Source organism: Callorhinus ursinus, unplaced genomic scaffold (genome assembly GCF_003265705.2).
Source record: "Callorhinus ursinus isolate GAN/ISIS: 27379988/994484 unplaced genomic scaffold, GSC_fseal_2.0 scaffold63, whole genome shotgun sequence".
Taxonomy (NCBI): domain Eukaryota; kingdom Metazoa; phylum Chordata; class Mammalia; order Carnivora; family Otariidae; genus Callorhinus; species Callorhinus ursinus.
This window is the reverse complement of record NW_027397125.1, coordinates 1639500-1768548: the sequence shown is the minus strand read 5'-3', so window position 1 is coordinate 1768548 and position 129049 is coordinate 1639500. Positions and strand designations below refer to the sequence as shown.

The following is a 129049-nucleotide window of genomic DNA, read 5'->3' as shown; positions in this document are numbered from 1 at the left end:
CTGGCAAGGCAAGGAACAGGGATATAGTGTTTCTCTTTCCTTTAGTAAACTTAATCTCTTGCGTCCTGGCAGCAAATGATATAAATGACAGATGTCAATCAATTCTAGCCTTCCCCTCTTGCCTGAAGTCTTACCCACCGCTGACTTCCCCAACTCTTCTTTGGTTGCTAACAACTGAGGGATTTATTGTTTTACACTTGGACTGACCAGTGAATATGGGCAAGGAGTCATGTAGAGGGCTCTTCTGCAAACCTGACCTAAACTAAGTACAGAAGTTGTTGTAGTTAGTCTTAGGGACCAGATGTTACTGTATCTGAAGGGTACTAGACTCTGAATCCCCCCTCACTACTCCCTCTTTATTTATTTATTTATTTTTTTACAAACGCAAAGGCAAGAAGAAAGTAAGATGCTGAGCCGTGATGTCTATCACGGCTGTTTTGGTATCTGATATATTTATGATGATATATTTTCTATAATAAATATCCTTGTAATTCAGCATAGTATCTCTCTCCTAGAGTTGTTACAAGCCCGCACTAGAGCCATATTGCATAGGTTTGAATTCTGGCACCATCACCGCATAGCCCTTGACCTTGGGCAAGAGACAAGTCTCTCATAGCTCAGTTCCCTCATCTGTGAAATGCAGGTGCAAAAAGAACAGCCTCATCTGTGAGCGTACAAGTAAAATAAAGTCTCAGGCATTTTAAGGATTATGTGTTTGCTATGATCATTGCTGTTGTTATTTCAAATGACAGGATGTTGAGGTTGTTACTTAAAGAAACCCACTAGAGAAGGAACACAGCTGAATGGTCTGGAGCAGCTGCTGTTGATCAAATACAAGATATGGAACCAATTCCTTAGCAACCAAGCCTCAAATGACATCCCGGAGACTCCTTTTTGAAGACCCATCATATTCCTTTTCTGTATTAGTTGTTTTCCAAGGTGAGAAAGTTCGAGTTTGCCTAATAAAGCAAGTACTCCGGATGTGAATAGAGTGGGTCACAGGGACGCCTCATGTGCTCACGTGACATCCCTGGGTTTCCTCTTTCCTTCTCTTCAGGAAATCCCCTTTCTTATCTGATTCTTTCTCTATAAATAGATGCAATAGGTTTGGAAGGCCATGACTAGCCTGGGATTCAGATAGGAAGGTCTGTGAGGAGGGAGATACTTTGCTCTGGCTTTTCTGCAGCAGGGAGCCCTTGCTCAGTGCTGAGGGAGGCGAGGGTCTGGGGGAGGGAGGGACCGGCACACAGGGGCCAGAAGACCCAAGGAGGGTTCTCTCGCTAAGGAGGACTTGTGGTGCACTGGAAAAAGCTCAGGGCCCAGAGTCAATCAGATCCAACTTCCAGTTTTATCCCCAATTCAATTTCTCAAAGCTTTATGAACGACAATGTCCTCATCTGTAAAAGGAATACTTCTCAGTGTTGTAATGTGGAGTAAATGAGTGAGTTCACATCCGTAAAATGGCTTGGCACATCATAGAACTCTCTCTGTTCACATTCTTCTCTCCTTTCCCTATTTCACATGTTTATCACTCTCAAATGCATCTCCCAGATTTCCACGGCAAGACAGGATCTGGCCAGGCAACACCAGGATGCACAGTGCCCTGGTGATTATTCTCTAGGACATTCACTTAAAGGATCTGCAGAGGTCAGATTTTCAAGGCCATCCTAAATTATCTCTGATAATGGCTTGTTTCCCCTCAGCAATTGAATCATGTGTATCCAATCAATTTAACAGTATATTTATTAAGCCCTGTCCTGTGCTCTAGGTACTACAGAGGATATAAAGGAAGAAGAAAGGAGCTTGCAATTTCGTGGACAAAGCCAAACAACTAGATAAGTAATATAGAACTAACCCAAGTAATGGACTGTGGAAAAAGTCTGTGACTCACTGATGTTCAGAGTGGGGCACACTTGGCTTTGACGCCTTATTCACTGCTCCTATACAATAGAGTCAAGTTTTGGGTAGGGACGTCCTCACCTCATCCAAGCTGAGGGGGGTTCAGGGAGTTACATGCCAATATGGGTTGGGGTCTGGGGGGGCCGGTTCTGGGAACATGTGCATCTGCTGATTTGTCTTCAGGTGCCAAAATGTTTTCCCAGGCCAGAGTTGTTTCCATTCAGGATTGTTTTCTCAGCTTCTTGGGGGAAAAAAACCAAAGGGAGAGTGCTGATGGACACAGACAATTCTTTTCAGGACATGTTCTAGCCAGACTTGGCTGCCTACCGATTTTTCATTTTTGGTGATTTGCTAGAAGTAAGGCCTCTGTTTCATAGCACGGAGTCTTTTTCTAGAGGACAACTCTCTTCCTGCCTGTCCCCCTCCATTTTGCTCACAGATGATGGAGAGACTCTTGTCTTCCGCATCAGTAAAACACTTGGCACATCTGTGTTACTTCTCATTCATAGAACCTCAAACTCTCTGAAAACACAACTAAAAGCAGCTACTCGGTGCGCAGGTCATGGTTATTGGTGGTCAGCATTTTCTAGGCAGGCACTAGGATTAATGATCAGCAAGAGCCCCTTTTTTCCCTCATCTTATATAAGAATTGGAAGGTAGGCCTCCCCATGCTAACTTCTGCTTTTCTTCACTGTCTGTACCCTTTGCCCTGGTTTGACCGAAGGTAATACTGTTTCCCCTTAATTTGATTGGGTGGTCTCCCACATCAGAGAATTCCCAGTCTATGGCTTGTAGAGTAAGTAAAGGTAGATGAACTTCAGGTTAAATTCAGACACTATCCCGGCACGTTCAGCCCCGGAGTCTTCTGTCTTCCAGCTATCGTTTCTCTTCTAGTGACAGACTGGCCCTTTGGAAGTTCCAGGGAGATTCTGTTCCGACCTCAACTTTGCCCAGGTCACAGGGGTCTGAGGCGAAAACGGGATTGTGTTGAGTCAAAAGCAATACGTTCTCGCTTCTGCCTTCCCTTTGCTAATGCAGTGCCTCTGGGAATCTTGAAAGTTCACCCCAGTTTTTCTGAGGAGTGACCAGTTGGTATTTCACATGGGTTTGCAAATAAGTCTTTCCCGTGTTGGCCAACTGTTGGCTCTCCCGCTTTGGCTCCTTCAGGGGACATTGCCCTGGAAGTCCCAGCAAAGCCCCTCATCTGAGCAGAAGTGCTGACACCTGGTCAAGGTCGCCCTCAGCTGCTGGTGAAGTCATCACAACCGCTGAAGGCACTGCCGCTCCCGGGATGCTCTGCCGAAGCTGGGCTGGGTCTGCCCCGCCATGATGAGGCAGCTGGTGCTGGCCTGGGGGTACAAATGCTGATTCTGTGGGCTGCTTTCCGGGGTGGCAGGTGCCTTCTATACAGAAGAGGGCTAAAGCTTTCCTCCCACTTTCAGGGCATGCTCTCACACCTCCCACCCAAGTAGTGCTGCTTTGTGCCATTAGAGTCTTATAGAGAGTTTTGCATGATAACCCACTTTCAATTTTTACGTGCTTCCCCCCTCTCATCCATGAAGACCGTGCTGCGTGTTCACTGGAGATGAAGCCATGGAAACATCCAGGTCCCAGGCACGGGCTATTTGCTCCGCCCACACTGAGCATTATGTTGAATCAGGCTGCCGAGTGCTTTCCAAGGGGTCCTTCAGGCCCTGAGACCATAAATCTGTCTCCAACTCTCCTTCCGCATTCCAGCCAGAAGCTCGGTCTGCAAATCTATCTTCTTGCAGAGAAGCATGAGGGCATGATTAATAAAAGACTCTCAAGGATAAAAATCAGTATCATTAAGCTACAAATAAGTGGAGAAGAGGAAGGGATATAAGTTCAAGGAGGAAAAATAAAGGCTATATCATTCCCAAATATTAAATAAGAATCTTCCCGTATTTGTGAGGGGATGAAAATGAGTCATTAAATTGTCCAGATACTTTGATTCCATCAGGCACATTTAAGAGTCATGTGTGCTTTTAGTCTAAAATATCAATGTTTACAATCTGCTGGAAATTATCTCCTTGGCAATTATTTAAACTTCCGTTGAAAAAGTTTGGATGTTATCTTTAAAACAGCGCAGAGCACTTCAAAATTATTTTTTGGAGGGGGTGCTGGGAGCAAACATGTTGGAGAGCCTCCTCCGTAAAGTGCTTTGCAAACATGCTCCGACCAACTGACTGATTTCTATGAATTTTATGTCACAAATTACTTTTTAATTTGCAATATTTTATATTTGTTTAGATTTGTTTTTCACTGGAAACCTTGAAGACCAATAATGATGTTAGACGGTTACTTAATTTGGCTCACCCTCCATCCTCACATGCTTGCTTCCTGGTCTGCTGCCATCCAGACACTCTACCAAAGCAAGAGACCTCCGATTACTGATCACCAGACGACGAACACACCTTGCAGGGAACCACGTTAACACTCCCATGTTAAAGCCTTATCTGTTCTCATTCTCTGCTGTCTCCTTCAACTTTTTAAGGTTCAAAAAAAAAAAAAGTGGCAAAACTCAAGATGGCTTGGCAAGGAAAATGAGTGGGAAGGGAACGTAATTAGTGAGTAATCCTTAGTTTTCCATGTGAAGTTACTTTTATTTCCACTCCAAGCCTCAAATATCAGCAGGGTGGAAAGAGTGGAGAATAAATCAGTAACTTGATTATCAAGAGAACTCTTTCCTGATTGGAAAAAGAATAACTATCCTAGGAAAAATTGGCTCAGAGGGAAGGACCTTCCATGAATGTATTTCTACTCTGCTCTGTTGCTTACAAGAGAGACAGCATTCAGGGGCTGGGAGTAGGGAGAAACCTCTGGCAGCTGTGCTTCTTGTGGGCAGAGAGACAGGGATTTCCTTTAGCAAAGGAACTGCAGGGCATCGGGGTCCTTGGGATTGGCAGTCAAAGACGACATTCTTCGGCCAGGACAGTGAGAGTCAGCGGGAGGTCAACTGATGCGAGCAGGGAGAAGTGTAAGGGTTGTCATGCCAAAGCTGTCGCACAGAAGCTGAGCATAAGCCCCAGAAGGTTCCAGACTCAGAGGAGTCTAGAGCAAGTTCAGTTCCTCCTTTGCCCTGGGAATGAACATCAGAGTCACGTTTAGTGGCAGAAACTGGAAATTTAGCCAGTGAAGAACTTCAAGGACATCTATGTATTTGTATGTATTTAAGTCATGTTCTAAATTGCATCCACTTTGAAATTCGTAGGCAAACTTTGCTAAATGGTGTTTGTTAGGGATTTATACTGATAAGTGTATGCACACAGTTTTAATTTATATGTACACAGACATATCCATACACATATATGTCTTATGGGAAATGTTTAACTTATGGCTCCTCTTTCTAGATGTTCAGATCAGCACTGTGATCCTAGGAAAAGCCCAGATGATTGGTTTGCTTTACACAACCAAGCCTTCAAACATCAGGGTTTCTCAACTGAAATTGCAGAAATCATGCCTAAGAGGAAATGAACAGTTTCTAGGGCTGCCCTTGCCAACCCAAGCCTCAAGGTAAGGGCAAATAGGCCATCAAATCCAAACCCGCAGGAGTGACAGAGCCCGGCAGGAAATGTCTGTCTGGGAGCTCCCTGTGTCAGTCTTCCTTGACGCCCATTTCTAGCCCGGGAGCCAATGTTTCATGTTCTGATGATTTATTTGGGGGTGGGGGGGAGGGGCAGAAGGAGAGGGAGAGGGAATCTTAAGCAGACTCCGCACCTGGCGTGGAGCCAGACACGAGGCTCGATCTCACAATCCTGAGGTAATGACCCGAGCCAAAATCAAGAGCTGAGCGCTTAACTGACTGAGCCTCCCAGGGATCCCTCATGTTCTGATGATTTAAATATGTGTTCTCTGGTGGGTGGGCCAGAAGAAACCTGAGACTGTTCACAGAGTCATATCTCAAGTTGTTCTCACGGCTATCGTGGTGTTAATGACCAGGCTGGACATCCCTCCTCTTTGTGGACGGGGGATGCAATGCTTGGTCGTCATTAGACTTTGTTGCCTTTGGGGAAAGCCATGGCCTGCACCTGGGCACCACCTTTCCCTGCTCTGGGTCAGAAAGCTGTGAATGGAGACTCCACATGAAGATTGGAAATGCTGATCCGAAAAGCTCCCCCTCTGAATAGCAGCGGTACATACATCAAAGCAGGCCTCTCTTTGCTTGATTTCCTTGGCTCGAGTGGGACAGGGAAGCGGAGAGTCCAGGACGTTCCCACAGAGAAGGAAGGCCCTGACTAGGGATGTTGTTCACAATGCCTTTCGGAGTGAATTCGGCTGCTGCTAAACTGGCTTGGGCACAAATGTTCACAGCTGCATGAAGGATGTTGCAGGGGACATAATGGGTGCTGTGTGTGCTGGAGGACAAACAGTCCCACGCAGGCCTGGGCCTGAGAAACAATGGGGCAACAAACAGCCTTCAGGACAATGTATTCATTTCCTGTAATGACACTGGGCACAACGAGGCCCAGTAGGCTGTTCCATCTGACCGAGACACACTGCACTTGATGCCATAATTTTCAAGGCCTGCTGTTCATTAAGAATGAAGAACACATAAAAAGAAGGAGCGATGACAAACCTTTGTGGTTTTTTCCCCTGCAGAGCCAGATATAATTACAACTATTTTTTTTTTTAATGCCCAGATAAAACAGTGCAGTAAAAATACTGGAGAGGTGTTAGAAGCTATTTCAATTTTAAGTCTTTTTGACATTAAATGAGTGTGACTCACTATCACCGCTAAAAATACTGGTGTGTGGCACCCGGGGCTTCTCTGCTTCCCCGCAAGCCCGCCGGCTCTGCCATGAGCTCACCTCTTGCCTGAGCTTCCATCCTCATGCAGATAAAAGTCCTGTTGGGAGCTGGTTTAAGGTAGATCCTTAATAATGGTAATGATAGTCATGATGACTGACACCTACCGAGTACTTGCTTTGTAGCAGGCCCAGTTTTAAATGCTTAAATCCTCATGAGAATGCTGTGAGGTAGGTACCCTTATTAGCCCCATTTTACAGATGAAGACGCTGGGGCATAGAAAGGGCAAACAACTTGCCCAAGGTCATAGTCTGTCTTTTCAAATATATACCCAGGGCCTCCCGTGGACCCACTTTGCTGGGCGACACTCCACCTTGGCAGGCACTCGGCTCACCCCACGTTTGCGATGAAATAGCGTCCACAAGGCTCACACGAGGTAGGCATGTCTAGAGGGGACAAGGAGAGGGCTTCCGGGGTCAGAAGTGTTTTGAGGAGCTACAGGGGAGAGATGGGAAAGAAGCAACCTCCACAAGGCTGCTTCCTTCCTCAACTGATAATTAATCAAACACCAGGAGCTTCTCCATGGATCTGCTCAGAAAGCCATGACTGGCATGCAGAGCGCTCCTGATTTTCAGGCTCGCCAGGCTGTCACTTAGCATCAAATGTGCCCCCAGACTGTTTAAGATGTCGAGAGAGTCTCGGAGGGGTCAAATGGTGGTGGTGGGAAAGGATGGGGTGAGCTGGAGGAAACAGCGCCAAGATAGAAATAAATACATAGAACTTTGGAACGGAAGGACGCTATAGAGATCATTCAGTTACTTTCTCATCTTATCAGTGAGGAGCCCTGAGGGCAGCAGGTGAAGAGCCCCCACGAATACCACTCATGTGGCTCAAGACAGAGCCAGGAGTACAAGCGAGGTCTGCTTTCTCCACCCGAATAAAAGAGCAAACCCAGTTACAACCACTTGCCAAGTGTGTCCTGAGCACTGAAGGATGTACTACTAATGAAGGGTCTTGGCAGGGATGTGACAGGAAAGAAACGGGAGATAGGATTCCTCCCCTCCTGAGGCGTACAGCCTCTTTGGGGATTCACATGATACCTAAGTGGAAACACCAATGGACGCATCTCGCCATTTCCCAAGGGAATTTGGCTCATATATAAGAACAGAGGACTAAGGACTTCAAGGGATCAACAGAGTGGTGGTAACGCAGGAAGGGTTTCTAGAAATGCACCTTGTCCTATATGGAGGTCGCTAAGAGGGGTGTGAATTGGTAGAGAGAAAGCAGGGAGTGAGAGCCGCAAGCATAGGCAGCCAACAGGTCTCTCTGGCTGGCCCAGAGAGTCTGTATCTACAAGGAATGAGAAATGATGTCACAAAGAGAAACCAACTTTAACAACATTCCTGTCATACTTCGAGGCAGCAAGCTGTCTGACATTTGAGACGCTGAAGAATCTGCCCTGGTTTGATAGCTAAGGAACAAAACTAGTTGTAGGCAAAACAATGAAATGACACGCATTGTTTCCCTAGAGCACCACATTAACAACCAGTCAGTGATCATAATGCCCTTACGGAGCTCCATCAACAAACCAAGAGCAGTGATGGGGCTCCTCACTATATTCTAGGTATGATGCTGGGCTCCAGGGATACAAGGAGCAAAATTGGCTCAGTCTTGCTCTGGGTGTTCTTTATAAATGGTTTTTGTTAGAACAGTTCTAGCAGAAAATCAGCTCTTTTTATGTCTTCCAAAACTAAGGAAGCCCAGCAATTCTCAGAGGCACTGAATAATCAATACGTTTCATGGATGTCTAAATGAGTGAATGAAGTCACTGGGTTTTTTCTGCCCGGCCACCTACTCAGGAAGAGAAATCAGGCGTCCACTTACACTCTTCCTGCTCTTCTGGCCACGAGCCAGTACAGAATTACCCCTTCTCTAGGCATGCTCTCTCCCTGGAGAGATGCAAGGCTGTTCTCTGATCACTGGGCTGTTCTCACAGTGGAGGCTGCTGGGTAGCACTTTGTAAGACCACATGGTGAGCAAACTCCCACTGGAACTCCCCTGGAGAAGCCCCGGCCAAGGGCTCCTGAAGCAGAAGGACCTACTTATTCTCCTTCATTTGTCCACTCTCCTTTTCATCAGTCAGGGACCAAGCTCTACACTAGAACCAACAGGAAGGAGCTGAGATAGCTGAAAGAGGGGGCAGGTTGAACAAGGAGAGGATTTGCATTTTCATAAGGAAGCCATCTTGTCTCTGCTGAGAGATGGCACAGACAGGATTCCCTCCTGTTGAGAGACAGGAGGGGAGGAAGGGGTGTGTCTAGATTAAAATAGGCCAGACTGTCAAATCAGTTGATTCCAAGTAAACCAACTCAATTAAATAAACATTTCTAGGGTACTTGGTACGTGTCTGAACCATTTATAGTGAGTCTGGAGCACCTTAATATTCTCCTCTAAAAATGCATTTCTCACCACCAGACACTTGCAGTTTAGATATATATAGAAAGAGGTATATGTATTTAATTCTTTTTCTTTCTTTATTGTCATCCTTTAGGTTTTCATTAACCCTGTTTTCTCCCAATGTCAGCTGGGCTATACCATGGAAAGCAAAGGGGTTTAGGTGGGGAGGTGGGTGGGCAGGCTCTGTGGCCTGCTGTGGGGCCACCAGCAAGAATACAACTCAGGGAACCTTCAGGATATTGTCAAACTGAGGCTGTTGAAGGCGGTGGAGCAACTGAGCCTTCCCATCTGCCTCTTTCCTCCTCTCTGCTCATTCTGTCATGGTTTGTAGGTTCACAGCTTGGGGTTTGTGTTCATCTGGGAGCTCACAGTTCTGAAAAACCATTGCTTTCTAGGACCTGGGTGGAAAATTCCCTATGGAGAGCTCTTGGTCCTGAAGAGATTATGGCAAGAGTGGAGGGAAAAGAGAAGGTGGCTTCTCCTCCAAGGGAAGAAAGTGTTGTTAGGACAACTCAATTAGCCCCAGCTTAAAGGGAGTTGATGACAGCAAGGAGGAGAGGGGTCACCCGGACTGAGATGTCCTACCCCCAAATCTCTGTACCAAGAATGGGTCAACTGGGCATCAGGCTAGGAGGGATCTGTGGCTACATTACACAAGGCTTTCTAAACTGATTTCAGACTAGAATCAGAAGGCTCTGGGCCAGTGGGGAAGGAAGCAGGGGGAGTCAGAGAAAAGACGATGTTAGTCAGCGGATGATGAATCAGTTTGGGCTCTGCCACTGATCAGCTGCGTGATGTTGGCAAATTATTTAACTTTTCTGAGTCTCAGTTTACTCATCTGGAAAATACAGAGCAGTCTCTGGAGATAGACAAGTTTAAAGTTTTATCACCTTCTAGCTGTTTGGCCCAGAGAAACTCCTTTCAACTTCTGTGAGCCTCAGCTTCCTCTGGTGTAAAATGATGGAGAATAATTATTACCTACATCAAAAGGTTGTAAGAATTAAATATAATGCATGTGAAGTATTTAGGGCAGTGTCTAGTACATAATGTTCAAAAACCGTTAGTGCTGTAGGATGTTAATGTAGGATGGATGTGAGGATTAGAGAAACACATGCAAAGCACTTAACATATTACTTGACACATAGTCATTAGACACATAAACATTAGGTATCATGCGACTCTGAGCAACCAATAAATATTTGTTGGACAACTTCCTTGAGGAAGAATGTGTCTTTTCATCTTTGAATCTCTATTATCTAGCAGTGGTGTATAGTAGGTATATTAGTTTCCTATTGCTGCCCTAACAAATTGTCACACATTTAGCAATCTAAAACAATATCAATTAATTACCATATAGTTCTGGAAGCCGAAAGTCCAAAACAGCTTTCCCTGGGCTAAAATCAAAGTGCTGGCAGAGTTGTTCCTTTTAGAGGCTCCAGGGAAGAATCCATTTCCTTGCCTTCTCAGTTCCCAGAGACTTCCTGCATTTCTTGGCTCTTGCCCTCTTTCTCCATCTTCAGAGCCAGAAGGGGAGCACCTCAAATCTCTCTGATCCTGCCCTCCCTACTTCTGGTCATTGCATCTCCTGCTCCTCTCTTATAAGGACCCTTGTTACCATGGGGCCCATCGAGACAATCCAGGATCATCTCCCCATCTCAAGATCCTTAATTTAATCAATCCATGAAGTCCCTTTTGTATGGCAACATACACAATGGCAACATTCACATGCTCTGGAGATTGGGGCAGGGATATCTTTGGAGGTGTCGTCATTCTGTTGACCTCAGTAGGAATGAATGAACAGCGTGTTGCACATTAGCAATTTCTTCTAGAACCTCTGCTTACCGTGTAAACTTGCCCAACCTGTCTTATATTGAAACAACTCTGCCCTGGATTTTATATCAATTCAAGGACATTTGATTTCACAGTAAGCCTTTCCAAATCATGACTCGGGTCATGATCCATGGGTCCTGGGATCTAGCCCCACAAAGGGCTCTCTGCTCAGTGGGGAGTATGCTTCTCCCTCTCCCACTGCCCCTCCCTGGGCTTGTGATCTCTCTCAAATAAATAAATAAAATCTTTTTTAAAAAATTGGAACTTTCTTAAAAAGTGTTTAACTATACTCAGTTCAAAGATGGTCGCCAAAATAATTTGTACTTAAACAAACAAACAAAAAAGCCAACAGTTCAAGTTAAAACAGCACCACAATTATTTTAATCACAGTTTTGTTAAGGTAAGTTCAAAAACTAAGAGTTTTGTACCTTTGTAACAAAGTCAAGGTTCAGGCAAACACTACTCAGCTGTGGAAATAGTAATTATTTAAAATATGTTGAGATGAAGCTGAAGGGTATGCTCGGAGGTGAAGAACAAGAAAAATATCAGCATTAAATATTTACATAAGACTATATATTTGTTCGTTGTGTATAGTTGGGTTAATACAAAGTGCTTGGAATTTTAGATATATTATCTTATTTAATCCTCATGACAACCCTAGAAGGTATGTATTGTCTCCCTTTACCTGTACCTCAGAAAAGTTAAGGCATTTGTCCATGGCTCACAGTTAGTAAAGGGGAAATCTGGACTCAAACACAGGCCTATCTCCAATGCCTGGGATTTTACCCTCATATTCTAGTATTATACTCAGAGGTGGAGGATGGGGTTAGTTCAGCTCCTGCATTTTAAGCATAAGTTCTAGAAAAGTAAAACGATGTGTTGCTAACAGAGAGGGTAAGAGGTGGGTCAAACTGCAGGGTGATTTCTAGTAAATTTTTGCTACCATTTGTTTCTAAGGACTAGGAAGGACATTTATTTCTCTTTAGCTTTTATACTTTAGGAAGCAAATGCACAATCTAGTGGAACTTTGAGGTTGCTGAGGCTGGGAAGAGAATGTCTTTGTTTGAATAAAACCAGCTCAAATGAGGTAGATGGGATATCATCTTGGAGCTGAAAGGAGGACCTGCCCCCTCTTAGTCACAACTGTCAAGATTGGGCTTGAGCCCCAGTGGATAATGGAGGCAGGGCACGAAGCCAGGAGCAGGCTGGGAATGCCAAGAGGTGGTGGGGCCTGTGGCCGTGGGGTGAGCTCAGGTCCAGAAGTCATGTGAGAAGACTGAGTCTCTGCAGGCCAAGGAATAGTGGACAGAAATCAGCTGAGCAGACAGGTTTGACATTAGCCCCTGAGGCCCCAGCACCCAGCAGGCTCGGTCTGGAGGCCCTGCACTTAGCTCCTATCTCAGGCCTGAGCATGGATGGGGGCCCTGCACTAGAGCTGGGTCACGGGTGTCTGTGTTCAAGGCCAGTATAGATTCTTGTGAGCAAGACTGTGTCAGCCCCTCCATATGCATTTCAGAAAACATCACACTTGAAACATAACTGGTTTGTTTATTTCTGGAAATGAAGCAAGATTTGGGTAATATTTTTAAACATGCCTCATAGATATCTAGCATTGTGTTGGTGGTCAAGATTGTTGTTTAAACAGAGTCATTCTCAAGATACTCCACTGATTGTTTTTTTCCCCACTGATTTTTAAAGGGCCCGAATCTAGGATGTTAAAGGGCCATATCGAATAGAACATGCATGGTAAAGAACAAATGCTTACTATATAATAAATAATAAATATTTGTTAAATGAATGAATGAGTCTGCATCGACAACAAAAAGAAGGCGTCTCTTTTTTGGAACACTAAGAGGAGGTCTGCATAAACCCAGAGAAACTAGGAACTAATGTCCAGGTGAAATACTTAGTGTATTTGGAAAGTGGAGAAACCATCCTCCTCCCCACAAAAGTGAAGCTTAGACTTGGGAAAGAGATCTTGGATGAGGGTAGATAATGGAGTGAGAGCAGAGAATCTTCCACGAAGGTCCCATTCAGCCTTCCTGCCTCCTACCTTCTTCCAGACTTCAGTGCAGAAAGGGCTTTAGTCAGCTGCCTGGAGTCTATATGTACGAGCAGCAGGTCCCGCAATGATTTGAATGCCACATTATTAAGTGCTGCACGTGGGAGCATCTGAAACCGAGATTTTAGTCACTTGGACTCCTCCTTGCACGCCCACACAACAGAAATGGACCACAGTGCATTGGCTGAGCACAAGAGGTAAGCAGACAGACTAGCAGATACTCTGCTATTTGTATCACATGCACATTCCCGGCGCTCCAGGTCCTGTTCACCTTATCTAAAAACCAATCTCACGTGCCCTTTGGTGTGAATAAAGACTTCTCTAGGGAAGGGAAGGTATGAACTGATTGCAAGTTTTGATGCCTCTTAAAATAACACAGGTCCTTTCAAATTTCAGTTCTAAAAAATCCTCCTGCCTGAAATCTGGGAACTTCTCAAGCCCCATCAGATTTTGGCGGGATGAATTATTTAACATCTTTGGAGCAAGGGAAGAAGAAATAAATGCATCTGGTATTTTTAGGAGACTCTGAGATAGATAATAGCAGGTTTCCTTTCTTCTCTCCCCACAATGGGCAATTTTAAAACGAAATAGAGAAGGAGAACAGGACCTTTGGGAATTAAAAAACTTTCTGAAGAAAGAGTAATATCTTATTCATTCATTCATTCATTCATTATTGTGGTAAAAAACACAGGACATAAAATTTATCATCTTAACCTTTTGCATGTACGGTTCAGTGGTGTTAAGTACATTCATAATGCTGTGCGATCATCATCACCTTCCATTTCCAGAACATTTTTCATGTTTGAAAACTGAAACTCTATACCCATTAAATAATGACTCCCTATTACCCACTCTCCCCAGCTGCTGGCTTGACTACTGTAGGTAACTCCTATAAATGGAATCACACAGTACGGTTGACCCTGAACAACATGGGGGGGGTGTAGGAGGCACCCACCTCCCACACAGCCAAAACTCTACATCTAACTTTGGGTTCCTCCAAAACTTCACTACTACTAGCCTCCCGTGGGACAGGAAGACTTACGGATTACGTAAACTGTGAATTAACACACGTTCTGTATGTTATATGTATCCTATGCTGTATACTTACAATAAAGGAAGCCAGGGAAAAGACAATGGTCTTGAGAAAATCAGAAGGAAGAGAAAATGCATCTACAGTACTGTCTTGTTTTTATAGAGAAATATCCGCATCTAAGTGGACCCGCAGATTTCAAACCCATGCTGTTCAAGGGTCAACAGTATTTGTCTTTTTGTGATTGGTTTATTTTACTTAGCACACTGTCCTCAAGATTCATCCATGTAGCATGCAACAGGGTTTCCTTCCTTTTGAAGGCTGAATAATATTCCACTCTTAGTACAGACCACATTTTTATCCACTCATCCACCAATGTACAACTGGGCTGCTTCTACCCCTGGGCTATTGTGAATAGTGCTGCTATGAACATGAATGTGCAAGGAAATAGTAATTTCTTGACCTGGCTACTCTGGTATGTTGTTCAGAGAAGAATGAGTGGATTTAAGGCCTCATTAAGGATGGAGACAGGGGAGGGGACATACTGGTGACCCTTTGAAACATCAACAACACTCGAAACTGTGCCAAGACCTCAAGGAATTCTGCTGTAAGTATATTCAAATGTGTGTATTAATTTCTCTTCCAAATTATTTAAAACCAAATTGTTTTCTTCTTGGGCTTGATGACAGTATTTAGTCTCTAATGAAAACAGGAACATAGCTTAAAAAAGAAATGAGAAATATCACATTTATTAAAATCATCCAAACTACCAAATATTCAAGTGAACTATCTAATTATTAGGAAGCTAGACTAGTGCCATGCAAAGATTAGCATAAAATAGCTCTTGTTGAACAATACCTTATCTATAATCAATATTAATCTATATTGGGTGTCAACATTTTTTTTCTAAAATTCATTTTGATACTCTTTAAGTATCTAGAGTCAATAATTACCTCTTCGTCTGCTCAATTTGATTACCGTGTATTTTTTAACTCCTGGGGCATGTTTCCCCTGGCAAAATGGAAACGCAAACAGATGGAGGAAAATAAGTGGCTTGAGCTAACATTTTTCTTTTCGTGAAGAAACAGCAGTAGAAAATTGCAAAAGGATCTTATTTAAGTGAATGTAATTCCTGTTGTAGACAACAAGCGTAGTTCCCCACTCCCATTTCAAAGATTAATAAAAAGACTAGACCAATGCAGGAACATTTAAAAATCCAGGGACATGTTTCAAGAACATTGAATAGCATGAATATCACGCATAGTTTATCTCAGTCTCAAGGACTGTGAGTCAAAAAGGATGTTAAAAACATCTGGATAGAAAAAAATAATGTGTAGCTAGGGATACATTCTGCAATTTCTGATCCTTATCTTCTCTTTTAGTGGTTATCAAAGAGGCTAAAAGGATTTCTTAATATAAAATCCCTGAAAAGAAATACTGTTCGGCGTGGTCTATGTGTCTAAGACTGGTATTTTTATTTTCTTCTAATTTGTTCCCAATTATTCCTAGTTTTCTTTTTTCAAGTTTGGGCCAACTCAGAACAAATGAATGGAAGGGATTTAAGAAGCAATCATTACAAGAATTTATTGTGCAATATTAGATCAAACTCCTGCATATTTTTTAAAAAAGATTTTATTTATTTATTTCATAGAAAGAGAGAGAGAAAGCACGAGCTGGGGGAGGGGCAGAAGAAGAGGGACAAGCAGACTCCATGCTGAGCAAGGAGCCTAAGTGGGGGTGGGGGAGCGGCTCTATCCCAGAACCCCGAGATCATGACCTGATGCTTAACGGACTGAGCCACTCAGGCGCCCCATGCGTGTTTTAATCTTTAGGAAAAAATTAAGATGCCAGTGTTAGACTACATGGAGAGAGCAACTCAGAGAAAAATGGAAGTCTGCCAATTGCAGAAACACGTTGTCCAGAAAAATCACTGATTGTAAAGAACATCCTCTCTCCTTATATAAGCTACCAGATGTTGTTGAATTGAATTTTAAAAAGAAAAAAGGAAAAAGATGATGAGTCATAGGGTGCAACCACAGCTAAACAAAGTTTAGCAGCTCTTTTAATTAAAGCATGTTGCCGTATGTGTAATAAACAATGGTACAGAATGAGAAAATGTAGGTTCTGTACCCAAAGGAGATTTAAATTTAAATACCTTTTACACTTGGCCATTTAGAAAATCTTAATAGCGTCATCTAGTTGCAAGGACTTTGAGAGGTTCTAGCTATCGCTTCTATGACCTTTCACTTCCCCCTCTGCACCCCCAAAAGCACATTTCAGAGAAATCTTTTTTTTTTTTAATGTCAAAGGTATTATAGTATCCGCTAGAGAGAAAATTGAGAAAAATACCCTCCTTATATCAGAATCCACTCAAATGCCACATTGGGCTGTGTCTTTTCTTTGATCCCAGTGGAGATGGGAATCATGTGCATGTGATTTTCATGAGGGGGGGGCTAGTCCTTCACCTCCAGAACACAGCTCCAAACCTCCACCCTAGCCCGAGATTTTTCTCTAAGCTTTTTTATTCTGTCTTTAGAAACATAATGTTACCTTTCTTTTTGCGATGTTTTGCTCTCTCGTTATCTTCTACATTACCCTTATTCCCAGAACTGGTGCTGGCACTCTAGAAAAAGTCAGATTAGTCCTCCAGTCAACAGGACAAAGCTCTACCAGCCCCACTTCATGCAATCAACAGGTATTTATCAACTGCTTATTGTGCACCAGCTGTGTTGGCACTGGTGACAAAGATGAGGTGACTCCGTTCTTGCTCTTCTCATCATTTATGTAGATGTCTGCCGACTTGCATGTTCATATCTCCAGATGGACACACATGATTCATTGGTGGGCAGGAAATACTAAAACTTCTATTTATTTCTCATTTTGAATCTAAAAATAAGAAGCTAAACCCTACTAGCATTTACCATATGGATTGTCATGGGAGCCCTCATGTGAGCCCATATGTCAGATGTCACATTGCAGGTACAGTGTTTAAAATGGCCTGAGCCTATAATACCAAAGGGTCGACAATACAGTGTGCATGTCATACATAATGTATTTCTGATTGGATTGATTTGAGATTATATTACCTGGTATTATTTTCTCTGTCAGCTTTATTAAAATATAACTTATATGCAATAAATTGCCCATATTTAAAGTATACAATTTGTTCATTGTTAACATGTATATACATGTGTGAAATCATCACTGCAGTCAAGATAATTCAACACTGATTAAAGTTTCCTGCTATACCTCTGTAATCTTCTCTTCTCACGTCCCTAGACAACTACTGATCTACTTTCTGTCATTATACATTGCTTGGCATTTCCTAGAATTTGATGTAAAAGAATCACATAGTGGGGCGCCTGGGTGGCTCAGTCGTTAAGCGTCTGCCTTTGGCTCAGGTCATGGTCCCAGGGTCCTGGGATGGAGCCCCGCACTGGGCTCCCTGCTCCACGGGAAGCCTGCTTCTCCCTCTCACACTCCCTCTGCTTGTGTGCCCTCTCTCGCTGTGTCTTTCTCTGTCAAATAAATAAATAAAATTAAAAACAAAAGAATCACATAGTATTTTCTTTCCTTCCTTTCCTTCCTTCCTTCCTTCCTTCCTTCCCTCCCTCCTTCCTTCCCTCCTTCCTTCCTTCCTTCCTTCCTTTCTTTTTTTTTTGGTCTGGCATTTTTCACTTAGCATAATTATTGTGAGATTCATCCATAATTTAGTGTCTCTTAGTAGTTCATTCTCTTTTGTTGCTGAGTTGCATCTTAATTGTACGGATATACCACAGTTCTTTTATTCACCTACTGATGGATATTTGAAACTTTTCCTGTTTGGCCTATTATGAATAAAGCTGCTATCAACATTCGTGTGCCTTTTTCTAGACATACACTTTCATTTCTCTTGGGAAATACCTAGGAGTGGAATAGCTGGATCATATGGCAAGTGTATGTTTAACTTTTTAAGAAACAACCAAACTGGTTTCCAAAGTGGTCATATCATTGTAAATTCCCACCTGCAGTGTATGAGAACAATTTCTCCAAATGCACGACAATACTTGGTATGGTAAGTCTTTTTAATTTTAGCTACACTGATAGATCTGTAGTATTATCTCATTGTGGTTTTAATCTGCATTTCCCTAATGACTAATGATGTTGATATCTTTTCATGTGCTTATTTGCCATGTGTATATCTTCTTCGGTGCAGTAATTATTCAACTGCTTGGCCCATTTTGAAAATTGGTTGTTTGTTTTCCTATTATTCAGTTTTGAGAGTTTTTATGTATTTTAGATACAAGTCTTTATCTGATAAGTGATTTGTAAATATTTTCTGCCTGTTTGTGACAGCCAAAGGCCTGTCTTTTCATTTCCCTAACAAGGTCTTTCAAAGATTAGAGATTCATAATTTTGATAAAGTGCAATTTGTTAATTTGTTCTTTTATATATCTTACTTTTGGTGTTTTATCAAATACATCTTTGCCTACACCAAGGTAACAAAGGTTTTATCTAGATTTTATAGTTTTGGTTTTTTATATATGGGTCTATAATCAATTTTGAGTTAATTATTTATATGATGTGCAGTACAAATCAAAGTTCATATTGTTTTGCATAAGCAATATCCAATTACTTTAGTACCAAATGCTATACTTCTCCCACTGAACTACGTTGGCATCTCTGCTGAAACTCAGTTGTCCATGTATAGGTAGGTTTATTTCTAAACTCTTTACTGTGTTCTACTGATCTGTCTATATTTATACCAATACTATACTGTTTTAATTACCGTACATTTATAGTAACTTGATTTCAGATAATGTTAATCTACAACATTATTCTTTCTCAAAGTTGTTTTAGCTATTCTAGGTCCTTGAATTTTGATATGAATTTTAGATTCAGTTTTTTAATTGTTGCAAAAAAAAAAAGTCTTGCTGGGATTTCATTTGAAACTGTGTTCAATTTAGAGAGTAATTCGGGGAGAACTAACATATTAGCAATATTGTATCTTCTGAGCATAGAACACAATAATTTAGAACTTCTCTCCATTAATTTAGAACTTCTTAAATTTCTCTCAGCACTTTTTGTAGTTTTTAGTGTACAAGCCTTTCATATCTTTTCTCAGATTTATCATTAAGTATTTCATATTTACTGATATTGTAAAGGATATATTTTAAATTTCAATTTCTGATCGTTGTCACTAGTATTTATATTTGATTTTTGTATATTGATCTTATAACCTATAACCTTATTAAACTTATTAGTTCTACTAGCTTATTTTATTTCTAGGCATAGGAAGTTGTTAATATCTCCTTATTATCCTTTGGATATCTGTAGAACCTGTAGTAATGTCACTTTCCTCGCTCCTGATATTGGTAATTTATGTTTTCTCTCTTTCTTTCTGGTCAGTGTAGCTAAAGTTTATCAATTTTATTTATCTTCTCAAAGAACCAGTTTTTAATCCATTGATTTTTTTCTATTGTATTTCAATTTCTATATTAAGGATTTCTACTTTGACATTTATAATTTCCTTCCTTCTGTGTAGTTTATAATTAATTTGATCCTCCTTTTCTGGTTCCTAAAGGTGAAAGATGAAATTATTGATTTAAAACTGTTTTCCATTTTTAATATGTGTTTAGTGCTATAAAATTTCCCTAAACATTGCTGTAGCTGCATCCCACAAACATGATATATTGTGCTTTCATTTTCATTCTGTTCAAAATACTTATTATTTTTCTTTGGTCTATTATTTGACCCAGAGTTTATTTAGACTTCTGTTAGTTTCTAAATATTTTGGGATTTTCAAGAGATAGGTCATTCTGTTATTAAAGATTTCTACTTTTATTCCCTTGTCAGAGAACACATTTTATATAACTTGAATCCTCTAAAAATTGTTGTGACTTACTTTATGTCATAAAATATGGTGTATTTTGGTAAATGGTCTACCTGCCCTTGAAAAGAATGTGTATTCTGTTGTTGGATGGCGTGTTCTATAAACAACAATCAGGTCAAATTCCTATGCAACTATCAACAGTGCTATGCAACTCTACTATATCCTTACTGATTTTAGTCCTACTTTTTCTATCAGCTATTTAAAGAGGGGTGCTAAAACCACTGTCTATAATTGTGGATTTGTCTACTTTTCCTCACAGTTTTCAGTTTTTGACTTATGTATTTTGAAGTTCTGTTATTATGTGCATAAACATTTAGGTTTGTCATGCCCACTTGATAAATTGCTTTATCATCATAAAATATATTTCTTATCTTTTATGTATTTCTTAATATTATCTCTGATAATATTCTTTGTTCTGAAGTCTACTTTGATATTAATAGTCATTCCATCTTTCTTTTGATTAGTATCAGTGTGTTGTGTCTGTTCATCCTTTACCCTGAACCTACCTGTGTCTTTATATTTGAAGTTTGTTTCTGATAGATAGTTAGGCCTTGGATTTTTATCCAGTTTGGCAATCTGTTCCTTTTAATTTGGGTGTTTAGGCCAAGGGGGGCTGAACTAAATCTGGAATAAATGCTAGTTTTGCCAATGAAGTTTTTTTTTGGAACTCAGCCACAATCATTCATTTACATGTTGTTTATGGTTGCTTTTGCATTCAAAGGCAGAGGTGATTTATTACTCCCAAGTCCATATAGCCAGCAAGAATAAAATATTTACTATCTGGCCCTTGACAGAAAAAAAGTTTATCTACCCTTTTTTCTTTAGGCTCTTTCCATTTAATGTGATTATTGTTGTGGTTAGGTTTAAGGCTATTATGTTGTTTTTGTTGTTTTTTAATCTCACTTTTGCCGCGGGTGTTTCTGTGATCCGACGCCTACCTGGCCCCTATCCTGGGCTTTCTCTCCTGTTTCTTACATCTTACAAGGCAATAAAAATGAAATCTCAGGTGCAGTAAGTTTGGTGAATACTCTTGTGTTAGCTTGGGTCGTCTGAGAAGCAGATGCCACGATGAGATTAAATGTGCAAGAAATTTACAATGGAACATTCCTGCGAAAGAAAGTGGGGAGGGAGCTGGAAAAAGAGAGGATAGAAGCATCTTAGACTGTCGTACAGTTCTAAGGAAATTTCAGCAAGACCATCAGGGAGTCTTGGAGACAGATACCTGATAAAGGACCCCCATGTTCTCTAGGAACAGACCTGGCTTAGTATACCTGCTGTGCTCAGTCAGCGACCAGGAGCAGCAAGCGTGTGGGAAGAGTGACTGCAGGGCAAATGCAGTGGATGGTTTCAGAGTAGAGCTGAAGCCCCCAGTCTCTGAAGCCCAGGCTCCCTGTTGTTGGAGGTCTGAGGCTCATTCTCATGGCCTTCACAGTCTTAAGATGAAAGCTGGCTTTAGCAAACTTACTTGTCTGGGTTTCTGCTTTTACTCAAGTTTCAACTTCTGAGCAATTTGTACTTTTTTTTTTTTGACAGTTCATGAATGCACTTAAAATGACCTTAAAAAAATATCTTAGGGGTGCCTGGGTGGCTCAGTCGTTAAGCAGCTGCCTTTGGCTCAGGTCATGATCCCAGAGTCCTGGAATCGAGCCCCACATCGGGCTCCCAGCTCAGCGGGGAGTCTGCTTCTCCCTCTGACCCTCCTCCCTCTCATGCTCTCTGTCTCATTCTCTCTCAAATAAATAAATAAAATAAAATAAAATATTTTATCCAGCAATTTTTATTGTTTTCTGCAAGGAGGTCAGTCAGGGTATCTACATTTTCAGAAGTCTAGACACTGAATTTATCTCATTCATTATTTCATAATGTCTGTTTTTGTATATATTTTATAATGAACATAATGTAACTGTAAATTTATAAGTAAAGTCTTGTTAAGGGGATAAAAGGTGATAAACATAAACAAGCATGGACTGCTGAATCCCACCCCTCAGAAAAGCCCTAGAGAGGCTATAGAAGTGAGAAGACCAGGATGGGCTCCATCAATGAACAACAGCAACCCTCAAGGGGAGGAGCAGGAGGCTGCCCTCAACTGCTGCATCTGGAGGTGGGTAACTGAAGCCCAGAAGTGGAGTGGGGGCTGGGGAGTGGATGGAGGTGGCAGAGAGAGTGGAGTTGGAAGATGCTTTTGTTTTTGCCTCCCTCCCTTAACCCCATTGTCCTGAGCCTTCAGCACAGAACAATAGCCAAGAGCCAATTCATTGGCCAAGGAGGGTAAAATTAGGTAGCACGGAAAGCCACAGTATTGGGGAATTGATGAAAACCAGTATAGGTTGAGCTGCCAGCCTCATGCATTCACTCTGGGAAGTGAGGGAAATTTTCCCTGTAAACCCCTAGGACTGGTGGGTTGTAACCGAAGGAGCTTACTTTCTCCCAGCGCTGCCTCTAAGGGTTTAAATGGAAAGCTCCTGCGAAAGCAAGGGCATGTCTGCAAGAATGGCGGCAAATAGCAACAGTGGTTTTGTGGTATCTGGGATCATCTTTTCCCCTTACCTTCAACACACTTGGTTGAGCACAGACTAGGCTTTGACCTTCTGCAGTACACTTTATCAGCCGAGGTAGCTGATCCATCCAGGGAGGCATGGACTCACAAGTCAAAATAACTAGATATGCAAAGGATACAGTGATTGTACAGGAAAAACTATGCAGAATATTTACCATCTGAAGGAGAATTACTGAGCTAAACACACCTGAATTTTAAAATAAACATGAAAAATTTACTCTAGGAGGTGGGGGAAGATAATCAATAACAAGAAGCCATTAGTAAAGTCCAAGTAAAAATATTAGATAGGAAAAATATAATAGTTAACAATAAAGAACACAATAAATGAGAAGGACAGCCAGATGGTTATGACTGACACATGCATTAGTGAGTTGCAAGATTCTATTGAGCAACTTTCCCAGAATGTGACAGGAAGGAACGGGGTTAAGATAGAAAAGTCAAGGAGTGGCTAAGATTGAGGGGAAAGTGCTTATGTCTGAATCATAAAACCTCCGGGAGAGAAAAAAAGAAAAGGAGGAAATAGTGGAAGAAATAAAGGCAAGGAATTTCTCACAACTAAGAGATGGAGGAAATAGTGGAAGAAATAAAGGCAAGGAATTTCTCACAACTAAAAGAAGAGAAGAAAGTCTTCAGATTATAATGTTCAGTGCCCAACAGGAGAGAAAGCAACAAATTTCTTAAAACGTGCAGAGAGCGAAAGCAGATTCTCTTCAAAGAAACAATGATCAGATGGATGTCCTGCTCCCAAGAGCAATATAGGATGTAAGAAGATCAACAAATAATGTAAACCAGTCTTGAAAGGAAATAATTTGAAACCTAGAATTTTATATCCAGCCAATTTTTCATTCAAATATGAGAACACAATAAAGAAACATTCACATACATATGAAGGCTTAGAAGGTTTATCATAAACACACATTGAAAACTTGCTTGAAAGTAGTATTTAAATAGGAAGAGAGACAAGGTCAGGATGTATAGGAGACAGAGCCAATAAAGGTGGTCAAACACCTTGGCAAAATTTATGTTGTCTTAAGAAGATAAGATGGCTAGGGGCACCTGGGTGGTTCAGTCGGTTAAGCATCTACCTTCAGCTCAGGTCATGATCCCAGGGTCCTGGGATTGAGTGACGTGTCGGGCTCCCTGCTCAATGGGGAGTCTGCTTCTCCCTCTCCCTCTGCCCCTGCTCCTGCTGTCTCTCTCTCTCAAGTAAATAAATAAAATCCTTAAAAAAAAAGATGATAAAATAGCTAGAACTAAAGAATAAAAGAAATTACATGCACAGTACCTTAGAACTTAACTTCTAATGGCAGATAGTACTTATCATATTGAGGGAAAATAGATAGTAAGATTTTAAAAATCATGGACATGAGCATGGGTCTTAGTAACCTAAGGCCAATTACCATGAGAACAAAAATTGAAGATATAACTTTCAAACCAGCATAAGAAATAAATCTTTCTTGAAAATCAAGAAATCTAAGAAAAAGAGAAAAAAGAAATAAAAAGTACTATAAATGAGAAATATGATCTAAAATGGTGGAAATTAAGTCCTAATATACCAGTATTTACATTAAATATACTGAGAGAAATCTGATTTTAAAGATCTTTATCAGAAAGCAAAAAGTTAAAAACCAAAAAACCCACTAATAATTCAGCTCAAATAGTTGTTCTTTTTTTTTTTTGAACAATAGAATAATCTAAGACCAGAAATAAATGAAGTAGAAAAATAAAAGAATAGGGAAGTATCTTAAGTCAGATTTCCTAGAATAGAGGTCTGCAAACTTTTCCTGTGAAAGGCTAGCTAGTAAATATTTTTGGTTTGGCAGGTCACATAGGATGTTTATTGTTTTTTTTTTTTCTTTTTCTTCCTTCCCTTTCCTTCCTTCCTTCCTTTCTCCCTCCCTCTCTCTCTCTCTCTCTCTCTTTTTTTTATGATCCCATACAAATGAAAAAACACTTAGCTTAAGTGTTAGCTTGCAGGCCATATCAAAACAGGCTGTGGGCTGAATTTAACCCATGGGCTGCACTTTGCCCTCCCAGAAGCAGAGCTGGAGAAAACTGTTCAGGCACGCACATTCTTCGGTGTTGTCTTGAGGGAATGCTCTGAGGAGGAAGAGACTGAAGAAAGCAAGAAAGCAGGCAGGGACAGAAGAGGCTAAGCAAGGATGTGCAAAACTTCAGCCTGATCCCCCAGGGAGTTCTAGAGCATGAATCGCACCAGAGAGTCCCACTTGGGCTTTAGTGGTGCTCACATGTCTGCAAGTCATTGGCTGTGATTACCTTGGGGAGGGTGTAGACCTCCAAGAAGCAGGGAAGGGGCGACGGGGGACTGTAGCAGCCAATACTCAATAGAATCTGGAAGATGGGTACACCAGCCTGGAAAAGAAATCCACTAGAAGAACATGAACAAAGTTAAAGTGGTTTCTTTGGCGGGGGGGAAAGTATTAGAAGCAAATAAAGTATGGAATAAAAAGAAGAAATGTCTATATACACATTGAGAATTTTAAAGTCCTAACAATGTCAATATATAGAGAACTCCTATCTTATGCAAGCTGTTTGAGAAAATGGAAGAAAAATAAAAGTTGATGTCACTTTTTGAAGCTAAAATAATCCTGATTCCAAAACCACATAAAAAATAATAGAAGAAAATTACTGGACTCTTTTGTATTTGAATGTAGATGCATAAAAATTGTAGCGAATGAGAGCCAGTTGCATAATTACCCAGAGGTCCGTGCGTGGGGCTGGAAGTTCCAACCTTCCAGTCACTGGTCTTTCTGGTGACCAGCCCCATCCTGAGGCTATCTAGAGGGGTCCCACTCTAAGTCACCTCTTCAGCATAAACTCAGGCATGATAAAAGGGGTTTGTTAAGAGTAACAAAAGATCTTATCCTTACTTTGGAAATTCCAAGGGTTTTAGGAGCTCTGTGCCAGGAACCAGGGACAACGACCAAACATATTTCTTATTATACCACACCATTCTTTCTTCTGATTGTCACCTGCAAGTGTATGGACACATTTTCTACACGGTCCGTGAACTCAGCGCTGTGTACTGAGTACTGACTCAGCAGTCTAATAACACGGGTTCAATTTCTTGTTTTGAACACAGCTCTGTGACCCTGGGTAAGTGATTTAATCTCTTTAGTACTCACTTCCTTATCTCTAAAATGGAGATGGCAGTTCCTACCTCTGGGTTTCATGCTAAATACTAAATTGAGTTATCATCAGGTTTTTGTATAGCGCATGATCCACAGTAGTTGCAGGCAGATCTTTTGTGAAATGTCAACACACTCAGTGTCTGGGTTCCAGTCTTTCACAATGTGTTTTGTTACGCTCTTGTTAGATCTCTTTTAAATACAACTGTAAAGATTCGCGCAGTTACCCAGTAGCTAGGTAGTGTAAGTCATTTTCCCAGGCTATTGATGGATATTCTTCACACGGCACAACAAAAAGCGTTGTTCAAATGAAGATAAGACAAATTACAGTACTTCCTTTCTCCAGTCAACCAGCTCTGTCATTCAATATTAGGAGATTAGATAAATCGGACAGAGCAGTTTTCATCGTAAATCCCTGTTGGTTAGTACTCAGTGATTTGTTGCTTTTAATTGATTTGGTGAGTACTATTTCCAGCATACAGTTATATAAATATATATAGGAAGTCCCATTCTGGATTAGTTTCTTGGCCAAATTATATGGCAATTTCTTCCTATAAAAATGGAACTACTCCTAAAGTTTCAGCATGAATTTACATTTACAGAATACTTGGCAAGCAAAAACTATTTTACCATGGTTTTTATATTTCAAATTTAAGCACCTTAATAATAAAGAAATAAAACTGCTCTTTCAAAGTCTTTTTAATCTGGTCCAAACACTACCAGTGGGAAAACATGTATTTCTACCTTTATAATCAAGGTGGGCTACTCTGGTGTTCTTTTTTTTTTTTTTTTCTGGTGTTCTTTTTATCATTTCATAATTCCCCATGTGGCTAGGTAGTAGTAGTCTTTTTTTTTTTTGAGGTGGGGAAGCAGCAGGGGGTGAGGAAGAGAGAGAATCTTAAGCAGGCTCCACGATGGGGGGGCTTGATCTCACAACCCTGAGATCATGACCTGAGCCAAAATCAAGAGTCAGACGCTTAACTGACTGAACCACCCAGGCGCCCCAGTATTCTGTCATTCTTAAAAACCTAGGCAAGCAGGTGTGCTTTCAATTATGCATTATGACCACTGCATAATCGGCTTCTTCACTAATCTCATTAGTGGAAAATGTGCAGGGGAATAACCTGTCTGTGCCAGATTTCATCTCCAGCTTTCTGACAATGGCCAGAGACATATACATCCTACCCCCTGGATCGTCTTACAGTGTTCTTCCATCAAGCGGTGGCCGTCTATGTTCCCTCCCCTTAGTGTCAGACAAGTCTTTGTAACTGCTTCGACTAACAGAATGTGGGGGAAGTGAGCCTGTCATATAAGAGGCAGTATGGCTTTTGCCTACTTCTGTCTCTGTCTCTGTTCGTACTTGCCTTTGGAACCCAGCTGCCATATTGTGAGGAAGTTCGAACCACATGGAGACACCACACAGAAGAATTCCACCTGACAGCTTCAGCTAAGGTTCTAGCGAGCAGCCAATATATCAACCACCAGGCAAACCTTCAGATCAGAGCTACCCATAGAACTTTCTGTGATTGGGGAAATTTTCTCTGTTTGTGCTAATAACTTACTCCCTTATGAGGCTGTTGAGCAGTGGTAATGTGGCAAATGTGAACGAGGAAGTGGATTTTCAATTTTATTTCATTTTAGTTAATTTAAATTTAAACAAGTACATGTGGCTAATGGCTGCCACACTGGACCATTTATCGTCACTTGGTTATAGCCCTTGGCCTTTGAATCTTCCAGCTGAAGCAAAAGACATCACGAAGCAGAAACGAACCATCCCCACAGTGCCTGCTCCCTATTCCTAATTCTCATAAGCCCTGAGAAATAATAATTATTGTTCATTTAAGCTACTCAGTTTGGGGAGTGGTTTGTTACAGAGCAATCGATAATGAATTTGCTGTTTCCACTGTTTTGTTCACTTGTTTTTTGTTTTCCACAGTAAATAAAAATATACAAGTCTTTCCCCCTCTAGCTATGGTTATGTGTCTCTGGTCTTCATAGCCCGGTTTCTTGAGTGAGTCATCTACACTCACCATCCTCATTCGAAGCTTATTCACTAGTCAACATGCATTAGGCTCTGGATACAAAGTCGTAGTAACATTAGTTCTGGCTTATTTCTCCCACTTAGAAAATGCAGGACTTCAGTATCCCACTCTGTCTTCATGGTCTCTCCTACTTATCTCTGAGCAAAGCCCACCCTGGCAGAAAAAGTCAGAAAAGGGGGTCCTTCGGGCTGAGACACGGCAAAAACGTTTTTGTTTTTTGTGGTTTTTTTTTTTTTGGAATGGATTATGCATGACCCTCAGTGAAATGTGAAAGGCTTGTCTGTCCTAGTGTGTGGCCCAAAGGCTACCATGAAAACAGCTCTTTCAGTCAGGGTCTTTGTCACCTTCTCTCCACGGGGTTCAGAACCAATCCTGGGGTATGGTTTGGCCAAGAAACAAAGCAGCCTTCTCCACATACACCTTCTGTCCCTCCTCCACATGCCTCCCACCATCAACGCACAAACTTCCCTTCCACAACCCCTTTGCTCCCCTCCTGAAACTAGCCTGTCTACCAGCCTTCAAGTGTCATCTAGGGATCCCAAAGGAACTTAATGATAGCAAAATAATGACAACTCCCAAACACTATTTTTGCCCAGATTAACCAGACATCTGGGTGGGGAGTGTGATTTAGGGTTTTGATTTCCTAGAACATACTACCTCTATTACAAAAGTGAGGAAATATTTCCATGACACCAGTTCTCTAGGAGTGGGATAGGTCACCTTCTCTCTCCACTGGGAAAACACAAGTTCATCCCATGGGAGGCTGAAAAAAAATACCTGCCTTTGCTCTGAAAGGTGTTTTTTTTTTTTTTTAATAGTCTCAGAAGGGCTGAAACATGGTAAACCATGTTATATCCAAAGACATCCAAAGGTTAAACAAGGTGCATCAAGATTTGACTATTTGCAGTTCACACTGGGAGTGCATGGTTCAATACTGGATACATTCCAATCTAGTAAGTAAGAACCAATTTATAATGAAGGGTTCTAATTTGTTTGGAATATCCCAAAGTATTACTGATTATGTTACTGTATTACTGTAGTAAAAGTATTACTAATTATTGTAACTGAATCCAAATAAAACATATCACACACTTGTCTCCCTCTTCCCCTACTGATCAGCTTTGGAACACCAAATTAATAAATGCATTGGTTGCTAATCTGGTTATGAGTTTTCACATTTTTGGTCTGGATTGAAAAAACTCAGTGATATTAAATAGATTCGAGTTTCACAAGAGAAGAGGAAATACTATTTTTCCCAAGATGACATTCTTGGATATCACTGTCAAAATATTGTGTGATAGGAAAAAAATTGCAGGAATGATTAAACTTCTTGTGTATTTAATGGATTTTTCTTTTTCAGCATTAGCTAGCACAAGTCCTTCTCAAAATCTTGTGAAGTAGATCAACTTCCTTCCTAATTCAAATAAACATACAGTCCTCAAAAATTACGCTGACGTTGTTAAAATTCAACATTCTAAAGAAAATATTTCAATAAAAATTATGGATAATTTTATATTTATAATCAAATGTATCTGGGTTTTTCTAGGTCTCTGACATAAAGGTGGCACAGTGGAAATTGTATTTAGAACACGAATTTGATGATTCAAGAAACTGGCCAATTAGAATTATCAATCTCACAAACAATGAATCATGGAACACTACATCAAAAACTACTGATGTAATGTATGGTGATTAACATAACAATAAAAAATAAAAAAATTATCAATCTCTAACTTGGATACTGATTCTTCTATGGAACAAAGCTAAAAGGAATTCCCTTGGCTGGTTTCTTACTTTCTGGGTGTGGTTTATTTTCTTCTCTGCCTGGAACAAAGATATTCAGGAAAATCTTTTACAACTAAAATTCTTTGTCTTACAAGGAGAGAAAAAAAGAAAAGCAGTAGATCAAGTCTGGCTTAATCGTTTGCTTATAGTAGTGCATATATTGGATTTTTTCCAGGTTAACAAAAATAAAGCCCCAGGAAAGATATATGCAGCAGTGTATTTAAGCTACTGGCTCACACACATTTTAATGGCTGAAAGTATATAAAAAATATGAAGGCAGAAGAAAAACCGTAAGCAGTTATGAAACGTAACAAGGTTTTTTATTTTTTATTAGTTTAAAGGAAGGTAGAACCTGATAATAATATGCCACAAATGGTTCAGAACCAAACAAAAGCTGCTTAGTTATTTATTTTGCATTTTCTCCTTTTAGGAAGTGAGAAAAAAACAGTTCTATTGGCACTCGAGCTTATTTTCAATTAAAATCCCCATAAATTAGAAAACATCTCATAAAACAGTGGAAATGGAAAAAATGTTATTCAGAAAACAACTTTCTTAAGTGTGCTGGTTTTCTGTAGTGCCTAGGGATGTCGGATGTCTTCTAAGACCACTCAAAAAAATAATTCAACTTCTGTGTTCGTGTTGATGATAATATGTAACAGTGTCTTGTCCTTTGATGTAAATAAGAGGAAAAACTCATACGTGCTTAGTTTTGAATTGAACCTCCCACTCTGTGAATTCTGCCATTTGCTCCTGTCCCACACGAATAAAAAGATGCAGCTTAGAAACGAGGGCCTTGCTGCCATTGTATTTTTTCTAATTAAAATTCAGAGTATTAAACACAGTTGAGTACATCCATGTGTACATGACATACCGTTATCACATACCGGAAGCTCAGATCAACAGCACTGAGCAGAGGCTCATTTCATAACATCATTAAGATTCATTATATGCTACAGTTCAAAAAGGCTTTGTCAAAGCAAATAGTAATGGCCTGCCAGAAATGCGCAAACAGAAATTTATATTAAATTGTCCTTTCCCTCCTTTTTGGGTATGGGAATCTAGCTGCATTCCCAGGATTTGAGTTTGGAGCTTAACTGAAAAGGCTTCCAGTTTCTCCAGATTGCAAAATATTACCAAAACGGAATACTAAAAAAAAAAAAAGTTAAGTGAAAAATATTTGAGTAACTACGTGGGGGTATAGTCATCAAGCATAATAACTGTATCGGAATAAAAGAAGGTGAAGTTCTGGAGTGCAAAGGTAGATAGAACGCATGAGTCACAAGGCAGAGTATTTAATTTGGAACAAGTCAAATAAAAACATTGCCTTATTTTCCTTAAGAACCTTTGGTACTCTTTATGTTATAACCTCAGAAAAGAAAGCTCTCTCATTAAAACATTTTTTTTTCTTTTATCTCCTGCTGAGTGAAGATGCCTGGGGAGACAAACTTTACATGCTGGCTTTCCGACTGTAGTCGTAAGTATGATGTTATCTGGAGATTCGATGGTGAGAATTTACTCCTTTAGACTTGGTACTTTTCTTTGCCATGTTCATTGATCACACATATGTGCTGAAACAATAAAGGATTTAAATGAATCCGTTTCTTAGCCAAATAGGAGTGCAGAAAATGTAATGCAGTAATAACAGAATGTCATCTTATAATTGGTTATTGTTCATTCAAATATATGTGTGCGCATTTATGTGTGTGCATGTATATAAAATCTAAAGACACCCAATCGAATACTTGAAAAAGTTTCTTCATTGTTCTAGTTTAGAGCCCTATTCCAAATCTGGCTCCCTAGGTCTGGAACAACCATAACGGCTGAAGGAGGGTATGGTCAGCCATGGTGGAGATAGAAGTCTCCACCTGGTAACATTATCACCTCTAGGGAGAATGGAGAAATAGCCATGGTAAACACAACATTGACTCTTAATCGATCTTTTTTGGGTAGCAAGAAATGTGTAGAGTATTTTGATTGCAAGGCACAGAAGTGGAGTCAGGTTAATATAGGCTAATATAGCCTACCAAGGCTAATGAGGTGGCTCACAGAATCCAAAGAGCTACACAATGAAGCAACTGGAAGGCCGGAATGGGGTAGCTCCCGACTTTAGCCCATGGTGCTTGTGGATACTCTCTCTGGGGCCCTGCCATTCAGTGGCTTAAGACCAAAATCTCTTGATTTCTGTGACTTTTGGTTTAAGTTTCTAATTCTTAGGAAGGAGAGAGACACACACACACATGATTGGTCCACTTCGGGTAAGATGTCTACCTCTATATCATTCAACATTGGTCAGGGTCACACAGCTGGGGGGTCTACACTGGGAGTCCATGTATATATGTTGAAACAGTTTCTCCAAAAAGGGAATAGTTATGAACTGCATGCAACTGTAACTGGGATTATGAATGCAAAGTGCCCAGAATATTCCTGACACAGAAGATATTCAGTAAGTGGCAGCCATCATGACTACTATTTCAATAATTTGTTAAATTCATATAGCTGTTAAGTTCTTATGAGAGGAGGCTAGGGATTTGCATGCATGACTTACATTCAGATCTCTGAAGTATTCATTGTAATCTAAGGCATAACCCACCACAAATAAGTCTGGAATCTCAAATCCAACATCTGAGTAGAGAGAGAGAGAGAGAAAAAAAAAGGAATAATGTAGATAACATGAGTAGAAAGCCACCATATGCTATTGTTGGCACTTAAACTGTGAGGACCTTTCATTTAAGCAGAAGCAAGTGGGAAAAATGATAAGCAATGCATAGGATGAACCCAGTAGGACCTGGACCACAGTGATTAGGCAGGGAGACGAGGGAGACAAGCAAACATACAAGGAAGAATGGCTGTACTCCTACCATACAGAGCTGAGAAAGGGCTCAATCAGCCTGGGGGAGAGCAAGAAATATGCATGAGTTAGTCATGTAGCCCTGCAGTTCCAAAGCAAGCAGTATCCAATGTTATAATGCCAAAGGAAATACTTGGGAAGCATAAAGTGCAGTTCAGACAGAAGTATTCCAATTCTGTACTACATGACTAGGTGCGCAGGCTGTCATCACTAGGAACCCATTCTCCCACTGCGCTCAGTGTCCTCAGCTGGATAAAGGGCTGGGAAGCCAAACCTGGGAGACCAGATGATGGGAAGTGGGATTGTTCAGTTTGAGGAACAGAACGCTAAGGGTTATTCTAACACTAGTCTTTGAATCCAGTAGACAGATGGCATTAATTAGCTCTCAATCTCTATTGCAGGAGGAATGGGAGTAAAAGGATTTAAATGCAGTGTGAGGTACTTAGGTTAAACGAAGGAAAAGTTTATTGAAAAGAAGATGATTTTTATGGAAAAGAATCTTTAAGGAACAGACAGTAGCGCTCCTTCTTCAGAAGTCTTGAAACAGAATAAATGTGCCTATGGTCCAATGGTTTTTCAAACTCTTTCCACTTTTTTTTGAATCTGTTTGTTTATTAGAGCATTGCAGAGGAGAGATGTGCTCATTTACTTTTATGAAACTGTTCTTTGGGATAGCCAATGGACTTACAGCATGGAGAGAAAGTTATCCCTCTGGTGACCACTCACCACCACTTTGATTCCTATGACCAAAGATGCTTTCACATGGAGTAGGCAACTGGTTCCTTCTTGCAGAAAGTGCCAGAGGAGAGGGACTTACTTTCTAGAGGATTGCATTATATGTCACTGATAGAGACCCCCTTTGGTCCCTCCACACTGTCCCTTGCTTTGAGAAAAATAATCAAAGAGGAGAAGCAAGAGCAGAAGAAAAGATGTCAGAGCATATAAAAGATGTCATGGAGCATATGGGAAAGAATCAGTTATGAGAAAGGAACCAAAAGTATCAAGCCTCAGAAGTCCAGGGAGAAGAAACAGAGATTCTGAACCAGCTAAAAGGATATTAGTAAATCCCAGAGAACCCGGGTTGTCACCACAGTAATGACTTCACAGTAACCAGAGCAATGCCTACAGTAGGCATGGCACCGGAGACTTGGCAAAGCCAGTTCAGAAGGTCAAACCTTCAGGACTGTTAGGGAGTGAAAGAAGGACACTGGATTGGTAGATCAGGGGGACAGTTAGGAATCAGAGTGACCTATGTCTAGCTGGAGAATGGGTGCATTTACTTGCTGATGTTACTTACAGATGTAGTGCAAGAGTAAGGCAGTGATCAGAACCAGATTGCCTGGGTTCAATACTGACTCTACACTTACAACAACGTGACCTTTGAAAACCATTGAACCTTGTTGTGTTCAATTTCCTCATCTGTAAAATGGGCATAACAAGAGCAACTACCTTGGATGAAGGTTGTAAGGATGAAATGTGTTAATCTCTGCGTCACTCTTAGAAAGGAGTGTAGGGCCCATCGTAACCTCTTACGAGTGTTACCTGCCATTATTTTATTCATGTTGTTGCTGTAAGTGACACAAATAATCTGTAATTAGTTGGCTATGTCTGAAGTGAATCTTTCAATTTCAGTTAAAATCTTATCTCTGTGGGATCTTCCATGATTTCCTTAGGAGATTTCTGTTTACTAACTTCGCCTAACCTTACTGCATCCAGATTATATTCCCCATGCCAGTAACTGGACGGGGACATGTTGTTGGGTCTATCTGCCCAGCACTGATGTTGTCTAGATTTAATACATGAAACTTGTTTTTAGAATAAAGAGTCACTTGCGAAATGTCATTGGCATATTACCCGTCCATAGTGTGCTTCCCTTGCTCTGATGTTTTTTCAGCTTGCTGATGAGAACTGTAGCCAAATGATCCCAGAGGCTTTAGAGCAAATGTAAGTTATAAAAATCAAGCTGAAGTCTGCCTATGTGAGTGAAAAAAAGTCGCCTCTAGTGTTAGAATAATAAATAATCAAGCTGCTTGTTTACTCTTCCTGGCATTGGAACTATTCATATTATGGGGAGGAGAGTAGCAAAGTGCCCTGGATGAGCCAAATCCTCCAGAACATAGGAAGTCAAGCACAAAGATTGGTCTCTGAAGATATCTGCTCGGCCAATTCTCTGTGTTACTGAACTTTTCTTCGGTCGGCATCGAGCATTGTCTGGTGACGGTTCCTGGAGACAGTATGAGAATCCCTCTAAGCCTTTACAGTGCCTTCCCGGGTCTGACCGACAGGGGCCGCGGCCAAGGCAGGGATCCTGCATGTCAGCCAGTCTGGTGGGGTCAAGTCTCCCTCCACCCCCTGAAACCCATTAGCTGAGATCTTTGGCTTTAAGGTGCTATGGAAAACCTAAACATAAAAATATCCAATGCACACGATAGAGTTTCCATGAACAACGCAAACTGGGAAATGAAAAACCGTCGTTGTAAAGGGTTCTATCCTTGTTGTAAAGGGTTCCATTGGCAAGGCTGGGGAGACCTCTGTGGGACTAGGAAATCTTTACAGCTTCTGCTTCACACGGAATGCCGGCAAATAGGAAACCAGAGATTCTTCAATGTGAAATGACACCACCAGCCAACCAACCAACCAACCAACCAAAACCAAAACCACTTACAGTCAGGTCTAAAGCCATCACTTCTAGGTGTTCTCTTCACCAACAAACTACCATTAAAAAAAAAAAAAAGTGTTTAGTGATCCAGATAAAACTGTGAATTGCAAATAGAACTGAACATCATTAAAATATGTATTCCCCCCACCTCCCCGGCATGTGGGGCACCATCCCGGGCCCCTAATTCACACTCCTGCTACCAAGGCACCACATCAGTGATTCTAGATAAAAGGAAGGGAGAGGGGCACTGGCACCAGGCTCCGCCAGCTGGAAACTACAAATGGAGGCACAGTAACGAGAAGCTCAGGCACCCGGCAAAGCATGTACTCTTCCTCTTCCTCTGTCTCAGACTAGCAATCAAATGGGCTATTTGTTCAGTGTGGTCAAGCCATAACACCCCGGGGCACAGGGTCACTGGTTTGGAATAGACTGCTCTCTTTGGGGAAAACATCCTGTGTTAGCATCCCTCCCGGGCTTATTTGGACACACAGAAGCAACAACAGTGACGTGAATGTCCTACTCACCTGGCTACCTTAATCATGTTGGGCTTGTATTTCTCTATGCTACTGAGCAGTGCTCGCATGGTCTTCCCGGTTCCAACAACATCCTTTGCAAAGAGGACAGACACATTCAACTGAGCGCATTTGGGCAGCATAATAGACTTTGCATCCAGACAGATGATTGTATGCCTTATTAATAATGCATCATAATTAGAATTGCCATCAGATGGAGTCAAAATAGGAAGCAGGGTTGGTTACATTTTTTAGACAGGTGCTTCTCTCGGAAACTGGGTTTAGGGGAATATATTGGTGAATATTTCCTCTTGGAATCCTTGAGCTGTGTTGAAAGCTAAGTTCGACCTTTGGAGAGCATGTGCGGATGCTCACTGAGTACATTGGGACTCATGCATGCACATTCAAGGACTAAATTTGGCCCTGAGGTTATGCAACACAATACGGAACGCATGAATTTTCATGGACATGGGATGTACATCTGAATGCACTGAATGGATAAACACCTCCCCCTTGCCCTCCCCACTCAATAGGGGATTCTACGGCTGGGAAGTGAGATGTGTCTGGACGGCAGCTGGTGACAGCCTGTGAATTCTGCGGGTGCAAGGTTGCAGTGAGCCTCGGCTCGTCTCTGCTGATGAGCTGCTGTACAATTAGAGGAGAATGGGCAGCAGAAATGTATTGTCCTTGGGACAGAAATCAGCTGTCAGGAGCTGATTATCAAAACAACAGGTCTGAATTTAGCCAGGGTTGGGCAATTCGTTTGGCTAGAGGGTCTACTTCCTGGGTTATGTCTGAGCCGGGAGGACTGCAGATACACATGGCACATACGGGCAACCGTGTAACAAAAGCTTGAAACAGCTCCCTTGAATTCTTGCCAGCTGATAAGATAGGCGTGCTCTCGAAGGAAAAGTGGCCATGTGCCGTATTAAGTCCACTGCTACCACAGGGCCTGTTCGCTCTCAAATTTTTTTAGCAGAAAAATTAAATTAAATTATAGCTTTCTCTTGGATTGCCATTTGAAAACTGATTGTATTTACGATTTGGTTGCTGAAGGTAGAATTGTTTGAAGTCCTTAGGGGTCATTAGCAAGAACACTGAATCAAGGGTGAAAAGAGTTCAAACCTTGCTTTTACTATTACATATATTTGGTTCTGTGGGGCTGGTTTCCTCTTCTGTAAAAAATGCCTGATTTGCAAATAGGTATAAGAACCAATTTAGACATGCGTGAAATTAGACATAAAAACGGATAAAGTACCACGAAACTATGATTGCAAAGCTTTTATTCTAAATTGTTTCAGGCCACTGATTCTAGTTAGCTCTTAGTAAATTTGGAGAGCCATGCGCACAGTGGAAATTCAATAAATCCTTGACCAATTTGATAATAAGTGCTATTTCAAAACTCACCATTAGATTCTTTCAACTTCCAAATATGGATAAAGAAAAGTCAGCTTACCTCAACAATGAGGACATTCTGAAATTAAAAAAAAAACAACAACAAAACACAACAGTTATTTAGAATACGATGCAAATCCGTTTTACAAGATAGACCCACGTTTTTGCTTACAGTTAGAAATTCCACCATTTGTTTAGCTGGTCCTTCCCCATCCATCTAACTCAAATGCTTGGAAGTAATGTAGGTATTCCAGATTCATGCTAACAGTCTCTCTGCAATTACTGGGTGCTACAATATTGGTATCTACATTCAGGTTAGCAGCAGGGTCACATCAGATCCTAGACCTGTCTGAAGAGCTATCCACAAGGTCAACCCAATGTCCCTAATTCTGGCAAGCACCCCATCCAGCTTACTTTGGCACACAAGTTTACTAAGAGTTTACCAGGAAAACGAGCCACATAAACTATGTTGTTAACGGAGACAGCACTCTGCAGAAGGATCCTGTATTCAACTGTGACAGTCCTGTATTCCTGCATAGCCACCAGTCACTGGGGATTCTGTATTTACTCTCGGATTTTCAACCCTGAGGAAGGGGTGGGCTAGAGAGAGCTCTGCGAAGTGCCTGGTTGATATTTTTAGAAGCATGGTTGGGTTCCTTGCTATGTGCTCTCGAGGCCTACCTCTCCTTCTCCCCTCAAAACACTGATTCTGTTTCATTTCAATTCCTGTTTGAGAGTTGTCCTCCTACTAGAATGTAAACTCCATGAGGACAGGGATCATGTTTGTCTTGCTTACTACTGTATTCTCAGTCCCTAGGATATATATACCTGCATATAGATGCTCAGCAATTATTTACTGAGTGGAGGATTAGTAACTGATGACACTGATTCATGAATTAAAACCAACCAATTAAATGGATTAGTTACATGTCAATACCCGTCCCACCACATTAAAATACGACTGTGTTAATATGACATTGAAATGAACTGAAGGGTGTGGCTATAATGTAATGTTGTCTTTCTTTAGATGACCCTTCATTTCTTCCTATGATTCATATGATACTTTAAGAATTCTATCAAGCCTTACACCTAAGAAAGCTTACTTATGTCTAATGCAAAAGAGATTTAAGTAATGAAAGTGTTAGTCAACCAACCAAATCCATATTTACTTTATGCGTCACATGCTTCTTAGGCAGAAATATCTTTCTGGAAGTATTTTTCTCTCTGGTATAGTCATTAAATAGTCATTTAGTCATTAAGTACATTTAATTTTTTTTTTAAGATTTTATTCATTCTTTCTTTGAGAGAGAGAGAGAGAGAGAGTGCGAGCGTGGGGAGGGGCAGAGGGAGAGGGCCAAGCAGACCCTCTGCTGAGCACAGAGCCCAGTGTGGGGCTTGATCCCAGATCCCTGAGATCATGACCTGAGCTAAAGTCAGATGCTTAACCAATTGAGCCACCCAGGCGCCCCCCCCACCCAGCCCCATTAAATACATTTTAAAAATCTTAGTTTTATTATTGAAATGTAAGCTTATCTTGTCCATTTTAAAGTAGGTCATGCCCACAGTATCCCCTACCCTAAGTATCACAGAGACAGAGGGGTGCCCTTGGTATTCTGAACACATTTGCTATGTTCTTAACCATTATCCCACAACAGTCAGTTAGGATACGCATTTTTAGTCTGACTGAGGCTTACCAACCATGCCTGTTAACCAACCCGAATACTTGGTTAATTTAATTCCCTAGCTCATAATCTTTTTTTTGTTTCAATCTTATAATGAAAAACTCTTTAAAACTCTGTTAGTCTGCATTCTTGCCTAATTAAATAAAGTACACTGAATATAATTAAATTTGTTTTTTAAAAGCTTAGAATCTTGCAAAACAAGAGTCATCTTTGAAAAGATTAATTTTAACTATAAGATACAATGGTGGTTGGGAAGCAGGGCTTGAATGTGTACTAATCCAGAGATATATTATCAAAATTACTTAAACACATTTTAAAATCAAGGAATGCATATACAGATTCAAAATCAAATAGAAAAGTCTAAAGATTTTCTAAATGTTGCTGTGTATCTAACTGTAAAGTATTTTAAAATGCGTATGTACTTTATATAAAGTTATCATGGCATTCTGTATTATGCATAGCCAAAATATTATCACAACTAACAAAAATGACAATAATCCATTTTATTTTACGTTTTTCATTTTTTCTGGTTTTATTGAGGTATAATTGACATACACTGTATAAGTTTAAGGTGTACTGCATAACGGCTTGATTTATATATATTATAAAATGATTACCTCAATAAATTTAGTTAACATCCATCATCTCGTACAGCTACAGAAAAAGAAGAAAGCAAAAAAAGACCATTTTTTCCTTATAATGAGAACTCTTAGGATTTACTCTCTTAACAACCTTCGTATATATCACACAACAGTGGCGGCTATGGTCATTGTACATTTCATCCCCAGTACTTATTTATCGTATAACTGAAAGTTTGAACCTTCTGATCACCTTCCTCTGATTTCCCTGTCCCCCATCTCCTGCTTCAGGTAACCACAAATGTGATCTCTTTTTCTATGAGTCTGGTTTTTGTGTTGTTTTGTTTTATATTCTACACGCAAGTAAGATCATACAGTATTTGTCTTTCTGTCTGACTTACTTCACTTAGTATAATGCTCTCAAGGTCCATCCACGTTGTTGCAAATGGCAGGATTTCCTAGTTTCTTATGGTTGAATAATATTCCATCGTGTGTGTGTGTGTGTGTGTGTGCGCGTGTATCACAACTTCTTTATCTGGCAATAATTTCTTAATATCATATATAAAACCTAGGACATACTTAGATTGCCCTAGTGGTCTTTAAAATGGCCTCTGTAGCTGGTCTGTCTAATTGAAGCCCATGCATTGGGTCCATAATCCCCTTTTAATTTGAAATAGTCTCTTTTACTCTACTTACATTTCTCAATTTAATAATTTTAGACATCACCTATTTACTATGTTATATAATGATAAGAATTTTGTTGTTTTACACTATCTCACTTCTTTTTCCACCCCCCAGGGTAGATACTTGGTTGTATCTATGACTGTATCTTCTTGTACTGGTCACGTTTTTTCCCACTACAGAGTCAAATAATATACTATAATTATGTTCCCTTTTAGTTTGTTTCTTTCCTTGAAGCTCCTAATCGTTTTCCCTGCCATCTTTCAGTGCCTTAGACTGCAATAACCCTCTTGTTCTTTATGCTCCTTTCTTTCTCTTTTTCTCTTTCTTTTTTTCTCTCTTTATCTTTTTCTCACTCACTCTTTCTTTCTTTCTTGGAAGGATTGTTATGAAGAAAACATTGGTTAATTATGGTTTAACTATATTTCTTAAGGGATTTTGGAGGATTAAGGAGGCTAAGCGGGTTGATAACATCTGTAACAGCACAAAGAAATTTCTGAGTTGTGTATGGTATGTAGTGCGTTCATAAATGATGGGCAAGGGAATACTGATATAAAAAACCCATCTGCTACTGAAAGGGAGCTCCGCAGAAATCTAGAGTTCTTCAGTGAGTTAGAGCAGTCCCTACAGATATTTCTTTTCCTTTACAGAACATCACACGATTTTCAAATTTTTTCCTAAATAATGTGTGGGTTTACTGTCCAGATTGTTAGCAGCCTACCTCCAAAAAAGCAATGCCTTTAGTACCTTTAGAAATTGCCATACAAAAGACATAGCCCGAGAGTACAGAGAAAGTAACTAACCCAACTTTGGACGCATTTTCACTACTGTCTAACTAATCTCTTTACATTTTAATATACCAGGATTAGCTTCACAAGCTAAGGGACAAAGACAAATTCATCTTTATATGATCAGCATATAACATGGAGACCGGTTTGTAGTAGGTGCTCAAGCAATGCCTTTGGAACAAATCAACAATTTTGACCTCATTTTTTTCTCTAGTTTGTTATACTTTTGACACATCCCCTCCATTTTGTTTTCCTCAACGATGTACAATTCCCCATTCACTGAGCTATAGTTCAGGTCTACTGCTTTTAATTTTGCAGCAAGAAATCTTCCAAAATACATCCCCCTCCTTTTCTTATTTTTTTGAGTGGGCAACCTTAGAAATTTTTTCAGGACGTGCTGTGCCTCCTAAATGCTTCCAATCTGATAACTCCCATCACTGAATCTGAGATGTCTGCCAGTTACTGTCTTAGTCATCTCATCACACCTAGCTCATTTCCTCCCGGAAAGTAAGTAAAATTTGCAACCTGGGGGCCATAGGCAAAAATTCTATGGGGAGTCTCCGGAGTGTGTCATTTCGTTGCTATAGTACAATCCTGATGGAAGCTAACAACCTCAAGTTTCTTGAAGAAAAAGAAAGGAAAGAAGAAAAAGAAGAAAAGAAAGAAGGAGTTATACAAATCTAAATGATTTTCATAAATAGGTTATTCCCCCTTTCAGTCTTTTAAAATGCAGAATGAGTAGCATGCCACAGTCTAATCAGCAGCAGTATAGTTTTGGGGCTATGGTCACGCCAAGCAGAGGGTTGGCAGTAATGATGATGGGCTCATTGTGGGTGCTGAGCATGGGTAGGAGTGTGAATATGAGCCCCACAGAGAAAGGAATGTAGTTCAGCATTTCACTTTATGTGATAATTCACAAAATTGCCAGAATCATCAGTCGGTGGGCATTTCCATTATTGTTCTCAGCCTAGTCAGATGCAATAAAAAGGGATGATTTAAATAGTTAAGGCAGCCAAGGAGGAAATTTGGCTGGTTCTGACGCTTCATTCTGGCATTTGATTAGAAACTTATTTGGTGGGGGAAGGTGGCACGTCTCCTGAAATCTTGCATTTAACCTGCACATCTGTGTTTTCCCATTGCCAGATTTGGGTCTGTTTCCATGCATTTAGTTTTATTCCATCCCTTTCAGAGATTTCCCTTGAACATGAATAAAATCTTCTTGCTTTAATGGATACACACATTTTATGAAGTGCCAGGATTAAATCAACTTTGAAACAGCTTGAACACACCGAGGAAAATGCTTTTAAATATTGTGAGCCGATGAGGCCATTTAACTTAATCATTGAGGTTTCCCTTTATTCCACAGCCATGACCTATTTAGAACCATGACTCAGCCAGCTTCCCTTATGAGCTTCCTTCTCTTTGCTTTAAAAAAAAAAAAGAAAGAAAGAAAGAAAGAAGGCAGGAGAGAAAGAGAGAAAGAAGAAAAGAAGGAAAGAAAGGTTAAAAAAAGAAGCCATGAAAGAGACAGGTCCATGGGGGCTATAGTCTCTTTTCTGGATATTTTAACCCACACATCTTTAGAGAGCTTAAGAAGTTATGTACTACAGTTATGGGGCTTATAATGTGTGGACAGTTATATAGGTGAGCTGTCCCCATGTTTTTAGAAGTTCTTTTATAAACAAATTTGATTTAAAAAAATCTTTTCAGGGGGCCTGAGTGGCTCAGTCAGTTAAGCATCCGACTCTTGATTTCAGCTCAGGTCATGACCTCAGGGTCATGAGATCAAGCCCTCCATCGGGCTCCGCACTGGATGTGCTCAGCCGGGAGTCTGCTTGAGATTCTCTCCCTCTGCCCCTTTTCTCCCCCACCCTCACCCCACTCACACACTCTTTCTCTCAAATAAAGAAATAAATCCTAAAAAAAATTTTTTTTTAAATCTTCTCTAACCCTCCCTCCTTCATTTCATCATTTAGCTCCGCTGCCCCCCCTTTGGTCAGCGCGGTGCCTTCCGCAACACTCCTACTTGGCTCCCGTGGTTCCAGTGCCCGTGCGTGCTCCCCCCACGTGGCCTCCTGACCGGTTCCTCTGCCTGGAGTCTCTTTCTCATCCTCGACCCTCCTATCAAGTTCATTTTCCCAAAACACGGCTTCTTGATGTCACTTCTGCTCAAAAACTTTTGCAACTCCTCTTTGCTTTTCTGAGCAAGTTAAACTCTTTATTGAGACTCTCAATACATTCTACAAACCAAACCCAATTTACATTTTCCCTGTTTCAAAGTATTGTTTCTCTATTTTGAGCTGACTTCTTTCAGTCACACGGGTCTGCTCTTATCCCCTGGCTCTCCTATTTCCCACCTTCATCCCTCATTTCATGATGTTCTTCCTCCCTTTTCTGGGTTATTCCCAGGCTTTCTGGTCCCAAGTAAAACCTCAGCCTCCTCTTGTGAAGACAGTCACAGTCCCAAGGAATCATTCCTTCTTTGGATTTCTTTAAGGGCAAGGGACTTTTCTTGGGATCATCAAAAATAGTTCCCACTAATTGTTGGATGCCTTTTCAAATTTTGTTTGCTTGTTTGTTTGTTTCCCCAGCTGGTGTACATTCTGCGTGATGGAAAGGTTCTGGAGGTCCTCTGAAACTTATTTTTAAAGTTCTCTCAAACTCTTAATGCATAGCCTTTCTCTGAAAGGCTGAAGGATGGGTGAACACATCAAGCCATATGAGTGCCTTCATCTGTTTAAGGAAAAGGAAATTCCAAAAGTTAAGTGACACCGTTTTCACTCGTCCACCTTCAGGTGTGCAGCATTCACCAACCCAGTCCCCGCTTTGACTCTCTTGTGACACCAAAGCCCTCCTGCTTCTCAAAGTCAATGTGCCCTCATTTGACACCTTTCTCATTCGCCTTAAACCCAACCTGCTGGCTGATGTGTCCTTTGGTCTGGCTAGATGGACTTCTATGTACCTTTCCCTCCGTCATGTCCGCCCTTTCCCACACTTCACTGAAAACACCTTTCTGGTTTCTTTCTAAGAGAAAGAAGAACATGCATTCACTCAGTCACCAAATATTTTTTCCAACCTGTCAGCTAGGCACCGTGCACGATGCAGGAGATAGGATGGTGAATAAGATAGGCAGGGTCCCTGCCCACCTTACACTGACATTCTGGTTGGGGAAATAGACAAATACAAAAATTAGCCTCAAAGTAAACACGGCAAACTGTGGAAAGGGCTTGACTTGAAACAGGGTACTGATACAGAGATGAATGGGGATGGTGGGGAGCATGCAGGAGAAGAGTGCATGCCCATTTTAGACAGAGAGTCAGGGAAGACCTCCCTAACACAGGAGGCTGAGACCTGAAGGATAGGAGGAAAATGGATTCCAGGTTGGAGGCCACAGCTTGTCCAGAGCTTAACCAGTGTGGTGATAGCACTGTGAGGGGTGAGTGGTGTATGATGATGGTGGGAGGGAAGCAGGGCCAGATCACATAGGTCTTACAGGCTGTGAGAAGGAGGTTGGATTATAATCTCAGAACACTGGAAGTAGGGTTCCAGGATAAAATACGGAACACCCAGTTACATTTGAATTTCAGATGAATAACAAATGATTTTTGAGCTTAAGTATGTTCCAATTATTGCATGTGACACGCTTATACTAAAAATGCATTCATTGTTTATTTGAAATTCAAATTCAACTTGGCATCCTGTTCTCCATTTTTTGTTTTTTTTTTTGTTTTTTGTTTTTTTTGCTAAGTCTGACAACCCTAATTGAGAGGCCGCTGAAAGGTTTTCAGTAGGCAAGTGAGGCAATCCAATTTGTATTTTAAGAAGATCCCTTTGGCTGTTGTTTTTTGGAGAATGGTTTGGAGGATAGCAAGAGTTAAATAAAGGCAGAAGTTCAAGGAGACTAGTTAGGTTACATAGCATCCCAGAGAAGGGATAGTAGTGGTCTGGCCCTAGAAGACCAGTGCTTCTCAAACTTCCACGTGCATAGGAACCATCTAGAGATCTTGTTAAAAGGAAGGCTTAATTCAGAAGATTTTCTGTGGGATCTGAGATACTGCATTTCTGATTAGTTTGCAGGCGGTGCTGACCTTGCTGGTTCCTCGATCAAAGGTCATCAAACTATGGCCCATCGGCCATTTTTATAAATAAAGTTTTATTGAAACACAGCCATGTCCATTTGTTTCCATTTTATCTATGGCTGTTTGCTGGTTTCGTGCTATGATAGCAGAATTAAGTAGTTGCAACAGAGACTGTATAGCCCTCAAAATCTAAAGACCGGTGCCCAGCCCTTCCCTAAGAAGTTCACTGACCCCTACCATAGACCACATTTTGCTACTGTAAAGGTCTCGATTCAGGTGATTACCGTGAAGATGGAGAGAAGTGGGCAGATTTAAGACACATTTGAGAGCCCTGAGTGTGGTCTACCCTGGTTCATTAAGCACTCCTCTCTGATGGGAGCCCAGGTACCCTGAACTACATAAAGATGCATAATCTCTAAACCTAAGCTGTTGTGACAGTTGAGAACCTGGCTAATCAATATTGATTCATCTTAGAAATATTTACCCCCTGCGTTCTAAGCTCAAGGGGTTCTACTCAGCACACATTTAAGCATATATAGAAATCCACTGAAGGACACACATAAATGCGAGTGTAAAGATACTATGGCATAGCACCTGGAAGAATCATTTGTCTTGTAAGCAAAAAATTGAAGCTGACTCCTGCTTGTACTTACTGCCGGTTGATTTTCTAACTCTCCCACCTGAACTTCCATGATCTCTATTTTCTCATGGCAGGAGGGTGTCTTTGTAGTAAATCTGGGAAGGGATACCGAGGCATAGTACGATCACCCCTCCTATCACACTCCATCCTTTAGTATGAAGCTAGCCTTTCCCCACCCTCCTCTCTTATCTCTTAAGGGAAGGGAATATCCGATGCTCACGTAAGAGGGAGATCACTTTAAAATGAAACAGAAGATGATTTTAGAAAGCAGGAGAGAAAAACCAATTTTATGTACAACTTTTTTCTTGGCATTCATTTAGAATTCCTAGAATTCCCGCTTTGACAGACCCCCCCCCATAATAGCCCATGGCAAGAGGCTTGTGTAATACCACACAAGGTATGGTATTTCTTTTGTGCCATACACCTGTAAGGCAATGTCCTCCAACAAAGTCCCCAAATGACTTATCGTTTAAAGGCCACTCCAGGGTTGTTAAGAGTTGTGAATTTCTGGAAATGGTTTTGAGTATTTTAGTTTTCTAGGATGTTGCTTTTATTTCCATTATTTTTTTTAAAGTAGGCTCCACGCCCAGTGTGGCGCCCAACGGGGGACTTGAACTCACAACCTCGAGATTAAGACCTGAGCGGAGATCAAAAGTCTGACGCTCAATGGAGTGAGCCCCCCAGGCACCCCAAGGATGTTATTTCATGCACTGACATGGTAACATCAAATGGTGGCCTAATGATGCATTAACATTAGCCAGTTAATTCCAATTTCTGTGGAACATAATTGACGTCTAGATCACAATGTCACATGTAGATGGCTACCAGGCTTTCTAAAGAGTAGAGGGAAGGAAGCTGGTTTGTCTAGTTAGAGCCCGTGTGGCTCTGTCATGTTCCTAATATTATTATACATATTTCTGTTAAATGTGCCTGCTATTCCTTTTCCCCATCCGGACATTGTGTAACAATAACAACCACAAATATGAGAGATTAAACTTGTGGAGGAGGCTGATCCATTTGACTTGGAAGGCTGAACTTGTTCAAGGATAGTTGAGTCCAAGAGGACCCGGGCTGTTGCTTGCATTCACAGCAAAACTTGAATCTCAGGCCACATTTCCACAAGGGCCAGGTGCATTAGGCGAGAATTCTTCCTTCCAGTGGATGTATTTATGTCAGAATCCAAACAAATTTTCACTTAATTATTAAGCATTGGCAGGTTTGGAACGCCGAGTTGAAAGTGGAGGTGTTCGCCCCATGATCTAATGGATTACATTCTTTTGCATGGGAGAGAAAAAGGCATAAGGCTGAAAAATGTGCTCTCGAGATTTTAATCCCTTCCTTAAATTTTAGATATTTCAACAAACCTGTTTAAATGTCTTACTGCAATGCCTAGGTGCTGAGGCATAGATGAGAGACAAAAAAGAGACAAATAAAGGAAAAAAGCTTCCTTTTCTGGAGGAACTGCAAGAGGAGAAAAGGAAGAAAACGAGTGCCAAGGGATTTTGTAATACGGGGTTGTCTGAAAGGAGATTGGAAGGAAGGTTGGAGACGAAAGATCTGGTCGGCCTCACGTCCTGGAAGCCTTATGAAAGGAGTGTTTTATAAGGAAGAAATCATTAAAAGGATTCACACATCCATTTGCATGAATTAGCCAGCCCGGGAGAGTGTCTGAAATGCATTTCGAGAGCTGACCTGAAATGAAGGTCACTGATTTCCCCATGACATCAGTGCAGCCCGAGCGGAGTTACATTAACAAACCTTTCCAGCCAGTGTTGAAAGATCATTGCCTCCAATTATCTGCATCTCGCCCATGGACTGGTCGTTCTAAAAAAAGTGAAGATAATATTTCACTGTACAGGAAAACCTTTGCAGCACATTTTCCCCGTCTACCCAGCTCGTGGCTCGATTGCGCCTGACAAATGCGGCACAAATAGCTGGTACAGATTCCTGGTTGCCCCTGGTTACCGGGAGCCACTGGCCTGCTACTGTGCAGGAGACAAAGCATTCTGATGGCTCCAGGAGGGGAGAGACTCTGCAGAGAGGGGATGATAAAAGGAGTGGAGAGAAAACTAACAGACCTAATTTTGGAACACAGAAATGATGGGAGGTGCCGGAGCCTATCTTGAGGCAGATGGAATGAGGGAAGGCGGTCATACTCCCGGACCTCCCTGGGCGGATGGGGCTACGGGAGGGGCCCCCAGAAGTGGGCCATGCATTTGTCTGCTAGGCCACCAAGCCCCAGTCCGCTGCCCCAGTGGGGGGCAATCAGATGGTGGTTCCCAAAGAAATTAGGGACCTCCTCTATTCCTACCAACACAGGTCCAACCCCTCATCTGATGTTGAGGGCAATTCTAACAGTTCACACAGATCAAGAACTATTATTGCACTTAGACCTTCAGCGGTGAATGAAGAAGCCTCAGGAACTTTCTGCAGGCCCAGGAATATGTTTAAGAGACTTCTCACACCAATTCCATTAGAAGTCATGAGTGTTCACTTCCATGATGGTTATATATCATACATCATCCTGTCCTAATTAAACCACACACACACACACACACACACACACACACTAAACCAAATATGGATTGTTACATAGTGCTTATCACAACAAAGTAACATGGAGGCAGAACAGGAAACAGAGAGCAGGCAACTTGTTTTCTGGCCTCACTGGGGAGACACAGCAAAGGGACTGATGCAGATACCTTACAGAGTGTGGCTTCATGACCAAGCCAGACCTTTCCAGCAATAACCTGAAGGAGAAGGTGATGGTGCAGGCACTTCGTGCAGGATGTGCTGCTGAACCAGGAAACATTTTAGGTCACCACTGTGGCTTTTTTAGCTCAGGGCTTTCCTCTCTTATTCTGGCAAAAAGGCTCTGCCTCTTTCCTGGGAGCGTGGGGCGGGAGCGGGTGTGGTTCATTCCCTAAGGGTCAGGTGGAGCCAGGCCTTACCTAGGTAAACCTAGGTAGCTAGGTGAAATGTAGTTTCAGCTACACCTGAAACTACATTTGGCCTTCGACCTTCCAGCTACTGAAGCCAATTCATTCCCTTATGAATGTTCTTGGGTTGGGTTGAATTGGATTCTGTCACTTGAAACTGAGTCTCTATCTAGGCATGGAGCTACTTTGTCATAGAACTAGTTATCTGGGAAGTCAGAAAGCAACCAAATAACCAATACAACAGTTTCACCAGTGAAGCAGCTTTTGTCTTTTTACCTTACTGCTCAAGAGGGGGAAGATGATGACCTTAAAATGTTTTCACTTCCACTTGGTAAAGCATTCATTCTTTACAGCAATGGAGTAGAGAGGATGCCCCACCAAGTAGATAAGTCCAGTAATTTTCTTCTTATGGGAACTGATCTCAAAAGGAGAAAGTCAAAGAACATTCAGAATTCACAGATCTCTTGCTGTTTTTGAACGGGCATTTATAACCATATATTCACAAGCAGTCATGCAGTATGTTAGGAACTTGTCAAAAATGTCAAAGAGGAAGATTTTCTTATCACTTGTAGAGGTGCTGAGATATAGGAGTTAACATAGGGGGAATGTCTGCATATTAGACTCAAATGTGTTGTTAATAGCAGCAGGAAAAATAAAATTTCAATACCTCCAAAGGATGGAGGTATGCAGAATTGGATGTAACCACTAAGCCACAAAGTTCAACATAACAAACAAGATTTACCCGCTGCCAATCAGAGTAAACTTCATAATAATTCTACTGTCATCTTCATTCTATTGATTAAAAACAAAAAACACAATATATCAGAAAGCCAAATAATGTGCTATAAGTTTCGCCTTCAGTGTGTTGCCAAGCAAGTCTTAGTTCAGAAGACCTTACTTAGAGTCCAAGTTTATAACATGTTTTTTATTATTAGATTTGTCATTAACTCATCTGGAACTTCTATCTTCCAAGTGTCTGTATAGTCAATTGTCCCAATATCATTTACTGAATTGTTGGGGTTTTTTCCCCTACTGGTTGGAAATGTCGTTTTTGTCATATCTTTCATTCTCATATGTGAGGGTCAGTTTCTATACTCTTCTGTTTCATTAGCCTAAATGTCCATTTTAGCATCCAAACCATACTGTTAAATTATTATAGCTTTTTAGTGTGTTTTAGTATCTGGTAGTGTAAGTCCCATTTTTGTGTTCTTTTTTTTAAAAAATTGTCTCGGCTATTTTTGTACATTTATTTGCCTATTTGCTGGGCTGTTATGAAGATCAAATGAATTAATATATACTGATCATTTAAAACAGAGCCTGCCACATCGTAAGTACTCAGTAAATGCTGGATATGATTCATTTCCTTCCCTCCCTCTCTCCCTTCCCTACTTCCTTCTTCCTTCCTTCCTTCCTTCCTTCCACCCTTCCTTCCTTCCTTCCGCCCTTCCTTCCTTCCTTCCGCCCTTCCTTCCTTCCTAGGAAATGGTCACTCCTCAGACCTCTTTGGTACACTGCAGTCTGGAGCTCCCCTGGTTTAATGACTCCAGCAAAGAAGACTTTCCTGTCTTGCTGGGTTGGAGGAGGGAACTTATAGGATCATCTTCTCCATTCATACCCTCCCCATCCCCTTGCTGCTTTTAGCACATTCCTCCATCACTCCATCTTCTAAGAACCTAGTGACTAACTTGTGAGCCTTGCAGGAGTTCTGTGGCACAAATGCTGTACTTCTCATCAGCAATTCCCTCCATAGGCATTTAGAATTTCACTTTCTCTATTCGGCCGAGTCAGTGCCCTCCCTTAAACAGTTTTGCCTCCTAAAAACCACTGCCATCTCTTGCCCACTGAGGTTTTCTCCCCTTCTCTTTGTCCTTGCATATATATACTTCCGTTTCTTTCTTTACTGGCATTTTGATGGGGTTTCAGAAGGGAATAGAGCTAATTGTATGCATTCAATCCGCTGTGTTTAACCATGATATTTTTCTAATGGCTCAAAAGCATCTTTATATTCCTAGGATTGATGTATTTTTTAAAACAACATTGTTTTTTCTTTGATAATATTTTATTGGGGATTATTCATCTTACCTTCATAAGTCAGATGGGTTTATAGTTTTAAAGCACAGTTATACTATCCTCATACAATGCATCGAGTGGTTACTTATTTTTTTTCTATGCTCTAGAAGAGTTTGTGTAGGAATGGATTGATCAGTTTTGCTAAGGTTCAGTAGAGCTCAGTATAGGTATTATTTAACTCCCAACTTACAAACCAGGAACCTGAGCAATGAGCATTTACATAACTTGCCCAAAGAGGAGTTGCTAATAAGTGAAGGGGTCTAGTTCAATCCTAGAATTGCTGGCTCCGTGTTATTCTGGTGTAACCTACCCTTGCCCTTTATGACCAGTATTCCTACAAGAGAGAAACACATAATAAGTCTTTGAGAGGAATCTAGAGAAGGAGTGGGTCCTGCTTATACTAATGAAGTGAAATACATAAGCTCAAATGGCCAAGAGAAGTCGACAACTTGGTAGAAATGCTGGCAGCGGTTATGTTGATTGAAAGAGCCAAGGAAATCTCTGGTATTTAGTCCAGGCTTCCTTGGAAGAAATATTTTGGAAATTTACTAGTTTAGGTGACCTGATCTCCAGGTACCAAGGGGCACGCCCAAGCAGCCCCGCAGGTGTGACAATTCCTCCTATGGAGACTTTGGACTGCTTAGATAATGTTTAGAAGAAAACAGTACTGAGCAAAAATAAATACCCTGAGTTCCTGTCCTTTTGAGGAACAGGAAGGGGAAAAGTATGGAAAATAAATAAACAAAAGAACCACTCTCTAAGCCATTCGTTTTCAAAGTCAGAGACACTTGCTTCAAAATCTGTACACACAAAAGCTTTCTCAATATTTTCAGCCACCACAGATCCCTTAACTTTGCTTTTCCTCCCTATTCGTCTTATCTTTCCTCTCAGCTATTCTGTGCTTAGTAAGGTCATCGATCCTCTATTAAATGGAGATGCAAAACAAAAACCAGAAATACTTCATTATAAGGAGGTTTAATGACCAAACCGGAGAGTTTCTGATTAAAATGGTGCAAACCACTAATTATTATTATTTTTTTAACTAATAATCTGATGCCAAGTCAGGGCACAAGGACAGGTGAATGGGTTCCAGTATCCCTGGTTTTCTTTTCAACCAGTGGTTGATGTAGTATAGGACTCTTAACTGGATCCCTTAGTCCTTTAAGCTGCCTGAGGTCAGAGTGGAGGGCACAGTGTGGTCGGAGCCTACATGGCTTCTGGGCCCCTTGCTTCAAGCAGAACAATTCCACTTGTCTCTCTTACATCGATTGGATTCAAAGTGAGGTGGTGCAAGCAAAAAAAGTTTGAAAACCATCGTGTTAGTGTTTTCTTCTTTGAAATTGACTGACTTTTTGGTTTCCTGTTCATTTAAATACCCATCTGCTTCTGAGATCGTTTGTTTAGGAACTCATTCTTACAACCTATGGGGTGGGGAATTTTGGGTATGCTGTGGAAAGAAGAATGTGGAGATTAAGTGACCAGGTGGCTGGGCTCTCCAGGTCCCCTCAAAGACCAGACTGCCTGGGTTCCACTCACAGCCCCACCTTCTATGAGTTGTATGACCTTGAGGAAGTTACTTAACCGCTCAGTGCCTCCGTTTCCTTATTTATAAAAAGGGTATATTAATCATTCCTACCTCTTAAGATTATTGGAGGACTAAAGGAATTCATGTGCATTCAGCGCTCAGAAAAGTGCCTGGCATGTAACAATTAGCAGTACGTAAAGTAGGCCCTATATTCTCCTAAGAAACTTGCAAATCTTCCTGGTGTCCTAACATTTGACTTTGTGATGTACTCTTTGTTCAGTTCACTCAGCGTATTACTGCTCCGCGGGCGACATGCGCTCGGTGGTTAGGGTTTCCCGAGGCTAACTGCTACCCATGACGCATGTGGGTAAGGAGGACTCATGTCCTTGCACTGCTACTTTGTATCCTGGTTGGAGCTTTGGTTATAAACGACCTCATATGTGTTTTCTTTTGGGGTTTCTCAATGACCTCCCAGTTACCACGCTGTGGTGTCTGACGCTTTCCAGTGGATCATTTGGTGAGCATAGTTTCTTTCATTCCACTTTGCTGTTTTCATCCTTCTCTTCAACAGGCAGAAGCCACTTTGGGAGATGGTGCTCTGACCCACTTTTGTACTTAGCTCTCATTAGATCCTTGTGGGAGACATTTACAGTCCGTAGAGCAAGGAGTTAACTTTGAAACTGCCTTACATGATGGTGGCAGAAAGTCTGTGGTAGAACATGAGAATGGAAGGCTGGGTTTCTGATCTCTTTCCAGGCCCAGCTGCATTTTTACCTTGGGGATCATGGGTTACCCCAATTCCTTTCTATGAATCCACCATTTTAGCTTAAAGTAATCTAAAATTGATTTATGTACTACGTGTAAACAAAAGAACCTCAACTAAGATACCATGCTAATTTACAGGCAAATCAGTATTTGCAAATTTTGATAAATAGTACTAGTGACAAATTACTTGTGACACATCTCATCACTATTGATGAACACCACTGTCCTGCACTGAGACTCCAGGAGTTCCTGGCACAGAATCTACTGCATTATCCTCCATGTCTTAGCTCATGGTTGTTCACACCATATTTCTCCATCTTTCTTCACATGGGTAATTCGTACTCTTTGATCAAGTTCAGGCATCATCTCTTCTAGGAAACTTTCCTAGAGTCCCCTGGACTTTGTATGTGTCCCAGTAACATTCTATACAGATCTGCATGTTAATAGACCATATCCGACTGGAGTTTTTTTGTGAATGTAGCAATCGCCAATAGAATGGAAACTCCTTCAGCATAACAGCCTTAGTGTCATCCTGTACCCTCTGTTGCTGGCACATCATGGCATCCGGTGTTTATGGAGCCATACTAAAGCATCTGAGTACACGTGTTAGCTATATTTTTAATACTTCTTCTCCTACCCACTTAGACAGCAAGTGTTCTTGGGCAGAACTTGGTTTCTATTCCTTTAGGTTCTTTCTCCAGCTGTCCAGAAGCCTGAAGGGCCTTATTACTCAATGGAAGTCAGAGAAAAATGAAAACTATAAACAAACACATGAGAAAATATCTGCAAAGCTCAACTGAGAAGGACTTAAATAAAGCTGACTTGACCAACTTGGAAGATGGGATGACTGGAAAAATGTAGACCTTCCTCTGTTATGTCTGATTCACATCCAAATGATATTTCTTTATTTTCATACTCTTATTATCTCAGTTCCCAGTCTCCTCAATATTTTTAAAAACCTAAATGCCCATATCCATGTGAATCCTGAACACTAGAAATATGAAAATATGATTTATTAAGATATCTTAATAACAGAAACTCATTTCATGATTAGTAAAGGTACATTTTAAAGCCAAACTAGTGTTTTAACCAGGAAAAAAGCCATATAGGTTAGCATGTACAATTTCACTCATTTGAAAGTACACATGTATTTTGCATTTCCTGAATTTGGCGTGTCTAACTTTGCAAACATGATGTGACTTTATTCGAAGACAAAATGGCTTTCTGCTTAATGACGATGATTTATTACACCATTGTGATTGGTGTTCTACTCCACCCAGTCTCCAAGAGGGCTACTGGTTGGCTAAGAGTACTCTCCACCCAACAGAGAAAGGCTCTTTTCTTTATGAGAAATAAAAGGGAGCTGGGCTGGAAGAAGGGGCCACAATGATGTGAAGACTCTATAGGCTGGGAGGAATAAGGAAGGGTCATCAAAAAAAAAAAAAAAAAAAAAAGAGAGAGAGAAAGAAAGAAGAGACGAGAGAAAAGAAAAGAAAGAAAAGAAAAAAAGAGAACAGGGAAAAGAAAATGGACATTTATTTTAATTTAGTTATAAAGGACCCCAGGAAGGAGGAAACACAGTTTGAAAACAGATCCAGTGACTTCGCTTATCCTTCTGTTTTGAATCTTGTTTTGGTTTAAGTTATGTTTTTAAATTATGGATCAGAAGGACAAACAAGTGGAGCCTCTTGAACCATCTGAGTGACCCCAAAAGACTTCAGTAAAATCTGTGCTTTAAAATGTGGATGGCCATATCCCAGCTGTTGACTCTTCCTTGGGAGACCATTTTCTCCATACAGTTTTTTTTTTTTCTCCTAAATAACCCAGGGAAGACTTATAATTATAACTTAAAAAAAACTGAAAATAGCTGGTCAACAGTAATGAAATCTTAAACCAGCTCTCATGAACTAGTTTTAGATTGCCAGGGGAAGGAATGGTGAACAGGAAGGACCAAGGAAGGGAGAGAACTGATAGCAGATAGCATGCCAGAGAAACCTCTAGAACACACACCAATTTTGGCATTAAACTTGGATCTACCATCTTTCCCAGCCAATTGTACTCTGGGTCCAAAAAGTTCTGCTAACTCGCGTCACTTCTCAGCTCAAAACATTTCTGAAGATGCCCATGCCTGCAAAATGGTGTCTGATTTTTTTTTTTTTTTTTTTTGCCACCCTCAGAGCCAGGCAAGAGTCCCCTGCATATCACAAACACCAAAACACAAAGACATTTGCTTTTTTCTTTTTGGTCTTGTAAGGAAATTTCTGGAAAATTCTGTAACCGTTTGAGCTAATGAGAATTATGCAACAGGGACATGTGTGCTGAACTGGGCTTTGACCTCTATCCCCTTATAGGGTCAAGTTTATGGGGGGGTTCAGAGAGGATGGTGGTGGAGAAAAACACAGCCTTATCTTGGGAAACCAGAAAAAGAGGGGCTGATATTTTTTCAAGTTGGCCATCCTAAATCACCCGAAGCAGGTATCTCAGAGGCCAAACTCCCCAAATAACTGTGTTCACTCCTACCTCTCTGCTCAGAAGGTATCATCTTGGAGGCACCTGAATCAGGAAAAAAAGGCACAAGGGAGAAGAGCCTAGCCTCCGCCAAGTCCCTGAAGAGCTTAAGTGGGTCAGTCTCATGCAGGTTTTAGGCAGGCTCAGTCACCACCCAGGAGCTGGTCCTGGGCCCAGCTTATGCCCTGCCCTGCCCAGCAGACACACGGCTCTGCTCAGGCTTGCAGGCTGCAGGGATGAGTACAACTCCTTTAGCCTCCAGTTCAGGTGATCTGGGTAGACATATGAGCCTGGCCAGGGACAAAGCTATAAAGCTTCAAAACCTTAAATATTTAGAAATACGGTTTGTGACTGCATTTATAATTTTGCCTGGGGCCCCGTAAACTTTAGAGGCAAGGCTGACTTTGAGAACCATTTACTGAACATTTACCAAGTCCCAGGCACTACTCAAAACACATCACGTACATGAATCCTAGCAAAATCCTATGAGGTACCATCCAGCAGCCATATTCCTTGGTATTTACCCAAGGCGTTGAACATTTATGTCCACACAAAAACTTGCACTTGAACGTTTATAGTAGTTTTATTCATAATTACCAAGACTTGGAAGCAACGGAGATGTCCTTCGGTACGTGAGAGGATAAATAAACTGTCGTACATTCAGACAATGAAGTATCATTTGGTGCTAAAAAGAAATGAGCTATCAAGCCATGAAAAGACATGGAAGATGGTTAAATGCATATTACTAAGTGAAGATGCCAATCTTGATGAGGGTATATACTCTATGATTCCAACCGTAAGACATTCTGGGAAAGGCAAAACTATGGAGATAGTAAAAGATCAGTGGTTACCAGAGGTTGGTGAGGGTGGGGGGAATGAAGAGGTGGACCACAGGTGATTTGGAGGATAGTATAAATACTCTAGGATACCATAATGATAGATACATGTCATTACACATTTGTCCAAACACATATGGGTGTCAGTTGTAACTCTCTGGTGTAAGATGTTGATAGCGGGGGAGGCTGTGGTTGTGTGGGGTCAGGGGGTACATGAGAACTCTCTGTACTTTCCCCTCAATTTTGATGTGAACCTAAAACTGCTCTAAAAGTCCATTTTAAAAAAATCCTATGGGGTAACAGGCACTATTATCACCCCAATTCAAGTAACTTTGCTAAGTAACAGTGCCCAAGGTCGCACAGCTGGAAAGTGATGGAGCTGAACACAGGATAACCCTCTGTCTTGCTCCAAAACCTCCACTTAACCAATACATTCTACAGCTTTTCTCTCGGGTCTGATCAGACTCTACCTTTTCAATGTGACTCCGCTCCCCCAGAGGTGCTTGTAATGCGCACATGAATCCCCTGCGCAGACCATGATCCCGCCTGGAGTGGGACCTGAGAGTTGGCATTTCTAGCGAGCTCCCAGGTGACAGGGAGGGGGCAAGTCCACAGGCCACGCTCTGAGTCTTCGGGGTCTATGTTCCACCTGCTGGCTAAGTCCAGCGCACACCTTGCATTTTATCATCGTCTGTCTTGTGAATGCGCCCTCTACCCAGAATGTCTTTCTGCCATGTCTCTGCTTGTCAAAATCATAACTTCCCTAGACATACAAATTAAAAATCTACTCTCATTATAAGCCATCACCTGATCCTCATCCCACCACCACCGTCAGCCAGAATTGATTTCTCCTGCCAAGACGCTTCCTTCGCATTAAGCACCGATTCCTACCGCCCTTGTTATACTCCTCCTCCTTGCTCATTGTCAATGCATCTGTTCACGTCTGCTATTCCAAAAGCAACTTGAGGATAGAGACTTTAGATCTTCCATCTTTGTATGTTCTTTAGCACTGAGCAGGTGCCTTGCATGCAGAAAGGAACATGATGTGTTCTCCTTTTCTGTAAGGTGGGGACAATAACACCTACTTGTTTGGATTGTTGTGAGATTTAAGTTAAATGTCATATGTAGAGTGCTTTGCCCACAGTAGGCAAATACTTATTTAATGAGTTGAATTTTCCTTTTCTGTTATCCATAAAAGGGAAAGGGGAGGGTGTGGGAGTGAATTAATGACAAAGCCAGGCCTACCCCAAGGTAACTTTTATTCGTGTGATTTTTCCACTCTATCAAGCTCTACATGTAACTAAAATTTATCAGTATTTACAGAAGAAACCTGGAGTATTATTTCCTGGTTCACATTTTCTGTGCCAATCATTGACTCAAGTTCTATTAGGGCTTACAGATAAAAGGAATAAATGTGTCCTTAAATCGTAGTAAAGTATAAGGTAACGTACATAATACATTTAGTGTACATGTAATGTACATATGTAACGGAGTTACATAGACATACCACTATTCAAACAACCAAATTTAAAATTAGATAATGGCTTCCACGTAACAGGATCATACAAGAAGAAATGATTATGACCAGACACAATGATTGCCCTAACCAATTACTCACCAGGACACCTTGGCAAACTCACTCGATTTCTCATTTACTTCATCTGAAAAATGGGGATAATACTGCCTGCCTTACCTGCTTCTCAGAATTCATGTCAAGAGCAAGCAGGTTGCCAATGCATGCAAACGCTACGAAGAAATGGAGCAAACGTTTTATGTGCAAAAACGCATTAACAATATCCTCGGCCTAAGACAAAGCTAGAGGGAAAAGGCAATTTATACGGACTACAAAGAAAGTAGGATACCAAATGTCAAGCATTTCATCTACCATTACTATATTTTAGATTTACGGTTTTGCTCCAACTTCTCCAGGTATTTGATGAGACACGAGTATCACGTGAGAAGGTCCGAGAGCAGAATGCTTCTAGAGCCACCTTTTATTTTTCAGAATAAGAAAAGATGGTTTATGTGATGTAGGCATGTTGATTGGCAGTGCAGGCTTGCAAATTCCTTCAGTATTAAGTCATGTCTTCAAAACTGGGTGGGGCGCTGAGTTATTAAATTTTTTCTTTGCCTCTGGAGGCCAGGGCTTGGAAGTAGCTGGAAACTACATGTGAACTGAGCTGGGTGGTCTCGGGAAAACTCTGTGTAAACAGCGTTGCTCATCTAAAAGTAGCACAATACACTGCACATCTGTCTGTCCGTATTATACAAACAGAATCTGGACTCCATTAATGTGCCTGAGGAATAAATTATTCCCTAATAAATGTTTTTATAATCACAGTGGAAAGGAAGGTCCAGGACAGCAAAGGAAATGAGACTCTGCCATACCAATTTGTTGGCGGAAGCCTGACAGGGGAGTGGGAGAAGGAAGTGGACCACAGCTGTGTCTGACTTAGAGTAGGCATGCCTTCTTTAACATGCGAAAGGTGGGGTTCCATACAGACGAAGGTATGGAAGAGTACCTTATTCTGTACTTGCCAATGAGCAATGCCAGATCGCTCTCAGTTCCTGCCAGATAATCAAAGAATAACTTCTTAATGATGCATCCAACTAAGGGTGTAGACCTGAAAAGCTCAATGTCCCCCAAATCAGAATGTCCACATGAGGCGACCTGACTGGGCCAGCAGCTATGGAACAAGGCACTCGGGCCATCTGATTGCTCATGCATAAATACCTACTCTTCTCGCTTTACCCCCATAAAGTATCTGTTGTCATTGGCTGATGACACGAGGGCCTTTGCTTTGTAAGGGCGGCAGGAGAAGTTGTTTGGGTCAGAGGTGGCAGGGAAGAGAGAAGAGGAGGCTGGAGGCTGATACGACCACTGTTCTCCGCCTGGTTCCTTTAACCACATTTGAGCCCGGCTGTTGGAGGACTGAACTGCTTCCATTAGAGACTAAGATTCTGGGAGGGGTCAAAGATCCGCAGTGGGGCTCGTTCACAACTGTTTGGGGCGCCTGCCTCTGTGGGCAAGCTGGCCCTGCCCCGGTACCTGCAGGACTGGCAGTTTCCGGAGCTCCCCCGGCACGGACACGGACACTCACAATAGGCACTGTTAGCAATGGCCTCACTAATGACCTCAGAAGGCGCTTCTCAGGCAGAAACACGAAAAGCAGGACCTGCAGTGGGGGCTGGCGGAGGAGGTGGCAGATGCCCTGGAGTAACGCCAGCTGAGGGACTGACTTAGAGACACACGTGAGGACCCCCTTGGGAACTCTCAGAAATAACTGAGGAGTAAATTCTCGATTGCACAGGTGGGAAAAGTGTAACCCCAATTCAGCGTACTTTGGCATACTCATACCTGGATCTACTTTTGTAGTTACTGACGGGTAATGCCAAAGGTGAAAGCTGGACAGAAAATGACATTGGCATTTCAGAGACTTCAAGTATTTATTTGGTGTTTATATAATCTTCCCCTGATCACATCAAATTCATTTGCTGTAAAGTTCACAATGTGCTTAACATCTCGGAGTTCATGAGACTATTTCCTATTATGGCACCTCGGTTCTTAATTTAAAAATTTTAAGGGGATGATTTTTCTTGTTGTTGTAGTTTTAAAATTTCATTATATTTTGATAAGTCCCCGTGACTTCTGCTTCTTGCCAAGATGGAATAACAAAGACCAGATTTTAAAAAAAGCAAAACATAAGCAACAACAGTATCAAGATACTGGATGTCAGGCAACAAAGAAGAGCAATCCCTAAGACAGGAACAAACAGAGTTGGCCCTATGACTGGCTGGATAACTGTCTTGGTAGAGTTTTCAGGCCACAGCATAGGGAAGGAGAACCCTGGTGGAGCCTGGGAGACGGAGTGGAGGAGATGGAGCTGAGTGTCCCGGGAGAACCCGACAGCTAGTTCTCAGGATAGGATATTGGAGAGAAGGGCTGCAGAAGGAGAACCAGCAGAGCATGCAGCAGATCTGCAGATGCAGATGAAGAAACTGCCTGTGCCAAGGAAAGAACCATCTAAACGGATTAGAGAGAACAGTGCCCAACATAAGCAGAGCCAAAAGAGTGCCTGTCCCCACCAGAAGGGTTAATCCCACGATCGACGGGGAGTTGGGTAGGGTACTCTGGAGGGTCTTGCCTCCGTGGTGAAGAATCACTAGCCCTAGCACGAGGTTTGCTCTGGACCCACCTAACAAATTGAAAAAGCAAGATCTGAAATGATCCAACTGCTTCCAAGTAACAACTGCATCTCAAAACAAGGCTCAAGAATATATAAGGGCATAAAAAAAAATTACCCATCCACAAGCAAACAAAAAGATGCTCACCATCACTAATCATAAGAGAAATGCAAATCAAAATTACAATGAGATATCACCTCACACCCATTAGGATGGCTACTATCAAAAAACCAGAAAATAACAAGTGCTGATGGGAATATAGAGAAACAGGAACCCTTGTACATGGTTAGTGCAAATGTAAAATGGTGCACCCTCCTTAGAAAACAGTGTGGTGGTTCCTCAAAAAAATTAAAAATAGAATCACCATGTGATCCAGCAATTCTACTTCTGGTATATATCCAAAGGAACTGAAAGCAGAATGTTGAAGAGATATTTGCACACCGAAGTGCACTGCAGCGTTATTCACAACAGCCAAGGGGTAGAAATAACCGAAATGTTTGACAGGTGGATAGATAAACAGAAAGTGGTATATGCATATAATGGAATATTATTCAGTCTTAAAAAGAAGGAAACTTTGTCACATGCTACAACATGGATGAACCTTGAGGACATTATGCTAAGTGAAATACGGTAGTCACAAAAAGACAAATACTGGTATGCTTCCACTAATTTGAGGTGTCTAAAGTAGTTCCAGTCATAGAAACAGAAAGTAGAATGGCAGTTTCCAGGGACTGGGGAGAGGGGGAAATGGGAGAGTTGTTCAGTTTCATAGAGTTTCAGTTTTGCAGGATAAAAAGTCCTAGAGGTCTCTTGCACAACAATGTGGAATACTTAACCCTCCTGAACCGTACACTTAAAAATGATTAAGATGGCAAGTTTCATGTGTTTTTTATTTATTTAAATTATTTTATTTATTTAAAAAATCTATCACACAGTAAGGTACAATTCACAATGTTTGACATCTAATTAAAGAGTCTCAGGCACAGAAAGAGTCAGAAAATTGAAGAAAATAAAAATCAGTCGAAACTGATGAACTGACACACATGTTAGAAGATGACATTAAAACAGTTCTTAGAGTTGTTTTCTATATGCTCAACAGTTAAGTAGAGACATGGAAGATATAAAAATTTTTAAAATACACAAATGGAGCTTCTAAAGATGAAAAGTAAAATGTCTGAGATGAAAAAGGTGCAGGTGTGGGGGGCAGAATTCTAGGGTGGTCCCAGGACGCCTGTCCTCTGGCTTACACACCCTTAAGTGTGCAAGGGACCGTGAATATGATGGAATATCACTCCCACTCTTATGTTACCGTATTTAGCAAAAGGAATTTTTCAGATGTAATTAAAATCCCAAATCAGTTCATTTTAGCTAACCAAAACGGAGATGACCCAGGTAGGCCTAAGAACTCAGGGGAGTCCATCAAAGAAACAGGAAGCCTGCTGGCTTTGGGAAGCAGACACACGTATTGTGAACTGCTATGCTGTGGAGAGAGCCAAGTGGCAGGGACTGGGGGGCAGCCTCCAGGAGGTAAGAACTGCCCTCAGCTGATAGCCAGAAAGAAAGTGGGGACCTCTGCCCACAACCTGGAGGAAATGAATTCTGCCAACAACCTGGAGGAGCTTGCAAAGGTATATTTCCTGAGCTGGCTTTATAAGGATGCATCCAGTTGACAACCTTGGGAGACCCTGAGCAGAGGACCCAGCATCCTGGCACCAGACTTCTGACCCAAGACAATGTGAGATCACAAATGTATGTTGTTTTAGTCTGCTAAATTTGTGGTGATTTGTCATGAAGCAATAGAGAAGTCATACAAGTGACCAAGAAAAATAGCAGATGAGATACTGCAGGAGAAATGATTAGTAGCTCAATGACAGCAATAGAGAGTGCCTAAAATGGAACACAGAGACAAAAGACAATTTTTAAGTAAAAAGATCAGTAGTGAGCTGTGGAGCAACTTTAAAATACGGCCTAATAGACATGTTGGTAGAGTTCCTGAAAATGGAGAGTGGGGAAGAAAATTATTAGAAGAAATAATGTCTGAAAATTTCCAGGTTTGATGAAATGTATACATCCACAGATCCAAGAAGCTTAATGAAAGCCAAGTACAAGTAACATGAAGAAAAGGACACCAAACTATGAAAATAATAACAACAATGTAGCTCTGGTTAGAAACAATTCAAGTGAGAAGATAATGGCACAACACATTTAAAGTACTGAAAAAGGACTGCCAACTTAGACTTCTGTACCCAGCAAAATTATCATTCAAAAACCAGGGATGAGGGGCGCCTGGGTAGCTCAGTCAGTTAAGCGTCTGACTCTCGATTTCAGCTCAGGCCATGACCTCAGGGTCATGAGATTGAGTCCCGCAAAGGGCTCTGCACTGGAAATGGAGCCTGCTTAAGATTCTCTCTCCCTCTCCCTCTGCCCCTCCCCGCCATGTGTTCTCTCTCTCTTTTCCAAAAAAGAGGGTGACATACAGACGGTGTCAGACATACCAAAGCTGAAATAATTCATCAGCAGCAGAACTACACTACAGAAAAAGAAGAAAAACTGCAGGAAAGAGAAAGATGATCTGAAAAGGAAATAGGGATTTGGACAAAGGAATGAATGTGACCAGATATGGTAACTACATAAATAAACAGAAAAGATTTTTTACATTTGGAATTGAAATATTGGTATTGAAATCTTTTTAAAAAGTAAAGTGTCAATTTTGGAATAACTGCAGATTTACAGAAAAGTTGCAAAGTTAGTAGAAAGATTTCCTGCATACCCTCTACCGAGTTTCTTCTATTGTTAACGTATTTGATGGCAGTGGTCGACCTGTCACAACTAAGGAACCAGTATTACTACATTACATTAACTAAACTCTGAAGTTTATTTGGATATTAGTTATGTCCTTTATCTATCCCAGGATCCCATCCAGGATAGCACATTATATATAGTCATCATGTCTCTAGCCTACTCTGGTCTGTAACTATTTCTCAGACTCCTTTCTTGATGACCTTGACAGTTGTGAGGAGTGCCAGTTAAGTGTTTTGTAGAATGTTCCTCAAATGAGGTTTGTGTGATATTTTTCTCATAGTTAGACTGGGCTATGGGTTCTTGACAAGATGATCACAGAGGTGAAGTGAGTTAGTTAAGGTTAATATCATGACTTGGCACTCATGATATTAACCTTGACCACCTGGTCAGGGTACTGTTTGCCAGGTTTCTCCACTGTACAGTGACTCATTTTTCCTCTGCTTTACATATCCTGCTAAGTCACAAAGCCCAGCCTACACTCAAGGGATGGGGAATTAATCTCCTTCTCCTTGGGAAAAGAGTATCTACAAAAATTACTTAGAATCCTTGGAATCCATCTTATTTGTTCAAATATGGTCGTGCATAGGAATGAACTGCATCAGAAAAAGTAACTATAATTACATGAGTGTACATAGAGACTTAGTTTCTTATTATTTACATCCCTTTAAAAGATAATTATCTTTAAACAAAAATAACAAAAAATAGTAATATATTGTGGTATTTATACCGTATGTATTAGTAAAATGCATGACAACAATAGTATCAAGTCCAGAAGGGTAAAAATGGAAATGTACTATTATGAGGTTCTTATACTATAGGTGAAATGGTATATTACATCAAGGTAGACTGTGGTAAGTTAAAAATGTTTCTATAAATGCTGGAACAACCACTAAATTAAACAAACAAACAAACCAGAGTTTTGGCTAGTTAACAGAGGAGATATATTGGAATCACGCACACATAAATAATGAATTGAAAAGAAGGCAGAAAATAGGAAATGATGGGAGAGAACACATGGACAAATAGAAAACAAATCACAGGATGACAGAATTGAACCATACTGATAATCACATTGAATATCTATGGTCTCCACATCACAGGTAAAAGGCAAACAGGATCACATTGGCTATATGCTGCCTTCAAGACACCAGCTCTGCATATTAAGAAACAAATAGGTTAAAATAAAAAAAAAAAGAGAAACATATAGCATCAGTATTCATTAAGGAAATACAAATTAAAACACCATGAGCCACCTTGATTCCTTTGAGTGGCAAAAATTAAAAACCATACCAAGTATTGGTGAAGACATAGGGAAACTGGAACTCTCTTACTTTCCTGCAGGAGGTATAAAATGGTACAGCCGCTTTGGAAAAGAGTTGAGTAGCTTTTTTAGAAGATTAAACATGTACCTACTATAAAGTCTAGCCATTCACCACTAGGTATTTATTTACCCGAGAGAAAAGAAAGCCTATGTCCATACAAAGACCTGTTACAAATATTCATAGCAGCTGTGTCTGTAATAGCCACAAACTGAAAACTACCCATTTGTCCATCAACAGGTGCCAAGTAGGTGGGCTCAGGGGAGGGTGCTGAGGTTGGAACACTGGCAACAGAATGAATGAACACCCAGGAAAGAACCCTGGGCTAAGCATGCTGTGCCCACCTGTGCCTATAACGACGCTTACTATTGGCCGTTTTCAAAGATTGACTTTCACATCAGGTTTAACTATTCGAAAATGTTAAAAAAAAAAAGCTCAGTTTAAAAAAAAGTCAATACACATATTTAATGAATGTTAAAATATTTATACTCTACTGTAGCCAAAAGTTCTAGGAATTTGCTCCAAGTCTTCTCAATCCCATCATAGAGACCAAGTCAAACTTCCTTCAAATGTGCCTTTTAAATCTGCTTCAAGTCACTGGTGTTCTGATTAAGTCACTTCTTATGTAAAACTTCTAACCTCCTCTCTTTACTCACCACCATCTGTATCCTCTTCATATTCACCCCTGACTCTCATCTGCTCAGATTGGCCATGCACTATTATTTTTACCCCTGCAGTCAAAATAAATCCTCTTCTCTTCCCATTTATCTGCTGCTGGGGCCAATTAGTGATGGAGCCTTGGTTCTATGCTCATATGCCCTTCGAGCACCCCTAATTCAACAACTGAAATTGAATGACATATTGTGGGTACTATAAATACACCGGTCCACAAGTGGAAAAAGGCTGAGGTATTTCAGGAGGCAAGTGGCATTGAAAGCAAATTCTTCACTAGAATACTGACATTTCAGGTTTTATTAAAGCATTAGTTATTTCTGGAGCACGAAAGACCTAAAAGCAAATTTTGCTACCACTGGAAGACATGGCTACATATTAAGCACGCATTAATCATTCTCTAACCTGCCACACAGAAGTTTGACTTCTATAACTCCAGTTTTCATTTGGCTGAGAGGAATGGGAAAAGGAGTTTCCAAATTCTCTTAAAACCCTGGGATTTATTGGTACCTGGGTGGCTCAGTTGGTTAAGCATCTGCCTTCGGCTCAGGTCATGATCCCAGGGTCCTGGGATTGAGACCCTGCATCAGGCTCTCTGCTAAGCAGAGGGTCTGCTTCTCCCTCTGCCCCTACCCCTCTCTTGCTCTCTCTCAAATATATAAATAAAATCTTTAAAAAAAAAACCAACCCTGGAATTTAGCTATCAATAGATAATAAAATCCACCTAAACTCTGATCATTACAGCATCTGTCTTTGTAGTGGCACATCTGACTCCCAGGAACGTGGAAGTAGCACATCCCATGTGGCATAATATCGTATATTTGAGAAAGAAATCTCACGTAAAATTCAACCACAACTTTCAAATATAAAATACGGTATTATTATTAACTATAGTCACCGTGTTGCACATTACATCAGATTAAGAGAGTAGATCTTAAAAGTTCTTATCCCTAGTACAAAAAATTTGTAACCATGTGTGCTGATGATGTTAACTAAACTTATTGTGGCAATCATAAAAACAAAAAAATTTAGATGTGATTCAGAAGGAGAGTATCCAAACCAAAAATGAAAAAAAAAACAACAAAAGTTTTTAAAGATGTATTTATTTATTTGAGGGAGGGGAGGGGCAGAGGGAGAGAATCTTCAAGCAGACTCTCACACGGGGCTCTATCATCTCATGACCCATTAGATCATGACCTGAGCCAATACCAACAGTCAGATGCTTAAGTGACTGAGTCACCCAGGAGCCCCTAAAAAAAATGGTTTTTAATGAGAAGAGTCCATCTTTTAATAATTAGATTACCATATATATTAATAAAGTTTTTGGAAATACTGATTCTTCCCGTTTTTTTATAACTAGAAGAATATGTTTCATTAACTTACAATATTAATATTAGTAGCTAACCTTTATTGTGATAGATATTGTGCTGGGTTTTGCTTACTTTATCTCATTTTCTAGATGAGAAAATGGAATCTTAATTAAATAGCTGGTCCAAACCCACTCAGTAGTTGGCGGGGTAGAATGGAAACCCAGTCCTGCTCATAGCAAAGTCCTCACTCTTGACCATTATGTTGAACTTCAGGAAAATGATGGCAATGCTAATGGCAGTGGTGCTCCAAAATGAGAGCCCGAAGGTTCCTACTATCATGTCTATTAAAAATATGATGGTGTCTTGACTCCAGTGCAGAAACTGCTTGTCTCCTGACGTTTTTGTGGCCCCCAAAGGAAATATTAAAATAGGACTGCTCTGCTGGCTCTTTGGCTCTTGGAATCGCTGCTTACACTGTGAGTCATGATCTTGGGCCTCTGCCTCTGTGGACACTGACTGCTCGATCTTCACTCAGAAACTCCGGAGAGGAGACAAGGTGGGTGTTGCCCTATCATGGCCATGAGTAGTCACGGGAGTGTCGTGGTTTCTTTCCCATGTCATGCAGTTCAGAGTTCTGTGAAAGCACAGTGGGGCCAACCTAGGCTTGTAGATGAGGCAAAGGGGCCAACACCCACATTCCCACTCTACTTAACCCAGAGCAGCTCCACTTTTGAGGTTTTACGGAAGCTATCACTTGAAAATCACCGACCTACTGGGAGACAACATAACATGGTGGTAAAGATCATGGCTTTGGAGCTTGACAATGTGGGTTCAGGTCCAGGTTCTACCATTCCTGGACCGTGTGCTCACAGAGCAACTTAATCCACCCTTCTGAACCTCAGATGCATTCTGGCTCAAAATAGGCATCAGGAAATGGTAGTTATTAACACTACCATCTGGTCCCATTAGAGGGTGATGAGCTAGAGGGGAATCAGGTTAAAATCCAGAAAGAGAAGGGGAAATTCCTAGTGCTTTATAAAAGAGAAACTTGGGACCTGGCTCCCCAGACAGGTCTGCCTGTGTTATATCTTCTAATTGTAAAACTGAATATCACTGTAGAGAATACTCGATCCCTTTCCTGTTATAAATGTGAAAACTGAGATCCACAGAAGTTGTGACTTTTACCAAGGTTAAATTTAAAAACCTATAGCCTATAAGCCATTCTGTTTCTATCTCCATACAGGTTTTTTCTTTCTTCTGGAAATCTCTAAATTTTCTTATTCAAATAAATAAAGTCTTTTTCTATACATGGGGGGTGGTGGTGCTGATGTGAGCTTAGGGAAAAGGTACAGCACTAGACAACAAGGGAAGGAAAAAACCTTAAAATTTAGGAGGGATAGAGTTGGGGCTGCACATCTACCATATAGATATTTAAATATCATTATTATTGATGTAATAGGTTAAAATAAGATTGCATCAAGGCATATTGATTTTCACTTTTAAATCAGTCTGTGCTTTTCCTAGATATGTATAAAAATATATACATATATGTATATATTTTTTCATGTATACAAAAATATAGACTAATTAAAATGCAAATCAATATGCCTTAATGAAATCTTTTGATATATTAGGACAGACCTAACTATATTAAAAATGTTTTTCATATGATAATTTTCCAACCACTGAAAGCTAGGTCAACACATACTTAGTCAAAAACTAAAATGAAAATAGCTCCCTCCTTTCCTTCTTATACTGCGCAGACATGGTGAAAATCTCAAGCATCGGCTAACTCTTTGGCCACATCACACTCATGCCACATATGCACAAAAGGGGCTTTTGGTCCTGGACAACAGCAGCACAGAAGTCAACAGTGCGTGCTCTAAAGGATGCTTCCCAAAGTTTTTAACTGTGAAACATGCCCTGTCTTCCCTTGGAGACTCTTCTCGAGAATCCCAGAGTTCACCAAGTTCAACTTCTGACAATGTAATGCTAGTTTTAGCCTGCTGCTAATGGAAGGGAGTGCAAATGCACCCTATTTGGAATCACTGCAAAGGAAAGAGAAAGTGTGTCATTCAGTCCATTGTGAGAGCACTGGGCGGTCAAACATTGCAAATGCTTTGGAAAAGGATGACGTGGAAGAGTTCTGAAAAGTGCCTCTGTGAAATCCAAGGTCATTCCAGCTCCATATCAAAAGAACAAACTATTGTGAGTGCACTAAAAAAAAATTGAGAGCAATATGAGTCAAAAGAAAGTCTCCTCCTTAGGGTCAGTTTCTTTGCCAGTAAAAGGGCTTTCCCATCCCCCTCAATCACTAAGTCTAAATGGAACAAAACCCAACAAAATAAAGCAAAAGTGCTCCTGCCACCTGCTATCATCTCTTAGGATGTTTACTCGATGACTTCTCTTCTCCTCCTTTCAGCATGAAGAGGGTTGTTGGTATTTTGGATCAAAATTAGGCAACGTGATATTCTGACAAAACCCTCCGACGGCAGGAAACTCTGTTAGCATTTTGATAGAGTGAGTCAGGCAGCAACTGAGGCTCAGTGCAGTGATAAGAGCGCCACCAGCATGATGCTCTAAAATGTGATGGAAACGCAGGGCTTCTTTACAAGAATGACCTGCTTTTCCCAAGAAGTGCAAAGTGAAAAAACAATGAGTTAGCACTTTTTGCTTAGAAAATTGAGAAACATATTAAAGAAACAGAACGATCACATCCCAAGGTGGTGACAGCGTGAAAAAAACAGACACTTGCATGGACTGCTGTTGGAAATGCACATTAAATACAAATGTTTGTCAGGGAAATCTGGTGCTATTGTATCAAAAGCTTCCAGAGAAATGTATAGAGAACAAACTGGTGGTTGCCAGAGGGGAGGTGGCTTGGGGGGGTGGGGGATGGGCGAGATAGTTGAAAGGGATTAAGAGTACTTTTATGGTGATGAGCATCGAGTAATATATAGAATTGTTGAATCACTATATTGTACATCTGAAACTAATATAACACTGTATGCTAACTATACTTGAACTTAAAAAAAAAAAAGCTTTTAGGAAGATCTGGTGACAACATATCAAAAGCTTTCAAATTATACCCAGTTTTAGGAGCAAGCCTGACGCAACAATCAGAGATATGTTCAACATTTTATGAATAAGGAGGTTTATCACAGCATTATGATGCAGGAAGACTTTAAGTATCTAAATGTCCAATAATAGAGGATTATTTGAAAAATCTGTGAATATATGCAGATGGTGGAATCCTTCCCTACCATGAAAGTGATATTATAAAGTACTCTTTTTGATATGTGTCCTACTCAGGATTTTCTCAAGTGCAAGTGACAGGTACCCCATTTGAACTAATTTAAACAGAAAGGTGATTAATTGAAAGGAAGAGCTGGACCACCAAGTTCATGAAGGCAGGACACAGGGTGGTTTGAGGAATGGTGAGACTCTAGAACCAGGGACTCAGGACTCTCCTTTTCTCTTGTCTCTTCTTCCACTCCATCTCTAGCCTCACATCCTAACAACATCATCATCCAAGAGAAAAGGATTTTTCCTAAACTTGAGTGTGAAAAATTCCATAGAAGACTTAACTCGTCTGGCTCAGATCACATGTCTGCCCCTTGGACCAATCATTATGGCCAAGGATACCTGAGCTGCAGTGACTAGCCTGGTTTGTGTCAGATATCTACCCTTAGGTCAATGGCTGTGATCAAGGGGGCAATTTGGACCCTCCATGAGAGTAGCGGGGTGAATGGAATAGCACAGTCAGGGCCATTGGAGCAATTGCTGGGAGCTGGGGAAACCACCCTAATTTGTCTCCCACAACTTCAGTTGATAATATGATTTGTCAGTGCTTTCCACAGTAGTTAGTCCTAGTCTTTTTGTGACATTAAAGAGTACCTTTGTCTTACTTTATTTCAAGAAAAGGGATTCCTTTGTGACCATGTGGTTGGGAAGTGCTCTGGGATAAAGGGCATTGGGTAGGGGTTGCATTGTTGGAGCTGTGCAGAACTATCCCCAGCCACATTGTCTGAATGGGATCGGACAGATGAGCTACCATCACTGAAAAAAGACTTCATATCCTCCACAAAACTCAGCAGGTAAGAAATGGTCATGGGAAACAGCCATTTATTATATAGAAATCCAGTAGAGCATTCCTAAAACACACTGATTTCTAACTAACCAGAAATGAACCCTATTATGCTATCAGAGAGATACCATATTTGAACCATATACTTGAAAGAGAAAGAGAAATACGCATGAGCCTTTAAAAATCTAATATCTCAAGAAAATAGAGACAGATGACTATGACACATGATGGTTATTTTAAACATGTTCCCACAGCAGTGAAATTCTCTAATTCTGTTTGAAAAGAGCCAACAATATTGTAGGAAGTATTCTGAATGAAACAGCAATGCTGCTTTTCTAGATTTTTTTTCTTTGGTATACAGTTGTAGATATCTGTGGACTCTCATCTACCAGAACTGGGGGATTTAAGAAGTGAGCAAAAGATGGATTGGAAATGAACTCACAGATTTTTTTTTTTTTAAATGGAGAGAGTAGTAAATGTGTAGAGACTGCTAGCTGGTGAAGGTTTGAAAATCGATCGAAAGAAATTTAGTTGTTGCTTTTTGTCCATCACTAGGCAGAATTCCACAGCGCACCTAATTGACCAATGCAACCTAGTTCTCCCTTATGAAAAGCACACCATTTATTTTATATCGTTTCTCATATTGTTAAACTGAGAGAACTTCAATATTTGCCTCTTTAGAGTTTCTTTCCAAATATAAATTCCTCTGAACACCTAGGCCAGTACTGAGGAGATGTGAGAAACAACACAGCAGGGGTATTTGTCCAAAGACCCTTCAAACGCTGGTAGTTCACACACCATTTCAAGCCAAGCCTCAAAGAGGAGTAGAAGCCAAAAAGCCAGAAACTCTGAGGCCTTGGTTCTATAGCTGACTTTTTACATAACCTTATGTAACTTGGTATTTTTGCAACCGAATTTTTCCCATCAACTTCTGCAGCTCTAGAGAAGTTGCCCTGTTATTCTGGCCAATTAACAGAAAGACAATACCTCAGACCCTTCCAGAATCTTGAGTGGAGGTAGAGAAGAATGTGCTAACCAGTTTGTGAAAGAGAAATTGGGTGAAAAAAAATAAGCTCTTTGGTATACACAGCTCCTTAGTCTTTTAAATATTCTCATCAAATCCATTCACTGGATTAAAAAAAAATCAATTGTTTCTCCCAATCAATGTATCTAGATAACGGTACTTGCAAACCCAGTGAGTTTGGATTCTAGTTGCTAAGTTTTGTGCATGTTTATTTTCAGAATTAAAAAACAAATAACTTGGGTAAATACTGTTTACAAAGACTCCAGATAAACATTTTATATAAATAAAATCTATGCAGGAAGACTGTATTTAAAAAGGGAAAACCCTGCTTCCTGTGTCTGGCCTTAAGAAAGGAGACTCTTTCAGGGTCACCTGTCACTGATCAGTGTTTGAAATTAGGATTTGAAATCTTTGGTCTGAAAGTCGAACCTCAAACTATCAGATTACAAAGTAGTTATAACCTGGAAATCATATTTTAGCAACAGACATGTGTCTAGGCTTGGAACCTGCTTCCGAATCATATGCCTCAGACACCATAACATAATTTAGTAGACAACTGTATCTCGGTTCCTTTATTTATGTGTAGTTGATCCCAAGGCCACAATTAAAATCCCTCAGTTATCAGGCTCTCGTTTCCTGAATGGCCGAGTAGGGTAACATCAGTCAGTAAGAGAAAAGGAATCTGTGACTGCGTGAGAAAGAAACTGCGTGCTTCTTTGCCCACATCACCTCAACAATTAAAAGGGTAAGGGAAACCAGCAGGGGTGCACGCATGCACAAGAGAACTGACTACCATGGCCTAACCTCACTAATACATGCTAACATGTGTTTTTAAAAAGGTTGAAACAGAACATTTCCAATTTTCCCATGTTCTTGATGTCTTACTGCTTACGGCATTGACAGTGAATTTCTCTTCCTGGACATCTAGAAATACCCACCGACGGCAGCGGAGATGGTGTAAAGGTGTGGTGACTTGTCACAGGTATCCGTCTACAAGGGTCAAAGCCGCTGAGTCTTCCCCATGACTGTCCGTGCAATCCTGGTACCATCTGTCCACAGAAGAGTGTTAGGTAGGTGAGATCTGCACAGTCGGGGTTGCTTTGGTGGCGAAAACTCTTGCTTCAGCAAAGTGGGCAAAAGAACAAAGCTGATGGCTTGCAGCAGTGGTCGCATTGCTGATGGCAGAGGGATGGACTGCCCGGGATTCTTTTTCCCCTTTAATCTTTAAATTGCCCTTTTGCAAGGCAACAATTCACATTCTAGTTAGGCATTCATCTCTGCCTGGTTAGTGTGATCAGCCAACCCCTACAGCCATGGACCTTTGCTAATGGCTCACTACTGTGGGGTCCCGGTTCATTTTCATCTGCTCTGTGGGCGCCAGCCAGTCATTGTAAAGAAGTGGGTGTCCTTGGAATCTTAGAGCTGGAATGAAGTTTAGCAATTGTCCAGGTCTGCCTTTTTACAGATGAGGCCTGGTCCACGTCCAAGACCTTGTGATTTAGTAGGTCCCATCAGAACCGGGACTAGAGTCTCGCCTTCATAAATTCTGATCCAGTGCAAACTGCCTCTCTTGGGAAAGGAGACTCTTCTAGAAGCCCCAGAGGAAGTTGACGTTCACATTTTCCTTCACATTTTGGACCAAAGAGAGTGGCAGTAGAACTTAAAGGCCTTTCTTCTCTCACCACAAAGTGACACGGTGACAGGAAATAGGAAAGCAAGCAAGATGTAGTCTAACAAGATTACGGTTAGATTTCTTTCTTCTTCGTTATCTAGGTGCTTTGCCGTAATTGTTTGCTTCAATACTCATTCATTTATTCTTTCAACAAATATCTGCTATTCTCCTAAGACCCTAAAAGACTGAATAGATTATTCAGCACAAATTCCCCACTATAAATAGAATAACAAGGTATAGAGACTGTTGTGAGAAAAGATGATTGGGTCACCTTCATAGACTAACTTGTTACTCGCTGAGCATTCCCTGTAAGCAGAAAACTAATAAAGCAAACAGTTGGTAACATTGTATTTGTTGTTAGCTGGTAATGATTACATGAGGGCATTCATATTCATTGGGTGAAAAATTCATTAAGCTGACCACTTACGACTTGAACACTTTTCCATATGTAATTATACTTCAATTAAACATTTCTTTAAAAAGATTTATTTATTTATTTTAGAGAGAGACAGAGAGAGCTCAAGCGGGAGGGGCAGAGGGAGAGGAAGAGAGAATCTCAAGCAGACTCCTTGCTGAGCGCAGAGCCTGACGCCGGGATCAATCTCACAACCCTGAGAACACGACCTGAGCCAAAACCAAGAGTTTGCCACCAAAACCACCCAGGTGCCCCACAATAAAACATTTTTAAAAGATGCCTACCTTAGGAAGCAATTAATAGACACAATCCTAGTTCTCAAGGAGCTCATATTTTAATACAGTCGCCCTATAATACAGTAGTCCCCCCATATCTGTAGTTTTGTTTTCTGCAGTTTCAGTTACCTGCAGTCAACCATGGTCTGGAAGCAGATGATCCTGCATCTGATCTATCTGAAGCCTAGTGTTAGGCTACATCACCCTATGTCACGCACCTCACCTCATGTCCTCATGCAGGCATTTTATCATCTCACATCATCAAAAGAAGAAGGGTGAATATAGCACAATGAGATTTTTTTGAACAAGACCATTTTCCCATAACTTTCATTACAGCATATGTTATAATTGTTTTATTTTATTATTGTTGTTAGTCTCTTAGTCTGCCAAATTTATATTAGACTTTACCGTAGGTATATCTGTATAGGAAAAAAATGGAGGGTATATATACGGTTCAGTACCCTCTGTGGTTTTAGACATCCCGTGGGGGGCTTAGAATGTAACCCTCCATGGTAACTGGGGACTACTGTTTTTATGGGGGGAAAAAAAAAAGGAAGAAGTTCTCCTCTTTCATTTTACAAAGGAACCTACTAAAGCCTAAGAGAGGTCACAGGGCTGGTTTTGGTAGAGCCAGGGGTAGTACCTGGTTTTCCTGGTTGATAATCTCTCCACATTCTCTCTTCAACAGTCTGGCCTTCTGTTTTAAGGGCCATCTTTGAAGAGAGTCACTCAGAAAAATGTATGACTTCATTTCTTCTTGGCCTGTTCTAGCCTTTCTAAACTGTAAGCTAAAAGTTTTCATCTTTATTCTGATACATTACACTGTAAATGCCTGAAATTTGATAGAGTTACCTCCTTTCGATGAAGTTCATTTGATAGAAACAAAGAAGGTTGCCTCTGTACCCCAGTACACACTTAAACCACTCAGATTCTCTTTCATCTGAAAGGTTTATTTTTTTCCATTTGCAAGTCTGTGATTCTTTTTATCATTCCTGAAGTTGACAAAAATGAGTATGTGACAATTCTCCACTTTTGAGGAACCAGTCACACTATTATATATCTTCGCTGAGATATCTCTTCCCAAAAAATTTGCACAACCAACTGTTCTTCCACATGAATAGTGAGTGGTACTGAAGGGCTCCTGCAAGGCTGTGAGGTAGGCATGCCAGTGATTGTGAGAGCATGTCAGGGGGCATGCCAGTCAGCTGTAGGGAGGGCTTGGAACACGTCAGGCGCATGGCGCTGGTCATCTTCTATGCCATCTCTGGGATCCCCTCTCCCAGAGCCATATCTTCTGGAAACCCTAAGAATACATCGGGCCCTCTAGGGACCTCTAATTATCCCAGAAGTAGCCACAGAAGACCAAACAATGGTTTATAGAGCCCACTCTTACTTGGTCCTTTCCCTACACTACTGACCCTTCCTAGTGTGGGCTCCTTTTCCTCACCCCACCTCTTATTACATAGATATTATCCAAAATCTTATCCCCCACTTTTAACCCATATTCACATTCTGTAGGCAATCTCTTCCATAGTCTCAACTTCCATCCATATACTAAGGACTCCCTGTTTTATTTTTGCCTCTTGCTAAGGTATCTTTGTAGTACCAAAGTTCATATTCCGAACGGTCTACTGGAAATCTCCACAGGGGTGTTCCATGGGCCCTTCTGTCTGCATAAAAGTGCTTGTTGTCCTTCCTGCTGAATGGTTTCTTCCTCCTGTGTCTCGGTGAGGATATATTATCCATCAGATATTATCCATTCAAGCCAGAAGCCAAGAGTCATAGACTTCTCTTCTCTTCCTTTTATCAGCCATATTGTTACCTATTAATTTAATCACCTAGAGGAATTGGTCACTATTGATTACCTATTTCATACTTGTTTCATTCTGTTTTTGGTTTTTTTGGGGGGGGGCAAGGGGAGAGGGAGAAAGAGAATCCCAAGCAGGCTCCACACATAGTGGGGAGCCTGATGCAGCGCTCGATTTCATGACCCTGAGATCACAACCTGAGCCAAAACCAAGAGTCTGATGCCTAACTGACTGAACTACCCAGGTGTCCCTCATTTATTTTTTTGAGAATTAAATGAGAAAGTCCATGTAAATCACTTAAATAGTGTCTGAGTAGTAAATATTCATCGAGTTATGATTATTAGTCCTAGTAGTATTATCACCACTACTATAGCTGCTTTGATCAGAGAGATGGGTGGGTGGATGAATAGAAAGATAGATGAATAGATACAAAAAGTGACAGGATTCAGGTATCTGACACTTTACATTCATTCAAAATATTTGTAGTCTGCTGATACCAATCCCAAGGCATGGGTTGTTTCCCCACACCCAGCAATTCTCTGACACCTGCTGGGGGTCCTACAGTTCAACTTAATTCTGACGTTGTCTACCTGGACATAGCATCAGATTCCATAGGTTGAGGGCTCAGTCCTATAAGACTACCCTGCATTTCAGATGCCAATTTCAAGTTCAGGTTGTACTTGTGCTCTAATCATCTGTTTGTAGATCGGAGAGGCTCCTACAACCCCCAACTTGGGTTCAATTAATTTTCCAGAGTGGCTCATAGCACTAAGGAAACCAGTTTATTCACTTGATTACTGGTTTATTACAAAGGATATGAATCAACAGCCAGATGAAGAGATACATAGGGCGAGTCCCTGAACACAGGAACTTATGTCCCCGTGGAGTCTGGGGTTTAGCACAGCAACACATGGATGTGTTCTGGTGCACCAACTCGAAGTTCTCAGAAGCTTAGCCTTTTGGATGTTTTGGGAGGCTTCATTACATAGGCCCAATTGATTAAACCATTGGTCGTCGGTGATTGAACTCAATCTCTTGTCCCTCTCCCCTCCTAGAAAGTCAGGGTATGGGGGTTAGAGGTTGGGTGGGACTGAAAGTTCCAACCTTTTCATCACATGGTGGGCTCCACTGGCAACCAACCCCCATGTTTAGGTGCTTTCCAAAAGTCACTCATTAACAATAAAAGATACCTTTATCACTATCATCACAGGAAATTCCAAGGGTTTTAGGAGCTCTGTGTCAGGAAGTGGATGAAAACCAAATGTGTATTTCTTATTATAAATCACAATATCACAACCACTATTTGCCAGAAACTCTTCTAGGTTCCGGGGACACTAGTGAACAAATAAGTATCTACTCTTATGGGCCTTACATTTTAGTGAACAAAGACAGGGATTATGTACATACATAAATACATAAATATATCTGCAGTGATAAGTTTTTTCAAAAAATAAAGCAGGGTAAGGGGAATGAAGGGTGTGGTGGACACTATTTTAGATAGGGCAGTCAGAATAATATCTCTGATGAGGTGACATTTAAGAAGCATCCAAGCCAGGGGAGCAGTGGGTGGGGTGCCTCTGAGTGTGAGTATACAAGGTATATTTCAGGAAACAGCAGGAGGCCAGTATGACTGGCATGGGAAGCAGAAAGAGGAAGGGCTCATTGGTGGTGAGGTGGTGATCTCATCTCACCTGATATAATTTTTCAAGGTAAGTGTTATTATATTGAACTCACAGGTTAGAAACTGAGGCTTGTAAAGATTCAATTATTTGTCCAACTGCCTTCAAAATACTTCCATAAAGTCTCAAAATAAGCCTGTTCTTTCTGCTGCTTCCTCTCTGTCTTTGCTCTAGTTCAGAGCCTCTTTCTGTCTTGACTGGACTATGGCAGTAGACTCTTAACTAGCTTCCCTATTCCTGGTCTCTTCACCTCTAATGCTCCGTACCATGCTCAGAATGACATCACAGCTGAGTGTATCACTTCCCTGTTTAAAATCCTCCCATGGTTTCCCCTCCTCCAGATCAGAGGGTCAAGGTCAACTCCGGAGGTAGACCAGGCTCATCTCTGCTGCTCATCTTCCTATCATGGCCCATGCACATGGTCCTCCACCCATGCCAGATCAGGCCTCCTCTTATCCCCGTGCAGATGCAGATGCTGCTTTCTCAGCTTCCAACTTCCCCTCTCCTCTTGTCTGTAGGGAGAGCCCCAGTCCGCATTCATGATACAGCTGAGGGAGCCTCCCTTCCCCTCCCTGTGCTCCTATGCTTTGTATATACTCCTCGTTACACTTCTGATTACATTGTGACTGCCCGGCCCTCTCTCAAGTCAAGAGAGGCCTGGGCCACCCATCTTATGAGATCTAAAGATACTGAATATGAAGATTCAGAATTACAAAAATGTGCAAATTTGAATACTTCCATAACACACATATGCACATGCATGCATGCACGTGTGCACACACACACACATCCATTGCTAGATGAAGAGGGACTATGCTGAAACTTGGAACAAATGACCCATATGAATGAATGAATGAGTGTGTCTTACCATGTGGAACAAGGAAAATAGTATCTTCCTTGGTAAATGGTCAGAATATAGACCACACAGAAGGCACACAAAAGTCTTTAATTTTTTTTTTTTTTTATATCCTTGGCGTTTCTGCTAAGAGGCCAATGAACTGGAACATTTTTATTTATCAGGGAAATAAAAGTAGGATTGCTACAAGGCCTCATTTCATGGGAGCAACTGTGACCACAAGGCTCACACGTAAGAGGTTCTCCTCAGCTCTCTTGAAAGCTGGCTTGAGGGCTGCTAGCTGCTTGCTCCCATTTGAGCACCACAGGCTCTGGTTTCTGAAAGGCATGGGGTCAAAGGAATAGAGAAATGCACAAGTCAGGAGATGTTGGTACTCTTCCTGGGCTTGCTGCTGGCTTATCTTTCCTCAAATGGAATTCTATGGAGTATAGGCATATGGATATGCTAGAATTATATCCATTGAGGATATAAAGCAGCTTATGTCTTACTTTCCTAAATATAAAAGTCACATGAAAACACTTCAGAAAAATGGGATAGTGTAGGTCAGTATAAAAGTGGAAAATTACCCAGGAAAGGGAAACTGATAGTGAGTTGTATGAGTTAGAATTTCCACAGGATAGGGGCACCTGGGTGACTCAGTCAGTTAAGCAGCTGCCTTTGGCTCAGGTCATGATCTCAGGGTCCTGGGTTCAAGCCCCGCATCAGGCTCCCTGCTCCATGGGGAGCCTGCTTCTCCCTCTGCCTGCCGCTCCCCCTGCTTGTGCTCTCTGTCAAATAAATAAATAAAATCTTTTTTTTTTTTAAAGAATTTCCACAGGATAAAGGTATCTGACTTCAATCCCTTCCAGGCTAATTCTTTGGGGGAAAAAAAAAATAATGTTTTTGAAAATAGCAACATAATCATTTTTGGAGTTACTACAAGCCACTTGGGTTCTGAAAATCCCACGAAGCTATACCAACACCATGGAGGAAGTTATGTTTTTTCAAATATAATGTCTAACAATCAAAAAATATTTGGAGCCATTGTCTACTTTCTTTTTCTTCCCATCCGCTTTCATTGTAAAACGACAGGCAAATGCATTTCAAAATGAAGTATTCTAACCCAATATAAATAGAGGACACGGAATAAAAGACTATTTCATTCTGGAGTCTGGCAACAAAATGTCATAACCTTTGCCCTAAGAGTTTGATTTTCAGTAAAATTTCTTTACAGAGTTTTCTAGCAACCAAGTGTTTTGAACGTTAAATGTGGGAAAATTTTACTTGAGGGCAGCACTGCTTTCTAGGATTTGGTCCAAGACCTTTAAAGTGAACGTTGAATAGGGCCTTTTAGAATAGTTTCACTGACTACTGCTTGATCTGCAGCAAAGGCCCCTGAGGCCCAGGGATACATCACACGCTTCGATCACCACCACTGAGGGACAGAAGACCCTCAGTACATTTTTGTTGAACTGCATTTAACTGAACATGCCTTCTAGCTTTCATCAAATAAAGAACTGGAAGACCACCACATGGTATTTCAAGGCAGTGTTTCTAATGCCCGAACAATGTTTCTTTACACATTTTGATGTTTTTTCACAATCTCAGGCAGGAAGAAATATACCACCAAGTGACAAAGTGTCCTCCCCCCTGCCCCCCCCCCCCCCGGAGGACTGCTGACAAACTAGGGCTTGAAGGGGCTAGAAAGAGCTTGAATGCTGGAGCTGTCCATGTGTTACTGGGTACCTCACTGGATCTAGACCTAGCTCCACTCTGGCCTTGGTAACTCAGGTGGGGTGTGGAGGCAAGGGATGAACATTTGGAGTTAATCCCTCTTCTAAATAGTCCCTTGGATTCCAGATGCTTCAAGAAATACAGAACATCTCTGGCTGGGGTGAGTATGTGGGAAAAGAGGCAGGCATTTTAAACATAAACTCCCCAGCTGGGATGATCAGCCTGAAACAGGGCATCTAACCTTCCCCATATGTTAAGATTAGAGAAAGAGATTGTAGGACTTTCAGTAAGTAGCTAGGGTGCAGGTTCCCTTTTTATTATATAAAAGTATCCATTACCCATTATCTCACTGTCCAGCACTCATTTGTGGGAACATCTGTTTCCCTTACTAAGCTGTGGGTCCGTTTAAGGACAGGGATTGTGTGATTGCGTAATGTTTTGCCAAATTTGCAGGATCTAGCAGAATCATTGATGCACAGGCTTTCAGCAAATCACTCAAGTGGATGAATTTTTAAATACTGCATGTATTTCTTTGTAATTTGTCAGCTTTGTATAGGGGGGGGAAATGTCCCTTTCTTCTAATAGTGGAAGACTAATATGCTGCACCTGGGATTAATTTTAGATTTCAAAATGTTCTCACTCCATATTTTACCCTCTATATTGAAAAATGCCACTTTGTTTCATCTCGCCTCCTATTGAAAGTCTATGAAGCACTTAGCACCTCTGAAATTATGTGAAGAGCTACATTAGCAGCATGGGGTGTCTTTCTCAGGGCCCATGGCCAGACCTTACTGACATGGCTGGGTTCCTATGCAGATATAGTCTAATAAGATGCATACATTTGTCCAATATGCTGAATAATGGTGGAGGTTGGGGATTCAATAAGTTAAGGCCAATTATTATCCTGACAACTTACATGTATTTTAAGGACTAGAGCAAGAAGGCAGCTTTGGTTGAGAGAAAAGCATAAAACCAGAAAACTTAAGCTTTAACTCCCGTTTTACCAATTACAAGCTGGGTGACCGTGAGCAAGTCATCTAACAACTCACAGATTTTTATCTCATTGTAGGCATATTGGGGATAATGACACCTATTTCAAAGGGCTGTGGAAGATTAGATAATGTATCTGAAGATGCAGTGTATGATCGCAGTGAATACAGTAATTAATGCTTGTTGAGTGTGAACCACCTACAAACCTAGAATTTCTGCTTGTCCATATGAGAGCAAGCATTCGCCTCCGCCTCAGGATTATATAATTATAGATCCATCCAGTTTTACTCAAATCTAGTCTTCAAAAATACCAGTCTACAAAATAATTCACACCCACTTACTTTACCACAAAAGGATACTTTACAAAATGAATCACCACTGGATTCTAATAAATAAAAACGGAACTTGAGGCAATTAAAATTCAACACAATTTACAAAAACAGTTCTTATACCTGACTTTTCAGATTTAAAAAGTCACTTCATCAGGAACTACGGTCGCCAATTTACAGCTGAGGTGACAGATGGCTAGAGAGGGAAGTCAATTTTTCAAGAGTGCTTAGACAATGTACACCTGTGCGTTTATTTCTCGAATCCCAAACAATTAGTATGTGCTAACCATATTTAGCACTACTTAAAAAAAATCAGCTCTTTTGAGGTTTAATTTACATATACCAATTTTGAGCATATAATTTAATGAGTTTTGACAAATGTCCACAGTCATGTCTCCATCACTATGATCATGATACAGAATATGTCTGTCACCCGAAAAACCGCCCCTGTGGCCCTTTGTATCCCTCACCTCTGTCCACAGGCTCTGGCAAACATTGTTCTGCTTTGTGTTCTGATAGTTTTGTTTTTTTTCTAGAATTTCATTTTACACGGAATCATTCAGTATGTAGCTTTCTGAGTCTGGATCTCTTACTTAGCATAATGTCTTCAAAAGGTGCCCATGGTGTTGCATGTATCATTCTTTGAATGGTGTTCAACCCTTTTCATTGCTGAGTAGTATGTTCTATTCGTGAATGTACCTCAGTTTGATGATGCCTTCTCCTGTTCAAAAGTTATATGTGGGTTTTTGACTTTGAGGGAGGTCAGTGTCCCTAACCCCTGCGTTGTTCAATGGTCAACCATATTTAACTTTATAAGAAACTGCTAGAGTTTTTCAAAGTGGTGATATCATTTTACCTCCCCCCCCGCCCCCACCAGCAGTGTAAGGGGATTCCAATTCTCAACATCTTCTCTAACACTTGTTACTGTCTGGAGTTTTGATGATAGGCGTCCTAGTGGATGTGAAGTAGGAACTCACTGTAGTTTTCATTTGCATTTCCCTGATGACCCATGATGCTGGGAATCCTCCCATGCTCTCATTTGCCATTCAAGTATCTCTTTGGTGCACTGTCTATTGAAATCTTTTGCCTACTTGTAAAAATTGTCCTCTTATTAATGAGTTAGAATAATTCTCCATATGGCCAGATGCAAGACCTTTATCAGATATGTTTTGCATATATTTTCTTCTAATTGGTGCCTAAGTCCCACATCTTAACAGTCTTGACGTACCTTGTTCCCATTCGCTTCACAGTCCAATCCTCCTGGCTCTACATTAAAATGTATCCAGAATCCGATCCTTCTCAGTACCTCCGATGTTACCACATGGCTCTGTAACCTCCCACCAGGGCTACTGTGGTGACCTCTTAACAGGTCTCTCTTGCCCCTTCACTCTATTCTAAACAGAATCCTGAGTGATCCTTTTAAACCCTACATCACAACACGTCCCTTTCTGTTCAAAATCTACCAAAGGTTTCTTTTTACTAAGTTAAAAACTACAGGTGGATATTAACAGAGAAAATGCCATTTTCACTTTTTGAAATCAGTTATGACAATACAGTATAATAAAATCTTTTCAGTAAATCAAATATAAAGAATTTCAAGTACAGCATCTAGAGGTCCTAATACCACTTGCCATTGAAATTTCAGCCACTTTAGGGAGAAAACACTAACTTTTCTAGCGCTGCCCAGTTTCCAAGGCAGAGTCATGTAATAGAGGAACTTTATGTTGAGAGATAACCCTGTAATTGGCTTCCTCCTCTTGATTCAAAATTAGGTTAGCTAAGAGAGGGGTGTAATGTCAAGCAATCTTTTTGTTCCTTTCACTTGACACTTTAAGTAACTTCATGTGTATATGTTAGGTTTATGAGATGACTAATTATGTAGTTTTTAATTATAGTAAAGTTCTCTGTTGGATGTTAACATTCACATGCTTGTTCTCTGACTCAAGGTATCTTAATCTATGGCAGGCCCAAACTGACAATTCTTTATGCCCAGAAACTTGTTAAGTAAAATTCTACTGTAATCTTCGCAATAAAGAGAGATCAGAATCAAATTAGGCTTACTGTACCTAATCTGGGCGTTCAGGAATTGGCATTTCTGGCAGAAATGTCCCTTTCAAGTTAGCCTAAATGGTTTTCAATGCCCCTATTAGAATGTGTTTTCATTCAGTTAGAGTCAGAGGTTAAGAAGGGTAAGGGCAACTCAGGCAATGGTTCTAAAGCAATTTTTAGAATCTATTTACCTCTAATATAGGGACTAGAACTCTTGTAAGTGGAAGTCATGAAACACACAAAGCAGCTGTACATTCAAGATACACAAACAAATCTTTCTTTAAGTCACATGTGAAGAAATAGGATTTCCACGGTTATTTTTAAATAGGGTTAGGATTTTTTAATTTAGAAACTAATGAAATTTTCTTTTCCCTCTGGGGAGGGAGTCAGTCCCTCATGTGCTGATGAACCCATTGAAAAATTGAAAATATTGTTAAGTCAAAAATGCGTTGAATACACCTACTCTACCGAACACCATAGCTTAGCCTGGCCTACCTTAAATGTGCTCAGATCAATTACATTAGCCGATGTTTGGGCAAAATTATCTAACACAGAGACTTTTATAAGAAAGTGTTGAACATCTCATGTAATTTATGGAATACTGTGTTGAAAGTGAAAACCAGAGTGGTTGTATGAGTGCAGGATGGTTGTAAATGTATTGGTTGTTTACCCTTGTGATCGTGGGGTTGACCATGGGCTGTGTCTCATTTGCAACCAGCCTCATGAGAGAGGATTGGACTGTATGTCACTAGCCCTGGTAAAAGATCCAAATTTAAAGTTCAAAGTACAGCTTCTACTGAATACATATTGCTTTCACATCATCTGCAAAGTCAAAAAATCCTAAGTTGGGCACTATTTGTACTTGACTTCTGGGAATGTCCATTTTGTTGATTTTTTTTTTTAATGTTGAATGCCCATGAACTGTAATACAAAACCGAAATCCAAAACTAACACCACCCTATGAATCTCTTGGCTAAAGTGCTTCAATGCCTTAAAGTTTCATAGTCAAGGCAGCTAGAAAAAATAAATCATCGAATCGGGACTCAAAATTACATATTTAAATAAGAAAATGAAGTTAATAATAGCTACAAGTAAACATTGTTTTAGGACATAGAACCCATTTGCTAAATTTCCAAATATTTTATTCAAGTGTGAGGAATGTGACTATTTCTACTAGAAATATTCCAGTTTGGTTTGGATTACTACAAAAATAAAAAGAAAGTCATCATGTACTTTCACAAAAATATTTCTTAGGCATTTGCTATCTGCTTTCTATTTTGTGAACCAGGGAGAATAAAACCAACACCCATGTGTACATAGTGTTCTGAAGTAAAAATACATGAGTGAGAAGAAAAACATAGGATGAAGGTGAGCTTAGGGCCACTTAGAGCCTCACAAAGATGTACTTCTTGGCCTGGCAACATTCTTAGACAGCAAGGTGTTCTCTTTTCTGCCCTCAACATCCCAGGGGTGTGGTATTATCTTAACCTTATGCATACTATGATCTAGTTTAAAGAGTAGAGTTTAAGAGAAGTCAGTGAAATTTATTTTGGAATACATCAAGAAAATAGGGCCTTGTGCCCTGCTCTGCTTCCTACAAGGTCTAGGCCATGGTAAATGCCTTTCAAAGAATTTTGTTAAAACTGCAGGCATAGCCAAACCCTTTTCCAATTACTTTCATATCAACAAATGCTTCATCTTTTCCACATCAAAGCAAGTGGCCTCCTGTCTGAGGTCTAACTAGGATGTAATACAAATCATCATCATCCTCCTCATCAAGATCAACAGCGTAGTTGTTATTTATTGATTATCTGTTTGCATGATTCTGTACTGAATCTTCCACATGTTATCTGATTTAGTACTCATAAAATCTTCTTGCAAGATAGACATGATTAGCTTCATTTTACAGACAAGAACACTAAGATTCAGAAAGGTCCAGTAACATAGAACCCCCAATAATGTCATCATTTTACAGACAAGAACACTAAGATTCAGAAAGGTCCAGTAACTAATCAAAAATTAGTATATGATACTGGGATTTGTACCAGATACATCCTTATTTGAAAGTTTGTGCTTATAACTTCCATATTCCTTTTTATGATGCTTGCCTTTTCAAAGATTCCTAACATTTAGACAGGGAAATGGGTCATCTAGCTTCCTTTACAATGGTTCCAAATAAATAAGAGTTGCAAAGAGCATAACTTAGGTGGTAAAATCAGAGCCTCTTGTTTTCCTTTTAAAGATCCTTTCCCACGTTGGGCTATCATACCCCATAGGCAATGTCAGAATTCCACACACCTCCTAGACAAGGACTCATTTTCAGGGTCCCCCTCCACTTCCTATGGGTTGTCCAGGTTAGCTGCTATTGCTGACAGATCATTTGCCAAACCTGTCCTTCTCTCTTTGTTTCTAAAGACACCTTGTCGAGCCACTAAGGAGCTCCATCTTGCTAAATTTGGTGGTCAGTTTTCAATCTTCTTATGTGATCTATCAACTGCCTCTGGTGATTGATCGGCTTCCCTTCACTTGGATTCTAGAAGGACATGATTCCCTGACAGCTGTTCCTCAGATTCCTTGGCTAGTTTCTTCTTGTCCTCCTCATTTCTAAATATTGGGATGCCCCAGGGTTCAGTCCTTGGATCTCTTCCCCATCTATCCTGACTCCCTGGGTGACCTCATCCTTTATAATTGCTTTAAATCCCTTCTACACATTGACCACCTTCAAGTTAATATCTTTATCCACAACCTCTTCCCTAAACTCCAAACTGGTACATCCCATGGCCTGCTCATCTTGGATGTTCAAAGGGAAAAAAAAAAAGTTCAAAGCCGAAGTCTTGGTCACATTCTTCCTCATTTGAGTCAATGGCAACTCAGTTCATACTGTTGCTCAGGCCCCAAACCTTGGAGTCATTCTTGAAAAACAATGTCAAATCTCTCAGCAAATCTGGTTGACGGTTTTGGCTTAACTCTAAAATATGTACAGAATCTAAATACTCACCATCTCCTCTGTAACCATTCTGGGTCAAGCTATTCTTATTATTTCTCACTGTGATTCCTGCAGGGGCCTTCCAAACATCTCTCTGCTTCAACCTTTACCCCCTTCATTCTATTCTCAACACAACAGACTTCTTTAAAACATAAGCAAGATCATGTCACTCTACTCAAAACCCAACAAAGTCTTCCCATTTATTAAGAGTCAAAGGAGAAGTCCCTACAATAGCCTGCCAGATGTTACATGATTTTACTTCTCATTACTTCTGAATTCATCTCTTATTAATCTCCTTTTATTTATTCTTCTTATTCTCCTTTGCTTTTCTCCAAATGTGCCAAACAAAGCATAATCTCACCTAAGGGCTGTTGCACTTGCTGCTTCCTCTGCTGGAATTCATTTCCTCTATCCATACGATGTATTCCCTTTTTTCCTCCAAGTCTCTGCTTCAAATGGCCCCCTTATTACAGACCATCTTCTCTGACCACTCTTCCCACAACCCCTTTCGACGTACCCTCTCCGTCCCACCCAGCTTTATTTTTCTCTATAGTATTTTTCACCATTTGACACATTTCATATTTTCTTATTTTTTTCTCATTTTTTATTTCCTGCCTGTTTTACCTAGAATGTAAACTCCAGGATGACAAGGAATTTGTTTTGTTCACTCTTGGATCCCTAGCACCTAGAACAGGGCCTGACCCATAGAACATAACTATTTGTTGAATTACCACGCTATGGCAATTTTGTGCTCATAGAACCCCCAATAATGTCATCTCCTATTTCCTGACAAGACTGTCTCCTCCACCTAAATTTAGACTTTCCCTTATGGCCCCCTTGCCATATATTCATGTCTTCTTATTGCCCTATAGCTCAGAGTTAGTTCCTGGACTCCACAGGGCCATTGTAGACCCAGGCTCTGTCTCTCCTTCCTCTCTGCCATCCTCAGTAATTAGCTGAGTCCTAATACTTGTCTTCTGGTGGGCCCAAGGAGACTGCCACAATCTTTATGACAAAATAAGTCTTAATAAAAAAAGAGAGAGATTTCCTCTTTAGGGAAATAAAACATTCCCTCTGGGAAGACTTGCATCAGGCTTCCCCTTACTGTGTCAAATGCCCATTTCTTAAGTGAAAGAGAGGCTGAGAAAGTGAGTTGCCATGAGCAGCCTCTGTCATGGAAGACAGAAAAGTTGCAGCTGGGAAGAAGGACATCTTTTGGATAAGCAAGCAAGAGTGTCTGCTGCACTGCAAATATTTTTAACTTCTAAGAAATTTTTCCTCTCTTTTTCATCTTCTCTTATTCTGTTGCAGGGTCTTGTTCTTGCTTTAGAGATACTATATCTTATTTTGTCTCCAAGGGAATGTTAAACATAATATTTTGAAGTTTTCTTCTGTTCCCTGCTTTATCTCTATTTTCTTGATGTTCCCTTTTATTTTGTTGTATTTTTGTGTGGTCTTTCTCATTCAAGTTAGAGACAGTTCCTCTTGTTTGTCTTTTCCTATTTAAAAGAGAGACACCAAACAAACTGATTGGAAAGAGTTATGTGTCCATCAAGGGGCAGAGAATAATGACAGATGGATTTACTAGAGGATTCGTTTGGGGAGAGATGTCCTTTTCCATGGGGGACTCCCAAATGCAATATGTGGAGTGCTCGCTTCGGCAGCACATATACCAGATGCAACATGTGGAGGTCTTTTCTTTAGGGCCACTCAATTTCTTCAAAGAAGAGCATTCACTCTCAAACCTCAGTGCTTCATTGGTGGGGTGAGGAGTGGTAATGTGCCTGGCTGCTAAGGAAGGGGGCTGATGTTCCCACAATCTCATATAGAAATCTTAGCTTAATCCCCCCAGGCCTCTGTTTTACTTGGTGTCCACAATTTTGACACCTCTTTGGTTCAATTTTTCTTGCAAAATTAAATTTTACTTTCCTGAAACAGTGGAAAAGGGAGCTAAGGGTGGGTTGGGAGGGGAAGGAGAGCAGTCACCTGGTTTCAAACAAGGAAGGTGAGGTTAGCGGACCAGGAAGTGCAAATGGTCTGGGCAGACATCAGCTCACTAACTGCTGTACATGACTCAGTCTCTCAAGGCCCTGCTTGACTTGCTCTTTGTTGCTCCTTGGTGTCCTCCTGCATGCACGTGGGTCTTACACACCTCCATGACATTATGTCCATTATCTCTGGCACTGTTATATGCCTCTCCTATTCAATTTGTCAATTGAGGTTTCATATATATACATATGTGTATGTATATATATATATCATATCATATATACTTAATATCACATATAATTAATATATTAATGTCATTTTAGTGGAAAATGCAAATCAAATGTGTGGGGTCAGTCATTTTTATACAGATATTCAAAGATTTTAAAGATGATATCAATTCAGATATGCCGGGACCCTACCAATCTTGAAAGCTGACCTTGTCATTTCACAAAAGAAGAAAGGAAAGCCCTGAGAAATAAATTCTTTGCCAAAGTGAACTACAGTCATGAGGTTCTTCTGGAAGGCAGCATGAAGATGTTGTCAGGCTTTCACGCTGCTGAGTCAGGCTGCCTAGTTTTACATTTCAGCCCCATTTTCAACCAGCTCTGTGATCTTGAGACAGTTTCTTAAACTCTCTGTCATTCACTTTCCTTATATGTAAAATGTGGATAATATCAGTTACCTAACTGCTAAGTCATGGTTGGCATTAATGCATTAACATTTGTGAAGAACTTAAAATAGCACTTTCACATAGCGGTCAAAGCAGTCCATTAATCAACATTACTATTACTAGTTTGGATAAATCTAACTCAACTTTTTAAAAAACCCATGCATAATACTATTATAGTAGAAAGAAATCTTAATCTAAGAATTTGTACAGATAGTATTTGGGATAATTTATTCTAGTATATATGTTCTATATGTAGATCTAAGCCTAACAAGGCTGCTGACAGAAAAACCACCCTTGGAAAAGTCTGCATGAACCCATCCATTTGAAATATGTTTAAATTTATCCAATCAAAGAAATGAACTAGATTACATGATGGTTTTCAAGTTAAAGTATACTCATTAATCATCTAAAATTACTAACAATTCTAATTCTTACAAGAACACTACCTGAAAACATGGAAAGTTACCTTTTTTGCTGGTCCCAACTCATCTGCATTAAAAGGGAGTGGATTTTCTTTTAAATAATGAAATAAAGCCAGGACATGTTTCTTTCAGAGTTAAGGATTTCCCTGTCTGTAAGTCAACAACAGTGAAAAGTGATTTAAAGATTGAGTATGGATATAATTAGTATCTTCCTGTGACCTGGGCTCAGAAATCAGTGGAATAAGGGAAAACCCTATTTTCCCTTAAGACATTTTCTTAACAGGGGGAGGAAGGATAACAGTGTACATTTTCACTTCTTAGATCTCTCAAACATAGGCCAAGAGGAACTTCAACCAGAATTACTAGAATTACTAGAATTCTAGTTGGGGCAGCTTCTGAGCATCCTTTCCATCTGCCTTTGCTGATTAGGAGAGGCTCTACTACAAAACAGACAAGAGGTTACTAGGGCACTAAAGCCCCTGCCAGTATTTCAGCAAGAGCTCGTGAGAGAGGAAGGAGTAATTCCAGGATTTTACACATCACATGACTACCAATGCTTCCCACTACTGTATTTGATTAGCAGTTTTAGTAAAGGCGGTGCTGACTCATTACCAACCACTGGTCTACCATGAGCGCTGAGTCTCTTCCTGAGGCATTTCTGCCTAGTCATTTCTATCCATGGCGTGAGCTTCGGGGCCCCTGACGTATTGTTATGCCCTTTTAGTCACTGAGAGTCATCCTGTTTTTGTGCATTATTCTCTAATTTGTCAATGTCTGTTTGGATTCCATTTCTGTTCTCGAGGAGAAAAAAAAGGTTAGGCAGACACAAAAGAAATATTTTCAAAACTATCCTCCAAATGAATGCCAAATTAATTAAAAAAAAAAGTTAAATAATTGTGTCCTTGAAAGCTGTAAGCCTCAAGCACTTTCGTATATGTTGAGATTACCTAAATTGTTAACAATAATATTGCTTTTAGTAAGGGCAAATTCATGCCATGAAGTAACACATACTGTAATCTAAAATGAGAATAAAAGCATTAAATTTGAACTGTATTATAGCACAATGACTATCATAAAAGATATTTAAAGAGATTATTTTCTCATAAATATTTCCCCAGGTCATTTCTTACATCTATTTTTCCCCCTCCAAATTCAAATTATTTCTTGGTATTTTACCTAGCATATAAAGTCCATGTGTTTTATAAGATACATATAGCATACGTAATTTCATAAACACTTGTATAGTCTTGATGCTAGGTTTTATATTCTACATCAGTTACAAAATGTTGATAAATTAATCCAACAATAAAATCAGGGCAAGGATTTTTGCTCCCTGCAATTATTTTTTGTGTTGAAAATTAGACATTCTCTGGACATAAATTTTTTTAAAGATTGTATTTACTTACTTTTCAGAGACAGAGAGAGACAGAGAACAAACAGGGAGAGTGGCAGGCAGAGGGAGAAGCAGGCTCCCCACTGAGCAGGGAGCCCGATGCGGAACTCGATCTCAGGACCCTGGGATCATGACCTGGGCAGACGCCTAATCAACTGAGCCACCCAGGCGTCCCTCTCTGGACATAATTAATAAAATACCACATTGCATCTTTTTTGGAAAAGGTCAGATACAAATAAATTAAAATGATTACTAGCATGCTTATATAGCATGCTTAAGTTCCACGGGTCCAGAATGTTTGGGAAAGATAAATGGGACAACAGCAGGGACATACGGTACAATGGGAATCCTGAGACATCCGATGTAGTTGGTACTCCTAGACCACACACCTGCTGAGCCAGGCCTTGCCTAGTTCCCAAGTTCTGTGGCCTTCACTCTTAATAGCTAAGTCACTTGACCCCCACGCCCATTTTACCTACTTACTCAACCTCAGTGAATCTCTAGAAACAAACCCAACCTTAGATGGGATTGGAACTCTGGAACTGCTGGGCAGGCAACTGGAGCCTAATGCCTCATGACTCAGTCCTCTCCTGCTGGCTTTGGCCTTCTGCCTTGTTCTCAAGATCCAGTACCCACTATGTGTTCTGGATTTATGCATTGTCCTGTTTTCTGTGCCTAAGCCCCTTCCTGGAAACTCATGCAGTACTCCTACCGAACTAGGGAGCTCCCTTCTGCCTACCTGCCTCCTAGGCATTGGGGTCCTTTTCCTTACCCACAGATCCAAGAGGCAGCCATGCTGTTGTGGTTAATAGTCCTAATTTAGGAGCTGGACAGAACTTGGGCGGTCCAACTAAGCTCTCTGGCCTCCATGTCCTAACCTGTGTAAAGGGGATGTTAGTTAGTACAGCCAACTTAATAGGGGTCTTGTAGGGGTTTAACAGTTAAAACATATACAGTACTTGGAACAATAGCTGGTCATAGTATATAGTATATAAGTACTCAGTGAATATTAGGTTTTATTAATTGTGGAAGCAATAGTAGAATACAAACCAGCTGACACTATCGGCCTCGTGCATGGAGCTCTAAAGGTTGTGGTCTTTACATCCCATTTTTCTATCACCTGTTATGCTTGCTGCACTTGACTTCGACTCACACTGGCAGCAGAGTCCATTCCTCAGTGCACCCCACTGCGCACTGGGTCCTGTTTCTTACCACGGATTCAACCCCAGCCTGTAGCAGTCACCGAGTTGAGCACAGCTCTGTCCCAGAGTCACCTGAAAACTTGGTTGCCTCTATAATTTAATAGTTACTTCTGCATTATTCCCTTACTTGCCCTCTCAGGGTTTGCTTTTCATAAGGGAAGACAAATCCTAATAAGCATCTCTGCAGAAAATGAAATTTGAACACAAAGAATGTACACCAATCAAATGCAGAGTTATTTACAAAATAAAGACTGTAAGGGAATGACAACTAAAAATATTGCTGGAAACCTACCATTAACCTTATTATACAATGGGCTTTGGTTTCATTTTTTAAATATCTTTTACTTGACAGAATTGGAAATCTCAAAGTAAACTTGCCTAGAGCAATGCTAAATTATCTCTTTTAAGGTCAGATTAGATATTTGCTTCATGCTGAGTTTCTTCATGCATGCATGTTGAAAGCCAGTAGTAAATACATCTTAAGAGTCGAAGGTCAAAGACAAAACAGGTAATGTCAACACTCTGTTTCAGTAAACATATGAACATGACAGATGTTCCAGCATCTCTATCCAGAGGTCACATAGAAATTATGCTCTGGTTTTCATAAATGCTTTTGATTAATTTTAAGGATTTCGGGGGATGGATTCAAACCACCCAGGCCTCTTCCTGGTTTATTGTTTAGTAAATTATTCGCCCTTTGAAGTCTGCAGAAATAATCTGAGGATATTAAAAATATTTCAAATACTAAGGTGGAAAAAATCTGTAGCTTCAGAGAAGTATCTCGCCATTTGCAAAATGGTATTGGGATAATATCACAGGACCCAAGATATAGAATAACCAAAGGGTAAAGACAATGTTTTCTGCTACATTTCCGTTATTCAAACACTTGCAAATGGTATTGCAAAAAAAGGGAAGACCACCAACTCATCAATTCCAAGTGGTACACTTTTTTCAGATTTTACTATATCCCAAATCAGGATGCATCACACAATACATGTCATGTCAAGGCTTAATTTATAGCATTTTTCCTTTCTTAGTGGTACATGAACTAGTGGTGTCCTTTACAGTCTATGATGTCTTAGGTTTAGTGAAAAATGGTAAATATTGGAATTTCTTTTGTCTCTCACCTCTCCTTCTCTGGAGTTTCCCTCCTTTCCTCGCTTAAAAAGATATATAGATATACATATACATATACACAAATTATGTATATTTATATACACTCTACACACACATATACACCAGGCTTGGACCCATCCAGCACCCCCAGAGAACTGGGTACCTGTCTTCTCCACCTGTTCATTGCCAAAGAACTGAACTGGAATCCTTTTCCTCAAACCAAACCCAAGATGGGACTCTGCTAAAGCTGGAGTTCCTGTTTCAAAAAGAAAAGGGGTATTCAACTCAAAGCCTCCTTACCATGTATGGAAAGTTCAGTGAAAAGCCGGCTCTAGGGAAAAGTGAAAACTTCTCATTAACGCTAAGGATGCTGAATCTGGTTTATCTATCCCATCCCCATTCCTCACCAGCATGGCTAATAAAGGACTGACCTAAACCCTTTGTTCTGAACTCTGGGAATGAGAGAGAAGAGCCATATTTTAGTTTTTCTCTTCTCTCATGGGAATAAGTTTGTGGCCAACCCTTAGCTCTAACGAGCTTCTTTAATAAAGATGCCAGCTTCCCCAGGGGCCCACATGCCCTGCATGGCAAATCTCGAGATTGTATTTTATCTCCAAAAAGCTTTCTGTTGGTGCTGCCAACACACAGGAATTATTAATTAATACAGAGCAGTGTGCGCTGAAACAGCATGGGGGAAGGATCTTGGGAAACTCCAGAGTGCCTAATAAAAAGTTCTTGTCAGTTTTTAAACCTCAAAGTTTGATGAAGACTTTGCTCACAGGTTAGCTACCCAAATTAATGGAAAACAAAGAAGTCAGAGAATTACATTTCAGCCTCAGTTTGGGTTGTATGTAAATTAACGAACCTTTAAATCAGGGCAATATTTTGGAGGGAAAAAATGCTTGGCAAATAATACATCCACATACAAAAAAGCTGGCTGAAAGTCATTTGCTGGCACCCACCAATACTGCCCACCAACTTTTCTTAAATCTTCCTATGTTTCTCTACTTCTAAGCCCCTTACAATAGATATTCCAAAAGTTCTCCCACCCCAAACCCAAGGGAGCTTTCCCCACACACTAAACTGGGTAGCTCAGGAGGCAGCTGAAGTATTCCTGTTTCTCCTTGATTCAAGTCTTTACAACCTCAGGAGTTGGTAGGGAGCTTGGTGCTCAAGGCTCTTTTGCAATTCTGCTGGATTTGGCTTCCCAAAAGCATCAGCTTTAAGTGAATCCAGAGAGCAAGCAGGTGTAGTGAATGTGCAAATCTTTTGGAAAGTCTCCGTGGTGTAAAGGGGAAAGATGAAAAGAAAAGCATAGTTTCCCATAATTTACAGGAAAACCAAGAGTCAACATTTATTATTCATTTTCTTGGAGGGTACTTCTTCATAGTTTATTAATTTCACGTATAAAACTTTTCCAAAAACTATGCAGTTAATTGTCTATTTATAGACATTGCCATTTTTCCCAGCAATTATAGGAGCTGGCTTAACCTAGTTAGGTAGCTGTTGAAATAAACGTAAAAAAAAAAAAATAAAGTTGATCTCTTTTTTAAAAAATATTTTATTTATTCATTTTAGAGAAAGAGAGAGAGAGCACGAGCCAGGGGGAGGAGCAGAAGGAGAGGGAGAAGTGGACTCCCCACTGAGCCCAGAGCCCGACTCGGGGCTCAATCCCGGGACCCTGCGATCATGACCTGAGCTGAAATCAAGAGTCGGACGCTTAACAGACTGAGCCACCCAGGTTCCCCTAAAGTTGATTCCTTTGGGGGAAATTTTTAGCCTACTACGTCTCAACACATCAACGCATCTCTAGAGAGACAGTATGTCTCAGTGGTCACAATCTTGGGCTTTGGAGTTAAACTTGAGTTTGAAGAGCAGACCCTCCATTTACAAGCTGTTTGACCTTGGACATGTTATTTAACATCTCAGGTCTCAGTTTCCTCATCTGAGAAACAGGTATCATGTTACCTAATTGTTTCTCATTTTCTGTCTACTAGCACATCAATCAAATTTTGAGTTTTCTTTATTCCTTCTTATCCTCTCCACTTCCTGGGAAGTTATCCATGGTATATACAATATTCCTACTCTTTCAGTGGTTCTCCCTAAATTTTAAATAGGCATAGCTAACTTAAAGTTGGTAAGCCGTCAACATCTCTAGGCTTCCCCTAAATAATGTACAACATTAGGATGCTTTCACTCTGGTCATTTACAACTGACCGTGGACTGACATTTTAGTTCCATCCTGTTTGTTTTACCACCAAAAGGTGTCATCATCAATATTTTTATTTCATCAATTACGTTAACCAGTCAAAACTTTTTTTTTAGAACCAATGTTCTTTTTTTTTAAGATTATTTATTATATGAGAGAGAGAGAGCGTGAGAGAGAGAGAAAGAGACCACAGGCAGAAGGGAGGGGGAGAGGGAGAAGCAGACTCCCTCCTAAGCGGGGAACCCTATGTGGGACTCGATCCCAGGACCTGGGATCATGACCTGAGCTGAAGGCGGTGCTTCACCAACTAAGCACTCCAATCAAAACTCTTTTGATTTACCTACATGATTGTCAGTTTCTTCACATCACATTTATTTGTTTGGGTTCAATTTCCTTCTTACTAAAACACACCCTTTAAGAAGTGCTTTCAGCGTTTGTTACTGGGAAACTTTCAGCATGTGATTGCTCATGTCTCCAGCCGGCACTGACACTTGAGTTAAAGATTAACAGGGAATGAAAATTATGGTGGACAATTATCTTCTCTCAGAATGTGGATGATAGGACTCCATGTCTTCTGATTTCTGTTGTGGCTTTTGAGAAGTCTGTTGATCCTATAGTGGTGATTCCTTTAGAGACAGTTTCTCTTTGTTCCTCAGCTGCTTTCACAATCTATTCTTTGACCCTGGTGTTTTGTTTTTCAGTTTCACGATGACGTGCTAGGTGTGGTCTCACTGTGCTTCCTACGTCTGAATAGTCATGCTCCTTCATCAGCTCTAGAATATGATTAGGCATCACCTTATCAAAAATTCCCTCTACTCAGGTCTCTCTAAGGAATAGTCTTTCCTTCTGGAATTCCTGGGTGACATATTTTGGGCCTTTTCCTTCACTCTTTGATGTCCCCTAACTTCTCCCTCTTATATTCCATCTCTATCCAAGCTACCTTCTGGCTACTTTTTTCAGATGTATCTTCCCGCTTAGAATTCACATCCATATCAACATTATCTATCAACTGACTTACTATCTTATCCATTCAGTTACATTATTTTTCGCTGCTAGACATTCTATTACCTCACTTCTAAAAGTTTTCATGTATTGTTTTTTCTTCTCATGCTGTTTTACCTTTTCTTTAAATCCTTTCATTTATGTTTTCAGTCATATTAAGTATAATTATTTTATATTCTCTTTCAGATCATTTGTGTCCCTATTTCTGCTATTATTTTTGCCAGCTGATCTTGCCCATGGTGGATTGTTTCTGTGCATCCTTTGTGCTTAGGGTTTGTGCACTCAGCTTAAGTATAGCTTATCTGAAAGAATCTGGCCTACGTGGAGGTACTCCCTTCAGAGAGGTTTTCAGCTGCCTTCTACCCGGCACCTTGGGGTTATTGTGGTCTGAGCCCAATTTTAATATTAAATTTGCTGGTTGGACTTTCCCAGACAATGCAGGTAAATAAATTAAAACTTTTAACTCACATGTGGTACAAACTTGAATTTAAAAATTCCCACAGGATATTTTACTTTCCCTTTCCAGCCCCGGCCAAAAAAGAAGCTAGTTTCTTAGGGTCTCCCATTACTGAAGGGTGGATTTTGTCACCAAGGGCATGCATCTTTGAGGGCACTGGCTTTGCTGGAGGATCTCATTCAATTTCCCATTTTATATCGGTCCAAGGCTTTATCATCTGTCTCTGCATGGGGATGACAATCCAATGCTGAGACAACATCCCCTCTTCCACAAACCCCTCCACAACCCCAGCCCCCAGTTCATCTCTGGTCCGATTCTCAGACTTTTCATTTCTGTTTCGTGGATACCCTGTACCTTCTCGTGAGCTCCAGGAAGCATTGAAAAGGGTTTTAAACAATTATTATTATGCTTCACCTAGCATTTTTAGGTGGATTTTCAAGTTGTCTGTTCCATAAAACTGCCACAACGAAACTCTCTGGTCTGTTAACCTACTTGAATGTATTACTTTGAGAAAAAGAAAATGTTTTTAAAATGTGTCACTTATTGGTATAATACAAATAGATGAGATGTAGTGTTTCCTTGGATTAGATATGCTGAAAAATTAAGCCTCACAGGTGCATAAATTCTTATGAGAAATAATTGATTTGATTTGATTCTTTGTTAAACTGAAAACTTTCACAAATTTTGTTGATCTTAGAAGTCACAAACTATAGCCACTTCTGTGCATATGGGATGTCATATACATAATAAAAATAAGTTCTCTCTCTGATGCAACTTCCAGATTTTCTCAAGTAAAGCCACTATTTCTTTCTTTCTTTCTTTCTTTCTTTCTTTCTTTCTTTCTTTCTTTTTTTCTTTTTCTTTTTCTTTTTTAGAGAGACTGAGCATGAGAACAGTGGGATGGAGGGGCAGAGAGAGAGGAAGAGAGAATCTTAAGCAGACTCCATGCTCAGTGCTGAGCCCAACATGACCTAAGATCATGACCTGAGCTGAAATCAACAGTTGGACGCTTAACCAACTACTGAGCCACCCAGGCGCCCAGGCACCCCAGGGTCACCATTTCTTAAAGGCACATTATTGCATGATGATAATAATTGTATATATGTATGTATGTATATATACATACAATAATTGTATATAAGTATGCATATATATATACATACTTAGTATGTATCTGACATATATTTTAGGAGAAAAATATAACTAATGTTGGCAAAATCATATCTCATGAAACAATTAAGTTTTGTGGAAAACCGTAGAAAAACTTGTGGGAAATATGGATATGTTGCAAAGAGCACAGACTTGAGAGACAGATGGGCCTGGGCTCTGATGCCATCTCTTCTATTTATTGGCTGTGTGACATTAGGTGAGTTAATGAACCTCTTTGAGCCTCCTTTTCTTCATCATTAAAAGAAGAAATGAGAGACAGCCGGCAGGGTTGTAGTCAGAATTAAATGAGACAATGAATTCATATAGCAAGTACTGAATGAACATTGGTGCAAAGACAAGGAAGGACTTAGAAAGAAAAAAGGAAGGGAAGAAGGAAGGAAAACTGGAAATCCAAAGGAAATAAGGTTGCCAGTGTTCCTCTTTTCATTAAAGAACAGGAGTATGTTGGCCCTGCTTTCCAAGGAATTAGCCTAATGCTAATTTCTAAATAATCTTTGGCTAGACTGCTATCATTCATGCAAATTCATTTCATGTCTTATGGGAGGTTTCATGTAACAACAAAGACAAGCAAATTGCCTGGAACCTGGGATGTTTGGAGCCATCCACCCCTCAGGAAAGTCCCTTAGTAAAGAGTGGAGGGCATCCAGCAATGACAGCCCTCTTGGGAAAAGAGCCCCTCAAGTGACTTATGAACGTGGATGGTTGTGACAGGGAGAAACATGGCCTCTGAGCAAACTGGACTTTCAACTTTTCTACCCCAAATAAAAATCTTAAAGAATCACAGAGCAAGAGTCTAGGAGGAAGTAAAACTACACAATGCTTTTGACCAGCACCCACAACTGTATAGAGTCCTGCTCTCCCTCCCAGAAATTTATAAAGGAATAAAAAGAATATTTTCATGGTCACTGTTTCTGCCAAGATGTTTTTGAGATGTCTGCTCCCTATGAGCAGGTTTAGAGGTATGTGGGAACACCAAACACCCTCAGAGGAAAATGATGTTCCAGGTCCTGTTCCCCTTATCTGGTGGGGTTTATTAGTTTTTGTTTTTGTTTTTTTAAATATACGTCTCTGCCCTCAGGAATGTTGAAAGAACTCAAGTATGTAAAGGGATGGTCAGCTCAGGCCTAACCTGACACAGCAATTAGTTCATCTCTGGATGAAGACAGCTTGCGTGCTACGAGCAAAAGGCTGTTCACATCACATCTCAGTCTGTGAATATGGTTTTTCCATTCATTTCCGAGGATATTTAGTTAGGGGAAAAGCTTGCTCTGACTGAGGAGGTTGGCTTTTACATTGTATGTGAGGTAGTTTCTCAGGAGATGATCTGTGTCACCTTGTTGGTAGACATTAGGAAGAACAGTTAGTAAGAAGAGAAGAGACCCGGCAATCGTCCTCGGGTCCTACAGGACTTAGGTGTGGGATGAAGGCGAAAATACTCAGTGTGTGAGAATGGACGAAGGTGGTGAAGATGTAAAGTCTACCATTGCCTTCATTCTTCATCAGAACCCTAGAAAGGAACCCCCACATCCCTATCCCTGGGAAAAATATGTTGATTTGAAAATAAGTGTGTAGATGCAGCAATATGGCCACGATGTTACTGTAGTTTTAGAAATGCAAATGTTTGCTTTGAATTAGTATCACATAAATATAAATTAACATAATGTAAGTGTTAGAATGTGTGTCTCTAAGCTAAAACATTGATCAAATAAAAAGAAGATGTCCAGAGAAATGGACAAGAGATAGATAGCAGTATTGCTTAATCTGACCTGGATTACAATGCTAGTAGTTTCAGCAAGACTGACCATATTCTGGGTCATAAAATAAGCCTCAACAAATTTAAAAGAATTGAAATCATACAAAATATAGTTACTGCAAAAGAATTAAACTAGAAATCCTCCAGAACTATCTCTGGAAAATCCCCAAATATTTGGAAATTAAACAAGACATAATCCATGAGTGAAATAGGAAGTCACAAAGGAAATTAGAACATAGTTTGAAATGAACGAAAATGAAAACAAAGTATCAAAAATTGGGGGATGCAATAGTCAATAGCATACCAATTGAGAACACGGCAAGGATGTTTTCCTTCACCATTCCTATTCAGAATTGTACAGGTAGTCTTAGCCAGTGCATTACGGCAATAAAAAGAAATAAAAAGTCTACAAATTAGAAAGGAAGAAGTAAAACCATCTCTATTCACAGAAGAAATTACAAGAAATTCTACAAGAAAGCTGTTAGAACTAGTCAGAGAGTTTTGAAAAGTCATAATATTCAATATACAAAATCAGTTGTATTTCTATATACTAGCAGTAAACAAATGGAAATTGAATTTCAAAGAAAAACTTACCAAATACAATAGGACCAAAAACATTTTAAATATTTAGGTGTAAATCTAACCAAAGATGTCTAAGATCTGACTCTTGAAAATTAGACACACACGGATATTAAATAAGATCTAAAAAATTGGGAAATATATCCTGTTCATGGATTGGAAGACTAAAGAGTGTTAAGATGTTAATTCTCCCCAAATGGATCTATAGATTCAAAACAATCCCAATAAAATTTCTAACAGGTTGTTTTGTACAAATCAACAACATGAGTTTAAAATTTACATGGAAAGGGGCGCCTGGGTGGCTCAGTTGGTTAAGTATCTGCCTTCCGCTCAGGTCATGATCTCAAGGTCCTGGGATTGAGCCCCGCATCAGGCTCCTTGCTCAGCAGTCTGCTTCCTCTCCCTCTGACCCTCCTCCCTGCTTGGGCTCTCTCTCTCTCTTTCTCTGTTCCAAACAAATAAATAAAATCTTTTTTTAAAAAATTACATGGAAAGGCAGAGAACTAGAATAGCTAAAACACGTATGGAAAAGAACAAAGTTAGAAGATAGGCTCCCTGATTTCCAGACTGATTATAAAGCCACAGTAATCAGAACAGTGTGGTATTGACAAAAGGATAAGCATATAGATGAATAGAACTAGACAGTGTCCAGAAACAGACCCATACTTATACAGTCAAGTGATTTTCAGTGAAATAGCAAAGACAATACAATGGGAAAGGATAGTCTTTTCATCAGATGATCCTGGAAGAAACGGACATTCACTTGCAAAGAAAAAAGGTACCATATTAACAAATTAACATGACATAGATCATAGACCTAGATTTAAATTAAAACTGTCCTGCATCAGCCTCCCTTCTCCCTCTCCTGTCCCCCCCCCCTCGGCTTGTGCTCTATCTGTCAAATAAATAAATAAAATATTTAAAAAAATAAATTAAAACTATGAAACTTTTTTCAGATTTTTTTTTATTATCATTTTTTCATTTGAGAGAGAGAGAGACAGAGAGTACAAGCAGGGGGAGAGGCAGAGGGAGAGAGAGAAGCAGACTCCCTGCAGAGCTGGGAGGGTGATGCGGGGCTCGATCCCAGGGCCTGGAGATCATGACCTGAGCCAAAGACAGACGCTTAACCATCTGAGCCACCCAGGTGCCCCAAAACTATGAAACTTCTTAAAGAAAACAGAAAAGAAAATCTCTGTGACCTTGAATGAGGCAAAGATTACTTAGATACACAAAAAGCATGATCCATAAAAGAAAAAATTGATAAATTAGGAGTTTATAAAAATGTTTAAATTATGCTCTTTAAAAAAAAAGAATACTATCATGAAAATGAAAGAACAACCCACTAGCTTGAAAATATACTTAGAACACATATCTAACAAAGGATTTGTGGCTAAAATATATAAAGAACTCTCAAAACTCAATATAAGAAAACATTATTGAAATGTGCGAGATATTGAACAAACATTTCAACAAAGAACCTGTATGAATAGCAAATAAGCAAATGAAAGTACGCTTGATATCATTATTCCTTAGGGAAATGCAAATTAAAACCACAATGAGATATTATCACTTATTTGAATGGGTAAAATAAAGGAAAAAAGGTGGAAAAAGGAAATTAGCAGTACCAAGTGTTGTGGAAAATATGGAGGAACTGGAATTCTCATCTACTGCTGGTGGAGATGCAAAATTATTCAATCCTTCTAAAAAACAGTTTGGTAATTTCTTATATACACTCCCCATATGACTTAGCAATCTCAAGAGAAATTTACTCAAGATAAATGCAGATACAAGTACACACAAAAACTTGTATGTGAATATTTATAGCAGCTTTGTTCATAATCATCTCCAAGAAGGAGACAAACCAAATATTCTTCAGCTGATAAATTATTTTATTAAAAAAAAATTGTTTTAAAGATTTATTTATTCATTTTAGAGAGAGACAGTGCACAGGGGGAGGGGTAGAGGGAGAATGGGAGAGAGAGAGAATCATAAGCAGACTCCATGCTGAGTGTAGGGCTTGATCTCATGACCCTGAGATCACTACCTGAGCTGAAACCAAGAGCTGGACACTTAACTGACTGCGCCACCCAAGTGCCTCTGATAAATGATTTTAAAACTATGATATAGCCATATAATGAAATTGTATTTGACAATAAGAGGAAATAAACTTCTGGTATACATAACAACATGGATGAATCTCAAATGAATTATGCTAAGATTTACAGATGTACTAAGGCTACGTGGTATATGATTACATTATATGACATTTCTGGAAAGAGCAAAACTCTAGGGACAGAAAGTGTATCAGTGGTTTCCAGGAGCTGAAGAAAGAATTGACTACAAAGTACAAAGGGATACAAGGGCATTTTTTATGGTGAGGAATGTTCTATATCTTGATTGTGATGATTTACATCACTGTATGCAATTGTCAAAACTTACAAAACTGTAAACTAAGACAGATAATTTCTCCTGCATATAAATTATACTTCAACACATCTGACTTTGATTTTTAAAAAGAGTTTAAAAAGCTGTTTTCCAGGGGAAAATCCAGTAAGGATCAGAGCCAAGTAAATGAGAAAAAAAAAGATCTTATACGGAAGCATAGTGACTTAATCCAGGATGAAAAGAACCTAAAGAACAGGTTTCCAAGAGAAGATGAAACCAACAGTTTAAGGTTAAGATGTCTGGAAAAAACAGCTTAGAAGTCATCCGGAAAATACAGAGTGTCTTAAGAAATAATAAATAATTTGCCAACTGCTCAAGAGCTGAAGTAACTGAATCACAGAGAGTGGTAGGCAGAACCCTAAGGCACATGCCCATCTGTTCCTGGTGTACACACCCTATTTAATCTCCTCCACGTGAGTGTGGGTGAGACTAGTAAACCCGTGAATGCACTCCCACGGGAGAGAGAGAGAATCACAAGCAGACTCTGCACTGATTGCAGAGCCCATGACGGGGCTGGATCTCAGATCATGACCTGAGCTGAAATCAAGAGTTGGACGCTCAACCGACTGAGCCACCCGGCGCCCCCAGGTCAGCTTTTAAAAGAGGGGTCAGGCCCTCAGTAGATGGAAAGGTTCTGCTGTGCTGGGAACTGCCCAGGGTGGGGGGGGGGCCATGGGGCAAAGACCCGAGGGCAGCCTGTAGGAGCTGAAAGCATCTCCAGCAGGGAAGCGGAGACTGAATTCTGCCAACAACGAGTGGTCTTTTGCCAACAAATGATCTTGGAAAGGTCAGTCATCTGCAAACCTCAGATGAGATCCCACCCGTGGCTAATGTCTTAATTTCAGCCTGGGAAGACTCTTGAGCAGAGAACCCAAGCCTGGACGGCTGATCTAGAGAAACTGAGATGACAAATGTGTGTTGGCTTAAGCCACTAAGTCTGTGGTGATTTTGTCACACGGTAATAGAAAAGTGAAGAGTGAATTAAATGTGTCAAGCTAGTTTAATCAGAAAATACTTTGGTGATTTTGACTCCAACAGTTCCTCACCCAACCAATAGTAGGCTAGTTTTAATGATTTACTATACATTGAATCAAAAAGCATCACAGAAGGTAACATCATAGAAGAGGGAAGACCAAGGGGATGACGTCTTTGGAGGATACTCTCCCTCGGTTCTGTCCAGGGTGGGCCAAGAAAGTCCCAGTGCAGACCGGTGGAGGGGCCTTCCGCTGGAGGTTCTCTGATTTGGGCTCATTGCACTTGGTAACTCATTGTCCCACAGACTTCCCTTCTCCACTTCCAGGCCGAGACTTCTGCCACTCCAGTACTAATAACTGTTCTCACTGGGCTGGACACCCTCCCACAGGTCTCTAGGGCCAATGGTGACATCCAGACCAGAAACACGTCAGCGCTCACTGGACTTTCTTAACACTCATTGTTAAAACACTCATTTGTGAGGCCAGTCACCAGGAAATAACCACTCAGCTTTATAACCATAAAAGAAAGTATGAATCATTCCTGAAGCATCTTTCCATATATGTGATAACAGAAAGAAGGTTTCCCCCCAGACAGTATTATTTCAATTATAGGTTGCAGTATCTTGCAAATTTAAAAAATAACATTCTTCCTTTTCATCAGATTATCAATTGTTTTATTCTAGAAAATTCTTTATTCTAAACATTATATAATGAAAACGGAATTAATAACTTACCTTGTAACTTTTTAGTCTGATGAAATCAACCTTCATAGAGACAAATCTATCTGAATTTCGACTGATGTTCTTAAGGTGTTCCAGAAGATCCACACAGAACTTGTAACCTCCTTTAAGCACACACAGGATCATAATGTCACAGTATCCTATGTCTTTCATAATATCCTTAGCCAGCCGTTCAGTTCTGAAAGAGGGATTAAAAGACATATTAAAGCATAAGTACTTCTGAGTATTTTTTTCCTTTAAAAAAAATGCATGATGCATTACCCATATTAGATTACACAAGGGATTGTGGAGGAGAGCTCGGGAGACAGAAGCCTACAGATAAAGAAGCTTTGTTAAGACTGGACAAAGAGAGAGTGTTCAAAACATATTTCTGATAACCACATCATCCCTAGTACATTTTTGCTCCTTGGTGTCACAAACATGAGTAAGGTGTGAAATATATGTCAAAGATCATGAATGCTATTATTTTATCACTACAGAGCCTGGTTGTTAACAATGCAATGAAGATATCTGGTGATGTTATGCTCACTTTATAGCAAAGAGAGAGGACATGGAGAATGATTCACTCACCTTACAAACATTAGAAGAGACTGGAAGAAAAGTCAAGCACACAGAAACTATCAAAAGAATAACCTCTCTCTTCTATTTGACAAAGATGGCACATTACCTATGTGAAAGGTGTCCAGGGTACAATTCCAGGAGGCACCATTTCCATGGAGCACCATGTGAATGATGCCTTCCTGGAGCTAGGTAATGATGCAGCCTCGGGTTGGCACCCAAAGCCTGATTTGGAACTGTCACTGTATTTTTTCTAATTGTTTCATGTCTAGAAGTCCATTGCCCATGCATCCATACAACATTAAAGCCTCGAATGGAGGCAGGAGCTCAGGTGCATATTTAAAAAAAAATTCCTACTGGCACTTCAGATAGAATTAGATTTAGAATGTGTTAAATGAATGATTGGAATATATATATATGAATATATATGTGTATGTGTATATATGTATATGTATGTATATCTCTCTATAAAGTATTATATTACATATGTTCTATATATCTAATATATTGCATAATATATTTTATATAAGTTATATATGTGTGTATATATGCATACATATGTATAAACATATACATATTAAATGGCAACCGTGGTTTCAGACGATGTTCCTCAAAATATGACCATCAAGAAAATGTACATCAGCATGCCAGATAGTCTGCAAAAAGGGACATTTGTTTTCAGCATAATGGAGTGAAGTGGTTAACACATTCTCTTCACAAAAAAGTAACTATAAAGCTAGATAAAACTGTTGAAAACAACCATTTCAGCACTCTGGAAGTTAACCAGAGACATATAACAAACTGAGAATCATTTATTCATGAAAACATTGAACAATGGGTAGAAAGAGCACAAGTCTGTGGCATCCTTGCCAGAGAGTGCTCCCATCTCCCTGTGCCCCACATCGGCTTTGTTGTTCAACCAGGTAGTTCACCCAGGGTGGGGCACTGCCAGAGGGAGCTCCCCTCACGGGGAGCAGTGTCAGTTGGTATGGCTATCTTGGTAGCCTGTGAGCAGGGAGAGCCAATGGCCCCATTATTGTGAAATTGCACTCCTGTTTGAGCAACTAACTGGCAGACTACTCTAGTCGGGGATTTCTGGGAGGTTAGTGTCACAGGAGAGGGATAGACAATATACTCTTCACATATCTCAGGTTGACCAGAAGCTATGCATATGCCCAGCAGAGACCAGCATGGGACCAGGTTACCTATACATTCCTGAATGATGGAGCCCGTAAGCATGTGCAGCAGAGACACAAGAAAGCACAATGAAACAATAAAAGCTGGGGAAGACTTGAAAAAGGCTGGAAATTTGAATGTGCTTGACAGTCCCCACACACATTCATCAGGGCTTAAGGTGTTTGAGTACAATCTCTAGTCAATCTTAGACTGAAGGCTAAACTATTCAGACACAGGGGTGAGTCCTAGTAAGTGAGGCTTACAAAGTAAAAACAAGAAAAGTAGACTGCCTATTATCAGAGGCCATGCACTGTGGGGGATACAGATTCCACAGAGTGGAAAACAAAACAAACAAACAAAAAAACCCCAAAAAACAAAACCAAAGAACAAGGGCAGTGAACAGAAAATAATTACAAATATGGTAGATATGAAACCAACTATATCAATAATCACTTTAAATGTGAATGATCTAAATATACCAAGTAAAAGACAGAGACTGTCAGAGTGGATTAAAAAAAAAAAAAGACCCTAACATATGTTATCCTATAAAGACACTGATAGATTAAAAGGATGGAAAAGGACATATTGTACTAACACTAACCAAAAGAAAGCAGGAGTAGCTTATTGATTTCAGACAAAGCAGATTTCAGAGCAAGGAAATTATCAGGAATAAAGAGAGCATTATATACTAATAAAGAGGTCAATTTTCCAAGAAGACATAACAATCCTTAATGTGCGTGCATCTAACAACAAAGAGTGTCAAAAAACTGACAGAACCTGGGCGCCTGGGTGGCTCAGATGGTTAAGCGTCTGCCTTCAGCTCAGGTCATGATCCCAGGGTCCTGGGATCAAGTCCCACATCGGGCTCCCTGCTCAGCTGGGAGCCTGCTTCTCCCTCTGCTTCTCTCTCTCTCTCTCTGTCTCTCTGTCTCTCATGAATAAATAAATAAAATCTTTAAAAACAAACAAACAAACAGAATCCACTACTGCATTTGGAGATCTCAATACTTCTCTCTCAGTAACTGACAGATCCAGTAGTCAGAAAACCACTAAGGATATACTTGAACCACACAGTATCATAAATCAACTGGACCTAACTAGCATCTATAGAATATGTCATCTAGCATTTTTCTCAAAGATATAAATAAGAAAATGAAAAGACAAGCCACAGATGGGGGGTGGGGTATTCAAAAATCATATATCTGGTAAAGGACTTATATCCAGAATATATAAAGAACCCTTACAACTCAGTAAGAAGACAAACAACCCACCCAATGTAAAAATGGCAGAAGACTTAAATAGTCATCTCTTCAAAGAAAACATAAATAGCTAACAAGCACACTAAACAATAGGAAAATGCAAATTAAAACCACAATGAGATACTTTTATGTATCCACTAGAATGGCTATGGTCAAAAGGACAGATGATACTAAATGTTGGCAACCATGTGGAGAAACTGGATTCATCATCCTCGCTGGTAGAAATGTAAAATGGTACAGCCACCTTGGAAATAATTGGCAGTTTCTTAAACTTAACCATAAAACCCAGAATACCACTGCAAGGAATCCAAGAGAAATGAATGGGTATATCCACACAAAGACCTACATGCGAATGTTCATAGATACATTGTTCATAGTAGCCCAAAACTAGACATCCAAATAACCACTGATTGGTAAATCAATAATTAGATATTGTATGATTTAATTTATATGAAATGTTCAGAAAAGACAAATTTATAGAGAAAGGAATCAGACTAGTGACTGCTTGATGCTGAAAGTAGGAATAGGGACCGACAGCAAACATTTGGGGATGACAGAAATACTGTAAAATGATGGTTGTGCTTGCCCAACCATAAACATTTACTAGACATCATTGACTCATTGACTTACAATGGGTGAATTTTGTAGTATGTAAATTACACTTAATAAATTCATTCCTGGGCCCCACCCCAGGATTTCCAGACATAAAGCATAAGAATACACATTTTATGGGGTGCCTGGGTGGCTCAGTGGATTGAGCGTCTGACTCTTGGTTTTGGCTCAGGTCATGATCTCAGGGTCATGGGATGGAGCCCCGCATGGGGCTCTGCACTCAGCACAGAATCGCTTGTCCTTCTCCCTCTGCTTTCTCTCTGTCTCTCATGAATAAATAAAAGCTTAAAAAAAAAAAAAGAATACACATTTTAACAAGTTCACTGGTTAAGTCTCCTGTACTGGGAACTGGCTTTCGGTAGCCTTAGCAGCCCAATCATGTACTAGATCAGGATGCAATTAACTAAAGTCATAAAATTCAGGTGAGAAAAGCAAGAATTTGTTTAAACCAGGGGGTTCCCAAACCTTTGTTAAGGGGAAAATGCCTCTGAGTTATTAAGAGGTGAGCTGAATACAAGGACTCCACTGCACAACAAAAGTTGGTTTAATTGTTAGAGTCAAGCAGGTTTCTTTCTTTTTTTTTCTTTTTTGCAGGAATTTCCGTATCTTCAATTTGAATTGCTAACAGGGAGATTTGGCCATTTGAGAGTTGCAAAATTTCCCAAGTTTCTTTGATCACAGAACATTTTGTTCCCTCTGAGGATTGGGACTTGTATTCCATGAAAAGCCATCTTAGGCCATGAGAAACTCCAAACTAGACCTTATTTTAATAATATACTATAGTTTGAGAGGACGTGGACTATGCAAGTCTTACCCAATGGAAAATTCTTAGAGTGAAAGAATGACATTTCCTTTTGGTATAGACAGGAATTGATGGAAAGATAATATCCTGGGAATAGTGACTGTCTAGTGTTTTCCAAACTTTAGTTTGGCTAAGGACTTGTTTCATAAAGTTAAATATTAACTCAGAAGAATATAATAGATTAAAAAAAATAAAGGCAGAAGTACTATGGTTTAAGAAAAAAGGTAGCATGGGAAGTCCAAAGTTTCAATTTGTTCCTACTCCCCCGTGCCTCTCCCACTCCCCATTTCTGGGTGTCTGAAGAATCTCTATGTTCCTGGGAATGCACTGTGAGGCTTGCTTTCCATGTAAATGTGAAGGTTTGAGTATTTGATCTTTGTACAAGAAAACAGAGAGGTACACGGAATGATTATAGTCTGCGCATTAAGCAGTTTTGTGAAAAGGGTATGACCTTTAAATCCTGATGCTTAGGGTAGGATCAAGTGGAGGACGCTCTCTGAAAACTAAGAAACAAATGGTGACTTATGGGCTTAGAACAGGCGAGAAAATGTTGGCTTTTAGAAAGCCAATTGGCTAGGAAGGAGCTAAAGGATCTCTATATAGACGGGTCAGAAAGAACTGGAAATAGCATTCTAGAAGTAGTTCTGTGCAGATATTTTTAAGTTGAAAATATGCCTATTCCCAAAACATTACCCCTGCCTGGAAACCATAACCTGGCACAGACTGGCTGATTTGTGATACATTGCTTGATCTGAGATATATGCCAAGTTGCAGGAAAAGCCAGGGCTGCAGGGGTATGTCCCATGAAGGTAAAGTTCACCTGCTAATTATCCCTGGTTAACTCAAGCGTCTGTGAAAAATCTAAGACAGAGGTCCTCAGGTAAACAGCAATGCTTTCCCAAACCCTGTTTTTATCAGTTTGTGCAGGACATTGTTATTTTGAGGCTGTTACATATTATATATATATATATATATATATATATATATATGCACAGAACGTAAAAATATCTGCATGGAACTATTTCTAGAATATATATATATATATTCTTATCATTTCCCCTGAACAAGTGTCCAGGTTACCAGCTCAATTAAAGCAGAGATTCGTTTTATTACAAATTCTCTGTCCTATAAAATTTCTGTCTACTCCTATATAGGAGACACTCAGGAATAGGGTCGTAAAGTGTATTACATGATTTGCACAAGGCAGGGGGGGGGCAGCCAGTGCAGAACCAAGACTGACACAAGAAACAACACTTACCTGTCCACAATGATGCCATGAGGTATGAGGACATACTCCAAATCTCCATAATAGTGCTGTGGGTATGTGAATAAATTCAAGTCATATCCTGGCCAATCGTCCATAATCTGTAAATCAAATTATTTTGGTTACAATATTTTTCATGGGGAATTTATTTGTAAAACGTAAATAAGCAAAAATGGGTATCATTTGAAAAAAAGAATAATATGGAAAACAGAAAAGAGGTCTGATGATCAATATGACGCTAGATTACATTCTATCAACCTATGAAAAGCTCTGTGGGGGAAAGTAATTTGTTTCACGAAACCTGATAAAAGATCTAGTACTGAAATGAACAGAGAATTCTGCTCCTAACTTTTGGCATCATATAAAGAAATATCCATTTGATGTCTTATAGTTAACCTGATAGTATTGTTTGAAATGTTTGTTATATCTAAATTATATAGTATCATGAATATAAGTAACACTATGTTCATAAGTATATTGGACTTATACTTATGGACTTAGAAATATGGACAGTATCATCATACATTATTATAAATGTTATTACATATACTATTATGTTTCTATGCATTGTAAAAGCCTCCTCTGCCTAGGAAAGATTACCTATTAAAGTACATGTGTCTTGGGATTAGTGTAGACACAAACTTCTGAGTGGTCTAGTCATTACAGTAAACACTTGAACGATATACTGTGGTGGGAACTTCCGTCAGTCCTATTGGGAAAAATTCTTCCAGAAAATTGGCCTATTCATGTAGTGAATAGAGTACTAGCCAGTCTTTCCCTTGCTTAGCACTGGATATGCAAATTTTATGGTTAGAACAGTAAAGATGTGGGAGGGAAAATGAAGGTGAAGAACGAGTTACTTTTACTTTCAGATCACCGAGAAAGGATACACCAGGGAAGTGTTAGCGCCCAACTCATTCCACAGCTGTCCTGCTGGTTCCTGTTCTTTGATGACTCCTGCACACTTCCATCACATCCGCTATTCAGCTTGAAGCTTTCATCATGCAGAGCTATCCCAATTTTCCAGCCCAGTTCCCTACATCATTGCCTCCCCATCCTCAGGCTGGGCTTCAGTCCAGTCGTGACCTTTCCCATCTCTGTGTTCTGTTCGTTTGTCTTTCTTGCACCTGCACCCTCTCCTTCTCCTTCCCTCTCTCCCTCTGTATCCCAAGCTCAACCCCTCTGCAGAAGCTCAGGTCAGGCCTCACTTATTTCTGGAGGCCTTGCTCAGCCCTCTTACTCTCTGATCTTCTCTCCCAAATTCCTCATAGATGGGGCCCTCAGAGCTGTCTTTTCAAAGGCTCCCAGACAGGCTCCTTGAAAAGACTTTTGCCACTGCCAGCTTCTGGCTCACTCGGTCTTACCTGTTATAGAACCCATTTGTACATCATTTAATTCTGGCACGTCCCCCAGCTGTCTACCCTTCTCCTCATCCAGGACTCAAAACATTAGCTCAGGTTTTGGAAGGGCAACTTATGGTCCAGCTCCCACCCAGGCCCACCCCAGTTCTGGGTTCTGAAACACCAGCCAAACCAAACTCATTTTCTTCCAAATTTAGACCTTTCCTATCTCAGCAAAAGACAACATATTTTTCTATTTGCTCAGATCAAAATGTTGGAGTTGTTGTTGTCTTCTTTCTTTCATTCCCTCATGTAACCCATTGGCAAATTCTATCATCAATTCCCTCAAAATTTAACCAGGACCACCGTCAGCATCCCAACTGCTACCTCCCAGTCCGTGCCACCATCATTTCTCCGGGGACCATGCCATAGCTGTCAGACTTGCCTCCCTGCTTCCACCCTGGCACCCCCACCCCATTCCAACATGGCAGCCAGAGTACTGCTGTCTTCTTCTCGTCTTCTTTCAGGGGCTCCCCATTTTTCTCTGAGTACAATCCTGAGTCCTCACCATGGCCCATGGGGGCTTCCTCTCTGACTTGTCTGCAGGCATTCTCTACCTCCTTTACTCTGCTTCAGCCACGTTCTTCTTGCTGATCCTTGAACATGCCAGGGATGCTCCTGCCTCAACAGCTTTGCACCTGCTCTTCCTCTTGCTTACAATACTCTTCCCCCAGATTTCTACATGGCTTACACTTCACTTCCTTCAAGTCCCCACTTAAATGTCACCTCCACAGAGAGGACTTACCTGATTACCTATAGAAAATAGCACCCCCTTCCTTCCTTCTCATCTCTATATTCCTTTTCCCCAGCTTTACTTTCCTTCCCAGCATGTGCTCCCACTGGATGTGACACATGTATGTCTGTGTGCTTTGTCTTGTCTCCTCCCACTAGAATGTCAGTGCCTTCTGACAGAGACTACGTCTGAGTCACTGTGGAAACCCCAGTGCTCAGAACACTGATCTGGAATACAGTAAGTGCTCAAAAATGTTCAATGAGTTAATGAATGACACATTCTCCATCCACAGACTATCCAAGACTACCTGAGCTCCAGCCCAAACTGATTTGTCTCGATTTGCCTCCTTGCATAAAGAGCACTGCTGCTCAAGGCTCTGGAAATTCCTATCTACCAGGGGCAGATTGTTAGCCAAATGGTGTGTGTCATCTGCCTCTTTGAAAAGTATCACTTTTGCTCTGCCTCTATCCGCAAATTGGCTGGGTGCAACTATTGAATTTGTACAGAGCAACTCTGTTTTCCAGCCCTGAGAACTCCTTGCGCCTGCTGTAACCATCAACACCAGAGTTCCCTGTCAGAGCCTGAACAGCAGCTGTACGTGAGGAGCCTCCAGAAGATCCTCTGGCAGGCCACGGTAAAGGCCAGACAAGAACCCCAACCCACATGAGGCCCCAGGGAGATCATTCAAGTGCACGGCATTTTCTGGCTCCCCTTCCAGACCACACACACACTCCGCACTCCACTTCCTGGAGCCCTTCCAGGTGGTGGCATCATTAACTAGTGGTCTTCTGAGCCCATTCTTCCTACCATGCAAATCCCTTACTGTCCCCCCTTCCCCCCCTCTCCCCCTGCCCCCCCGGTTCTGGCTGCCTCTCAGAGCCTACATTCCTCTCTGTGTTCTAGAGCTTAGCTCTGATCCTTACTGGCTGTGATGCTAGGGAAAGTACTCATCCTGCCTGAGACTCAGTTTCCCCCTCCTTTAAACAAGACACAATAAAACCTATGGTCAGGGTTGGTGTGAGGATTAACAGAGAACAGAGAGTCTCCAAAGCAGTCAGGAATAACCCCATTTGAGGATCTGCTGCAAGGAAGCAGCCTCTACAGTGCTATGGACTGAATTGTGCCCCCCCTAAAATTCATATGTTGAAGCCCTATCCCCCCCCATTGTGATGACATGAGGAGGTGGGGCCTTTGGGAAGTAATTAGGTCATGAGGGTGGAGCCCTCATGATGGAATTAGTGCTCTTCTAAGAAAAAACCAGCGAGCTCTCTAGCACACTCTCTCTTTTTTCTCTCTCCCCCATCTTCCCCCCCCCCCTCGCTCTGCCATGTGAGGACACAATGGGAAGAATAAGGCAGTTATCTACAAGCCAGCAAGAGAGTCCTAACCAAATGAAATCAGCCAGCACACTGATCTTGGACTTGCAGCTTCCAGAACTATGAGAAATACACGTCTATTGTTTAAAACAAACAAACAGAATGAGTGGGAGAGAGAGAGATTTACTTAAGAGTTCCTAGGACATTTCCTGGTGTATAATAAGTGCCTAATAACTGATGTCAAAAAGAAGAAAAGAATGATAAGCAAATGGCAAAACCAACCTATTGATAAGAGCCATCGTGGTAACCTGTAGTCAAAGGCGGCACGAAGTAGTGGTCAAGCACTCAGACTTAGAAGCCCAGCACCTGTGGGGGGTGGGGGGGTTATAGCTGTGGGACTTAAGTTGGGACTTTAACTCTCTGCGCCTCGGTGTGTTCATCTATAAAATGGAGTCAGTGCCTGCCTCGCATGGCTATTGTGAGGATTCAGTAAGATATATAACGGAAATAAAACTCTTACAAAATCATCATCTGGTCTATAGTACTTCCGGGATAAGTGTTAACCATCTAGGTGTGTTGAAACAACATGGGTTAACTTGCAAATTAAAGGCCTTAATTAATTTACAGAAAGGCCTCAAACCTATTTGTCAACGTCTTGTTACCCTAGTTAAAGTTACACGTTTAAAAATAGAAGAAATGTATTTCTCTAAAACTATTCTATAATTCATACTGGCCTTTGCCAATGAGTCTGAAATAGGGTGTTTTCCTTGTTGAGATAAAAAAAAAAAGACAATTAGAGATAAAGGAACTACTGGTTTACAAACAACAGGTGTTGGCGAGGATGTGGAGAAAAAAGAACCCTCGTGCACTGTTGGTGGGAATGCAAACTGGGGCAGCCACTGTGGAAAACAGGATGGAGGTTCCTCAAAATATTAAAAATAGAACTACCCTTGGGGCACCTGGGTGGCTCAGTTGGTTAAACATCTGCCTTTGGCTGAGGTCATGATCATGGAGTCCCGGGTTCAAATCCCGTGTCGGGCTCCAATCCTGCATCAGGCTCCCTGCTCAGTGGGGAGTCTGCTTCTCCCTGTGCCCCTCACCCTGCTCGTGCTCTCTCTCCTCTCTCTCCTCTCTCTCTCTCAAGTAAATAAAATATTAAAAAAAAAAAGAACTACCCTATGATCCAGGAGTCACACTATTGGGTATTTACCCCCAAAATACAAAAACACTAATTCAAAGGGATACATGCACCCTGATGTTTATTGCAGTATTTTCTACAATAGCCAAACTAGGGAAGCAGCCCAAGTATCTATCAACAGATGAACAAATAAAGAGGATGTGGTATGTATACGAAGGAATATTATTCAGCCATAAAAAAAGAATGAAATCTCGCCATTTGCAACAACATGGATGGAACTAGAGAGTATTATGCTAGGTGAAATAAGTCAGAGGAAGACAAATACCCATATGATCTCACTCATATGGGGAATTTAAGAAATAAAACAAACATGCAAAGGAAAAATAAAGAGAGAGAGAGAGAAATCAAGAAACAGACTTTAATTATAGAGAACAAACTGCTGGTTACCAGATGGGAGGTAGGTGTGGGGGGAATGGGTGAAATAGGTGATGGGGATTAAAGCATACACTTATCATGGAGAAAAAAAAGTACTATGCTTTTTTTTAAATAAAGGAAACTACTGGTTTACTCCTTGTAATTCTTAATGGTGCATGCAAATTGCATTGCAAATAAGTCCTAAAACTGAAGGAATGCAGGCTGCTATGAACTGTAGAATAAGATAATTATCTTATTCATCTGCTTTTTAAAAAATCCAAACAAGAAATCTTTAAATAGTTTCAGTATCACAGATAATATGCTCTAAGTTTAGTCAGAACAAAGCTTTCTCTGTCCAAAGACACAAAAAAACATGGCTAGGCTGGGGAAGTGGCAAACACATTAACTGAGCCATTTTCTACAAAATTCAAACCCTAGAACTCATTCAGCGTCTCTTTTTTCCCATTGGAAGATGTATTGAAAACCTTCTTTCTAAGCCATTAAAAATAATTTTTTTTTTGCTTAGCATATTTCTTGCACCATTTTTCAGGTTTTTCCCCCAGGGAGAAAAGTAGTTTGGAAACACATACAAAAAGCAAATCCCTGCTCCTCTCTGTGCCTGAGCCCCACACGCTGGGCCCCCACTCTCTCCTTCAGTCAGTGACCAAGGTTGCCACCACTCTTCAGGCTCACATCTACCCCTCGACTGTCAGGGAGGAAAGGAGTCTCATCCCTCAGCTCTGCTTCCAAGAAGTCCCACACAGGAACATCCAACATCCAACACCTAGCCCAGGCAAGGAGGTGACTCAAACCACACTTTGTCTTTTTTTTTTTTTTTTAAGATTTTATTTATTCATTTGCGAGAGAGACAAAGAGAGAACAAGCAGGGGGAGAGGCAGAGGGAGAGGGAGAAGCAGACTCCCTGCTGAGCAAGGAGCCCGATGCGGGACTCGATCCCAGGACCCTGGGATCATGACCTGAGCCGAAGGCAGACGCTTAACCATCTGAGCCACCCAGGCGCCCTCAAACCACACTTTGAGTCAATGTGTAGAAACAGTTCCCTAAAAAAAGGCTCCAGATTCTGATCCCAGAGGAATAAAGGGGACGTACCAGACCACATGACACCTTGTATCACACAGGCCTTCCTCTTCTGTGGCGGGTTGGGCACCCAACCTGGTAAAGTTGTGTTTTAGTTGGATTATCTGATTACTTATCTCCAATACTGCCCCAATTCTTGGGGGGGGGGGACCCATAACGGAAGCACAACAATTATTTTAGATTTTTTTCTTCTTATTCCTTCCAAACCCACTGTGTAGGTACTAGCCATGATTCTCTTGATAATGCTTTGTTAGAAACAAAACATATCTAAGAATCTGATCCCCAAAAGCCAGATGAGTAGAGAGCTTTCTCTCTCCCTGAGAAGGAACAAAGATGTACCAATCATGGGCTGGTGACCTTCCGGCTCTAGATCAAGGGACCAGTCAATCCTGAGCAAAGTTTCTGAACTTGGGGTCTACAACTCTTACTTGGCAATTAACATTTGCTACTGCTTACTGTTAATAATCTACTAATGTCTTACCTCCCCTATTCAACGGAAAGCCATTTGTAGGCAAGCGCCATCTTAAATCTCGTTATATTCCCTTCTCTTGCACAAACCAGGCTTCTTGTTTTATGCTTACGTCATCCAGCTCTATGCCCCCCTGCCATCTTCATCGCAAAGTTTCTACCAACTCGGAATTTTCTTCTGCACCTCATTTCTGGACAGCCCCCAAACCTGCCTCCATCATCCTATTAGCCACTTCATCCTGTGGCTCCTTCATCTGCCTTAACCCAAACTACTTAATCTTTATGCCACATCCAATCTTCCAGAGCAATCCCACCTCGGAAGGACTTCCCTGCAATCATAGCTTTCTATGTAGCATCATGAGTAAAACCTGACTTCAATCCTGTTTCCGTCCTTTGCTAGTATGTGACCTTGGGGATTTTCTTAATCTCTCAGGGCCTCCGTCTCCTCCTCTGTAAAATGTCAATTATATTCCTCCCTCACGGATTTGCAAGGAGTTAATGAATAATTCAGGGAAACCACATAGTAAGTGCTCAATAAACGTTCACTATCAACACCTGCCCCCCTTTTCCACTGGTACTAAAACTTCCGTTTGGTTTTTTGCAACCATCTTTAAGGTTCTCTATTTTCCCTGTATAGGTACCTTCCTGAGCTTTGCCTTTCCTCTCTACCCTAAATGCCATGGGCTTCCCCAGCACGTTGAACTCGCTCTGAATTTGCCTTCCCTCCCTGTATCCAACTTGAGTTTGTCTAATTATGCCAAGCTCTACTGGAGAAAATAGCATAAATGCAGGGGCCATCCCCATGACACATTGTTTCCAACCGCTCATGAGGTCCTCTCTCTGCCTCACACCGTCTTTCTCAAAAAATTACCTTGCTTCCCAGAGAGCTTCTTTTGATACTAATAGATTGGGCTATTTATACTGTTCCATCATTTGCTTTTTAGACTTTAACAATCTGCCTATCTTATTAGTCATATCAATTTACCTAATTCCTTTCTAAGAGCATGTATTATTAAAGAGTAGTGCTATATTGTAGCCATTCTAAAGATGGGATGGTTGTTTAAATGATTCTCACGACTAATGGCTTTGCAATTGTGAAATACAATGGCCTCTTTTCCATCTTTGTCCTGCTTGCTCTTCCTGCAGCATCTGACGCTCTTAATGGCCCCTCTCGCCCCTCCACAAAACTCTGTTCCCTAGACACCTACCACCCTGTCTGTCCTCTCCGGCTTTGCTAGTCATTCTTGGTCTCTTTATCGGACTTCTGCTGGACACTCCGCCTCTTACATGTGGGGATTTCCAGGTTTCTACCCATAACAGCAGTTTATAATTTTTTTCCCATTTTCACGGGGCCTTCCTATCCAAGCCAAGCATCAGATATTTTTCTATTTTCTGAAGATTTCCAAGTCTATCCAATCACTCTCCTCAATTGCAAATACAAATTTCAAATTGCCTGCAGTGCATCTTGACCTGGAGGCCTTACAGACTCAATTTGTCCAGAATTGAACTTATTTCCCTTTTTATATGTTCATTCCTCCCCCACCCCCAGGCCTAAATGTTCTCTCCATGGCAACGGGAGTGATTTTTTTTTTTTAAGCATAAATTGGGTGTGAGGATTTCTTCTCAGGATACAATGATTTCCTTGCAATCGGTATGCCCAGTACCTCTTCTTCCGAGTGTTCACGTGGCTACCTCCTACTCACCCTTCAGGTCATGGTTCAAATATCGCTGCCAAGAGACCACCCTGACCACCTGAGCAAAAGCAGTACTGCTCTGCTCCCCAGCCCTCCTCCAATCACTCCGTATCTCAACCCTCTCTTCTCTTTTCACTGCACACATCACTATGTGAAATTTTCTTCTTTATTTGCTTGCCTATATGCCTCTTCTCTAGAATGTAAGCCCAATGAAGACAGGGCTTTGTCTGGTTCCCTGCTCTATCTGCAGAGCCTAGAACACCACCTGGAAACCCGGCAGGACAGTCAAATAAATAAATTTAAATTCCTCGTTCTTGAAGATGGAAAGGTCCTGCTGATAAATTAAGAACTGAGCAACACAGTTCAACCTGATTAGTTCTGTGTGAGTGTGTGGTGTTTCCTTCCCCAAACCCCATACTCCAGCAATCCATGCATAGTCACACAGGTTATCTGTGAATACCACAAAGCTCTGAAAAAAGAAATGTTAATGCAGCAAGTTAGTCCCACTCTCCACCCTCACCTCTGTTAAACCTGACACAGTAATAACCACCACCTTCTATAGAAACCATTCTGGACAGGAGCTAGGAGCAGAGTCCAGTGGCCACAGGGCAAGAGCAGATTTGATTCCAGGACGCTGACAGATGGGTACCCTCTGATTGACTCTTTGAGGGATTCCCAGGGATAAAGGGGCTCTGGTCTGGGAACCCATCATCCCACATCCTCCCCTCCCGACACACTACTAGACAGATATTTTACGATCTCTCCAGTTCGTTCAACGGGTCAAGCACTCAGTGTCTCCCTTTTGCTGACAAGGAGACTCACGCTCCGGAGGCACTAGCCTGTGTCCATCTTGTGCAAAGACCCCAGGGTCCCAACCCACGTTTCAAAGCTCAAACTCCGTCCATTTGAGCTACTTTATTTCCTAGCTGCCCTGGAGAATCTTCAGTATCTTTTTGGAAACCAAACTGGAAGCCTGCGCTGGAGGGGTCAGGGGGAAGGCAAAGGGAGGGAGGCCCCCAAGAGTAGCCCGCGAGGGTCTTCACAGACCCGCCCTGCTCCTAAAGATGACTCGTCGTGGCTAGCAGGAGTGGGGACCCGGCACCACACAGGGTCAGCGCTGGAGTATCTGATTCCTGGCCCGGGAGGGGAGGGAGGGGCGCGGAGGGGACACTGACAACACGGGGTGCAGGGCTGTTAAGTGTTGGGTCGGGTCGCGCGCGGGGAGGGGCGGCTGGGAGGGGAGAATGGAAGCCATCAGCTCCGGGACGGGAGAACAAAGCAGTGGCCCGCCCGCATTTCACGCGAATGCATTTCAGGCATTTAATCTAAAAGGAGGGTGCCAAGAAGGGAGGGGAGGGGAGAGAGCGGGGAGCGCACGACTCAGCCCAGAAATCGGGAGTTTGCATTTACCACGACGCCTCGCCCGTAGTCTGGCGCCTCCTCGCTGCTCCCGGCCATGTTTCTCCCGGGGAAAGCGGGAAGGGAAGAAGGGCGCGGGAAGGATCTGGGAGAGCGAAGGGCTGGGAGGGGGATGGGACTGGGGACGGGGACGGAGACGGGGCCGCCCCGCCCCGGGCCAGCTAGCGGGGAAGGACCGCGCGCCGCGGACCCCGCGCCTGGCGCGGCTCCAGCGGCTCGGCCGCCGCGTCCCCCTGCCCGGGCCCCCTCCCCCGGCGGGTCCCGGGGCGCGGGCGGCGATGCGGGCCGGGAGCGCAGGGCGGGCGGCGCGGGGCGCAGCTGCCGAGCCGTGAGCGCTCCACCTGAGCGCAGTCCCGGGGCGCGTCCCTCGCGTCCGCCGCCCGCCAGTCTGCGAGCCCCGGAGCCCCGGAGCCCCGGAGCCCCCGCCGCCTGCTCCCCGCTGGGACTCGGGAGGACGCGGCTGCCCGCAGCTGGAATTTTACAGCAAGAGAAAGTATTCCCATGGCCCCCGCCTCCCTAAGGCTGTGATCACCGGCTTTCAGGCGAACAATGTCTTTGAATCCTGCCTGCTAATTTTTATGCGCTCTCTATCCCAAGTAAAATCCGTGACAGAGTCTGCGCTATGGGATGTTCTCGAAGTACGGCTGTGGACGAAACTCTCCCAAATGGGTTTTTTTTAAAATCGTCGAACTGCCCAGCCCGCAGTTTGAAAGAGCCCTGTGATTGCTTTTATCCCGGCCCAAGCCCGCAGTTTAGGATCCGGAATCTGAAATAGGGCCCTTCCTTCACCGCATTAAGGAGGAAAAGGGAGAGACATTTTTACAAATTATCTACTTTACCACTTTTGTGAGACCCTGTGGCCAGACTTTCATGGTTTCGGGTTGCAGTTTAAAGCAATCGCTCTCAGATTCGAAAGCTTCTTTTATGAATCTTTTGTTAATTGAACCCCTAATGCAGCCTTCCCCCCACCGAATGTGCCGGTTCTTCGTCCATTCCTCAAGGGCCCCGCTTTCCTTGAGTATATATTCATTCCCCTGCTCGCTCTTGTCCCGTTGCATTCTTTGCAGCCCCGTCCTGGGTCTGCAGCCCCGAGCTGAGCACAGTTCTCGGACTCAGGCCTCTCTCTCCAAAAGACTTGTTTTGTTCGGGTTTGGGTTCTGGCACACGGCAGGGAGAGGAATGCTGATTTTGCTTGGTTTGAGGGGAAAATAACCACCAAGCAGTTAATGTCGCTCTAAGTTGGAAAGTTACTCGTCATTCAGACGTGGCCTTGCTCAGCACTGTTGATCGGCTTCCCCGGATAACAGCGCAGGGGAAGGAAGACAGCTCCGTGGATCGCGGAGATCCTCGGAGACCCAGCACGGTGCTGGACACTGGGTAATCTTGTTTCCTGGTGTGCAGGTAAACATTTTCGCCCGTCCTTGTCAGAGGTCCTTGCTCAGGGCCATTTTTATAGTCTGCCTCTCACCTCTTTTCCCAAAGGTGAAAGTCCATCTTCCACTGACGTTATCAAAAACCAAGCCCAGGAAGTATCTTCACAACCACCGTCACTAAAACTTCCAGGAACTGAAAAGTACCATCACGGGGGTGTGATCAAACCATAGGGTTCACGACACTCGCTTGCGGAGCTGGTGAAAGCAGCTTCATCTACTTTAACCCTACCCCGCAGGTCATGTGGAGAAGCCCTGGGGTCGGACGTGGAAATCCGTGCTACCAAGACCTCAGATGAGGGAAAGGCAGGTGGTTCTCGAACCACTCTGTAAAGTATCCCATGTTATCTTCTTACTGCTGCAAAATCAAGCTTACCCCTAAGAGGCTCAGCGTGGGTCATGGGTCAGTCAGATCAGGGGCAGGGGCCTCAAAATAAATGACAGGTGTAGCTGCTAAACAGAAAAAAAGCAACCCACTCTGGGCCCAGCCCAGGCACTGTGGAACATGGAAGAGAAACTCTGGGTAAATTTTTCCTTAGAAAGGCCATTAATTTAAATGCAAAACCAAATGGGATCACGATGAAAAAATATAACTTGCTTGAATGACAACAGGAATCATATGAATGTATGCTCAAGAACATCCTGTCTAGACCTGTATAGGACATCCTAAGAAGACCACAGAATGATGAACAATTTTTTTTAATTTTAATAATCATTTTATTTAAACCAATATAGGAAAAATATCACTTCAACATTTATTGAGATGTTTATTCATTTTTTCCTAATAGATCTTTGAAATCTACTGTGTTTTATGCCTACAGCACATCTCAGTTTAAAGTAGCCACATTTAAAGTTTTCAGTGGCCACCTGTGGTGAGTGGTACCCATACTTGGGTGTTGCAAATCGAGAGTACTCTAGAATTTATTGCATTGACTTAAAGATCTTGGGAGTGAAAGAAACTAGAGAAGAAAAGGATGAGATTTCAAGTATAATTGATCAATGAATTTTCCAAGAACTTGATAGAAATTATACTAGCAATACAAAAGTTGACACCAGCTAGTTGGATTTTTGTTCTAGTTTTTAAAAATACCTGTTTTTTTTAAACAAATCATTTTTAAAAGTAAATTTATTATCTTGTCGTATTTGGATGACATTTTGTGTGATCTAATTATACTTTGATACTTTGGGCAGCATTAAAGTAATGCGATGTAACACTTGATATCATGAATAGTAATTGCAAGGACCAGTATCCAAGAATAACAACTCATCTGGCCAGGCTTAATTCTTAATCTTGGGTTATGAGAACTTAGAGGCAAAAATTCTTTTAAAATCTCAAATTTCAGTTATGTGTCTAGTGGAATAGCTTTGCACTAGAATTCCGATTTTTTTTTTTTTTTTGGTAACAATCCTTATGGTCTTAGCCAATGAGGCTAAGCCAATTACATCAATTTAATATGCCACAATTTTCTCATCTATAAGAGGGGGCAATACATTACTGTTCTATTGCATATAATGAACGAGATTAACATAAGATAACAGGCAAGAGAATTTTCAGAAAAATCCCATGAAACTGTAAGGTGTTACTAATCTGAGATACTGCGAAAATGTATGAGCAAATGACTGTAAAGTTAGTTGATCTGAAAATGACAGGGTAATTGCCTTTTTAAGATGGGTGTGATAGACCAATCGGGAACAGTTATAGTCTAGGGACAAGTTGGGGCTGGTATGAGAATTGATAAGGAAAATGAGAAAATTATTAAAATAATGGAATTTTCTACACGAAAAAAGGGATATTTGAGCTCAGAATGTCCATTTTCTGATATTTCTTTGAAGGGGCTGTAAGAATAAAGAGGTATCTCTTTGCTAAGTTAATAACCAATAAATATACTTGAGTTTTTCTGTCATTCTCTGTATCACATTTTAGTGGTAGATTCCCTGCATTTTATTTCACTTTTTTTGGGGGGGGGATTTATTTGAGAGAGAGAGAGAGAGTGCACACAAACAGGGGGAGGGGCAGAGGGAGAGCGAGAATCCTCAAGCTGATTCCCCTCTGAGTGAGGACCCCAATGCAAGGCTTAATCCCAGGACACCAAGATCATGACCTGAGCTGAAATCAAGAGTCAACTTAACTTACTGAGCCACCCAGTAGCCCCGACATTCCCTGCATTTTAAATTCTGAGATTATCTTGTGTCATTACCATGGTAAAATCACAAATATTTGTATTTACCTGAATTCTCCACCAGGCCAAAAGACTTTTGTCCTAAGAATACATACTGATTTTTTGACACCTCAGTAGTTTTTAAACTTTTGACCATACTAATCTGTTACTGAAGGAGCAATTCAATCTATGTGCTGAGTTGCTTAGTCTGTCACTCAGTAACACTGGATTCAAAAATACAGAAAGGCATTTATTTTTTCCTCAGCCCTGAAACATGAAAATAAATAAATAAATAAATAAAACTCTTGGCCTGGGAATTGTGTTGAAATACATAAACATATGAAACTTAGTGACTCAGATTGTTAGTCACAGAGTCACTGGTTAGAATCTGGATGAAAGCCACGGTGGACAAAGGCCAGTAATAATGATGATGATATTTTGCTTTTCCTTAGTGAGGAACAAAACCCTTTACAAATGTTACAAGTACAGGAGAAAAAGTGGCAAGATACTTTCTTCTAAATATTCAGGGGAAGTGAGAATCTTGCTACATTTGAGTATTTTGTCCCTTGTAGGTATGTACAGAAGAAATATAGTTGCAAATAATTGTAACACAAAACAACTTAAGCAAAAGCCTCATTAGTATTCAATTAGCATAGTAAGCCCTCTTTCATGGCCTCTTGTTTGAAACAGACTGGATCCAATGTGTAGTCTTAGAATAAAGGAAATAATGGCCCCATAGTAGTTCTTACAAATAAAGCCAGGAGCTACATTCAGAATTATGTTTTGTATTATTACACTTTCATTAGTAATTAACCTTCCACTGAAGAACACACTATGGGTAGACTTCAGCCTGCTTTTTTGCAATAATGTCAGGCATGAGTAATATCATCAACACTAAGTGCTGGGCTGTTTCAGAGATATTCTCCCACTATCTCCCCATCTGACCGGAACAGGAATTGGATAGCTTCAGAGTAAAAGAATAATGTGTCCATGTGTTCCTCCAGATCTCAGAGTCCTGGCAGCCGACCTCAACTCTCTTGGCCACCATAAAGCAGTCATTGAAAGGACACAGCTGCAGGAACTAGAGGCTAAGCACTAAATAAATCCACAGGGCTAGAGGCACAAGTCATGTACATGACCCTAACACAATACCTTGTGGTTATGAATGAACGGATTAGCATCTAATGGTGCTATGGCAGCTTATGCAAAATTAATTGGTACCTCAGCCAGTGCCGAGTTTCTACTGGAAAGATGTCCAGTTCAAAAAACAAAAACAAAAACAAAAAAAACCAAGGAGATCTCCTTAAACTTTGGCTGGGTTGGGGAGATGAAAGACTAACTAGAGGGGGTTGAGCAGCTTCTTCTCTTAGTTGTACATAGATTCTGTTCAGATCAGCATAGATGTACTGTCCTCACTGGCAACATCCCAGGAACTAGTCGGTATCGCCAGTGTCTGGGTTGTATTCTAGATAGGAAGTAGGGGGAGCTTGGGAAAGGGGTGAGGGAGACGTGGCTTGAGGTCTGGAGTTGTCTCATATGAGGGAAGAGACTAAGAAAGAAAAGGAGATTGGACACTGGGGAACCTAGAGCAACATTTCCCAAGGTGTGTTTTGTGTCACTTTTCTTTATATTTAAAAAAAAATGGGGTTGTGATTCATTAGGTTAGACAAACAATGAGATAAGCAAAGTTAAACACATTTCTATCTTGTGGGACTTCTAGGAGCTTGTAATATGCCGACACACACTGTCAATATTCAAGAAGATGGTAGCAAAATGCAATGTTTCCCTAACTTTGTTGACCATGAACACCTTCGCAGGGGATGTTTTATAAAAATTTTTAAAAATTACACTATCATGGAATCTTTTAATTTATATTTTTAATATTATCTCCCAGAAAGAGGTTTTATAGTGTCTTAAAGATACACTGAAAGAATTCAATCTTTAAGTATAACATTATTTTCATACTATGTATTGCTATGTTCTTCTTTTTAAAAAGGAGGTGCCTGGGTGGCTCCGTCTTTAAGCATCTGCCTTTGGCTCAGGTCATGATCCCAGGGTCCTGGGATCAAGCCCCACATCGGGCTCTCTGCTGGGCGGGAAGCCTGCTTCTCCCTCTCCCACTCCCCCTGCTTGTGTTCCCTCTCTCACCGTGTCTCTCTCTGTCAAATAAATAAAATCTTAAAAAAAAAAGTGCACTAATGGGGCAGCTGGGTGGCTCAGTTGGTCAGGGATCTGCCTTTGGCTCAAGTCATTACCTCAGGGTCCTGGGATGGAGCCCCACACAGGGCTCTCTGTTCAGCGGGGAACCTGCTTCTCCCTCTCCCTCTGCCCTTCCCCCTGCTCGTGCTCTCTCTCTCAAATAAATAAGTAAAATCTTTAAAAAATATATGCACTAAGAACTTAACTGGACATGACTGAGGCCTTTCTCCATCTCTGTATGGTCCTTCAAGTTGACATGAAACTTTGCATGTCCTAGAAGACAAGGAATTTATTCCCACCCCCATTCATTCTTTCCCCTTTCCCCCCAGCTTGTGAACAAAAGCAACCTTCTGAGTAGCAAGAGATGAAAGTCATTTCATTGTACGGATTCCCTTTGGTCTCTCTCAATGACAGTGTGGTGGCTTTCAAAGGCAACTGTTTGTAGACATGTCAGCATAGAGTGTATCCAGGTGAACCAATAAGCATACTGGGTGTGGGCATGCTGGGCTCCTGGTATTTCCAAGGAGGTCTCTATCATATCCAGGATAATGGCCATCTACTGGAGCACCCACATTAATAGTCCTGTGGTTCGTACTTAAAGGAACTGAGTTCTTTGTCTTTTCTAACTAGGAATCTCTTTACCATACTCACTACCTCAGCTGTACCTGTAGGATTCGTGGCAAGTCGAACCTGATTCCCAGAGAGGGTGGGTGTGATTCCTCCCATAGGACCAATGCCAAATGGGGCTGTAGCAAGTCCACAGGCACACAGGGCTACTTCCGGGTCTGGAGCCAGAACATTGTTGTTGAGTCTACCACATGGCGATGGGCCTGCTTTCTCCAAAGGGCTCTCCAAATGGGCTCCACCAGGGTTTCACATCCCCCAGCCTGGATCTAGATCTTCCACAAAGGCATTTTTATCCCAGGATATCTGCCAAATTATTGTTGTTGTGGGGGGACAGGAGCAAAGGACCTCCTAGTCCGCCATCTTGCTGACCTATGACTTTTTTAAAAAGAAAATTCAAATGTATTTTTCCATTTTAAATGTAGTATGTGCCAATAATTTTAAATCAGAACATTTGGAAAAATAGAAGTAAAATAGAAAAGCATTTTAAACATGTTCTGGGGTCTTCCAATTTTGCAACTCTGGAAAGTATCTTACACAGTCGTGACTAAAGTCTTGCTCTGTATTTCTATACTTCTCTGTCTCACACTCTAAGCAAAATAAACATATCACACAAGTATTTTTCCATGGTCTAATAAACTCTGTACAAACATCACTTGAAATGGCAATCCCATCATTTATTTAGCCATTCTCCATGTATTTTCATTACTTCCAAATTTTGATTTCATAAATACATATAAATAAATATGTTTTTAATAAAATGTTTATATGCATTTTAACCATTTCTGGAGGATAAATTCTTCAGAAATTGAGTTTCTAAATTAGAGAGTATAAATGTTTTAAGGTTCTTGGCATATATTGCTAAATTTAGCTTATAGTATTAATGGCTCTCTTCGATGGAAAATTATAGTAAATTTTATACAACTTTTAACTGAAATTGAATAAAATTTTATTGCAAAAACACTTTAAGGTTTGAGAAAAAGGGTATTAGTTAACATATGTTAAAAGCTTAGTAATTGGAACTAAAAGAAAAGTCAGTTTGAATTTGTGATTAATTCTTAACTAGAGATTACTTTAAAACAATGTGCTTTTATTGTCGTAGTCCATAAAGTAATACCTAGACTAATGAAAAGTTTATGGTGCTCTGTTTCAGAGTTTTGGCTCCAAGTCAAGGAAACTCAGCTTTAAAATCAGACTTCACCACCTACTGCATGACCTTGGGCAAGTTTCTTAACTTCTTTGCCTTAATGTCTGCATCTGTCCAATGAAGATAATGTTAGTTCCTGCTTCTTAAGGTTGTTGTGAGGCATAGATAAAATAATGTACTCAGAGGACTGAGTACCTCAGGAGTGCCCAGCACATTTCATCTATTATCGAAATAGAACAATTTTATTGTTTATAAAAGATTTTATTTATTTATTTTAGAGAGAGAGAGAGAGAGAAAACCAGCACCTGGGGCAGGGGAGTGGGAGGGAGAGGGGCAGAGCAGACTTGGACATGGGGCTCAAACTCATGACCCTGAGATCACGACCTGCATGGAAATCAAGGGTCAGACGCCTAACCGACTGAGCCACCCAGGTGCCCCTAAAATAGAATAATTTTAAATGGAATTTCTGGTCAGTTGGAATTTCTGCATGAATAAATGGATCTGAGTTTTGAATTAGTAAACCTACAATCTATAAAAGTTTCTTGATGTAAGTGAGCTAACATTTTCCTTGAAATTATATTGGGTTACCAACTTGTTTTATATATATGTATATAAAATGTTTTATATATATAAATATATATAAATGATATATACGTGTGTGTATGTATATAGTGTGTGTGTATGTATGTGTGTGTGTAAAGCAAAAATGACCTACAGGAAAAGGGTCTGTTTAATTAGTACAAATAATGATGGATTCTGAGTTAAGAAGTCTATTTTTTATAATTTTAAATTTTACATTAGAAAGAAAAAAAGTAACTTGATTTTATGCTTTTAATGTTTGAAATATGAAGGACAACAATAAAAGTTAACTTCCAAATGTATTAAATACACTTCAGATAAGCTTATATCAATCATAAATACATCAGTAATCTCAATATGTTTAGTTTATATCTAAAGAATAAGTATAAATGGACCAAATTTAAAAATCATTTAGGGACACCTGGTGGCTCAGTTGGTAGAGCATGGGACTCTTGATCTCAGGGTCATGAGTTCAAGCCCCACGTTAAGTATGGAGCCTACTTAATGAAAGAAAATAACAATTTAACATTTTTCTCAGGGTCTCTGTAAGGAACAACTGTGAAACTTTTATAGCAAAAAGTTGTCCCTTGATACAGAAATGGTACTTTGGCAAAGCAGCCTGCTGCCATTTTAGATGCTAATCGGTTACTGTGGTCAGTGGCTTTCCTGCTTTAGCACTCACTTTACCTCAAATTCTCCACTATTTCTTAGCTCAGCAAAATGATCATGAACCTCTTGAACTTGAAGCTCATGCCAACATTGATATTATTTGACTCTGTTCTTAGCTTGAGAAATAACCTTCAGATTCTCTTTGGTTCATACCAGACACACAAATGACAGCCTGGAAAAGTCACAAAAGTGAAAAATTTTAACACATCTTTAAATTAAGACCATTCAGAGGAATTGGAGACCGGAAAAATCTAGTTTGTATAGTAAAGGCCAAATACTTACCTGAGAAATAATTTCTTTTTCATCCTACAATTGACGTCAGTGGCCTTTTATGCTCAGATTTCTCACCGTGTTCTACACATTCAGCCACAGAGCATACACCCAGGTCACCTTTTACAGAGAATAAAGGAATGAGAGATGGGTGACTCAGACATCTCTGTGGGTCTAGGGATTTTGCCAAAGCTGAAGTGATATAGACAGTCTTCAAAAATTATGAATGTCATACTTGGACTTTGTACTCATTTTCACCTTGATAGTCAAGTCATATTACCTTTTATGTTATGACTTTTTTGTTACCTGGGACCTTTTTGCCTTCTTCCTCAACATTTTTTTCTAGGTCTTAAAACTGATTTGTGTTTCTAAGT

The 129049-nt window shown here is 40.8% G+C and overlaps 1 protein-coding gene and 1 long non-coding RNA gene across 4 annotated transcripts; one reads left to right on the top strand and one right to left on the bottom strand.

The window, feature by feature from the left end:
- Positions 1-29748: 29748 nt before the first annotated feature.
- PRTFDC1 (phosphoribosyl transferase domain containing 1) lies at positions 29749-120949 on the bottom strand. 3 transcript variants are annotated; one of them, XM_073885565.1, is made up of 9 exons: positions 120438-120949; positions 109913-110019; positions 104242-104425; positions 47071-47136; positions 36926-36943; positions 35482-35564; positions 34964-35010; positions 31996-32072; positions 29749-31018 (listed from the first exon to the last, which is right to left on the bottom strand). In XM_073885565.1, exons 1-9 carry the CDS (start codon positions 120654-120656, stop codon positions 30971-30973), a joined length of 849 nt encoding a protein of 282 aa, XP_073741666.1. In that variant the 5' UTR covers positions 120657-120949; the 3' UTR covers positions 29749-30970. The 3 variants fall into 3 exon arrangements, with proteins under 3 accessions (XP_073741666.1, XP_025747673.1, XP_073741665.1); XM_025891888.2 differs by lacking the exon at positions 120438-120949 and adding an exon at positions 119590-119696; XM_073885564.1 differs by lacking the exons at positions 47071-47136; positions 120438-120949 and adding an exon at positions 119590-119696.
- On the top strand, positions 70235-73655 carry LOC141371266 (uncharacterized). The gene is made up of 3 exons (XR_012376074.1): positions 70235-70340; positions 72283-72424; positions 73529-73655. It is a non-coding gene; the product is annotated as an uncharacterized lncRNA (long non-coding RNA).
- Positions 120950-129049: the final 8100 nt, after the last annotated feature.

Bases quoted from the DNA above. Each gene is read 5' to 3' on its own strand.
- PRTFDC1 (XM_073885565.1), bottom strand. From the start codon at position 120,656: ATGCAACGGGACAAGAGCGAGCAGGGGAATGAATATATACTCAAGGAA. The intron at 110,020-120,437 runs GTAAAGTAGATA...TTTGATTTACAG, and splicing joins CACAGGGTCTCACAAAAGTG to ATTATGGACGATTGGCCAGG. The intron at 31,019-31,995 runs GTAAGTCATGCA...TTATTGTTTCAG, and splicing joins AATACTTCAGAGATCTGAAT to CACATATGTGTGATCAATGA.